Source organism: Oncorhynchus tshawytscha, linkage group LG16 (genome assembly GCF_018296145.1).
Source record: "Oncorhynchus tshawytscha isolate Ot180627B linkage group LG16, Otsh_v2.0, whole genome shotgun sequence".
NCBI lineage: Eukaryota > Metazoa > Chordata > Actinopteri > Salmoniformes > Salmonidae > Oncorhynchus > Oncorhynchus tshawytscha.
In genome coordinates this window covers 28,431,287-28,544,697 of record NC_056444.1, presented here as the reverse complement: position 1 = coordinate 28,544,697, position 113,411 = coordinate 28,431,287, and the positions used below count along the sequence as shown (strand labels likewise).

General features: G+C 43.8%; 5 protein-coding genes and 1 pseudogene across 5 annotated transcripts; 2 read left to right on the top strand and 4 right to left on the bottom strand.

Moving 5' to 3' along the window:
- The first annotated feature begins 24,014 nt into the window (after window positions 1-24,014).
- Window positions 24,015-41,328, top strand: LOC112247186 (cysteine-rich protein 2). Its single transcript, XM_024415906.2, has 7 exons — window positions 24,015-24,163; window positions 29,634-29,728; window positions 35,328-35,385; window positions 37,516-37,641; window positions 38,909-38,983; window positions 39,479-39,573; window positions 40,738-41,328. Exons 1-7 carry the CDS (start codon window positions 24,121-24,123, stop codon window positions 40,873-40,875), a joined length of 630 nt encoding a protein of 209 aa, XP_024271674.1. The 5' UTR covers window positions 24,015-24,120; the 3' UTR covers window positions 40,876-41,328.
- Window positions 41,329-42,497: 1,169 nt separating this feature from the next.
- LOC112253549 (solute carrier family 22 member 7-like) lies at window positions 42,498-48,686 on the bottom strand. The gene is made up of 9 exons (XM_042299057.1): window positions 48,388-48,686; window positions 47,395-47,549; window positions 47,073-47,241; window positions 46,851-46,974; window positions 46,426-46,535; window positions 45,992-46,206; window positions 44,453-44,561; window positions 43,953-44,165; window positions 42,498-43,199 (listed from the first exon to the last, which is right to left on the bottom strand). Exons 1-9 carry the CDS (start codon window positions 48,423-48,425, stop codon window positions 43,112-43,114), a joined length of 1,221 nt encoding a protein of 406 aa, XP_042154991.1. The 5' UTR covers window positions 48,426-48,686; the 3' UTR covers window positions 42,498-43,111.
- Window positions 48,687-50,265: 1,579 nt separating this feature from the next.
- LOC112253551 lies at window positions 50,266-74,340 on the bottom strand (annotated as a pseudogene).
- Window positions 74,341-75,065: 725 nt separating this feature from the next.
- Window positions 75,066-82,020, top strand: LOC112253177 (voltage-dependent anion-selective channel protein 2). Its single transcript, XM_024425171.2, has 9 exons — window positions 75,066-75,205; window positions 76,693-76,764; window positions 77,060-77,109; window positions 77,358-77,510; window positions 77,717-77,769; window positions 79,707-79,934; window positions 80,263-80,413; window positions 80,807-80,864; window positions 81,670-82,020. The coding sequence occupies exons 2-9, from the start codon at window positions 76,698-76,700 to the stop codon at window positions 81,759-81,761; spliced, it is 852 nt and encodes a 283-aa protein (XP_024280939.1). The 5' UTR covers window positions 75,066-75,205; window positions 76,693-76,697; the 3' UTR covers window positions 81,762-82,020.
- A 3,961-nt stretch (window positions 82,021-85,981) lies between these two features.
- Window positions 85,982-90,521, bottom strand: LOC112247194 (neurofilament medium polypeptide-like). The gene is made up of 3 exons (XM_042299899.1): window positions 89,736-90,521; window positions 89,349-89,473; window positions 85,982-88,865 (listed from the first exon to the last, which is right to left on the bottom strand). Exons 1-3 carry the CDS (start codon window positions 90,519-90,521, stop codon window positions 85,982-85,984), a joined length of 3,795 nt encoding a protein of 1,264 aa, XP_042155833.1.
- A 4,295-nt stretch (window positions 90,522-94,816) lies between these two features.
- Window positions 94,817-103,602, bottom strand: LOC112247183 (catechol O-methyltransferase domain-containing protein 1-like). The gene is made up of 7 exons (XM_024415898.2): window positions 103,482-103,602; window positions 101,177-101,298; window positions 99,319-99,424; window positions 99,037-99,155; window positions 98,474-98,528; window positions 98,254-98,387; window positions 94,817-95,573 (listed from the first exon to the last, which is right to left on the bottom strand). The coding sequence occupies exons 1-7, from the start codon at window positions 103,534-103,536 to the stop codon at window positions 95,421-95,423; spliced, it is 744 nt and encodes a 247-aa protein (XP_024271666.1). The 5' UTR covers window positions 103,537-103,602; the 3' UTR covers window positions 94,817-95,420.
- Between the last annotated feature and the right edge of the window lie 9,809 nt (window positions 103,603-113,411).

The following is a 113,411-nucleotide window of genomic DNA, read 5'->3' as shown; positions in this document are numbered from 1 at the left end:
TCGTGTCACTGGGCAGCTCTCGGCTGTGCTTTCCTTTGTAGTCTGTAATAGTTTGCAAGCGTGACACTTGGCATTCAGGACAAAGAGTTCAGTCTTGGTTTCATCAGTTCATGTGGATAGTTGAAATTTTCTTTACAGTTGAGTAGCCCTGGTCGTGTCAGTATACAGTAACCATAAAGAGCGACTGCCCCTAAAAAACAACTTCTCATTTAGGCTTTTTCTATGTGGCATCGATATGAGTCAGAAACATTTACTCTACTGTCAAAATTGACTACAAAGTGTAAATACGTTAATTTGATAATAAAGTCAATCTCGTCCAAAAACATAGTTTTTTTTTTTACTTTGAGACTGCATCACAATGTAAACAAATGTTGGGTTTTTTCAATCCTGCCCACATGTCCACAGCTGACAGCACACAAGTAATCATCAATTCGGAGTGCAGCTGCACGCGACCCGATAGTAATGCCTGTGGTAAATTTGGGTTGACTTTGGATATCCCTATGAGGCTAGTTAGGGACCACCGGTAAAATACACACTGTACATTGGACAAAATGTTCGAATTCCAATAGCTCCAAATTTCAATGACTTAAAAACCTCAAACCATCTATGACACAGAGACAGTAACAGAAGAGTAGGATATGATGGAGAGATACACCAGAAGAACAGAACAGGCCATAACAGAAGAGGATAGACAAAGGAGACATTAACAAACAAGAATCTGAGAAAGCAACAGACAAGACACAGAGAAAGTGACAGAAGAGGGCAGATGGAAAGAGAACAGAGAGGCAGCCACAGAAGAGGGCAGACCAGAGAGACAGCCACAGAAGAGGGCAGACCAGAGAGGCAGCCACAGAAGAGGGCAGACAAGAAAGACAGCAACAGAAGAGGGCAGAAAAGAGGGACAGCAACAGACAACACAGAGACAGTAGAAGCAGAAAAGGGGTGAGGACAAAGTAGGCTGTATCACTTAAAGCTGCTCTATTGATTCTAATTACTGCAGTGTGTGTGTGTGTGTGTGTGTGTGTGTGTGTGTGTGTGTGTGTGTGTGTGTGTGTGTGTGTGTGTGTGTGTGTGTGTGTGTGTGTGTGGGGAGAGGGGGGTTTGGGTACTGTGGGATTTAATCAGTTTTGGCTCATTGGACAGGTTTAGTGTGCGTGCGTGTAGTGAGTGAGAGAGAGGGGGTGTTTGGGTACTGTGGGATTTAATCAGTTTTGGCTCATTGGACAGGTTTAGTGTGCGTGCGTGTAGTGAGTGAGAGAGAGGGGGTGTTTGGGTACTGTGGGATTTAATCAGTTTTGGCTCATTGGACAGGTTTAGTGTGCGTGCGTGTAGTGAGTGAGAGAGAGGGGGTGTTTGGGTACTGTGGGATTTAATCAGTTTTGGCTCATTGGACAGGTTTAGTGTGCGTGCGTGTAGTGAGTGAGAGAGAGGGGGGTGTTTGGGTACTGTGGGATTTAATCAGTTTTGGCTCATTGGACAGGTTTAGTGTGCGTGCGTGTAGTGAGTGAGAGAGAGGGGGGTGTTTGGGTACTGTGGGATTCTTTAATGAATTTTGGCTCATTGGACAGGTCAGAGTCTATTTTTGAACTTGTTGAGTGGTTTTTGGCAATAGAATGTAGATGTACAGTACACTGAGTGCACAAAATATTAGGAACACCGTCTTGCAAAGTTCCAAGAATTTCACCTCTAGCGGCACAATACGAATGCCCCTGGCAGTCCATGATTTTGTCATAGCCCAGCTCGTGGGAAGTGACAAAGAGCTATTATAGGACCAGGGCACAAATAATAATAATAATAAATAAAAAATGTTGCTCCTTATTTAGCCATCTTACATATAAAACTTTATTTGTTCATCAAAAATTGTGAATAACTCACCACAGGTTAATGAGAAGGTTGTTGTCAAGGCTGTGGGTAACTGGTGAAAGGAGTCAGGCGCAGGAGAGCTGAGATGCGTGGATAAGGTATTTAATTCAAGAAAACACCAGTACAAACACAATACTATGGTGCTGGAAAAATACCGGTACCACGAAATAAACGGGAATAACAAGAAAACCCGGCAACAATAATACCAGCCGTCAGATACAGCCTAACAATAAAACAAACACACAAACATGGGGGAAACCAGAGGGTTAAATAATGATCATGTCAAATCAAATCAAATTTTATTTGTCACATACACATGGTTAGCAGATGTTATTAATGCGAGTGTAGCGAAATGCTTGTGCTTCTAGTTCCGACAATGCAGTAATAACCAACAAGTAATCTAGCTAACAATTCCAAAACTACTACCTTATAGACACAAGTGTAAGGGGATAAAGTATATGTACATAAAGATATATGAGTGAGTGATGGTACAGAGCGGCATAGGCAAGATACAGTGGATGGTATTGAGTGCAGTATATACATATAAGATGATTATGTAAACAAAGTGGCATAGTTAAAGTGGCTAGTGATGCATGTATTACATAAAGATGCAGTAGATGATATAGAGTACAGTATATACATATACATATGAGATGAATAATGTAGGGTATGTAAACATATTAGGTAGCATTGTTTAAAGTGGCTAGTGATATATTTTACATCATTTCCCATCAATTCCCATTATTAAAGTGGCTGGATTTGAGTCAGTGTGTTGGCAGCAGCCACTCAATGTTAGTGGTGGCTGTTTAACAGTCTGTTGGCCTTGAGATAGAAGCTGTTTTTCAGTCTCTCGGTCCCAGCTTTGATGCACCTGTACTGACCTCGCCTTCTGGATGATAGCGGGGTGAACAGGCAGTGGCTCGGGTGGTTGTTGTCCTTGATGATCTTTATGGCCTTCCTGTGACATCGGGTGGTGTAGGTGTCCTGGAGGGCAGGTAGTTTGCCCCCGGTGATGCGTTGTGCAGACCTCACTACCCTCTGGAGAGCCTTACGGTTGTGGGCGTAGCAGTTGCTGTACCAGGCGGTGATACAGCCTGACAGGATGCTCTCGATTGTGCATCTGTAGAAGTTTGTGAGTGCTTTTGGTGACAAGCCGAATTTCTTCAGCCTCCTGAGGTTGAAGAGGCGCTGCTGTGCCTTCTTCACGATGCTGTCTGTGTGGGTGGACCCATTCAGTTTGTCTGTGATGTGTACGCCGAGGAACTTAAAACTTACTACCCTCTCCACTACTGTTCCATCGATGTGGATAGGGGGGTGTTCCCTCTGCTGTTTCCTGAAGTCCACAATCATCTCCTTAGTTTTGTTGACATTGAGTGTGAGGTTATTTTCCTGACACCACACTCCGAGGGCCCTCACCTCCTCCCTGTAGGCCGTCTCGTCGTTGTTGGTAATTAAGCCTACCACTGTTGTGTTGTCCGCAAACTTGATGATTGAGTTGGAGGCGTGCGTGGCCACACAGTCGTGGGAGAACAGGGAGTACAGGAGAGGGCTCAGAACGCACCCTTGTGGGGCCCCAGTGTTGAGGATCAGCGGGGTGGAAATGTTGTTGCCTACCCTCACCACCTGGGGGCGGCCCGTCAGGAAGTCCAGTACCCAGTTGCACAGGGCGGGGTCGAGACCCGAGCATGATAACGAGCTTGGAGGGCACTATGGTGTTAAATGCCGAGCTGTAGTCGATGAACAGCATTCTCACATAGGTATTCCTCTTGTCCAGATGGGTTAGGGCAGTGTGCAGTGTGGTTGAGATTGCATCGTCTGTGGACCTATTTGGGCGGTAAGCAAATTGGAGTGGGTCTAGGGTGTCAGGTAGGGTGGAGGTGATATGGTCCTTGACTAGTCTCTCAAAGCACTTCATGATGACGGAAGTGAGTGCTACGGGGGGAATTGGGGGGAATTGAAACCAGGTGTGTAAAAAACAAAGACAAAACAAATGGAAAATGAAAAGTGGATCTGTGATGGCTAGAAGACCGGTGACGTCAACCGCCAAACGCCGTCCCGAACAAGGAGAGGGACGGACTTCGGTGGAAGTTGTGACAGTTGAGCTTGAAAGGATGCACATAACTCTGCAATGTTGGGTCGTATTGGAGAGAGTCTCAGTCTTAAATCATTTTCCACAGTCTGTGCCTGTATTTCGTTTTTATGCAAGTGAGGGCCGAGAATCCACTCTCACATAGGTACGTGGTTGCAAAGGGTATCAGTGTCTTAACAGCACGATTTTCCAAGGCAGGATACTCTGAGCGCAGTCCAATCCAGAAATCTAGCAGTGGCTTCTGATTAAATAACATTCTCACAGAACCGCCTGTTGCAATTTTGATGAGGCTCTCTTGTTCAGATATCGGTAAGTGGACTGGAGGCAGGGCATGAAAAGGATAAAAAATCCAGTTGTTTGTGTCATCTGTTTCTGGAAAGTACCTGCATAATTGCACAGACAATTTACTTTGGTGCTTCGCTATATATCACATTTGACATTGCCCGTAAGCTTGAGTTCAATTGCACACAAAAAAATCATACAACGATGGAAAAACCTGTGTGTTGTCCTTGTTAATGCAGACAGAGAAGAGCTCCAACTTCTTAATCATAGCCTCAATTTTGTCCCGTACATTGAATATAGTTGCAGGGAGTCCCTGTAATCCTAGATTCAGATCATTCAGGCGAGAAAAAACATCACCCAGATAGGATAGTCGTGTGAGAAACTCATCATCACGCAAGCGGTCAGACAAGTGAAAATAATGGTCAGTAAAGAAAACTTAAAAGCTCGTCTCTCAATTCAAAAGAATGTGTCAATACTTTGCCCCTTGATAACCAGCGCACTTCTGTATGTTGTAAACGCGTTATATGGTCGCTGCCCATATCATTGCATGGTGCAGAAAATACACGAGAGTTGAGGGGTCTTGCTTTAACTTCTCTAGGGTAGGGGGCACTATTTTCACATCCAGATGAAAAGCGTGCCCAAAGTAAACTGCCTGCTACTCAGGCGCAGAAGCTAGGATATGCATATAATTGGTAGATTTGGATAGGAGACACGCAAAAGTTTCCAAAACTGTTAAAATAATGTCTGTGAATATAACAGAACTGATTTGGCAGGTGAAAATCTGAGAAAAATCCATCCAGGATGTAGGATTTTTTTATTTGTGTAGTTTTCTATTCTGAGCTTTTCATGCGCAATCCCGAGAGCGTGCCTTTCTTGTTTACCTTTTATATTGACGACGTTACTGTCCGGTTGAAGTATTATTGATTATTTAGGCTAAAAACAACCTGAGGATTGAATATGAACATCGTTTGACATGTTTCTATGAACTTTACGGATACAATTTAGATTTTTTGTCTGCCTGTTGTGATTGCGTTTGAGCCTGTGGATTACTGAAGAAAACGAGGGATCAAAACTGAGGTTTTTGGATATAAAGTGAGACAAAACAAACATTTATTGAGTAAATTAATGTCTTCTGAGTGCAACCATATGAAGATCATCAAAGGTAAGTGATTCATTTTCTCTCTATTTCTGACTTGTGTAACTCTTCTACTTGGCTGGTTACTGTTTGTAATGATTTGTCTGCTGGGCGATGTTCTCAAATAATCGCATGTTATGCTTTCGCCATAAAGCCTTTTTGAAATCTGACACCATGGTTGGATTCACAAGAAGTTTATCTTTAAACCTATGTATAACACTTGTATGTTTTCTGAATGTTTATAATCAGTATTTCTGTTTTTTTTTTAATTTGTCGCTCTGAGATTTCACTGGATGTTGGTCAGGTGGAACGCTACCGTACCCTAGAGAGGTTAACAAAGTTAACCATTTTCCCTTTTGTGTCCAAAACGTCTTTCAAGCTGTCAGGCATTCCTTTGGCAGCAAAAGCCTCTAGGTGGATGCTGCGGTGTACCCAAGTGGCGTCAAGAGCAACAGCTTGCACGCGCGTTACCAGTCCACTATGTCTCCCTGTCATGGCTTTTGCGCCATCAGTACAGATACCAACACATCTTGACCACCAAGTCCACCAAGTCCATTTGATGTCACAAAGCTGTCCAGTACTTAAAGAATAACCTCTCCCGTTGTCCTGGTTTCCAGTGGTTTTCAGAAGAGGATGTCTTCCTTAATTGACCCCCCCAAACACATAACGGACATATACCAAGAGCTGTGCCAGGCCCGCCACGTCTGTTGACTCATCCAGCTGTAAAGCATAAAATTCACTGGCTTGTATGCAAAGCAGTAAATGTTTCAAAACATCTCCTGCCATGTCACTGATGTGTAGTGAAAGAGTGTTGTTTGATGGAGGATTGTCAGTATATTTTGGGGGGGACTCTTCCCCCAGCATTGTCCCAGCCATATCCATGGCAGCAGGAAGAATTAAGTCCTCCACAATAGTATGAGGCGTGCCTGTACTAGCCACTCGGTATCTCACCATATACAACGCTTCTAGCCCCTTCTTATTAATGGTATCTGTTTACATGTCTTACATACATGTCTTACTCGAAAGTCGTCTTAATACTCGCTCAAAACACTCCTGTGGCTTATTTTTCAAATTGGCATGTTTTACTGCTAAATGTCTGCGCAAGAGTGAAGGTTTCATTGAGTTGTGAGATAGTACTTTTGCACATACAGTTGAAGTCGGAAGTTTACATACACTTAGGTTGGAGTCATTAAAACTAGTTTTTCAACCACTCCACAAATTTCTTGTTAACAAACAATAGTTTTGGCAAGTCGGTTAGGACATCTACTTTGTGCATGACACAAGTCATTTTTCCAACAATTGTTTACAGACAGATTATTTCACTTCTAATTCACTGTATCACAATTCCAGTGGGTCAGAAGTTTACATACACTAAGTTGACTTGCCTTTAAACCGCTTGGAAAATTCCTGAAAATTATGTAATGGCTTTAGAAGTTTCCGATTGGCTAATTGACATCATTTGAGTCAATTTGAGGCATACCTGTGGATGTATTTCAAGGCCTACCTTCAAACTCAGTGCCTCTTTGCTTGAAATCATGGGAAAATCTAAAGAAATCAGCCAAGAACTCTGAAAAAGAAATCTAGACCTGATGAGCCTACTGTGCTGCGAAAAGTGCAAATCAATCCCAGAACGACAGCAAAGGACCTTGTGAAGATGCTGGAGGAATCTGTTGTAAAAGGATGCTGGTGTAAAAGTATCTATATCCACAGTAAAATAAGTCCTATATCGACATAACCTGAAAGGCCACTCAGAAAGGAAGAAGCCACTGCTCCAAATCCGCCATAAAAAAGTCAGACTACAGTCTGCAACTGCACATGGGGACAAAGATGGTAATTTTTGGAGAAATGTCCTCTGGTCTGAGCCAAAGAACACCATCCCAACTGTGAAGCACGGGTGTGGAAGCATCATGTTGTGGGGGTGCTTTGCTGCAGGAGGGACTGGTGCACTTCACAAAATAGATGGCGTCATGAGGGAGGAAATGTATGTGGATATATTAAAGCAACATCTCAAGAGATCAGTTAAGGCTTAGTTAAAGCTTGGTCGCAAATGGGTCTTCCAAATGGACAATGACCCCAAGCATACTTCCAAAGTTGTGGCAAAATGGCCTACAAACCTGACTCAGTTACACCAGCTCTGTCAGGAGGAATGGGACAAAATTCACCCAACTTATTTTGGGAAGCTTGTGGAAGGCTACCCAAAACATTTGACCCAAGTTGAACAATTTAAAGGCAATGCTACCAAATACTAATTGAGTGTATGTAAACCTCTGACCCACTGGGAATGTAATGAAATAAATAAAAGCTGAAATAAATCACTCTACTATTGTTCTGACATTTCACATTCTTAAAATAAAGTGGTGATCCTAACTAACCTAAGATAGGGAATTTTTATTAGGATTAAATGTCAGGAACTGTTTAAATGTAATTTGGTGTATGTAAACTTCCAACTTCAACTGTGTAACACACTGTGGCTGGGGAAAGGCACTACTCGCAATATAAGTGAACCCCAAATCAATGTAGTTCTCATCATATTTGCACCTCTTCGATGGTCCAACGTCCCTGTCTGTTGTTCAGTGCTTTCCCGGCTAAGGGGGCAGTAGCTCTTCGGCTACATCAGATTCACAACTGTCAGTGTCCATGCTAGCTGGGCAAACAACACATGTATAATTACTGATGGTAGCATTGGATGTGCTTGTGGAAGCAGAACAACTTGTGTCGTGAACAGGTGCAGGTGTAGTACTGCTGGTAGTTTTTATTTTATTTATTTATTTAACTTGGAAAGTCAGTTTTAAGAACAAATTCGTATTTACAGTGACGGCCTACCCCAGCCAAACCTGGACAACGCTGGGCCAATTGTGCGCCGCCCTATGGGACTCCCAATCACAGCCAGATGTGATGCTGCCTGGATTCGAACCAGGGACTGCATTTTTTTTTTAACCTTTATTTAACCATGTAGGCCAGTTGAGAACAAGTTCTCATTTACAACTGCGACCTGGCCAAGTTAAAGCAAAGCAGTGCGACAAAAACAACTACACAGAGTTACACATAAACAAACTTACAGTCAATAACACAAAATAAAAAATAAAAAAAATAGAAAAATCTATTGAGGAAATGAGGAAGAGTAGGGAGGTAGGCAATAAATAGGCCCTAGAGGTGAAAAAATAATTACAATTTAGCATTAATACTGGAGTGATAGATGTGCAGATGATTATGTGCAAGTAGAGATACTGGGGTGCAAAAGAGCAAGAGGGTAAGTAATAATATGGGGATGAGGTAGTTGGTGTGCTATTTACAGATTGGCTGTGTACAGGTACAGTGATCGGTAAGCTGCTCTGAGCGCTGATGCTCAATGGTAGAGAGGGAGATATAAGACTCCAGCTTCAGAGATTTGTGCAATTCGTTCCAGTCATTGGCAGCAGAGAACTGGAAGGAAAGGTGACCAAAGGAAGTGTTGGCTTTGGGGAAGACCAGTGCAATATACCTGCTGGAGCGCATGCTACGGGGTGGGTGTTGCTATGGTGACCAGTGAGCTGAGATAAGTCGAGGCTTTCCCTAGCAAATACTTATAGATGACCTGGAGCCAGTGGGTTTGGCGACAGATATGTAGTGAGGGCCTGCCAACGAGAGCATACAGGTCGCAGTGGTGGGTAGTATATGGGGCTTTGGTGATAAAATGGATGGCACTGTGATAGACTACATCCAGTTTGCTGAGTAGAGTGTTGGGGGCTATTTTGTAAATAACATCGCCGAAGTCAAGGATCGGTAGTATAGTCAGTTTTACGAGGGTATGTTTGGCGGCATGAGTGAAGGAGGCGTTGTTGCGAAATAGGAAGCCAATTGTAGATTTCATTTTGGATTGGAGATACTTAATGTGAGTCTGGAAGGAGAGTTTACAGTATTTAAAAATGTTTTTTTACCTTCATTTAACTAGGCAAGTCAGTTAAGAACAAATTCTTATTTTCAATGATGGCCTAGGAACAGTGGGTTAACTGCCTGTTCAGGGGCAGAACGACAGATTTGTACCTTGTCAGCTCGGGGGTTTGAACTTGCAACCTTCCGGTTACTAGTCCAACTCCCTAACCACTAAGCTACCCTGCCGCCCCAGTATAACGAGACATTTGTAGTTGTCCACATATTCTAGGTCAGAACCGTCCAGAGTAGTGATGCTAGTTGGGCAGGAGGGTGCGGGCAGCAATCGGTTGAAGAGCATGCACTTAGTTTTATTGATGCCTCTTGTACTGAGATGCAGTGTCTTAGACCACTGCGCCACTCGTAGAAGTACTACCAGTAGAGCTGGTACATGTCTCTATGGATGTTACTTACTTAAAAAAAAAAATCTGGAAAATGGTGGAATTAGTGGAATTCCCTTACGGATTCGGGTTCCCAGTTGGGAACCGACGTTAACTGGGACGTGGCGCATGGAACGCAAAAATATTCTTAGAAATATTTAACCTCCACACATTAACAAGTCCAATAGCTCAAATGAAAGATAAACACCTTGTTCATCTAGCCAGCAAGTCAGATTTCTAAAATGTTTTACGGCGAAAACATAGCACATATTTATGTCAAACCACCACCAAAGACACAGCTAATTTGAATTAGCCACGTTGAACAAAATATGCAATCAACAACCGCAGGATTAAAAGAAAAATAATTCACTAACCTTTTGAAAATCTTCATCAGATGACAGTAATAGGACATGTTACACAGTACATTTATGTTTTTTTCAATAATATGCAATTTATATCCATAAATCTCTGTTTACAATGACGCCATGTTCAAAAAATGCTACTCAAATGTCCGGAGAAATGATGATATCTGCCGGAGCTAACGTCAGATAACAAGCAATACACATCATAAACTTTGACTAAATATACATGTTCTACATCTACTTAGAAAGATACACTTCTTCTTAATGCAACCGCTTGTGTTACATTTATTTTTAACGTTACAGAATTCGTTCACTAGGCTATAATATGAGACGGCGCTCAGAAATTAGCATTATGTCTCCTCTATCTCGGAGTCCACAGAAACCCATAATTAACACATAAATATTCCCTTACCTTTGATGTTCTTTGATCAGAAGACGTGGAAGGAGTTATACTTACCAAAAACTGCGTTTGGTTTTCAAGTCTGTGTCTTTAGGTTATCAAACACGACAAATTCCGGTCGAAATGCAGGCAAAATTCTAGTGGATGCGCATCAAAACTTCAAAATTACATATTATATGTCGACTAAACTGGTCAAACTAAGTGCAGAATCGAGCTTTAGCATGTTTTAAACATAGAAAACAATCCTTAGCGTGAACAGACAAACCTACATCGTTTGGTGAATCTTGGAACAAAGAGAGCTCCGGACCGACGTGCGCATGAAAGTGCATGTATTTTCGCGTGACCCGGAGGTTTCAGCCCGCCAAAACTCGAGGGAGCACGCGATTCTCACAATGGCAGGCCCCACTGAAAGGGGACATCGCGCTGAAGAGATAGGAACTGTTCCCAGATCTGTAGCTGGTTGGGAAGGGTGGGGGCGATGACGTCAAAGTTGTCCCAACTTTTCTGTTGTCAAGAGAGAGTTTGGGAGAATGGCTGCCCTGAGAGTTCTGCTTTACATAGAGACATAATTTGAACGGTTTTAGAAGCTTTAGAGTGTTTTCTATTCAATAATAATTATTATATGCATATATTAGCAATTTTTGACAGATTTTTTTTCTGTTTACTATGGGCACGCAATTCCTCCAAAGGGGGCAGTAGTCAGCCCTATCCTTAACAGGTTTTAAGAGAGTACGGTAATGTGGACGGTTAATGTTAATGTGTTAATTATTTGACTAGGCTACTGGTATTTGACATTGTGTTGTTATTTCGCTGAACACTAGATAGTTTAATTTTATGGCAGTGAAATGAGGCTACTCGGGCGAGAAAAAAAACCTCACCCAAATGTATAGCCCTGTTGGAAAATATAAATGAACTGTTTGAAAATGTAAAGATTATTATATATTTTTTTACTTTAAAAAATATATATAAATATATATTTTTATGTGTATCACATTTTTATTTGGCGTACCCCCGACAGCATTGCATACCCCAGTTTGGGAATACCTGGTCTAGCCCATTCACCCTGTGAATGGCACACATACACAATCCATGTCTCAATTGTCTCAAAATCCTTCTTTAACCTGTTGCCTCCCCTTCTTCTACACTGACTGAAGTGAATTTAACAGGTGACATCAATAAGGGATCATAGCTTTCAACTGGATTCACCTGGTCACCTGTGCCTTATTGCTTAAATAAAGTAACCTTCTAATTGACCATTTTGATGCCAGAAGGCCTGGATATTGCTTTGGGGGCCTTTGTCTTCCCACCTGTAAAATCAAACTAGGAAACAACTGCTGCGGTCTGTGTGACTCACCTGCAGCAGTGGGGCGATGTGGAGGGTGGAGAGAGGGAGAAAGAGAGAGGCGGAGAGAGAAAAATAATGAAGAGGAGGTGTGACTCTCCTGTATCTCCTGCGGTGGGGGGGATGTGGATGGTGGAGAGCAGCAGCAGTAGGACAGTGTGGGTTTATGCAGTTGGGCAACAGCCAATGACAGGCCCAGATGGGCCAGGACCACGTCCACTCCTTTAATACGCAACGCAGGCTGTCATTTTGAACTGGTGGTTAGGGAAAAACAAAAAAAACATAAAAACTACAATATTTTGGTTCTAAATTGTCTGGGGGAGAAAAAAAAAATGGGGGGAAAAAATGTTCCACCTTAGTTGGTATTTTCCTTGTATATTATACCTTAGGAACAAAGAAACTGGCTAGTCTGGAGACCACAGCATTTCCCAACAGAGTCCACAGCAAAAACTTCCAAGCCCAGTGGCTCCAGAAACTCAACAAGTATGTGGGGTCCTGTCAAAGACAAATAATTTTACCATAGACAAATAATTTTACCATGAGCCCAGTCTGAAAACTTCATGTCACTTCACACACATATTAGAAAGCCTTTCTCCAGCTGGAACTGTCTCTCCAATCCTGGTTCATGTTCTTGGAAAAGAGAGCCTATTTCTCTCTCTCACAATGAGGCTGTACAGAGCAATCATTCTGTTTTTATTGCAAAGTTTTGCCAGGAGGTTTGAACAACTCTACTATGAACTATGAGAAGCTCTGTGGGGAAATATACATTGTTAAGGGGATAACACACTATAAAATCAGTCCATCTGATCCACTTTGCTTTCCATTAAGGCTTTTGCGTGAGAGCTCTGTGTTGAATCAAATCAAACTTTATTTGTTGTTTTTGGCCCATGTGACAGGTGTAGACTTTAACGTGAAATGCTTACTTACAAGCCCTTAACTCTTTCTTGAACTGCATTGTTGGTTAAGAGAATATTTACCAAATAAACTAAAGTAAAAATTAACACAATAAAATAACAATAACAAGGCTATATACAGGGAGTACCAGTACCAAGTCAATGTGTGGGGATACAGGTTAGTCAAGGTCATTTGTACATGTAGGTAGGGGTAAAGTGACTATGCATCAATAATCAACAGCGAGTAGCAGCATTGTAAAAACAAAGGGGGGGGGTCAATGCAAATTGTCTGGGTGGCCATTTGATCACAGTTCAGCTCCGGAATTGCTTGTTGTGCGGTAGCAGAGAACAGTCTATGACTTGGGTGGCTGGAGTCTTTGACAATTTTTTGGGCTTTCCTCTGACACCACCTAGTATATACAGTGAGCACCATAATTCGTTGGACAGTGATAATTGTTTTGTTATTTTGGTTCTGTACTTTAGCACTTTGAGTTTAAAAGGATACAATGACAATGAAGGTGAAGTGCAGACTGTCAGCTTTAATTTGAGGGTATTTTCATACATATCGGATGAACCATTTAGAAATTATAGAAGCTTTTGTATATAGTTCCCTTCCATTTTCGGGCATCAAAAGACATTGGACAGTTTAACATAATGTAGAATAAAGTAATCATTGTTAATATTTGGTTGCATATCCTTTGCATGCAATGACTGCTTGAAGTTTGCGATGGATCGACATCACCAGACGCTGGATTTCTTCCCTGGTGATGCTCTGCCAGGCCTGTACTGCAGCCATTTTCAGTTCCTGCTTGTTTTGGGGACTTATTGCCTTCAGTCTCCTCTTCAGCATGTAAAATGCATGTTCAATTGAATTCAGATCTGATGATTGACTCGGCCAGTCAAGGATTTTCCACTTTCTGGCCATCAAAAACCCCTTTGTGGCTCTAGTAGTATGTTTAGGGTCATTGTCTGGTTGCATGATGAAGTGCCATCCAATGAGTTTGGAGGCATTTGGTTTTATCTGAGCAGATAAAATATTTCTGTAGACTTCAGAATTCATTGTTCTACTTCTGTCTGCAGTCACATCATCGATGAAGACAAGTGAGCCTGTTCCACTGGCAGTCATACAGGCCCAAGCCATAACACCCCCTCCACCATGTTTCACGGATGAGGTGGTATGCTTTGGATCATGGGCATGTCTTTTTTTTCTCCACACTTTCCTCCTAACATCACTCTGGCACATTTTAATCTTTGTCTCATCAGTCCACAATACTTTTTTCCAGAACTCTTGGGGCTCTTTTAGGTGCTTTTTATCAAACTGTAATCTTGCCTTTATGTTCTTCAGGCTCATCAGTGGTTTGCATCTTGTAGTGTACCCTCTGTAGTCCTGCTGGTGTAGTCTTCTACGTATGGTAGACTTTAACACATCTACACCTGCATCCAGGAGAGTGTTTTTGGTCTGTTGGGCTGTTGTCAGGGGGGTTTTCTTCACCATAGAGAGTATTCTCCGGTCATCCACTACAGTGGTCTTCCTCAGTCTACCGGGTCTTTTGACATAATTGAGTTCACAGGTTATTTTTTTCTTTTTAATGATGAACCAAACTGTTGACTTGAACATGCCCAGGGTTTTTGCAATGTTCCTGATTGATTGATTTTAATTTCTGAGCCTTATGACGGCCAGCTTCATCTGCATCGACACTGCTGTCTTCCTCATGTTGTCACACCCCAACAACAACCTCCAAAGGCAATAGCAAAGTGTAGAATCAATACTATTCATCAACAGCTCTCCTGCATTCACTAACGACATAAATTAACACACCTGCCTAACGACACATCTGTGAAGCCAATTCAACAAATACTTGTAGTGTCTTAAAATGGGGGGACCATGTACAAAAGGTGCTGTCATTTCTAAACGGTTCATCCGATATGTATGAAAATACCCTTAAAGTAAAGCTGACAGTCTGCACTCCACTCTCATTGTCATTGTATCCTTTCAAACTCAAAGTGCTAGAGTGCAGAACCAAAATAACAAAAAAAATGGTCACTGTCCAACGAATTATGGTGCTTACTGTAGGTCCTGGATGGCAGGAAGCTTAGCCGCAGTGATGTACTGGGCCGTACGCACTACCCTCTGTAGCGCCTTATGGTAAGATTGTCACGCCCTGACCTGAGAGAGCCTTTTTATGTCTCTATTTTGGTTTGGTCAGGGTGTGATTTGGGTGGGCATTCTATGTTATATTTTCTATGTTTTTGTATTTCTTTGTTTTGGCCGGGTATGGTTCTCAATCAGGGACAGCTGTCTATCGTTGTCTCTGGTTGGGAATCATACTTAGGTAGCCTTTTTCCCTTTGTTATTTGTGGGAAGTTTACTTTTGTTATTGGCACTATAGCCCTGTAGGCTTCACAGTCATTTTGTATTGTTTATTGTTTTTGTTGGCGACATCCTAATAAAAAAGAAAATGTACGCTCACCACGCTGCACTTTAGTCCACTTATTCCTTCCAGGAAGACGGCCGTGACAGAACTTCCCACCACCAAAGGACCAAGCAGCGTGGCCAGGAGAGGCAGCCCCAAAAACATTTTTGGGGGTGGCACACGGGATGGTCGGCGGAGCCGAGGATGGAACCAGAGCCAGTCGGGGTGAAATTGGAGGGGAGCGTAGGGAGCGAAGCAGAGACAGAGAAGAAGTTGATGGGGAGATTGGAGGAGAGAGCTATGAGAGAGCTGCTGTGTTGGTGCATGAGGGACGACATTTGCCCTACAGAGCGTGTCCGGAGCATGTCGCCTGAGTCAGCTCTCCATACTCGTCCTGAGATGCGTGCTAGCCGTCTGGTGAAGACTGTGCCAGCCCCACGCACCAGGCCTCCTGTGCACCTTCCCAGCCCTGCACATCTTGTGCCAGCTTGGTGCTCCAGACCTCCAGCGCGCCTCCACAGCCCAGTGAGTCCTGCGCCGGCTCTACGCACGGTTTCCCCAGTTCGCCAGGAGAACCCAGTGCGGCCGGTTCCAGCTCCCCGCACGTGCCGGGCTAAAGTGGTCATGCAGCCAAGTGGAGCGGTGCAAGTGCTAAGCACCAAAGCTCCAGTGCTCCCCCACAGCCCGGTTCGACTTGTGCCTGCGCTCTGGAGGTGCCGGGCTGAAGTGAGCCTGGAAGAGTGGTGCTAAGGCTACGCACCAGATCTCCAGTGCTCCCCCACAGCCCGGTCTATCCTGTGCCTCCAGTAGGTCTCCCCAGCCTGGTTCATCCCGTGCCTCCTCCACGGGCCAGTCCGGGGCCTCCAGCAAGGGTGCCCAGTCCGGGGCCCGCAGCGAGGTTGCCCAGTCCGGGGCCCGCAGCAAGGGGGCCCAGTCCGGGGCCCGCAGCGAGGGTGTCCAGTCCGGGGCCCGCAGCGAGGGTGCCCAGTCCGGGGCCCCCAGCAAGGGTGCCCAGTCCGGGGCCAGCAATGAGGATCCCCAGTCCGGGGCCCGCAGAGAGGGTCCCCAGTCCGGGGTTGGCGGCGAGGGTCCCCACAACTTTTGTTAGTGGCACTATAGCCCTGTAAGCTTCACGGTCGTTTTGAATTGTTTATTGTTTTTGTTGGTGACATCCTAATAGAAAGGAACATTTACGCTAACCAAGTTGCACTTTGGTCCACTTAATCCTTCCAGGAAGACGGCCGTGACACAGATGTTGAGCAGTTGCCATACCAGGCGGTGATGCAACCAGTCAGGAGGGGATGCTCTCCATGGTGCTGCTGTAGAACTTTTTGCGGATCTGGGGACCCATGCCAAATCTTTTCAGTCTCCTGAGGGGGGAGAGGTGTTATTGTGCCCTCTTCACGACTGTCTTGGTGTGTTTGGACCATGATAGTTTGTTGGTGATGTGGACACCAAGGAACTTGAAATTCTCGACCCGCTCCAATACAGACCCGTCAATGTTAATGGGGGCCTGTTCGCCCCGCCTTTTCCTGTAGTCCACGATAATCTCCTTTGTCTTGCTCACGTTGAGGGAGAGGTTGTTGTCCTGGCACCACACTGCCAGGTCTCTGACCTCCTCCCCATAGGCTTTCTCATTGTTGTCGGTTACCAGACCTAACACTGTTGTGTCGTCAGCAAACTTAATGATGGTGTTGGAGTTGTGCTTGGCCACGCAGTTGTGGGTGAACAGGGAGTACAGTAGGGGACTAAGCACGCACCCATGAGGGGCCTCCGTGTTGAGGGTCAAGCCTTTGGCTTTTCTACTTCCGCTCGGGCTACAGCTGCAATGACTGAATAGCCAAGTATCGATAGCCCTGCGTTTGATTTTTATTAGCAGCTCGTCGTGTCGATTTTAATATTAAGGAATATTTAACTTTCTCTGGTCATAGGAACAACATGAATTTGTGCATGAGGCAGATGCGGTGCGACTCGAGTTTCGCCATCAGGTGGAAGACGGTGTCCCCCCTCTCTGGTCAGTCTCACTGGAGGAAAGGAAGGAAAGAGCAGGGACTGTGAGAGGCGGTTGGCAAAAATCATTTTGAACGGTCATCCAACTCGGAATTCCTAGTCGGAAACTCGGGCATCTTTCTAGAGCTCTGAATTTTCGACCTGAAGATCACTGACGTGGTGATTTGACCTCGTTGACCATCAGATGCAGGTACCATTAGTCCAGTAACATAAAAAAGCTATTTTTTCAATTCATGCTCCACAGTGCCTTACAAGTGCTAAACCAACTGATCTATTTTGTTATCAAACCTAGAGTTTTTAAATTGAATATGGTCTGATTAACAATATTGGCAAGCCAATCATATAGCCATTATGCTGTGATAATGTATTAGGCCTACTGCCCAAACCTCCTTCCTACAAAACTGTTCGTGTGAGGTTAATGTAAAAAAGAATCTGAGCTGTAGATCTCAACTTGCTTTTTGACTGGGAAAGTGATCTTGACCCAGAAAAGGTTGGTGACCACTGGTCTAGGGTATCAGGCATGATCATGCTGTTGATGTGAGCCATGACCAGCCTTTCGAAGCATTTCATTGCTACCAAACGTGAGTGCTACGGGGAGGTAATAATTTACGCAGGTACCTTCGCTTCCTTAGACACAGGGTCTATGGTGATCTGCTTGAAACATGTAGGTATTACAGACTCGGTCAGGGTGTAATCATTGTGATGACAACACACCAGTGTCTCCCCTACCATTGTACATTATACATAGGAAGGGAGGAGTGGGCCCCCACCAACTCCTTCCCCTGCCTAAAATAATTAGGCTTAAATGGGTTTCAATTGACAATTTTGGTCAAAGAGGCGCAGGATGTGGATTTGGGGCCTTTGTGCCCCACCTGGAGAACAACCTAATAATGAGAAACACTGCAACACACAGGGAATCCCTGGCCATAGCCCAATACTAACATTCGTTGCCTCCTCCTCTGCCCCTTCGCTTCCCTGCTCTGCAATGCAGCATCAGCTTGTTTAGCATTCTTACCTCTATCTCTCTCTTTTCCACTCTATCGTTCCATGGGGCGAATTGCCTTGTCACCTAAACAAAAGGCATTGCTTCCTGCATAGAAATGCAACACAGTGAGATGGGCCTGCATCTCTCCCCGGCCCTGCCCATGTAACCCCTTGAATACCAATATTGTCGGCCTAGTTTAGAATGTAGATATTTCGATCAAAATGGATACAATGAATTATTTTCACCCATCGTATTCTGTTCTTCTTTTTGCCTGGGCATTGTGGTATTGTGGATTCGTTACGATATATTTAGTTTTGAGTCCTATTGTTTAAATTGAAACATAACAGAGAGGGACAGTTGGGTGTAGTTGTAGCCCTATGGTATATACCAATCCCAACCGTTCAGATCTCAGATGGAGTCAACGGTAACAACAGTTATTAGTGATTTGTAATCATCCCCAGCTCACTTTTCTGCAAGGTGCATGAACCACAGTGTCACAGCCCCACTTAGTGGCTAAACAACACAGAGGCACAGCCCCACTTAGTGGCTAAACAACACAGAGCCACAGCCCCACTTAGTGGCTAAACAACACAGAGCCACAGCCACCCTTAGTGGCTAAACAACACAGAGCCACAGCCCCACTTTTTGGCTAAACAACACAGAGCCACAGCCCCACTTTTTGGCTAAACAACACAGAGCCACAGCCCCACTTTTTGGCTAAACAACACAGAGCCACAGCCCCACTTTTTGGCTAAACAACACAGAGCCACAGCCCCACTTTTTGGCTAAACAACACAGAGCCACAGCCCCACTTTTGGCTAAACAACACAAGCCACAGAGCCACAGCCCCACTTTTTGGCTAAACAACACAGAGCCACAGCCCCACTTTTGGCTAAACAACACAGAGCCACAGCCCCACTTAGTGGCTAAACAACACAGAGCCACAGCCCCACAGTTTTTGGCTAAACAACACAGAGCCACAGCCCCACTTAGTGGGTAAACAACACAGAGCCACAGCCCCCTTAGTGGCTAAACAACACAGTACCACAGCCCCACATTTTTGGCTAAACAACACAGAGCCACAGCCCCACTATTTTGGCTAAACAACACAGAGCCACAGCCCCACTTAGTGGCTAAACAACACAGAGCCACAGCCCCACTTAGTGGCTAAACAACACAGAGCCACAGCCCCACTTTTGGCTAAACAACACAGAGCCACAGCCCCACTTTTTGGCTAAACAACACAGAGCCACAGCCCCACTTAGTGGGTAAACAACACAGAGCCACAGCCCCACTTTTTGGCTAAACAACACAGTGCCACAGCCCCACTTTTTGGCTAAACAACACAGAGCCACAGCCCCACTTAGTGGCTAAACAACACAGAGCCACAGCCCCACTTAGGGGCAAAACTTCACATCACAGCTGAGGCCTCCACTTAGTAATACAGGGCTACAAAGTCTGGTAAGTCAGGTAGGTATCTTGCATACAGCAGACTTTGCAAATTAGTGTGAAAATGTTTTTACAATGACTCAACTGATAGTCTCTTTGGTAAAAAAAAGTCTGTCTTAAGACAGGTCGGTCAATGTACTATTAGAGAATATGTGCAGTTGATAGAAGGAGTAGATGTGAGAGCCAAGAGAGAGATCCCAGTATGCACAGATCTCAGCAACACAGCAAAGGTTGAGCTCTGTTTGGCCATCAGTACCAAGACTGGAGCGACCCTGGTGAAGAGTGAGAGACATTAGATGTTTCAGCCATATTATAGGCCCACACATCTGTTCCTCACAAACTACAAATAGAGGACCATTCTGATTCCATGAGAGCAACATTACATTCCCTACTTTTCTCTCCAACATGTTTTGAAGTTACAGGATACGGGTAGCCTATTTCTTAAATTAAGTTGATGCATCATTTTTTACAGTCTCCTATGAGAACAACAACATAAACAATAGTGTAGACTATTTATATGACCTGGTTATAAGGTTATGGCTATTTAAGTAATTTGTATGTATGTCAGTTGTATTTAGGTTTTGTCATATTTTTCAGGTGGTAGGCCTATATACAGTTGAAGTTGAAAATTTACATACACTTAGGTTGGAGTCATTAAAACTAGTTTTTCAACCACTCCACAAATTTCTTGTTCACGAACTATAGTTTTGGCAAGTTGGTTAGGACATCTACTTTGTGCATGACACAAGTCATTTTTACAACAATTGTTTACAGACAGATTATTTCACTTCAAATTCACTGTATCACAATTCCAGTGGGTCAGAGGTTTACATACACTAAGTTGACTGTGCCTTTAAACAGCTTGGAAAATTCCAGAAAATGGTGTCATGGCTTTAGAAGTGTCTGATAGGCAAATTTACATAGTTTTAGTCAATTGGAGGTGTACCTGTGGATGTGTTTCAAGGCCTACCTTCAAACTCAGTGCCTCTATGCTTGACATAATGGGAAAATCAAAAGAAATCAGCCAAGACCTCAGAAAATAATTGTAGACCTCCACAAGCCTGGTTCAAGTCTGTGAGCAATTTCCAAATGCCTGAAGGTACCACGTTCATCTATAGAAACAATAGTACGCAGGTATAAACACCATGGGACCACGCAGCCGTCATGCCGCTCAGGAAGGAGAAGCGTTCTGTCTCCATGAGATGAACGTACTTTGGTGCGAAAAGTGCAAATCAATCCCAGAACAACAGCAAAGGACCTTGTGAAGATGCTGGAGGAAACAGGTACAAAAGTATCTATATCCACAGTAAAACGAGTCCTAAATCGACATAACCTGAATGGCCGCTCAGCAAGGAAGAAGCCACTGCTCCAAAACCGCCATAAAAAAAGCCAGACTACGGTTTGCAACTGCACATGGGGTCAAAGATCGTACTTTTTGGAGAAATGTCCTCTGGTCTGATGAAATCAATCGGTGAGGTCACTCACTCAGACCTGAAGTAGTTGTTCCCCTTGCTCTGCAAGGGCCGTGGCTTTTGTGGAGAGATGGGTAAGGATGCTTCATGGGTGTCAGTTGTCTGTGTGTGCAGAGGAGCCCGGGTCGGGGCGAGGGGATGGACTAAAGTTAAACTGTTGCACTTGCAAGCCAAAGAACACCATCCCAACCGTGAAGCACGGGGGTGGCAGCATCATGTTGTGGGTTGTTTTGCTGCAGGAGGGACTGGTGCACTTCACTAAATAGATGGATTCACGAGAGAGGAAAATTGTGGATATATTGAAGCAACATCTCAAGACATCAGTCAGGAAGTTAAAGCTTGGTTGCAAATGGGTCTTCCAAATGGACAATAACCCCAAGCATACTTCCAAAGTTGTGGCAAAATGGCTTAAGGAAAACATAGTCAAGGCATTGGAGTGGCCATCACAAAGCCCTGACCTCAATCCTATAGAACATTTGTAGGCAGAACTGAAAAGCGTGTGCGAGCAAGGAGGCCTACAAACCTGACTCAGTTACACTAGCTCTGTCAGGAGGATTGGGACTAAATTTACCCAACTTATTGTGGGAAGCTTGTGGAAGGCTACTCAAAACATTTGACCCAAGTTAAACAATTTAAAGGCAATGCTACCAAATACCAATTGAGCGTATGTAAACTTCTGACCCACTGGGAATGTGATGCAAGAAATAAAAGCTGAAATAAATCATTATCTCTACTATTATTCTGACATTTCACATTCTTAAAATAAAGTGGTGATCCTAACTGACCTAAGACAGGGAATTTTTACTGAGATTAAATGTCAGGAGCTGTGAAAAACTGAGTTTAAATGTATTTGGCTAAAGTGTATGTTAACTTACAACTTCAACAGTATATTTCATGAATTACTTGAAATTAGTAGACATCTAACAGACTGTGCCTTTAAATAGTCTAGTGAAACATCCAACTAATTTTGTGCCAGAGGTGGGATGGGGAATAGTGAGTGAGGACCACATTTGGAGGAAACAGACTACATATGGTGGCAAAGCCTAGACCCCGCTAGTGACTGATCGTATTTCAGACATTTGGAATAAGATGCGAAAAAGAGCTCTGAAGAAGGCCTTGAGGCAGACGCATAAAGCGTATTAAAGAGTAGTGATAGTAGCAAGAGCAGTGTGCGGGTTTCTTATTTTTTTCTCATCTTGTTCAACTGTTGCCATGCACCTACAAAAAGGGATGGCTCAGATGTGCGAGTGCCCTATGATTTTTGAGAAACAGGGAATAAAAAGATCATATCAATGTGTTCGCGTGTGCAGTGCATGAAGTTGTATTCGAAATGAACCGATTTCAGAAGTTTAGCCTACTCGTTTGACACTGTTTATACTGTATCAATGCCTCTATGTGCGAGTCCGATGAAGGCACGAATAGTCCTACAGCTGGTTACTGAGGCCTATTGGTTAAAACAGAGAAACACAACCGTGCTACTCACATGCATTATACAACAAACAAATACGTTGGGCTACATCTTCTGCCTTGTCTGTACAGCGAACACCGCTACCACAGATAGATGTTCCGCTTCCTTGGGAAATGGTCGGACCTCTCAGGATTCAGGAAATCTCTGCCCACACGTTCCTTGGCGCTTATTCCCAAAACCTTTGATTGGCTTTGTTGTAGACTTGGACTTGGAGACAGTGATATTGTTTTATTACAATGACCTGCATGAATGAATTCTGTGTCTAAAAAAATGCAGACCCTTTGATATTGTAGCGTCCCGCACAAACAGCTGTGTGTTATGTGTTAGGCTAGTAGGTGGTTGTGTTGTACTTACCAGTACCCAGTGTTCGCTGGGTCCGACATGCCAATCAACCTGCTATCTGCCAATCACGGGAATGCCTGGAATGTTCTGATTCCGGGCATCGTGGCGGTTGGCCGAGTGGCGTGGAGGGGGGTTGGGCAGGGGGTTGGAGCATTGGAAGTTAAGACCAGGTTTAGCCTTTGTTCTCTCTCTTACATCTGGGCTTCACAAGAGAAGGTCACGATTGGCTTGTGGGTTATCTTTCATTTATTTGGCGTGGGCTACGGCCAAACAGTATCCTGTGTAAAGTTGGTTTAATAAACCGTCAATTCGTAAACTCAATCCTCTGTCTGGACAATTGTTCCTTTATGATCTAGTCAGGTCATTACAATATAATTTTTATATTTTTTATATCAATATGCCTAGATATTTGTTAATGAGAGGATAACGTAAAACCACAGTCTGTAAGATTAATAGTAATTTCAACAAATAAATTATATACCCCATGAAATTCCATAGGCTTATTATTCTATACCAACGTTAAGCTACCCTTATACATACGATTTGATGCTCCTATAACTAATTTACGAAGTCTATGATCGTATCAATCCCACACAGCCTGTGTGGTGTGGGGATAGCTTTGTCCACTGAGTGGGGACAGAGAGCCACATACACAGTTCGGACTGTAGGCTACTTGGAGGAAGATTGGCATGACAGTAGTATCATCTTGATTTGAGTTCGTTTGCGAGAGCTGTTGATGAGGGTAGGGCCTCTTTACACTGGGAAAAGTGGACACAGTAAAATGTTTTTGTTTCACCGATACATGTAGCTTATTCTGGGTTTCTGATTGTTGATGTTAGGGTATGCCTTTACATTTTCCCTGGTGGAAACATGTTTCTCATGTAGGCCTCCAAAATACATGGACACAACAGCTCTGGTGTGTGCTGCCGCGGGCCCAGGTTCATGTCAGGGCACCACAGGTTTCCTATGTCCTGTTCTTAATAGAGTGGGTGTGTTCATTCAATAGGATGGTACGGTAGGCTACACCTCCCATTGCTCTGGGGTGACATTTCCCCTATGAAGGCCTACAGATCTTGGATCAGCTTCCTTCCCGGAATCCTAACATCAACAATCAATGGGGAAAATGCAAAACTGGCTCAAGATCAGCCTCTAGGGTCAACTTCACCCTACTCCACACCTCCCATTCGGAGGCGGAGCCCCAAAGTCTCTTTACTTGAAATTGAACACAGTTGAAGGTACTGCATCATTCTGCCAGCCTCACAGATAGAATTTTAAGGTCTTTCAAGTGGGAGTAGATCGTCAGCTGGACAAAGCTTTTTTGAAGAATGACGTCGAGGTGCCCCAGATGCACAAAAGATGTGTTTTTTGGTAAGGAATAGTTTTTGTAAATTTATAGCCCGCGCCAATGAAAAATTATCTGAATATTGAAGATGATCAGAGAATTTGGATTGCATATATTTAAGAGTGATGGTAATGATTTACGATAATTAAATGAGAATTTACTGAAAGAAAATATTCAAATGGTTATTGTAGGGATAATTTGTGCAGATACAAACATTATAGAATATAACTGAATCCAAACCCTGTATGTCTTGCAAATGCCTTTGTGAAGAGGAGAAAAAATACATGTTATGTGAACTGTTTGGCATTGAGGCGACCCGGAGGGGCTGCCGAGGCATGAATGCCAAGTTGTCCCGGCTGATGACTTTGGGATGCAGAACTGTCAGAATAGGCTAAAAGTGTAGACTTTGTTATCATAAGATAATGTATTATCAAAAGACAATAGAAAAATATAATTAAAGTTACCTTTTCAAAACCAGGCTAAGGGAATGCATGTATACATTCTTAACCAGATGTCTCTGAAATGTTGACTGATTATTCCAAGACATTCAACGAGGATGAGTTAATACTTGACATGTTTATTTATGTATAGGCAAGGTTACACGGGTTATATAAGTTAAACCACTGGCAGGAGGCTACAGGCTGCAGCTCTTGGTTGTTCCCACTCTTGTCTCTGAGCTGAAATACACTTTTGTCTATTGATTTATTGTCTGCAAGTTGAAAGCTTATTTATGCTGAAGTGTGGTAACCCGTTATAGGCAGAGGGAGAGGGGTCAAAATGTCCAATAACATTTCAGGGAGAGGGTAGAGTACAAAGTCTGTGTTGGTTATAGCCTACCCTGTGAAACAACATAAAGGAAACCCTATGTATAATGTACCAAATAGAGATATACACTACCATGTCAAACGTTTTAGAACACCAACTCATTCAAGGGTTTTTCTTTATTTGTACTATTTTCTACATTGTAGAATAATAGTGAAGACATAAAAACTATGAAATAACACATATGGAATCATGTAGTAACCAAAAAAGTGTTATATTGGAGATTCTTCAAATAGCCACCCTTTGTCTTGATGACAGCTTTGCACACTCCTGGCATTCTCTCAACCAGCTTCATGAGATGAAAAAATGAAAAAATAGTAAAAATAAAGAGTAACCCTGAGTAGGTTACTGAATAAGTAGGTGTTCGAAAACTTTTGACCGGTAGATGCTACCATCGGAATAAATAAACAAATTAATGAATTAATAAATAAATGGATGAATGAATGGAGGGGTTTGTATTTCATAGTATTTTTGTGTAATTATAGGGGATTAGTACAAGACGGTTGGCTGCTAGGTAAAGGCCTTAACAAAGCCTTCCAAACTGGCAGCGACTACAGGGCAAAACAGACCTAATGGACATGGCAAAATGTTCAACCATTGAAGGTTTAAAGGTGCTACACATAATATTTATTAAAAATCTTTGCATTGTAATTTCTGAACATTTTCATAATATACACTACCGTTCAAAAGTTTGGGGTCACTTAGAAATGTCCTTGTTTTTGAAAGAAAAACTATTTTTTTGTCCATTAACATAACATTGATCTGAAATGCAATGTAGACATTGTTAATGTTGTAAATGACTATTGTAGCTGGAAACGGCAGATTTTTTTATGTAATATCTACATAGCCGTACAGAGGCCCATTATCAGCAACCATCACTCCTGTGTTCCAATGGCACGTTGTGTTAGCTAATCCAAGTCTATCATTTTAAAAGGCTAATTGATCATTAGAATACCCTTTTGCAATTATGCTAGCACAGCTGAAAACTGTTGTGTTGATTAAAGAAACAATAAAACTGGTCTTCTTTAGACTAGTTGAGTATCTGGTGCATCAGCGTTTGTGGGTTCGATTATAGGCTCAAAATGGCCAGAAACAAAGAACTTTCTTCTGAAATTCATCAGTATATTCTTATTCTGAGAAATGAAGTCTATTCCATGCGAGAAATTGCCAAGAAACTGAAGATCTCGTACAATGCTGTGTACTGCTACCTTCACAGAACAGAGCAAACTGTCTCGAACCAGAATAGAAAGAGGAGTGGGAGGCCCCGGTGCACAACTGAGCAAGAGGACGGGGTACATTAGAGTGTCTAGTTTGAGAAATAGACGCCTCATAAGTCCTCAACTGGCAGCTTAAATAAATAGTACCCGCATAACACCAGTCTCAACGTCAACAGTGAAGAGGCGACTCCGGGATGCTGGACTTCTAGGCAGAGTTGCAAAGAAAAAGCCATATCTCAGACTGGTCAATAAAAATAAAAGATTAAGATGGGCAAAAGAACACTGGACAGTGGAAGATTGGACAAAAATGTTGTGGACAGACGAATCTAAGTTTGAGGTGTTCGGATCACAAAGAACATTTGTCAGACGCAGAACAAATGAAAAGATGGTTGATGCCATCTGTCAAGCATGGTGGAGGCAATGTGGTGGTCTGGGGGTGCTTTGGTGGTAGTCAAGTGGGAGATTTGTACAGGTTAAAGGGATCTTGAAGAAGGAAGGCTATCACTATATTTTGCAATGCCATGCCCTGTGGACAGCTCTTAATTGGAGCCAATTTCCTCCTACAACAGTACAATGGTCCAAAGCACAGCTCCAAACTATGCAATAACTATTTAGGGAAGAAGCAGTCAGCTGGTATTCTGTCTATAATGGAGTGGTCAGCACAGTCACTGGATCTCATCCCTATTGAGCCGTTGTGGGAGCAGCTTGACCATATGGTACGTAAGTGTCACGAGCATGTGTCCTTGGTGCGCAGGGTACTTGGGTGACTGTTGGAGCATGACCTGTACGTCAAGGCTGAGAAATGCCTGCTCTTCCAGCGGGCCGTCTCCTTCCTAGGGTATCGCATTTCCACATTAGGGGTGGAGATGGAAAGTGACCGCATTTCAGCTGTGCGTAGTTGGCTGACTCCCACCACGGTAAAGGAAGTGCAGCGGTTTCTAGGGTTTGCCAACTACTACCAGAGGTTTATCCGGGGCTTTGATCAGGTAGAGGCTCCTATTACCTCACTGGTGAAGGGGGACTGGTGCGTTTGCAGTGATTGGCTGAGGCGGACAGGTCTTTTGGTCACCTGAGGGCTCTGTTTACCTCAGCTCCCGTGCTGGCGCATCCGGATCCCTCTATGGCTTTCATAGTGGAGGTGGACACGTCCGAGGCTGGGATAGGAGCCGTGCTCTCTCAGCGCTCAGGTACGCCACCAAAGCTCCGCCCCTGTGCCTTCTTTTCGAAGAAAGCTCAGCCCAGCGGAAAGAAACTCTGATGTGGGGGACAGAGAGTTGTTGGCTGTCGTCAATGCGTTGAAGGCGTGGAGACATTGGCTTGAGGTGGATAAACACGCTTTTCTCATCTGGACTGACCAACGCAATCTGGAGTACATCCGGGCGGCGAGGAGACTGAACCCTCGTCAAGCAAGGTGGGCCATGTTCTTTAGCCGTTTTGTCTTCACCCTGTCCTACAGACCAGGTTCCCAGAATGCTAAGGCAGGCGCTCTGTCCCAGATCTATGACACAGAGCGGTCCATGGATCACACTCCCATACTCCCGGCCTCTTGCCTGGTGGCACCGGTAATGTGGGAGCTGGACACGGACATCAAGCAGGCAATACGTGCAGAGCCCACTCCCCTCCAGTGTCCAGCTGGAAGTCTGTACGTTCCGTCTGCTGTCCACAACCGTTTGATCTATTGGGCCCACACGTCACCCTCCTCTGGTCATCCGGGCATCGGTCGGACAGTGTGCTGTCTTAGTGGGATGTACTGGTGGCCCACCTTGGCTGGTGGCCCACCTTTATGTTTCCTCCTGCTCGGTGTGCGCTCAGTGCAAGGCCCCTAGGCACCGGCCCAGAGGGACGTTACAACCCTTACTCGTTCCACAACGGCTTTGGTCGCACCTGTCAGTGGACTTCCTGGCGGATCTTCCTCCCTCACAGGGTAACATCACGATCCTGGTCGTTGTGGATCGGTTTTCTAAGTCCTGCCGTCTCCTCCCTTTGCCCGGTCTCCCTACGGCCCTACATACTGCGGAGGCTCTGTTCACACGCGTCTTCTGGCACTACGGGGTGCCTGAGGACATAGTATCTGATTGAGGTCCCCAGTTCACGTCAAGGATCTGGAGGGCATTCATGAAACGTCTGGGGGTTCTCGATAAGCCTTACCTCAGGTTTTCACCCCAAGAGTAACGGGCAGGTGGAGAGTGAACCAGGATGTGGATAGGTTTCTGCGGTCCTATTGTCAGGACCGGCTGGGCGAGTGGGCGGCGTTCATACCCTGGTCAGAGATGGCCCAAAACTCGCTCCGCCACTCCTCCACTAACCTCTCTCCCTTCTAGTGCGTACTGGGGTACCAGCCGGTACTGTTCCTCTCCTTGTTCGGGCTCTCCTTGTTCGCCGGTCTACTAGCCATCGCCGATCCACTTTTCATTTTCCATTTGTTTTGTCTTTGTTTATACACACCTGTTTTTCATTCCCCTAATTATTGTTCATGTATTTAACCCTCTGTTTCCCCCATGGTGTTGTGCGGGATTGTTTAATGTCATGTTCTGTAATGTTGGTGACTGGTTATTTCGACGGGTGCTGTTTCTTGCCCGTGAGTAAAAGTTGATGTTCGTGTATTTGTGTTTGGGCAAGTGTATTGTTTTACCTTGCACCATTCATTATTCTGAGTAAAGTTACGTTGCTCCCAATTCTCTGCTCTCCTGCTCCTGACTGCATACACCAGCTACACCCACCATTCAGACTGTAAGAAGTGCCCATCAAGCCAATCCAACTTGTGGGAGGTTTTTCAGGAAGCATGGGGTGAAATCTCTTCAGATTAGCTCAACAAATTGACAACTAGAATGCCAAAGGTCTGCAAGGCTGCAAGACTGTAATTTATGTAATTGATTCTCCTGCCGGAGCAGCATCTGTTGTAAAATGGGAAAGGTGTTTTTGACTTTGTAGCTGTGTTATCTAGTGGACATTGGGTCAAATGGCCATTGTAGAAATTGCTCTGTCATTTCTTGGTTTCAAAAATTCTACACCATTTGCTCAATTTCAGCTTGTGTGAGAATACAAGCATGTAGTAGTGTAGGGAATCATTGTACCATCTAAATTGCTGTGAAAGGCTCAAGCTCGAGTCAATCACGGGTCTCCGCCATGTTACAGGGAAATGAGATCTGGGGTAGAGGGAGATTGATTTTGAATACAGCTTAGTGCGGTTGCAATTCACCTTACATCCACATAGAGGAAATTCCAGGCGTAGCACCTTTACGACTTGCTGCCACTCCAATCTATCCTCTATACATTTTCAATTGATGGGGCACTATAATCACATCAGAGTAATATTGGTACAGCATTCTCACTCACGAATGCAACAAATATAGCATATTACAAGGTATGCCTCAAAATATGTTAATTACTGGAAACAACAAGGCCTACTCCATTGTTTTTACTGTGTTGTAATTTTCTCTCTCTTTCTGTCCTGCAGCTGAGAAAGTGAGCTCGCTGGGGAAGAACTGGCACCGGTTCTGCCTGAAATGCAAACGCTGTAACAAAACCCTGTCGGCTGGCAACCACGCTGAGGTAAAGGGAAGCCCTGTGACCGTAATCAAATCAAATATCCTATCTACAGAGAGGGAGATTTTATTTATTTATACTTTATTTAACCAGACAAGTCAGTTAAGAGCAAATTCTTATTTACAATGATGGCCTACCCCGGCCAAACCCTCCCCTAACTCGGACGATACTTGGCCAATTGTGCACCGCCCTATGGGACTCCCGATCACGGCCGGTTGTGATACAGCCTTAGACCACTGCGCCACTCGGGACGAGAGAGTGAGAGAGAGAGACAGAGAGAGAGAAAGAGAGGGGTGTGCTATCTTACCCAAGAATAAAGGGAGTGAGGGAGGTAGGGGGCGAGACAAAGAGAGATACAGCGAAGGGATGTGCTATCCTACTCAAGAGAATGGGAGAGAAGGAAGGGGTTGCATGGGGACGGAGGGCAGGCCACTAACCCCCATACAGTTTATGCTCAAATAGCTTTACATTGTATCACAACTAAGGGGTGTTGTCAGTTAAGTGAGTTGCTTTTAGACCCATATATAAACTCAAATGAAAAGTTGCTGTGGCGCATCTACATTAGAAGTCAGATAACAGTGGCTGTGAAATTCAGTGGCCTAGAAATTCCAATCATCTCAAGAATGAAACTGTTGAGCGGCTATGTTTTTGTGGGTCCCTTTGATTGTAGCTGGTCTGTGAACCAAAGCGTGGGTTTAGAATAATCTGACACTCATCCTTTGTCCACTCCGATCCCTCACCAGGCATCGTGACCCAGATCCTTTCTACTGTGTCTGTGTCGCAAATGGTACCCTATTCCCTACACTGACCAAAAAAATCCTGTTGTTTTTACAATAACTTAGTGTATATAGGGCACTACATAGGGAATATGGTGCCATTTAGAACACAGGTAGTGTCCTGCCACCTTTCATTGTCCCGCTCAAAAGATTTTCTAGCTCACTGAGCTGAATCGTTCAAGTTCAGAATCTAGGGCTTGTATATCTGACTGCACCCCCATCTCACAGACATGGGACACACACACACACACACACACACACACACACACACACACACACACACACTGTGTCCTCCCCTGAGCATGGCAGTTAGCCAGCCTAGTAGTGGAATGGAATGTTAGCTCAGGGGACGTCTCTAATTCGAGTGAATGTTTAATGGAACTCTGTCAAGAGGACTTGTCTCTCGTTTCACCAGGGTGCTTCTTCCTCAAGACAAATATGACACTGAGGATGATGGATGGAAATAAGGAAGGGTTGGGGAATGCAAGTATTAAGACTTTAGTAAGAGTCAGGGCCAGTATTCATAAAGCGTCTTAGAGTAGGAGTGCTGATCTGGGATCAGGATCCCACTGTCCATGTAATCTTCATTAATTAAGATCTAAAATCAAAACCGAGGCTACATCAGCACTCCTAATCTGAGAATCTTTGTGAATATGATCCCAGATATTTGAAACAAAGTAATTCCATTAGTATCTAGAAAGTGTAGGGTTATGTTATTGCTAGTGTAGTATTAACAGTGTAATCCTCTTGTATGATCTCTCAGTACCCCACATTTCTGCCTAGTCATGCACAGTATATCCTGTTAAATGTAAGAAAGGAGCTTTACTGTACAGTCATAGTAACAGCAACTATTCAAGGATGACTCATCCCCACAGTCAGAAAAATAATAAGCAAATCCCAGAAATATACATATCAAAAGAAGGATAACAGAGATTGAAAAGAAGCTCAAAATGAAGGCCGCACAGGTGGGCCTGGACAATGAAGACTCAGCTTGGTGCAAGGATCCCCAGTGAGGGTTTATTGTACTAAAAATAGTCAAAGACAATAAATAAAACAATCAATAAACAATGGATAAAAACTATGCAGTGTCGAGCCAGTGGGGGACCACATATGCCCCCTGGCAGGGGGGGTTTGAGTCCCGACTAGGCCTCTATCGGTGGCTGTCAAAAATTACAGAAGGGGATCAGAATTATTCTAGCCAGTGTCTGGAAAGGCTATATAACGCATTCATCTAAATGTGCACTCTAAATTATATTTTTCACTTATCACAGACTCCAAGTAACTGAATTATAGTTAGAGGCCCAATATTCTGGTCAGGTATGGTTGGTCTCCTGACTAGTGTTCTCCAAGTCTCACAGAGTAGGATAAATGTCAAAGGGCTATAGTTGTTTTGGAAGCCTGTTTGATACCCTAACCCAGGGGTAAGTCATCGTCCTGGCCCAAACAAGTATTTGAGTTGATTGATACTAGGGCTACTGAGGCCACATGTGGCTGGAGGCTCCTTATTTGGGGAGGACAGGCTCATAGTAATGGCTGGAATGGAATGGTATCGAACACATCAAACATATGGCTTTCATGTGTTTGATACCATTCAATTCACTCCATTATTATGAGCCATCCTCCCCTCAGCAGCCTCCTGTGACTGAGGCTACTCATTCAGGTCATTTCAGACCAGTAAGTGACAAAGTCAAGCCTTGATTCAGTGTTTCAGTGTACATTCGTTTGGAGACTATGGGGTAGTTGGTTCAGTGGGCCCGGGAACATACAGTTGGTTCAGTTTACCAGGGAACAGACAATTGGTTCAGTGGGCCAGGGAACAGACAGTTGGTTCAGTGGGCCAGGGAACAGACAGTTGGTTCAGTGGGCCAGGGAACAGGCAGTTGGTTCAGTGGGCCAGGGAACAGGCAGTTGGTTCAGTGGGCCAGGGAACAGGCAGTTGGTTCAGTGGGCCAGGGAACAGGCAGTTGGTTCAGTGGGTCAGGGAACAATTAATTATTTATTTTTATGTTCTGATGGTTGCAATTGCAATATGTAACCTTTTGGGCGACCTGACCAAACTCACATAGAAATATGAGTTATGGATCTGTCATAATCTGTTCTATGTGCGCTATTTCTATACTTCCTCTTCTTAAGATTCATTTTTGTGTCTTTTACTTTCGGTTTTCTACACGAGCTTCAAACAGCCAAAAATACAATATTTCTAGTTATGAAAAAAAAATCACAGCGGTTTAGATGGTACAATGATTATCTACACGATACTTGCTTGTTTTGTCACATAAACTAACATTTGATTTCTGCATAGTGCACCTTTAAGGGTTACTTGTGGATGGAAGGGTTCACATGCTTGACTTTTGAGAGGCAATTCTTCTTACACAGGTCCTTCTGGACAGTACATGGAATAATGTACAAGCACTGCTAGTTCACTGTCACCAGCCCATATACTGTCTACTTCAGGGGTGTCGGTCTGCCAAAAGGTCCTCACCGTCAACTTTTTCTATGCTCCCTTACTGTCCAGCTTTCATTGTTTTGTGATTACTAGCGTGCTGGACACGGTCAAGAAACTGTATGAATGTAGGTCCATTGTCATTTATACACAGTTTTCCATTTGATTTTAGTCATTTTAAAGTATAACAAATTCTCCCCTTCTCTCTCAGGGGTCAAATAAATGTTTTCATCAGGGAGGGACAGAGAGGGGACAGTGGCATTTGCATTCCTGAAAGGGTTTCTCATTCGGGGGAATTCTCAATACTTCTGGCTGTTGGGATCATTGAAAATACAGACATGCCAAAAGACATGGGTACCTGATGTTGGCATCTTTAAAGTTAAGTAGATGTTAAAAGACTAAGTATACATTTATAATGACCTTGTCAGAGAGGCTGTAGCCAACAATGCTAACACATTCATCACATTGAAAAATGCCTGCTCCATGACATAACGCCCTCAGTGAAAGTGTGACAATGAACAGGCCAAAGTGTGACATCACAACAGACTGTCAGGTCTTTAACGGATACTTGTAGTATCAGAGGTTGAATCCCATTTGGGACGCAGGTTCACTCTCCAGAAAAAAACATGATTTCAAATGATCAGACATGGGACAACCTGTTCTAGACACCATGTTCCAGACCTCAGTGTCCGTATATAGAGAGCCTGAAATAGCTATGCAGGAAGTGATGATTTAACTTTGAAGTTATCAGTGAGTATATGTGACACATTCAGTGATTCACTATGAAAATCATGTGCGTATTTAGGAATAATACGCTTTTTTTTTGCTTCCTAAATTTCACGCTACGGTTAGTTTGTTGTATTAATGGTGCAAGCAGGATGCTAATCTACCCTCGGAAAACAATGGTATAGCAAGGCCTTATCATTACAACAATTATTATGAGAAAATACATGTACAAATATATATATATATTTTTTGTCACACAGCAAAATATTTTGTTGCATATGCGACCAAATAGATCACAGTTTAAAGCCCTGTATCCACATCAATGCAATTGAACCTCAAACAATTGCACACTAAATGCCATTTCTTAATATGTACCTACACAGTGTTACCATTGTTTCTGACAATGTAATAACCTTATGTCATACTGGGATGATCTGAAGCTATTTATGCAGCAAAAGGGTATTTCATTAGAGACTTCAGTGTTTTTGGAGAATCTTCTTTGGAGTTTTGGTTTGTCTTACTTTGTTGTTCTTGTGGCGTAAGGGAGTTTGTCAAGTAATGAAATATTATTCTGCTTGAGGAAACACATATATCTCACACACACACATATCTCGCACATACGCACACAAACACACACACAGATCATTCCTGTGTGTTCAGAGTGAGCTGTGTCCAACAGTGTGTGTGTATTCATTCATATAGGTACTGTTTGAGCTGTGTCACACACAATAACCCAGTGTTGGTCCGAAAAGAGGTGTGTCACATTCATTGCGTGTTTTTAAGGTTGAGTCATAAAAGGCACCCTATTCACTAAATAGTGCACTAGTTTTGACCCCATGGGCCCTGGTCAAAAGTAATGCAATCGGGTGCCTTTTGGGACTTACTCTCTATGGTTGGTTTCATATGCAGCCATTTAGATTGAAGAGCTTGAAGAGCCTGGTGAGGTCACAGCATCCTAAATCTCTGATATCCTCTTCTCAGAAGGGTGTTAGTTGTCTAAATATTGCTTCATTCCCAGTTCATGCCCCGAAATGTGAGGGAGCTAGCTAGAGCATATGGAAGCAGTTTGTTCAAATTAAAGTCTGAATTGGGGAGGTGTTTGACAGGAATTTGAGTTGGAAGGATCTCTCTCTGCTCTGCTCGGCCCAGTCCATTTTAGGACTGACAGAGAGAGTTCCTCCATAATTAACTTGAAGGGGTCAGGAGGAGAAGGCATTTGTATATATTTGAAAGACAATTGCTGCCAATGGGCCCATGTCAAATGCAGTGCACAATAAACAGAATAGGATGCGATTTGTGACAATTCCAGTGACCGGTCAGCGGTCACATTCCTGAAATATAACCTCTGTCTGATTGGTTTAAACCCAATGCTTTACAATGACGCTGACTGGCTGTAAAGTTCAGTTTCAGTGAATTGTGAACCGTTTCAGTAGTTTCAACTTCAGTAAACAGTTTATTTCTGAAATAAGTAGAACTGTTTCAGTAAATAGTAATAGCTTCAGTAAAGAGTTTATTTATGTAATAAGTAGAACTGTTTCAGTAAATAGTTACAGCTGAAGTTGAACTTAAATTGTATATTTGTTTTGATTAATTAACCATATTCAGCTATTTCTTATGATTTTAGATTATTTGGTAATATTAGACATTCTCTGTCTTTCAGCATGATGGACTGCCCTACTGTCACAAACCATGCTACGGAACTCTCTTTGGACCCAAAGGTAAGAGATTACTGTTAAAAAGCCTCATCACAAATATATGATGAGGAAGAATGGCTAATAGCATACATATAGGATAATCTTTGTTGTCTCTGAGGGGGAAATTGTCTTAGATACACAGTGCTGTTGAATTAAAAAAAAAAACTATACCCGTTACACACACACTGTCACGCCCTGACCTGAGATATCTCTGTTTTCTTTCTATTTTGGTTAGGTCAGGGTGTGACTAGGGTCGGTACGCTAGTTTTTGTATTGTCTAGGGTTTTTGTATTGTCTAGGGTTTTTGTAGGTCTAGGTGATTTGTATGTTTATGGTGGCCTGATATGGTTCCCAATCAGAGGCAGATGTTTATCATTGTCTCTGATTGGGGATCATATTTAGGTAGCCATTTCCCTTTGGTGTTTGTGGGATCCTGTCTATGTGTAGTTGCCTGTCAGCACTCGTTTGTATAGCGTCACGTTTCATTTTGTTATTTTGTTCAGTGTCATTCTTTAAATAAAAATGTTCGCATACCACGCTGCGCCTTGGTCCGATCCTTATAACGAACGTGACACACACACTTAAACACCACCACACTTCATACAGTATCACAAATGCACTCCTTTCCCCACTCACACAAACAGCCATAAAAGTAGTTGAATGATTAAGAAAAGTGTTTAAAACATTAGACCATTTTATCACACAGATACTATATGGTTTTTCAAGGCATTTCCAATGCATCAAAGTGCATGACCTCTTCAGTGTGCTGTGTGGAGCCCAGACAGATATATCTATAATGACCTCCTGCCCTGGTGTAATGCAGCCTGACCAGAGCCTATTCAATTATTACTCCTAACCAGGTGGGCCTCATTTCTTAAAGTTTCTTCAATTTCAATTTGCTTAAACCTTTGACAAAAATTTGAACCACACCAAAATCCTAGGATTTGTATGTGCCATTAAAAAAGTTGATTCATAATTATGGTGTACACATCACACCACACCACATTACATCATGTAGTTCTACGCAATACATACAACTTTGGGTTTATGAAGGTGTGAATGAACTCTGATGTAATCTGAGGTACTTCGCTTTTTTTTAAAGTCAAAAGAACCACAAAAGGAGATTTTTATAAGCTCATAACATTTTTGTCTGACTACAGCTGTGGTGTACTCAGAAATATAGGTATTATTCTGGGTAAATATGAGATCCCAATTGGCACCCTATTCCCTATATAGTGCACTACTTTTGCCCAAAGCCCTATGGGCCCTGGTTAAAGGTGGTGCACTATAAATGGAATAGGGTGCCATTTGGACAGAACACAGACATGATTTCACAACTAAAATTTTAATTGGATTATTCCCCAATGTGATGCATTAATCGTGTAGTAGTGTATGAACACAAGGGCTTATTGAAGAACTGAAAGAAATATACATATCTACACACTGTTGAAAGCTACCACAGTTTATTGAGTGCAATGTTTCTATTGAAAACCGACTAGAGGCAACCAGCAACCTAATATGACCATGCCTGCATATTACATGATTGTTGTTGTAGGGGTGCCATAACACCTGGAAGAGAAAGTGTAATCTAATTTCCTAGATGGGACCTGGGTTCCAGCAGTTAGGGGCCAATAGGGGAGGTTCATTAGACTGGGGAAGTTAAATGTAAAGAGGGTTACACATCTGACAAACTTGCGCTCATATCAAATAAAATTATTTTGAGTAGCTTCATAGATTATCCATAAAGAATGAGATCATCCTACATTACAGTTGAGTTGACCCCAGTCCATACATACATACAGAAACAAGGAATTTGTCTGGAATGTGTGTGTCTCTGGTGGTTTGGGTTGGATGGGGGCGGGGTTTGGTTCTGGATGTTTGGATAAAGGAACCTCAAACCCAACTGAAAAACAACAGGCATTTCCCCTTGGCCTCTTCCTCCTCTGTTTTCAGTCTATCATCCAAGATGGGAGTTATGCAGTAGGACCTCTAGTGGGGCTTAAAACATTTCCTTTTTAAAATAAATCACACTGACAACCAAATTCCTCTCCTCTCCTCCTCTCCTCTCCTCTCCTCTCCTCTCCTCTCCTCTCCTCTCCTCTCCTCTCCTCTCCTCTCCTCTCCTCTCCTCTCCTCTCCTCTCCTCTCCTCCAGGTGTGAACATCGGAGGGGCAGGCTCCTACATCTACGAGACTCCTCAACCCACCTTCGACTGCCCCTCCGAGGGATCCCCCACCACACCATGGACCACCATGCAGGTCACCTGGAACCAACCCAAAGGCAAGGGACAGTAGATCCCAGATCTATTTGTCATGCTAAACAATGTTCACAGGAGCTGAGCAAGACAGCACAAACCGATTTGGGACCAGGCTAAAGCGAGGGGAGTAGTAGTATTATTAATTAAGGGAGCTTAGAGTAGCATATTGTCTTGATGAAAAACAAATAACCTCCTTAGCTCTCGCAACCTCGCGCACACACACACTGTTGGTTAAGGGCTTGTAAGTAAGCATTTCACGGTAAGGTTACATGTTGTATTCGGCTCATGTAACAAATAAAGTTTGATTTGATTTGAACCCGTCCTTTTTAGTCAGGGCTGCTCAAATAAACTGGCCTTGCCAAGTGCTCCAAGTATGACCGTTAAGGGTTAAATATAGCAACATAAAGGGAATAGAGAGAGGGTTACTCACCACCAAATGGTTGTAACGACTGTCTTGTTTCACACACAAACATACACGCACTTGTAATGACCCTCTGTTTGTCACTGGGGAGGAATGAGCAATTTTCATTGGCCAGCTTTGATTGGCTCACTTCCTGAAATATTTTGCCTTAATGAGGCTTTTCCTACAGACGAGCCAATTGTGTTAGTAACACTTCACATGTGACAAGGGACGTAATGTTCCAAGTAAAATTGACACGTTACTTTGAGTTATATAAAAGGATGGCTTGTATCTAAGATACATTTCTAAGATATAAACCCTCTAAATCAGGACCAATGGTTTTGAAGTGATTTGCAGCACAAGAGATGTCTATCTCTGACTATGTCTTCAAAGAACCATCTCTGATTACAAGATTCAAGATTGACCAACAGATCTTTTTAAAAGATCTTCTACACAATTTGTGCTTAGCATTTCCTTTGAAGATTAAAATGATTTTGACGGAAGGGGTGGGAGAGTTGCTGATTGCTCGTTATTACGATTATAATGATTTATAATCTGTTGAAGCTTTGCCTTTTGATAAAAAAATTTTTTTGCTACAGTATGTATCACAATGCGTTACTATTCAATCTGCAAACTGCGTGGTTAACTTAGAATAGATAAGTTGTGTATATTGAATAATTCTGTAAAGTAGGAGATTACATTTATTTTACAGTAGCAGCTGGACTTGGTCACTGGTATGCTGAGTTTGTGTCCTTATATTTGCTGTCTGGTTGGAGGAATACAATCTGCATGTTTCTGTGGGGTTCATTTCTGAGTTTAAGTGAGGTTAATTTATTAATTTATGTGGGGTGAACTTATGAATAACCTCCAGTCACTGTTGTTTTTCCCAGTTCTTCCCCCTCCAACCAGGACATTTGCTGGAGAGACCTCACTCTGTCCTGGCTGTGAGAAAGTGGTCTATTTTGGTATGTTTTGGTCAGACTGTTATTTTCAACATTTGCTTTCTTATGTTTATTTTCTATGTTAGTTTAGCAGATGTTTATATTTTCAAAGCAACATACAGTACAGTGAGTGCATATATTTTTGGTGGGAATTGAACCCACGACCTTGTGTAACCGTTATTTAACTCGGCAAGTCAGTTAAGAACAAATTCTTATTTACAATGACAGCCTACACTGGCCAAACCCGGATGACGCTGGGCCAATTTTGCACCGCCCTATGGGACTCCCAATGATGGTCGGTTGTGATACAGCCTGGATTTGAACCAGGGTGTCTGTAGTGACGCCTAAAGCACTGAGATGCAGAGCCTTCGACCGCTGCACCACTCGGGAGACCTTAGCATTGCAATCACCACATTTTTACCAACTGAGCCACACAGAACCATGTGCACTGTTTATTAATGATCCTGACATGCCAGCTGAATGAGGTGGTAGTAGTGACGTGTTTGTCTGTGTGTGCAGCAGAGAAGGTGATGTCCCTGGGTAGGAACTGGCACAGACCGTGCCTGCGCTGTGAGAGGTGTAAGAAGACACTGACCTCTGGTGGACATGCTGAGGTATTATATCCACATTATTACTGTAGTGGTTCCCAAACGGTGGGGTTCACCTGAGGGGCAAGCAAAATGTGTACAATTGCAAGAAATTAGCTTTAAAAAGGTAGGTTGACGTTTATTGTCATGAATCTTGCCCTGGTGGCAGAACTGACTGGTGCAAAGTCAAAATTGGCTTTATCCAAAAAATTTCTGAAAACAAAAACTTTCTTTTTGGTCTTAATTTAAGGTTGGGGTTAGGCATTAGGGTTAGCAGTGTGGTTAAGTTTAGGAATACTAGATTAAAGGAATACTAGATTTTGGCAAGGAGACCCTTTATCTACTTCCCCAGAGTCAGGGGAACTTGTGGATACCATTTTAATGTCTCTATGTCCAGTATGAAGGAAGTAAGAGGTCATTTTGTGTGCCAATGCTAACTAGCATTAGCGCAATGACTGGAAGTCTATGGGTATCTACTAGCATGCTAGCCTGGAAATGACTGGAAGTCTATGGGTATCTACTAGTATGTTAGCAGATACCCATAGACTTCCAGTCATTGCGCTAATGCTAGTTAGCAATTGCCCTAGCTCTAGTTAGCAACTTCCTTTAAATTGCACGCTGAGACATAAAAATGATATTCACAAGTTCATCTGACTCCCGGAAGGTATATAAAGGGCCTCCATGCCAAAATCCCGTAGTATCCCTTTAAGGTAAGGATTAGGATTAAAATCAGATTTTGTGACTGTCCCAGCTAGTGATCACTGCAGAGCTGTGAGAAGGGGGGCTTAGTGTAAAGGTTTGGAAACCACTGCTGTAGATGACAGAAGCCAGGTGTGCTTTTAAGACTTGCATCAGTATTTTTGTAATGAAATGTGCAAGTTAGGTGATTTTATTAATTTTATTATTAAAGTCTCTTGCATCTTCAGGATGCAAACATGGATTTATAACACAATCTGAAGAGGCATTGATGTTGGTAAATTAAATCAGACTGATTCAAACCAATAGAAGTGTATTCATCCCCTCAGGGAGGGGCAATTAAGAAGAGCTAAATGCCCCTTCATGTATGTCTTATTCTGTCATCTGTAGTCTAGGGTCATGAGACAGGCTCATGATAAAGAATGGATGTTGAATAATAATATCTATCAGATTCAAAACTATAATATGACATTGCTGATGTTTCCCTTGCTGCAGCATGAAGGGATACCTTACTGCCACGTCCCTTGCTACGGCATCCTGTATGGACCAAAAGGAGTGAACATCGGAAACGTGGGCTGTTACATCTACGAGAAAGAAGGCATGGCGCAAACTGAAATACCCAGCCAGTCCTAGCGACACACTGAAAGTGAGATGAATGTAAATAGCCAATAGAAAACTCTGGTTAAATGTCCTCGGTTTGGGGTTTCAGTTTGATTTGGGTCATTTCAGTGACTGAATTGATTGAAATTACTGAATTGAGTGACTGAAGTTGTTGTGATGGAACCGACCACGCGATCACAGGTCAACATGAGGTCATGTTTCTTTATTTGTTTTCATGATCACAGAAATGATATCACATTTGAAGGGACATTTACAAAAAACGTTCTGCATTTTATTCTAATGTATTAACGTAATAATGTTTAGGAATATTTAAATCACGTTTGCAACCTAAAGTTATAAAGCATTATACCGGCACACTAAGTGTTTTTACATATATACATATATATATTTAATATATGCATATACAGTATCAGAAGTTTGGATACACCTACTCATTCAACATTTTTAACATTTAACATCTTCATTTTTTACATTTTCTACATTGTAGAATAATAGTGAAGACATCAAAACGATGAAATGACACATATGGAATCATGTAGTAACCAAAAAAAGTGTTAAACAAATCAAAATAGATTTTAGATTTTAGATTCTTCAAAGTAGCCACCCTTTGCCTTGATGACAGCTTTTCACACTCTTGGCATTCTCTCAACCAGCTTCACCTGGAATGCTTTTCCAACAGTCTTGAAAGAGTTCCCACATATGCTGAGCACTTGTTGGCTGCTTTTCCTTCACTTTGCGGTCCAACTCATCCCAAACCATCTCAATTGGGTTGAGCTTGGGTGATTGTGGAGGCCTGGTTACCTGATGCAGCATCTGATTTGGGCTCATCAAACCAAAGGACAGATTTGCACCGGTGTAATGTCCATTGCTCGTGTTTCTTGGCCCAAGCAAGTCTCTTCTTATAATTGGTGTCCTTTAGTAGTGGTTTCTTTGCAGCAATATTACCATGAAGGCCTGATTCACGCAGTCTGTTGAGATGTGTCTGTTACTTGAACTTTGTGAAAAATGTATTTGGGCTGAAATTTCTGAGGCTGTTAACTCTAATGAACTTATTCTCTGCAGCAGAGGTAACTCTGGGTCTTCCTTTCCTGTGAGAGCCAGTTTCATCATAGCGCTTGATGTTTTTTGTGACTGCACTTGAAAAAACTCAAGTTCTTGAAATGTTCCGTATTAACTGACCTTCATGTCTTAAAGTAATGATGGACTGTTGTTTCTCTTTGCTTATTTGAGCTGTTCTTGCCATAATATTTGTATTTATTTTACTAGTCAAGTCAGTTAAGAACAAATTCTTATTTTCAATGACGGCCTAGGAACAGGAATTGCCTGTTCAGGGGCAGAACAACAGATTTGTACCTTGTCAGCTCGGGGATTTGAACTTGCAACCTTTTGGTTACTAGTCCAACGCTCTAAACCACTAGGCTACCCTGCCGCCACCAATAATAAGAAAAGAAATTCCTCAATTAACTTTTAACAAGGCACACCTGTTAATTGAAATGCATTCCAGGTGACTACCTCATGAAGCTGGTTGAGAGAATGCCGAGTGTGCAAAGCTGTAATCAAGGCAAAGGGTGGCTACTTTGAAGAATCTCAAGTATAAAATATATACACACTTTTGTAGTTAATACATGATTCCATATGCATTATTTAATAGTTGTGATGTCTTAACTACTACTCTACAATGTAGAAAATAGTATAAATAAAGAAAAACCGTTGAATGAGTAGGTGTGTCCAAACTTTTGACTGATACTGTATAAAATGTGTATACAACAATAGGCTCATATTCAATATTAAAGATTGATTGCATGCATTTGCCAATGGTTATGGTGAAGAATAATGCACAAAGAGTTATGATACATTATCAAAGATAATCTTGTTCCTCATTGATATGAAACAGAAAATTAGTATTTTCTAAATAAGATAATGTAATATTGGAATTAAGTGTAAATTATAATTTGTATGTGACGAATAACACTTGAATTATGCTTCACACTTCAGGCTCTTTCTCTTTTGTTCTCTTGCATTTCATTTATCTTTTTTTATAAGATCAGTGAGAGGTTTGAAGGTTGTTTTTGATGTGTAACAAACACACTGAGTGTACAAAACATTAAAGAACACCTTCCTAATATTGAGTTACACCCATTTTGCCCTCAGAACAGCCTGAATTCGTCGGGCATAGACTCTACAAGTTGTCAAAAGCATTCCACAGGGTGCACATTTGGGCATATCAAAAATATATACAGGAAGAATCTTAGTATCCATTTTCCACCTCATCATTGTCCTTTGATTTGAGAGGGATATCTGTTGTTTCCACAACTTGGGATCCAGCCAAACCTTTCCTAGAATGGTACATTAAAGAAATAGATATACAAATCATTGATAAAACATTTACTATGACATTCATAATTATCAATAATCATGTTTAGAAAGAAATTAATTCATCATTTTGACTGAAATCTATACTAAGCAACTTTATCGTTATCCTGAAATGATATGGAGATCAAGTCCCTTGTTCTCGGCCTAAGGCTGGGATTCAATCCAAGGTAGGCTATAACGCAACGCATAACAGACTTAAAGGTAATTTACGCTTGAGCCGACATGCGAAGGGTTTCCCATTAATGTGATCTCCCCAAACGTTGGGGAAAATGCCTTTAAAGGCGCAATACACTGTGTGCAACCCAGCCAAATTCACTTAAAAATGTATGTTAAAAACCGGTCATTCTCATTGAAAGCAAGTTTGATAAGTGGTAGATCCATTCTATGTGCCCAATTGTTTAGGCTTCCTTTCCTTAGTTTAGTTTTTGCGTCCTTTTACTTTAGATTTTGTACACCAGCTTTAAAAAGTAGAAAATATTATATTTTGGGTTAATACAGTATATTTCACAGTGGTTTAGATGGTACAATGAATCTCTACAATGCTTGTTATGTCACAAACTGAAATTATAGGACAGTATTTTAGAATTTTAGCAACCACGCAATGGTGGAACAATTTCTGCATATTGGGCACATTGTCAGCGGTCAAGTGCGCCGCTCTATAATGTGCTCTATTGCATCCAACCTTAAGTGTCTGTATCACAGAGGCTATATCGTACCCTGTCTGCCCGTCCTCAACGTCCTGGATGGTCTCTGGTAGACAGCGGCCCCGTGTCTCCGGCAGCATCCTGGCCACCAGGCTAGCCAGCAGGGCTATGGAGCAGAGGAGGACCTGTGGAAGGTCCCTCCACACCTCGTCCAGCAGCAGGATCAGAGGGGCCAGAGACACTCCCAGACGACCCATGGATGAGTTGTAGCCCATGCCGTTCTGCCTGAGAGACAGAGAGAAAGACACAGAACACATGTTTTGACATGTCTTTAGTTACACTTTAAATCAGAATCCCAATCTCCTGATGTTGATCTCTTTCTGTATTTTTTCCATTCTTAATGACATTTCCACAGGAAAGTTGAAAGTAAAGGGAAATAGATAGGAAAGTGACCAAGGTGGGAACCCCCATCGCCAGGGGCATGTGGTTTTGAGTCCGCAGTGCAACCACTACACTAAATCCCCATCAAATATTCCTTTGTTAAAGAGAGAGTAGAGAGGAGAATCATTTACCTGACCACAGTAGGGAACAGCTCAGAGCTGTACAACACAACGGTTGTGAAGGATGTTGCCGAGCAACCCTTCCCCAGCACCGCCACCACCGTCCTTAAAACAGACATGTCTGAAAGAGAGGATGGGAACAACATGACCTTTAACTCAAAGTTACACACCTCATTTAAATCTTGAGGATGAGTCCATGAATAACTGAAACAGACTGGAACAGATCCCAGCAGTACTAGATACTTTGTACTACTCAGTACTTTGTGGGCTATACTCAGCCTCGTCTCAGGATGGTAAGTTGGTGGTTGAAGATATCCCTCTAGTGGTGTGGGGGCTGTGCTTTGGCAAAGTGGGTGGGGTTATATCCTTCATGTTTGGCCCTGTCCTCGGATGGGACCACAGTGTCTCCTGACCCCTCCTGTCTCAGCCTCCAGTATTTATGCTGCAGTAGTTTGTGTCGGGGGGCTAGGGTCAGTTTGTTATATCTGGAGTACTTCTCCTGTCCTATTCGGTGTCCCGTGTGAATTCAAGTGTTTTCTCTCTAATTCTCTCTTTCTCTCTTTCTTTCTCTTTCTGAGGACCTGAGCCCTAGGACCATGCCTCAGGACTACCTGACATGATGACTCCTTGCTGTCCCCAGTCCACCTGGGCGTGCTGCTGCTCCAGTTTCAACTGTTCTGCCTTATTATTATTGGACCATGCTGGTCATTTATGAACATTGGAACATCTTGGCCATGTTCTGTTATAATCTCCACCCAGCACAGCCAGAAGAGGACTGGCCACCCCACATAGCCTGGTTCCTCTAGGTTTCTTCCTAGGTTTTGGCCTTTCTAGGGAGTTTTTCCTAGCCACCATGCTTCTACACCTGCATTGCTTGCTGTTTGGGGTTTTAGGCTGAGTTTCTGTACAGAACTTTGAGATATCAGCTGATGTACGAAAATAAGCTGATCAGCTGATCTACATAAATAAATTTGATATGATTACTAGATGCGCTAACTCCTGTAGAGTCGCGATAACTCCTGTAGAGTCGTAATCTAGTAAGTGCCAGGGTATGTTCCACCCCAGCTACACACCTGATTCAACTTAGCATGGTCTTCAATTGAGCTATTAGTTGAATCAGGTAGTATGTTAGTATGTTAGTGCTGCACTGAAACAAAAGCCTGCACACACTGCAGCCCCTGCTGAAAACCCCAGTTTTTTATATGATAACTCCTATATTTAAACAATAAGGCCCGAGGGGGTGGGGTATATGGCCAACATACCACGGCTAAGGTCTGTTCTGAAGCACGATGCAACGCGGAGATCCTGGATACAACCCTATTGTCCATATACCACAAACACTGAGGTGCTTTATTGCTATTATAAACTGGTTACCAACATAATTAGAGCAGTAAAAAATAAATGGTTGTCATATCCACGGTATACAGTCTGATATACCACGGCTATCAGCCAATCAGCATTCAGAGCTCAAACCACCCAGTTTATAAAAGATAATACTGCCTTCTGGACCGGAGTTGCTCACCTTTCTAATCAACAAAAAAAAGCACTCACCTCGGGGTATGAAGATGTTGATAGCGAGACAGATTCCAGCTCCTAGTAAAGATCCCACTTCTGTGTTTCTCCTGCCCACCTTATCCAGAAGGTAGTACGCTGATAGTTTGGCTGGCAGCTCTATGGCACCGTACACAAACTGGGTCAGATAGATATTGAGTCCAAATCCAGTGATGTTGAAGCTAATGCCATAAAATGTTGATGCCACACCATACCTTCGGTAGGAGAAATCAGGTTGGCATTGTTAGTGTTTTTAAATTGTGTAGACTGATGTCATGTGTCGTGACAGTTTGAGTTGAGTTAAAAGTTGACATTTCATGATATTTTCTTGAATTCATCAATAAATTCTTACATTGTTATGTATAACCAGACTTGATGAACATGCATCTACTAAAGCGACTTGTAACAGACATCATGAGAGAGGGGATACTCACCACACTATGCCTGTTAGTAGAGCCAGCCTCCTCATCTTTGGTGTCCTGACCAAGTCCAGGTAGGAGTGACTTCTGTCTTTTCTCTCTGTCACAATGATACTGGACAGAGTCTGTTGGGAAGAAAAATAGAGGCGGATCAGTTGCTGAATCCCAAATCAACCCCTAATCCTTAGACTCAACCACCTAGAAACTTGTGTACATCTGAACCTATAGGATAAGTATAAGCAATATGGCAAAAATCACACCCAGCCTTTCAGAGGGAAAGTAACCTGGTCCCAGATCGGTTTGTGCTGTCTTGCCAACTCTGACCATAGGAGTTAGCAAGACAGCACAAACAGATATGGGACTAGGCTAGAAGGAAAGGTGAAGGAATTACGATATTGCTTAAACTTCCTGATCCTGATCCGATCCTGATATTCGCTTACCTCTGGTGTAATTTTGGATCCAAACTCCTCCTTCTGGTTCATCTGGGCACATTGTTGCAAATAAAAGTTAGCTTTCTCAAACTTCCCATTGGCTATGAGCCACCTGGCTGACTCAGGAATCCATCTATTGGAGGAGGTAAAGATGTCATTCACAATTACATAGCAACGGTTAACTGTCCATTCCTTTTTTTGTCAGTCCATCAGTCAGACCCTCCCTCTAACCTCCAGGTGAGTATGGCTAGAGCAAGAGGTGAGGTGACCGCTATGGTCAGCTGTCTCCAGTCGGTCACACAGTAGGCTATGGCTGGAATCATGCAGTTACCAAACGTCCAGGACAGGCTGTCAATCACTCCCACCAGCTTTCTGTGCTGAATGTCCACCCACTCCACACCTGAAGAGATGGGACAACACCACAACACAACCCCAGATGAGGAGAGGGTAGTGTCTGGGGTGCAACGTGGGTTATCTGTATTTGTCTAGTGGGTGGGCTTCATATTTGAGTGTGGGTGTGTGTGTGTGAGCCTGTGTGCATGTGTATAATCACTGAGTACTGATGAGACGATAACGATGCCGGTGATACCGAACCCAGTGAAGAACCTGAGCACAGCGAACATGATGAAAGAAGTGGAGAAAGCACTGGCAAAACCAAACAACATGCCAGAGATATAGGACACCAGGAGCATGGGCTTCCTACCAAACCTAGAGAAAAAAAGACATGTAAAGAGAAGGTGCAATGCAGGAAATGTAAAACGTGTAGTATATTTGAGGTATAAAAAGGCTTCTGATATTTGTAATTTCCACTTTGACTTGATTTTCCCTTACAAAAAAAGGATCAACCCCTACAAAAATGTCCATTAATTCTAATCCACATACTAATTCACATTTCCTGTTGCTGCAGGATTATTTTCTATAGCAAACTGGCTCAAATTAAGATCCTACATCTGTACATTAAATCAAAATCAAATCAAATATATTTATATAGCCCTTCGTACATCAGCTGATATCTCAAAGTGCCGTACAGAAACCCAGCCTAAAACCCCAAACAGCAAGCAATGCAGGTGTAGAAGCATCATTAATTAGCCTTATCCAAGCCAGAACGGCCCATAGGAGATAGGCTCCTGCCCTGTTTCTGTAGCGTGAGGCAGTTCCCCTTTTCCAATTAGAAAGATAATCTTGTCTTATTATGTAGAGAGAATACAAAAACAAAATTCCTCTGAATTGGATTTATTTAAAAATATTAAAGTCCAAATGCAGCAGTTTTTATATGAATATCAAACCATTATTGGGTAACAATTAAGTACCTCAATGCAACAATATTCGATTCAAATGGTCAAAAAGAAACAAGGCTATGGGCCAAAACATACTAACACCTGCAAAATCGCGATTTGTCCAAATGATCAATGACAATCATAGCATCCCATAGTCTGTTGACAGACACTACCATAGCAGTTCTGATACATGCATCTATACATAAGAGATTAGGTTAAAGGTGACTCTAAAATCTACTGTCTGAATGAATAAATGACTGTTAACTTACCTGTCACTCAGGCTTCCAAAGGTCATAGCTCCGAACATCACTCCTATGAAGAAGATGGTTGTTGTCGCCTTATTTTGCCCTTTCTGGTCACACACCAAGTCCCACTGATGAGAGAGGTGGAATTAAGAATAAACTCCTTCAATGTATAAATGAGAATGGCCTCTCTACTTTACTTTTGTGAAAGACTTTCATTGAGTAGCTAGCAATGCAACAATATTCAAATATGCTTTGAAAGTACGAACAACACTTAAATTATATGCAACATCTGTAGTGGTCAAATAATGACATTCAATGACTACAACATGACCTTTCGACTTCTATAGTCTTGTGACAAAGAGACAGTAAGACTTACCTCTGTAGCCAGAGTGGATTTGAAGGTGCTGTTGTCATATGCCCATCCATTCTGACAGGGGACTGTAACTAGGTCACGGTCATTGGAGTTGGAAAGGAGCCGGAACTGGGGCTCTGGGAACATCTTACAGGAGCTTGGAGTCCCATCTTCCTGTACTGGAACGCTGACAGTCAGTCTCTGCTCGTGGGTCAGATTCTCAAAGAGGCTGCCATCATCCAGAGCGCTGAGGTCACAGTGGTGAGAGGGCACGGCTGCTATGAAGTTGTTCAGCAGGAAGTGACACGGCAGGGTGAATCGACCAATAAAGCTGATGATAATGATCATAATCTGGAACCGTCCAAATCCATTGACAACCGAGAGTAGGTGTTCGAACTTCATCTTCCACTTGGTCCACACAGACTTCTGGTCCACACAGACTTCTTGTCCACAGACTTCTTGTCCACAGACTCGTAATATCAACAGCAATCCCTCTCTCATTCACCAACGTTGAATCCAAAAAAATATGTCCTAATCTTTTACCAAGTCTAAAGGTTGTCTGTTGGTCCCATATTCTCATTGTTAGGTAAACCATGTGAAATTGATCAATCTTTGACAGTGCAAAACCACTTAAACCTCTTTTGTTTGTGGAAGAATGCCTTCATCTACATTAATTGGTGACATATTGACAGAAAGGAGTTGCTTGAGCAACTGAAGAAAATTTCACAATTTCAAACTTTCTAGAAGTTCAAAATGAGAATAGGACGTGATGTTTGTGCTCTTGCCAACTCCATCACTCATTGTCAAGCCAAACATACATTGTACCATGACAATGGGTGGGTGACAAGGACTTGATAGCATGATGGTAACAACAGGCTGGCACTCAGGCTAGTTCCCACACAAGTTTGTAGAAAAAAAGCAAAAATAGAAGAAGGCTAGATATACTGAAACGAGACGAAGGCTAGATATACTGAAACGAGACGAAGGCTAGATATACTGAAACGAGACGAAGGCTAGATATACTGAAACGAGACGAAGGCTAAACGAGACGAAGGCTAGATATACTGAAACGAGACGAAGGCTAGATATACTGAAACGAGACGAAGGCTAAACGAGACGAAGGCTAAACGAGATGAAGGCTAAACGAGACGAAGGCTAGATATACTGAAACGAGACGAAGGCTAAACGAGACGAAGGCTAGATATACTGAAACGAGACGAAGGCTAGATATACTGAAACGAGACGAAGGCTAAACGAGACGAAGGCTAGATATACTGAAACGAGACGAAGGCTAGATATACTGAAACGAGACGAAGGCTAAACGAGATGAAGGCTAAACGAGACGAAGGCTAAACGAGACGAAGGCTAGATATACTGAAACGAGACGAAGGCTAGATATACTGAAACGAGACGAAGGCTAAACGAGACGAAGGCTAGATATGCTGAAACGAGACGAAGGCTAAACGAGACGAAGGCTAGATATACTGAAACGAGATGAAGGCTAGATATACTGAAACGAGACGAAGGCTAAACGAGACGAAGGCAAAACCAGACGAAGGCTAAACGAGACGAAGGCTAGATATACTGAAACGAGACGAAGGCTAGATATACTGAAACGAGACGAAGGCTAAACGAGACGAAGGCTAGATATACTGAAACGAGACGAAGGCTAGATATACTGAAACGAGACGAAGGCTAAACGAGACAAAGGCTAAACGAGACGAAGGCTAAATGAGACGAAGGCTAGATATACTGAAACGAGACGAAGGCTAGATATACTGAAACGAGACGAAGGCTAAACGAGACAAAGGCTAAACGAGACGAAGGCTAAACGAGACGAAGGCTAGATATACTGAAACGAGACGAAGGCTAAACGAGACAAAGGCTAAACGAGACGAAGGCTAGATATACTGAAATGCTTCACAGTGTTTTACATAATATGTTCTATTGAACATGCCACCACAATAAAAGGTATTTATCTGATGGAAAACACAAGTTCCAACTCGTGACAGCGGTTTAAGAGGAAGGAACTAACCCTAACCCTTAGGGTAACTCAGTAGAGGAAACAGATCTATAGAACATGGGTTTATTGCCAAGCCCCACAGGAAGACATACCAACACCAGTATTTATGAAGAACAAAACAGGAGATGAATTGATGACCATGTGAGAAAAACAGACTACAATTAATTTCACAGTGCTCTTTCACTGTGTAATAACCAGATTAACAAGAACTTTTGTCAAGTGTGTTACTTAAATGATTATATTGTTGTTTTTTGGTTGTTTTGGTTATGTTAGTAGGGCCCTAGTGCATCTATGCTTTGGTCCATCCATTATCTTCTGGCTAGATATTCTGCTCTATGTTCATATTTCATGATCTTGCTTTAAAACTACTGTTTCTCTGAGTGACATGGATTCGCTCTGCAAATGAGAAAAGGTGCAATTAGATGTTAGATGGCCATTTGTCCAATTATGAATACTGATTTAATACCTTTATTTAAAGCATCTTGGTAAAAAAAAGTATATCTTGCTAGAAGCATGTATGAGCCTTTATAATGCCTTATAACCAGGCTCATGACAAGTATTACAATGCATCATATAACTGCATCATAAATGTACAATTTAGGTACTTGATGAATATTGTCCTATAAGCCATATGGGCTGTAAAATCATCAATCAATAAATCATAATAAAATCATCAATCAATAATATAGCTGGAGGCTTTAAATACAGTGTTAGCAAATACAATTCCTCCTCTACCTTGGTGACCTTATGTCCTCTATGAACTCTGGCAGGCAAACATTGAGTGTTTCTGGGAGGAGCAAAGCCACTAGTCTGGTACCAACAATCACCAAGCTATATATATTACAGCAGGAAGGACCTTCCAAATATCGTCTAATAGTGAGACGAGAGGGAGCGATGGACACGCCCAGTCGACCCACAAACGAGATGTAGTCAACGCCGCTCTGCATGAGGGACCAAACTAACAAGTTATTTAAGGTGCAAGAGGAGAGATCTGTGAGGGGGAAAAAAACACATTATGTAGCAGCATGACGTACTTTGAAACTTCTTGTCAACAATATGTGTTATAAAGAGGCCACTATAAAGAGCAACCCAATGAACAAGTCTCAATATTAGGTCTCTGTTTCTATGAACATCATAACCCAAAAGGGGTCCGTCTCAGGAGGGCAACAAACAACGTTACGAAACATTCAGATATAAATGTATTCTTTAGAAAAGAGTTGATTGTCTTGTTACATTTCTATTTTCAACATTGAGAATGACGTTTCACCTCACTGAATACACCGAAGGACTCATTACATTAAGTGAACAAATGTGATATAGTAGTTTATTGGTCACTCACTAAACTACTGTTGGGTAGAGCTCAGTGGTATAAAGGAACATTATTGTGAAGGACGCTTCTGTAATGAATACGATGGGAGACAGAGTTAGTTTTCAGCACAGTGTCACGCCCTGGTCTTAGTATTTTGTGTTTTTCTTATTTATTTGGTCAGGCCAGGGTGTGACATGGGTTTTTTTGTGTTGTGTTTATGTATTTGGGGTTTTAGTAGGTATTGGGATTGTGGCTGAGTAGGGGTGTCTAGCATAGTCTATGGCTGCCTGAGGCGGTTCTCAATCAGAGTCAGGTGATTCTCGTTGTCTCTGATTGGGAACCATATTTAGGTAGCCTGGGTTTCACTGTGTGTTTGTGGGTGATTGTTCCTGTCTCTGTGTTAGTTGTCACCAGACAGGCTCAGTCACTTTGGTTTTAATTTTTTCCTTGTTTTGGAAGAGAAGAGAACGAGCGTCATTCTCCTTGCGGAGATGGTGCAAAATACATCAACACGGTCGGTCCCTGGGATTGGGCTGGCCAACACGATTAGGTTTGCTTGGAAGGAAAAGGAGTTGGAGCCTTTAGGACGGGAAACTTTTGGAAGGATAATATTGATGGGGATTCTAAAGCTGACGGTGAAGGACGTGTTTTGTTTCCAAGGCAACTCGTTGGAGGGAGCATACGACGTGGCACTATATACAGAGGAGAAACACGATGATATCCTGAGAAGGGCAAGAGCAGTGGGAGGTGAGAGGCCGATGAGCCACTATGAAATAACAAGCCTGGCGAAGAACAACTTTAGGGTTGTAACTGTCAACATTTACAACCCATACGTTAAGGACGAAGAGGTGAGGGCCTTTCTGGGGAGATACATGGATAATGTCTCCTCAGCAAGGCACCTCAAAGACTCCCTTGGGTTTTGGAATGGGAGGAGAGGCTTCCAGTTCCTCCTCAGGGAGGACCCAAAGGGACATGGTGGCTACCTCCATCCTCCTGCTATGTTCTCCCTAGGGGCTGACAGGGGGACGTTGTCTTATGCACGTCAGCCCCCATTTTGCGCTGTATGGCCTATGGCCACATATTCGCTTCGTGCAGCACAAGAAAATGCAGATTTTGTGGATCTGAGGAACACGAGGCGAGGGATTGTGACAAGCCTAAGGCGTGCCACGGGTGTGGCTCATCAGCACACCTGTGGCGGGGGTGCCCGGCTCGTCAGAGGTCATATGCGTCTGCGGCTGGGGGGGGAGCAGGAGCGGGGGATGGGGGAAGAAGAGGGGAAGGAAGCACGCCTCATGACCAGAGTACAGGTCCAGAGGGGAAGGCCGCAAGGAAGGAGGAGGAGCAAGAAGCGGCGGATGGAAGAGAGAAGGAAACAGAAGGCACGGGAGTAGGAGAACCAGGAAAAGCGGCGGAAGAAGGCAACCGAGTGGAGGAGCATGAGAGAGAAGAAAGCGAGGGAGGAGTGTTGGAGAAGGAGACGGTGGAAGAGCAAGTGGACTGGGGGGAAAGTGCCCTGGTGGAAGAGATGTGGGGTATGGTGGAGGAGCTGGCGGGGGGAGAGGGTGGTATCTCTCCACGGCCGTCATCACCAAAGAAGAGAATGAAGAGGAGGGTGCGATTGGCCGACAGTGAGAGGGAGGGGATGGCCAAGAGAGTGATGGGGGTGGGAGAAACCTCTGGGTTGCTGCTGGTTTCCACAGGCCCTCAACTTCTGTTGGGTGGGGACACACCTAACAAGACTCAAGACTGGGTACAGGAGGAGGTGGGGAGTTTTTTGTTTGAGGACTCAGCCTCCCGGATTTTTTTTCCAAACCAGCTGCAGCACTGGGGAGGGGGAGGAGTGTGGGGGTAGACCCAGGGTGCAGGGCACCCCGGTGCCAAACACTATTCCTGCATCCTGGGTTGGTGAGATGGAGGAAGAGGGGGGAATGTCGGGAGTACGGATGGTGTTTTCACCGGTAGATATGGAGCAGGGGAGCATCGGGTGAGTCTCCTGTTTTTGTTTTTTTCAGTCTGGGTTTAGAATTTGAGTGTATTACATGTTTTTATTTTATTATTTCATGGGGTCTAATTTTACTTTTGTTAGTTTAAATGTAAGGGGTTTAAGGGATTTTGTTAAGAGGAGGGCGGTTTGGAGGGTGTGGGGTTTGATTTTTGTTTTTTACAGGAGGTTCACCTGAGGGATGGAGGGGATGTTAGTAGGTTTAAGAGGGAGTGGGACAAGGGGGAGTCGGTTTGGGGTATTGGGGGTGCATCCCTCTGGGGGTAGGGATTTTGTGTGGGCACAGGGAGGTAAAAGTGGAGGATTCTTTTGTGGTAATGCAGGGAGGGTTATAGGGGTGGATGTCACGATAAGGGATTGTAAATTTAGATTAGTGGTGGTGTATGGGCCACAGGTGGTGGCAGACAGGAGGGAGATGGTGGACTGTCTGACGCCCCTGTGTGTCACAAATAGGAAATTAGTGATAGGGGGATTTTAATACAGATTTAGGAATAGGGGGGATAGCAGTGCAGGCGCCATTACCGGGCTAATGGCTTGCCATGGTCTGGTTGATGGTGGTCTGCACACTACTCCGAAAATGGCCGGTCCTACATGGCGCAACTCCAGGGGGGTTGAGCGGAGGCTCGACTATATTTTTGTACCCAGGTCTTTGGGTAAGTTGTCTGGGCGGCTGTTGCCTGTTTTCTTTTCGGATCACGACGGGGTACTCCTGCAGGTGGGGTCACCAGTCTGCCTCTTTGGTAGGGGGTACTGGAAGTTAGATCGGGATGTGCTGGAGGAGCAGGCTTTTGTTGACGGGTTTTATGGTTTCTTTTGGAGGCTTGAAGGCCTCCGGTCCATGTGCGAGGGGGTGTTAGAGTGGTGGGAATTAGTTAAGGTGAGGATTAGGGCTTTTATAATAGGGTATTGCAAGAGGAAAAAAAGGGAGGAGAGGAGTGAGGTGGATCGTATCCAAAGGTTAATTGAACTCGAGTACGAGGCAGGCAACCTCGGCGGGTCGTTTGACTGGGAGAGATCCGCTACCCTAAAGGCGCAGCTCAGGGAGTTGCAGGAGCGGAAGGCTCGAGCTTTCCTGGAGCGTGCGCATAGTGGCTTTCTAGAACACTATGAGACTTGTTCTGCTATGTTCTTTAAGTCGGTTAGGGCCAGACAGAGTAGGAAGGTAATGCATGGCGTTAGGGAAGAAAATGGTAGTATAGTTAGAGAACCAGAGGTTATGGTCAGGGTGACAACTGATCATTTCCAATGTTTATTTAAGGAAAGGGAAATAGATGTAGAGCAGGGAAATGTGTTTTTAGAACACTTGTCCAGGCGGTTGCCGGAGGACATTAGAGAAGTGATGGAGGCCCAGATTTCACTAGAAGAGGTTGAGAGCGCTCTTAGGAGGATGGGCAAAGGGAAGGTGCCTGGGATGGATGGGCTGCCAGCTGAGTTTTATCTCAAGTTTTGGGGTATACTTGGACCAGTGGTCCTCGAAGTCTTGAAGGCCATCCTTGAGACGGATGGCTGTTGGTGTGCTGTCACTTTTATATAAGAAGGGGGAAGTAACAGACCTTGGCAACTGGCGGCCGTTGACCATGCTGTGTGTAGATTACAAGCTACTTGCAAAGGTTTTAGCAGACCGGTTGCGCACAGCCCTTCCCTACGTCGTCCATGAGGATCAGACGTGCGGGGTAGAGGGCCGCTCTATTAGATGGAACCTACAGTTAATCAGGGACTCCATCGCTTGGGTTGAAGATAGAGGACTGCCTTTAATGGTAGCAGTGCTAGATCAGGCGAAAGCCTTTGATCGCGTGAATAGATCATTTTTATTCAGAGTGTTAGGTCGATTAGGATTTGGGGAGAAGTTCATAGGATGGATTCGTACATTATATGTCGGAGCGGGGTGCCGAGTTAGTGTAAATAGTCACTTGGGTGACGTTTTTGACCTCTCGTCTGGGGTCAGGCAAGGGTGCCCACTCTCGGCTCTCCTCTTCGTTCTGTACATGGAGCCTCTGGGGGCTGCCATTAGGGCAGACACAGGGGTGGAAGGCTTGTTGATCCCTGGAAGTGGTGGGCTGCGTGTTAAGATGACGCAGTACGCCGACGACACTTCCATGCTGCTGTGCAAGGACTCGTGCCTGACAAGGTCCCTTGCCATCTTTGGGGATTTTACCCGAGCGTCGGGAGCGGTTCTGAACCATGCAAAGTTTTCCGTCAAGTTTTCCGGAAGATGGCGCGGTAGAACGGATGTGCCCAGGGGGTTATCTCTCTGTGAGGGGGCCCTGAGGATTCTCGGGGTCCATTTTGAGACCTCCGGCTCAGCGACGCTAAACTGGAACATGCGTATCGCAGTGGTACAGAGGAATCTAGCAATGTGGAAGGCTAGGTATTTGTCTTTTATGGGCAAAGTCCTGGTCCTAAAGGTGGATGTGTTGCCGTCTCTTTTGTATTTGGCGTACATCTACCCATTGCTGGCTTGTCTGAGGAGGCCTCTAGTGAGGCGTGTGTTTCAGTTCATGTGGAGTGGCAGGTGCGAGTGGGTCGCCAGGGCACGCATGCTCTGTCCCATCGGGGAGGGAGGTAGGGGGGTACCACATTTCCCCCTCAAGCTGGACGCAATTTTTGTTTCTTTCTTGTTAACGGAGCTTGCTCATCCAGTGATACACCCGTCCGGTTACCTCCTGCGGGTGTTCTTCTCGTATCAGGCGAGAAGCGTAATGGTGTGGTCTAACACGGGTCCTCGGGCGGAACAGCTGCCGTGGCACTTTGGTCATGCGGCCAAGTGGCTGCGTGCGCACCCTGAGGTTGAAGTTGCCCGAGTAGGTTTAGATCACAGGCACCTGTACGAGGAGGTCAGAAAGGCAGGGAGTCCGGCGCCTGTAGTGGGCATCTCGGAAGTGGTCTGGGAGGGAGTGCAGGCACGGGGTCTGGACAACAGGCTCAAAGACCTGAATTGGTTGAGCCTCCATAAGTGCTTGCCGGTACGTTCCATCATGTACCGGTATAGTTTGGTGCAATCCCCCACCTGTCCAAGATCCTCTTGTGGCAGGGAGGAGACTGTGCGCCATGTCTTTTGGGACTGTGCCTTTGCCGGAGTAGTTATGGGCTAGGGCACGGGTGTTGTTAGGTTTGGTAAGGGGGGATTTTGTATTGACGTGGGCCAGGTTAGAGAGAGGTGTAGGGAGAGCGAGAGGGACGGATAGGGACAGGTTTCTGCTCTGGCTTCTCATGAGTCTCTTTAAACGGGGGCTGTGGGAAACTAGGCAGAACATGGTGAAGACAGGGAGAGATTGGGGGGGTGGAAGGGATAGTGAGGAGGGTGGAAGAAGATTTGAGGGGGAGGATGAAGAGGGAGCAGAGGAAGTGGGGGCAGCATGCTGCTCGGGGCTAGGTGGAAGGGGGGTTTAGGGCTGGGTGTCATTTAGATTTGTAAGGGGATAGATTAGGGACGGGGAGATAGGGAAAGGTAGTTTGTAGGGTGACGGGGAGAGAAGATGCTCCCCTGAGGTTTTGTTTGGGGTTTTTGTTTAGTTAAATTAGTTAAATTTAAATACCATTATTTGAGTATGTATGAAAATTATGAGTTGTAAAGAATGAATGGTATTGAAGATAAATTATTTTTTATAAACATTTTTAAAAAAGACAGGCTGTATTAGGTTTTCACGTTCCGTTTCTTGTTTTTGTATTTGTCGTGTTTTTTTTCATTCATTAAAGATGTCTCGATTTAACCACGCTGCATTTTGGTCCGACTCTCCTTCGACGGAAGAAAGCCGTAACAGAATCACCCACCGCAACTGGACCAAGCAGCGTGGTGACAGGCAGCGACAGCAGAAGCAACAAAGAGAGGAATGGACATGGGAGGATGAATTGTTCGGAGAAGGACCCTGGGATCAGCCTGGAGAATATCGCCGCCCCAAAGAAAAACTGGAGGCGGCGAGAGCTGAGATGCGATGGTATGAGGAGAAGCAACAGCGGCAGCAGGAGCAACAATATCGGGACTACACTACTTGGGAGGAAATAGACAGGTGGGCTGTCGACCCAGAGAAAGTGCCGGAGCCCGCCTGGGATTCGCTGGAGCAGTGCAAAGCAGGTTATCGGAGAATGGAGTTGGCGAAGCAGGCATGGCGGCGTGGACGGGAGACAGAGAGTCAGCCCCAAAAATGTATTGGGGGGGGGGCTCAGGGAGAGAGTGGCAGAGTCAGGAGTCAGACCTGAGCCAACTCTCTCTGTTTATAGTGAGGAGCCAAGGAGGAGACCAGAACCAGAGCAGGTGTTAGAGGTGAGCGAAGCAGAGACTGTGAAGGAGTTAATGGGGAAATTGGAGGAGAGAGTAATGAGGGAGTTGCTAGTTTGGTGCTTTAGGTACGATATTCGTCCGACGGAGCGAGTCGGGGATTTGATGGCACCTGGGTCAGCGCTCCATACTCGTCTTGAGGTGCGTGTTAGTCGGCTGGTGAAGAGTGTGCCAGCCTCACGCACTAGGCCTCCTGTGTACCTACCTAGCCTTGCACGTCCTGTGCCAGTCCTGCTCTCAGGCTCTCCAGTACACCTTCACGGTCCGGTCCATCCTGTGCCACCTTCACACACCAGTTCTCCGGTGGCAGCTCCCCGCACCAGGCTTCCTGTGCGTGTCCTCGGTCCAGTACCACCAGTTCCAGCACCACGCACCAGGCCTTCAGTGCGCCTCGCCTGTTCAGCGCAGCCAGAGCCTTTCTCCTCTCCAGTGCTGTCGGAGTCTCCCACCTGTTTAGCGATGTCGGAGCCTCCCGCCTGTTCAGCGCAGCCAGAGCCTTCGTCCTCTCCTGCGCTGCCGGAGTCTCCCGCATGTTCAGCGCTGCCAGAGCCTTCCTCCTCTACAGCGCTGCTGGAGTCTCCTGCCTGCTGCCAGCCTGCATGGAGCAGCCAGCGCAGCCAGAGCTGCCAGCCTGCATGGAGCAGCCAGAGCTGCCAGCCTGCATGGAGCAGCCAGAGCTGCCAGTCTGCATGGAGCAGCCAGAGCTGCCAGTCTGCATGGAGCAGCCAGAGCTGCCAGTCTGCATGGAGCAGCCAGAGCTGCCAGTCTGCATGGAGCAGCCATAGCTGCTAGTCTGCATGGAGCAGCCAGAGCGTCCAGTCTGCATGGAGCAGCCAGATCCGCCAGTCAGCCAGGATCCACCAGTCAGCCAGGATCTTCCAGATCCGCCAATCAGCCAGGATCCGCCAGTCAGCCATGATCTTCCAGATCCGCCAGTCAGCCAGGATCCGCCAGTCAGCCATGATCTTCCAGATCCGCCAGTCAGCCAGGATCCGCCAGTCAGCCAGGATCTGCCAGAACCACCAGCTAGCCAGGATCTGCCAGAGCCTACTACCTGCCTGAGTTTCCTCTCAGTACTGGGCTTCCTCTCGGTTCTAGGCATCCTCTCAGTGCTGAGCTTCCCCTCAGTCCAGAGCTACCCCTCAGTCCCGAGCTTCCCCTCAGTCCCGAGCTTCCCCTCAGCTTCCCTCAGTCCCGAGCTTCCACCTCAGTCCCGAGCTGCCCCTCAGTCCAGTGGGGTCCTTGGTGAGGGTTATTAGGCCAAGGTCGGCGGCGAGGGTCGCCAATCAAAGGACGCGTTACAGGGGGACTAAGACTTGGTTGGAGTGGGGTCCACGTCCCGAGCCGGAGCCGCCACCGTGGACAGACGCCCACCCGGACCCTCCCCTAAGGGTTTTAGTGTGCGGCCGGGAGTCCGCACCTTGGGGGGGGGGGTTCTGTCACACCCTGGTCTTAGTATTTTGTGTTTTTCTTATTTATTTGGTCAGGCCAGGGTGTGACATGGGTTTTTTTGTGTTGTGTTTATGTATTTGGGGTTTTAGTAGGTATTGGGATTGTGGCTGAGTAGGGGTGTCTAGCATAGTCTATGGCTGCCTGAGGTGGTTCTCAATCAGAGTCAGGTGATTCTCATTGTCTCTGATTGGGAACCATATTTAGGTAGCCTGGGTTTCACTGTGTGTTTGTGGGTGATTGTTCCTGTCTCTGTGTTAGTTGTCACCAGACAGGCTGTATTAGGTTTTCACGTTCCGTTTCTTGTTTTTGTATTTGTCGTGTTTTTTTTTCATTCATTAAAGATGTCTCGATTTAACCACGCTGCATTTTGGTCCGACTCTCCTTCGACGGAAGAAAGCCGTAACACACAGGGTGCAGCAGATGTTTCTTTGTAAAGGACCACAGGAGGAGGCAGGTAGCTGGGTCCAGGGGCAGGCAGAATTACACGTTCAGGGGATCTACATGTTTGAGAGTGTGAGTTGGAAGCAGATGTTACACTTTGACAGGCTTTTCCCAAAAAGACCCATGATGGTACGAAACACCCACATACAGTGCATTCGGAAGTATTCAGACACCTTCACTTTTTTCACATTTTGTTACGTTACAACCTTATTCTAAAATGGAATAAATGTTTTTCCCCCCCTCATTAATCTACACACAATACCCCATAATGACAAAGCAAAAACAGTTTTTTTTAAATGGTTTGCAAATGTACTAAAAATGAAATATTCCATTTAAATAAGTATTCATACCCTTTACTCAGTACTTTGTTGAAGCACCTTTGCCAGTGATTACAGCCTCGAGTCTTCTTGGGTATGACGCTTCAAGCTTGGTACAACTGTATTTTGAGAGTTTCCCCCATTCTTCTCTGCAAATCCTCTCAAGCTCTGTCAGGTTGTTTGGGGAGCGTCAATGCACAGCTATTTTCAGGTCTCTTCAGAGATGTTATATTGAGTTTAAGCCCGGGCTCTGGCTGGGCCACCCAAGGACATACAGAGACTTGTCCCAAAGCCACTCCTGCGTTGTCTTGGCTGTGTGCTTAAAGTCGTTGTCCTATTGGAAGGTGAACCTTCGCCCCAGTCTGAGGTCCTGAGCGCTCTGGAACAGGTTTTCATCAAGGATCTCTGCACTTTTCTCCATTCATCTTTCTCTCGATCCTGACAAGTCTTCCAGTCGCTGCCGCTGAAAAACATCCCCACAGCACGATGTTGCCACCACCATGTTTCACCGTGTGGACGGTTTTGACCAAGTGATGAGTGATGCCCGGTTTTCTCCAGACGTGACGCTTGGCATTCAGGCCATAGAGTTCAATCTTGGTTTCATCAGACCAGATAATCTTGTTTCTCATGGTTTGAGAATCCTTTACGTGCCTTTTTCTCAAACTCCAAGAGGGCTGTCATGAGCCTTTTACTGAGGAGTGGCTTCCGTCTGGCCACTCTACCATAAAGGCCAGATTGGTGGAGTGCTGCTTGTCTTTCTGGAAGGTTCTCCCATCTCCACAGAGGAACTCTGGAGCTCTGTCAGAGTGACCATTGGGTTCATGGTCACCTCCCTGACCAAGGACATTCTCCCCCGATTGCTCAGTTTTGCCGGGCGGACGGCTCAAGGAAGAGTCTTAGTGGTTCCAAACTTCTTCCATTTAAGAATGATGGAGGCCACTGTGTTCTTGGTGTCCTTCAACGCTGCAGAAATGTTTTGGTACCCTTCCCCAGAGCTATGCCTCAACACAATCCTGTCTCAGAGCTCCACGGAAAATTCCTTTGACCTCATGGCTTGGTTTTATATAAGGTGTGACCTTACATAGACAGGTGTGTGCCTTTCCAAATCATATCCAATCAATTTAAGGTGGACTCTAATCAAGTTGTAGAAACATCTCAAGGATGATCAATGGAAACAGGATGCACCTGAGCTCAATTTCGATTCTCATAGCAAAGGGTCTGAATACTTATGTAAATAAGGTATTTCTGTTTTTTTATACATTTGTCATTATGAGGTATTGTGTAGATTGATGTGGAAAAACAATTATTTAATCCACTTTAGAATAAGGTTGTAAGGTAACAAAATGTGGAAAAAGTGAAGGGGTCTGAACACTTTCCAAATGCACGGTACCTGAGTGAAGATATGAAAGCCTTAGAATCAGTCATTCATGTTAACTGACAAGTAACACACAGGGCTCAAAATGCAAGTGCAGAAAGAGAAAACAAACTGTGTCGATGGCCTAAGTTCCACAAGGAACAAAGGTATGTAAGTAAGTAGAAACGTAAAGTGAAGTAAAATCTTAACACGTGTAGCGTATTGTTGCAAAGTCGAATACTACATTATTTGAAAACAATATATTTTAGGAACCAACAAATACCTTGAGGAGCAAATATGTTGAAGACACAGGCTCCAGTCAAAAGCAGTGTCCTAACCTTTCCAGGTTTTCGGCCAATCTTGTTCAAGAAGTGATTGACTGCAATCTTTCCAGGCATCTCCATGGCAACATATATGAACTGTGTGAAGTAGATGTTCATGCCAAACCCAGTGTTGTTCAGGCTGAGTCAGTAATATGTGAACACAACTCCATACCTACAGGTCACATAAAATAAGGAACTTAAGAAAAAAATATGCAACAGGTTATACATATACACACTAGCAACTAGTGTCAAATGACAATGGATGTCCCAATGGATGGCCCAATGGAATATGATCAAGTAAGAAGCAGTACTAAGACATTTTAAGAGTTTAAGCATGCTGCTCCTTTAAATATAGAACAAAAGAACCAAGCTGAATAGAACAAAAGAACCAAGCTGAATAGAACAAAAGAACCAAGCTGAATAGAACAAAAGAACCAAGCTGAATAGAACAAAAGAACCAAGCTGAATAGAACAAAAGAACCAAGCTGAATAGAACAAAAGAACCAAGCTGAATAGAACAAAAGAAACAAGCTGAATAGAACAAAGAACAAGATGAATATTCAAAGAAACTTCAGCATTAATTAACATAACAGATCCCTGAGTCATGCAATATATCATTAAATCAGTCAACCTTTTCATATGAATAATGTATGAAATCCCAGTGTATTGGAACTGACTTTAAAAACAAAATATTTCCTGTATATAGTAAGCTTACTTACTTTATTGTATTATTTCTTGTGTGTTTTTTCTAGTAATACATTGTTACTGATTATTGCATTGTTGGGTTTTGAGTTAGCAAGAAAGGCATTTCACTGTACTTGTGCATGTGACATTAAAACTTATAACTATTTCATTTAACCCCTAATTTAACCAAGATCAATTCCCTTGCGGTTTAATGCCCGTTTTTCGAGGGATACTATAATACATATTAAAGTATTATACGATATATAACACTATAGAAAACAAAGTACAATCAGTCACTAACTCAGTGACTACAATAGAGATTATGCTTATTCCAGAGAATGTCCCTCCAGTGAAGAATCTCATGATACAAAAGATGATATAGGAGGTAGAGAAGGCATTGTTTAAGGCAATCACCATATTTGACAGGTACGCTTGCCACCATCAGTGTTTCCCACTGGCCAAATCGGATTAGAGAACAATAAGGCATTTTAAAGGCTCATACTGTAATGATGTTCGTCTGAGGAAGAAGTAGACCAAAGCACAGCGTGGTACGTGTTCATATTTGCTTTAATTAACTGAACACTAAATACAAAAGAACAAGCGAATAAATTAAACCCGAAACAGTCCCGTATTGTGCAAACACTGAAACGGAAAACTAGAGGCTCCCTAAGTATGGTTCTCAATCAGAGACAACAATTGACAGCTGCCTCTGATTGGGAACCATACCAGGCCAAACACCTAGAAATATAACACAGAACCAAAACATAGAATGCCCACCCCAACTCACGCACTGACTAAACTAAAATAGAGACATAAAAAAGGAACTAAGGTCAGGACGTGAGAGTACCCCCCCTCCCCCAAAGGTGCGGACTCCTAAACCCATAGGGGAGGGTCTGGGTGGGCATCTGTCCGCTGTGGCGGATCTGGCGCGGGACGTGGACCCCACTCAACCTTAGTCTTGGCCCACTTAGGTGGCGCCTTTGGAGCGGCGACCCACACCGCCGACCCTGGACTGGGGACCCTGGCAGCTCCGGAGAGGCCGGAGACCCTGGCACTGCCAGAGGCCCTGGCAGCGCCGGACAGACGGGCGGCCCTGGCAGCTCCGGACAGACGGGCGGCCCTGGCAGCTCCGGACAGACGGGCGGCTCTGGCAGCTCCAGAGGCTACGCAGGATACCCTGGGCCGAAACGGCATACCGGAGACCAAACACACTGAGCTGGTACAACACGCCCTGGCTGGATTCCCACTTTCACATGGCACTTGCGGGAGGGTGGCCTATAGCGCTCCAGGCTATGAGCGCGCACTGGCGACACCGTGCGCTTCTCCGCATAACAGGGTGCCTGACCAGTACTACGCTTCTTCCGGTAAGCACGGGGAGTTGGCTCAGGTCTATCGTCTGACTCCGCCAATCTCCCTGTGTTCCCCCCAAAAAACGTTTTTGGGGCTGCCTCTCGTGCCTGTTGCGCTGCCTTACCTCATATCGCCACCGCTCAGCTTTAGCTGCCTCCAGTTCTTCTTTGGGGCGGCGATATTCCCCAGCCTGTGCCCAGGGTCCCTTGCCGTCCAATATCTCCTCCCATGTCCATTTCTCCAGATACCGCTGCCTCTCGTTACCATGCTGCTTGGTCCGTTCTTGGTGGGTAGTTCTGTAACGATGTTCGTCTGAGGAAGAAGGAGTAGACCAAAGCACAGCGTGGTACGTGTTCATATTTCCTTTAATTAACTGAACACTAAATACAAAAGAATGAGAATAAATTAAAACCGAAACAGTCCCCGTATGGTACAAACACTGAAACGGAAAACTACCCATAACCCATAGTGGGAAAACAGGCTGCCTAAGTATGGTTCTCAATCAGAGACAACGATTGACAGCTGCCTCTGATTGGGAACCATACCAGGCCAAACACCTAGAAATATAACACACAGAACCAAAACATAGAATTCCCACCCCAACTCACTGGAGACCAGGGGCGCTGAGCCGGCACCATCCTTCCTGGCTGGATGCCCATTCTAGCCCGGCCAATGCGAGGAGCTGGAATAGAGCACACCGGGCTATAATAGCGCACTGGAGACACCGTGTGTGCCACCGCATAACACGGTGCCTGACCAGTAACCCGCTCCCCACGGTAAGTACAAGGAGTTGGCTCCGGTCTCCAACCTGACTCAGCAAATCTCCTCGTGTGCCCCCCAATTTTTTTTCTTGGGGCTGCCTCTCGGGCTTCCGTGCTAGCCGTGTCCCGGCTAGACTTCTTTTATTAAAGAAAGAACACTGAACAAAATAACAACACGACCGTGACGCTATGTTAAACAAGTGCTGACAGGCAACTACACATAGGCAAGAACCCACAAATACCCTAGACAAAATGGATACCTAAATATGGTCCCCAATCAGAGACAACGATAAACAGCTGCCTCTGATTGGGAACCAATTCAGGCCACCATAGACATACAAATACCTAGACTTACAAAAAACCCTAGATATACAAAAAACCTAGACAATACAAAAACTAACATACCCACCCTAGTCACACCCTGACCTAACCAAAATAAACAAAACCAAAATAACTAAGGTCAGGGCGTGACAGTCTTATTTATTTGGGCTGCAATCTGAGGTGCAGTTAAGTCTAATGAACTCTGGGTCTTCCTTTCCTGTGGCAGTCCTCACGAGAGCCAGTTTCATCATAGCGCTTGATGGTGTGACTGCAATTGAAGAAACTTTCAAAGTTCATGAAATTTTCCAGATCGACTGATCTTCATGTCTTACACGGACTGTCGTTTCTCTTATTTGAGCTGTTCTTGCCATAATATGGACTTGGTCTTTGACCAAATAGGGCTATCTTCTGTATACCACACTTACCTTGTCACAACACAACTTATTGGCTCAAATGCAGTAAGAAGGAAATAAATTCCACAAATTAACTTTTAACAAGGCATACCTGTTAATTAAAATGCATTCCAGGTGACTACCTCATGAAGCTGGTTGAGAGAATGCCAAGATTGTGCAAAGCTGTCTTCAAGGCAAAGGGTGGCTACATGTAACACCTTTTTGTTTTGGTTACTATATGATTCCATATGTGTTATTTCATAGTTTTGATGTCTTCACTATTATTCTACAATGTAGAAAATAGTAAAAATAAAGAAAAACCCTGGAATGAGTAGTTGTCCAAACTTTTGACTGGTACAGTATATATAATATATATAAACAAATTATTTAACTAACCATTGTAAACCACTAATAAACCACGGAATCACAATCATCAGTATACCATAACGTAAAGTTGCAATATTTCTATACACAATGCAGCTAAGTGAAAGACAACATTCTATTAAACATACTTTTAGAAATGATCAGAGTATTTAATTTCTGCATGAAAATTAAAATGTGTACATTTAACAGATACTCTTATCCAGAGCGGCTTACAGTAGAAAGTATACATTTTCATACTGGTCCCTCGTGAGAATCGTACCCAGAACCCTGGCATTAAAAGCACCATGCTCTATCAACTGAGCCACACAGGACCTGAACACCAATGGTTTAAAGCTTGCAGGTATTTTCCACAGGAAACTTGTGTTGTATCAGTAGTGTTAGTATATGTGAGTTTGTGTGAAGTAGTAAGGGTTCTGTATAGTGCATACCGGTCACTGAAGAAACCAAATAAAGGAGCCCTACACATTACTCCAATGAAGAAACTGGTGGCAGTCGCTTTGTTCATCTCTTTTCTATCGCAAACAAGGTCCCACTTTAAAGAGATCATAACAATAACACTGGCGTCACTGGTCTCTTGGGAACAGAACAGCTACAACGTGATCAAAATGTTCCATCTTTAAAGCAAAAGAGCCGTAAGTGAGCCTTATCTCTGTAGCCAGAGTGGACATGAAGGTAAGGTTGTCATATGCCCATCCATTCTGACAGGGGACTGTACTGTAGCTAGGTCACTGTCATTGGAGTTGGACAGGTGGTGGAATAGTGCCTCTGGGAACTTTTTACAGGATCTTGGAGTCCCATCTTCCTGTACTGGAACACTGACAGTCAGTCTCTGCTCCTGAGTCAGATTCCCAACTACACTGCTAGCATGGTGTGGCAGGGTAGCCTAGTGGTTAGAGCGTTGGACTAGTGTCACGAACCGACTCAAAGCCCGTAACAAAAGGGAGACAACGTGGAGATAAGGAGTAACAAAATATATATTTATTTAAATAAAGTATCTAAGCATAATATACAATGGTGTGTGTGTGTAATCAGTAGTGTAAGTGAGTGTTTTGCATGCATGAATGTGTTGAAAGATGCCAAAGCAAACAATCAAAAAACCACCAAGAAACACACCAAAATCTATAAAGGTGTCTGCATGGAGAGTCTCCTCCATGAATGGGGAAGTGGTGTATTTATCCTGGGACACACCGGGCCCAGGTGTTTCCCATGTAGCTGACGACCCTCCCAACTCCGCCCACCGGCATCCTAATAAGGAAACAAGAACAAAGAGAGAATACGGCAGACAGAGTGGGAGGGTCTTCACACTAGTAACCGGAAGGTTGCAAGTTCAAACCCCAAAGCAGACAAGGTACAAATCTGTCGTTCTGCCCCTGAACAGGCAGTTAACCCACTGTTCCTAGGACGTCATTGAAAATAAGAATTAGTTCTTAACTGACTTGCCTAGTTAAATAAAGGTTAAAAAAAATACATTAAAAAAATTTAAAAATCCAGAGCGCTGAGGACAAAGTGGTGAGAGGGCAGTTGTTCAGTAAGAAGTGACATGGCAGGTTCAAAACACTCTAAATAAGGTAACAACAACCACCGCTAATGCTGTCTGCAGAGACAATCCTCTAGCCCTCTGCCCTTCTTACAGTTAATCATTCGTTATGTGTGTTGTACAAAAGTTGGAGAGTCAGATAGGACACATGCACCAGCATCGTGTTAACCATTATTCATTGATCATACGCAGAGATACAGTACAAACTGATAAAGCAAAAGCTTGGTCCCAGTAAATGGGATGCTATATTAAATGTGATGTTATTCATATGTTAATTTTATTGTAGTTCGGGCAAGTGTCACAGGTGTGACAAATGCCTTTAATTACTCTGCATGCTTTTGCCCTAATTGAGTGTTCCTAATTGATTGATTCATGGACCAATGTGATTGGCTCTGTTTATAACCCTTGTTACCGTTATTTGTTGTGTGGCTGCTCACAGGAACTTAATGCAGTCTGGAGGCATGGTAAATGTCCAGGTTTTGCTAGTGCATGTAGGGTGTCGTTTGTTGAGCGCATGAATAATGGAGGTTGTTTAAGATGAAATTGAAGTCTTTAGAAGATGGACGCCTCTCTCCTGTGGTCTAAACCGAGGTGTAGTAGGATCTATGCTACTGAACTGTCTAGTCACAGCCCCTTCAAGGTGTGACATTTTGGTGTTGTCGGCAGGATTTGGGCAGTGAGTGGATAACACGGAATGGCTTCAAGGCTTCCTTTGCATTCTGTTGTGAGTTGACATATTCCTCCAGGTTTCTGATGTGGTTGCAGGTCTGGAGAACTGGCTGCTCCCTCCCCCCTTGTGCATACTTCCTGAGGTGGACTCTTAAAATACTCAGGTGCTATATGGGTGGATGCTGTGCTGGTGTGTGCAAACCATGCTATTTAGTAGCTGGAGATGGTGGCACCAGAGGAGACTGCCCGGTTGAAAGCCTCCTCGTATCTGGCGGGACAACTGACGAGGTGTCCCACTCCCAGTGAGCGGTTGGGATTCAGGAAGCATGGCCAAGATAGGACACCTTGCAGCTAAACGGACCTGCTGGTGCCAGTCAAGCCTGGTTTGGAGAGGAGCCTATGGGTGGGGTCTACAGATGTGGGCGAGCAACACAGTATGGAGGCCTCCATGGGCCCTAACCTTGAGGAGTAGCTTCAGTACACAGGTGAGGGAGTGAAGCACAACCGGTCAAACTATTGAGCATTCATTTCATGTTCTTCCACTCAACCACAAACTGAAAGAACCTGCAGCCAATAGTGTTATTCAGTGCTCCCTATGCTCTTGGTGTAAACCTAGGGTGGTGTAGTTGGATCGATGGTACTGAACTGTCTAGTCACAGCCGCTCTCGGTCGGGGTGTGAGGCAGGAACTATGGAATTAGGGGTGCTGAACTAAAATTGGTAACCCTTAATTTCGATACTCCCAAATAAGTTTGTAGATGCTCAGATCAATTAACTCAACATTTATACGATCCACTAACCCTAAACTTAACCCTCTGCCATATAGGCCTACTCGGATGTGTTTATGGGCCTGTTTGAGGTGTTTTGCTTTAGTCCTCAAGTCATGGTTATATATTGCGATTGGGCTAGTAAGTTTATTTTGCAAGTTTGTTCTATTCCCAACTATTTTCTGTCAACTGTAAATGCAACTTCTGGATCTTGTCTTTATCACCTGCCCTGTAAAATAAATCTCACCTGTTTTAGCACCTTAACCTCCGACTCCATCTCAACTGTTTCTGCCCCACACCAACTAAATAGGCTGCTGAATTCCTATTTCATTAGATTTTATTTGCAACATACAAATTAACTAATGTATTGTAGTGCCTGTTACTAGTCAATAGAATGTAATGGCTGTTTCTGCTAGTGAGAGGTAGTCAGGCTAATACCAAACTCTTCAGTCTTCCTGATGTCAGTCTTGGCTCCTTGATGTAGGCATATGGCGATAATGATGGGGGGGGGGCTGTGCTTTTTTTACTGATTGGTTCTGATCCAGGAAACAAACATTTGAGAACCAATCCAAGCTCAGCCCATTTATGTAAGACTACTGCATTTACAACAGGCACCTGTCCAGACCAGTGTCACAGCTCTCTCTCTCGCTGTGTACCATGTGAGTCGTGTCAGCCAGGCTAACTGAGGGACATAATACACTCATATGGAAGCAGGAATAGAGTTAGACTTATGTCTAAGTAGATAATAGGAAGTAGTCAAATTCTCTTTCGTGCTTTGGTCCTTGACACACATTGTGCATAGGTAAGACATCTAACGGCATCAGTCGCTTAACACTGAGTTATTTCTAATGCATGCCCATGGGGAACAACCACGTTTGTAGGCCTAAGCACTAATAGATATTTAAACACATGCCTCTTCAATTATATGAAGATCTAGTCAGAGGATAATCATGTATACTTTTAAGATGCAATCAGTGGCCTGTTTTAGCTAACCACCTCGTTAACAAATGGATCGCTCCTAGACAATGTCTTGCTATATAAAGCAGGCATTGAGGCATTCAATTACTGTTCGATTGAACGGTAGAATGGCCAAAACGACTGACCTAAGAGACTTTGAGCGTGTTATGATTGTTGGTTCCAGGTGTGCCGGATCCAGTATCTCAAACAGCTGTCCTCCTGGGCTTTTCACACGACTGTCTAAGGTTTATCGCAAATGGAGCGACAAACAAAAAATCATCCAGTCAGCGGCAGTCCTATAGGCAAAAACAGCTTGTTGATGAGCGGTCGAAGGAGAATAGCAAGAATCGTGCAAGCGAACAGGCGGGTCGCAGACAAATAACCGCGCGGAACGGCACTTCGGGACGCACACCTCGTCGATCCTTGTCATGGATGGGCTACGGCAGCAGACGACCACACTGGATTCCACTCCTATCAGCTAAAAACAAGCTAATTTCCAATAAATATCGAGGGTCTCATTCTGGTGACATGATGCTTGGCTGCCGTTTGACAAGTTAAAATAATTATGCTCTTTTGTCCATAATCTCATGTAGGCCAGTGGTTAAATTTTTGGGGGGGTTGCTGTGCCACCAAGTACATTTGGTTTTACCCAAAGTAGGCCTATGCTTGAAGTGGATTTTACCAGTAAACCTATTGTCTCATGGGTCCTAGCCTTGGTTGGGAAACACTGCAGGTAGTGATGGGTCGTTTGCGAAGAGCCGGCTCTTGTAGGTGAACGGGAGAAGGCTCGCATATCAGAGGAGCCAAATCTATTTATTTAAAAAATTAAGATATGAATAATCAAAAGATTTAAATTAATAGAATTAACTAATTCAAAGAACAAAAAAATCAAATGTAGGCCTAAATGCTCAAGCACACATTCGTTCTGCCTGTCTGCTCAGACTGAAAATAGCTGGAAAATTAGTCGGAGGCACAGTAGCATTTGGATGCATTTTAATAATGTAGACAATGTTAGGGCACAGTGTAGAATTTGCCAAAACAAAACCTCATATAAAGCCGGTTCTACGCACACCGTACACCGGCATATGCGAACTGTGCACACAACTGTGAAGCTAGCTACAGCGGAGCTTAGAGAAACTAGCGGGCCTGCTAGTGATAGTGGTGGAGCCAGTACCTCCACACATGGAGATGTATCCATTCAGTCAAGTAGGCCTACTCCGCGCCCTTGCTGTCTCTGCCTGGCCGGTTCCCCTCTCTCCACTGGGATTCTCTGCCTCTATCCCTATTACAGGGGCTGAGTCGCTGGCTTACTGGTGCTCTTCCATGCCGTCCCTAGGAGGGGTGCGTCACTTAAGTGGGTTGAGTCACTGACGTGGTCTTCCTGTCTGGGTTGGCGCCTCCCCCCTTGAGTTGTGTCGCGGCAGAGATCTTTGTGGGCTATACTCGGCCTTGTCTCAGGATGGTAAGTTGGTGGTTGAAGATATCCCTCTAGTGGTGTGGGGGCTGTGCTTTGGCAAAGTGGGTGGGGTTATATCCGGCCATGTCCGGGGGTATCTTCGGATGGGGCCACAGTGTCTCCTGACCCGTCCTGTCTCAGCCTCCAGTATTTCTGCTGCAGTAGTTTGTGTCGGGGGGTTAGGGTCAGTCTGTTATATCTGGGGTATTTCTCCTGTCTTTTCCGGTGTCCTGTGTGAATGTAAGTATGCTCTCTCTAATTCTCTTCTTTCTTTCTTTCTCTCTCTCGGGGGACCTGAGCCCTAAGACCATGCCTCAGGACTACCTGGCATGATGACTCCTTGCTGTCCCCAGTCCACCTGGCTGTGCTGCTGCTCCAGCCTGCGGCTATGTAACCCTGACCTGTTCCCCCGGACGTGCTACCTGTCCCAGACCTGCTGTTTTCAACTCTCTTAGAGCCAGCAGGAGCGGTAGAAATACTCTCAATGATCAGCTATGAAAAGCCAACTGACATTTACTCCTGAGGTGCTGACCTGTTGCACCCTCGACAACTACTGTGATTATTATTATTATTTGACCATGCTGGTCATTTATGAACATTTGAACATCTTGGCCATGTTCCGTTATAATCTCCACCCAGCACAGCCAGAAGAGGACTGACCACCCCTCATAGCCTGGTTCCTCTCTAGGTTTCTTCCTAGGTTTTGGGCATTCTAGGGAGTTTTTCCTAGCCACCGTGCTTCTACCCCTACATTGCTTGCTATTTGGGGTTTTAGTCTGGGTTTCTGTACAGCACTTTGAGATTTCAGCTGATCTAAGAAGGGCTATATAAATTGATTTGATGTGGTTCTCCGCGACCCACAGCAACACAGTCTTCTATGGACCAATTTATGCCAAAGTCTGTCTGTCTAGAAAAACAAGGTCAAATTGATATTGCATTGGCTAAAATGATTGCCACCGATTTCCAGCCGTTTTTGATTGTGGAGGACAGAGGTTTTAGAAATTATAGCAACAGTGTAAATCCAATGTACACATTTCCAAGCAGGAAAACCCTTTTAAAATAACTTATTCCACGACTGTACGAGAGCATATAGGCTTCAGCGCGGGAAAGAGTCCAAAAAGCTACTGCAGTTTGCCTTACCGCTGACTGCTGGACATCAAGGGTAACCACTTCTTACATGTCGGTTACATGTCACTTCATTGAAGATATTTCGATGTCTAGCTGTCTTCTGGACTACTTTGAGTTCAGCGAGAGACACACCTCAGAGAACTTGGCAGAGGAACTGTTGAGAGTGGCCAGAGAATGGCAAGTAGATGGAAAAGTGGTCTGTTGTGTTAGCGACAATGCAGCAAACATAATCAAAGCCATGAAAATTTTAAAATGGACCCATCATCCATGTCTTCCCCACACAATCAACCTGATTGTAAGAGATGCTCTGAAGGTGATTAAGTCCACTGTGGACAAAGTGAAAGCAGCTGTGGAAAACTTCCACAGGAGCACAGTAGGTGCTGAAAAATGAAAATGTACACAATGCCAGATGGAGATGCCTGAGTTGAGGCCTAAACAAGACTGCACTACAAGGTGGAATTCAACATTTTATATGTTGAAGCGGTTTCTTGAGTCAAATGATGCCATAATCTCTACCCTGGCCATTGTCAATGCACCTGTTGATACTCTGACCCAAGAGGAATGGGAGGTGGTGGAGGAGGTGTACAGAGTCCTGGAACCCTTTGAGCAGGTCACTGTGGAGATCATTGGAGAGAGGTACAGTAAGCAGTTATTACTACATTATTTAATCCAGTATTGTATATGAGCAGTAGATGAGAATGTAGTATCAGTAGAAAAGAACATTAACCTGAACTAATAAGTTACTGTTCTCTCTCTTCAGCTATGTGACAGCCTCAAATGATACTCTGTGTAAGGGTCTGCAGTGAATCACAGCCAGCCACCAGAGAGAAGCAAATGTAACCACAGGACATGTGACAGAGTTGATGGACACCCTATGTTCATCAATGGAATATAATCCTGTGATATCAGAAACCGCTGCACTTGACCCCAGATTTAAGAAGTTAGCCTTTAGTGATGCCAGAGCGATTGAGGCTCTTCAAAGAATAACCTCAGCTGCAGGGAGGGACAGCCCCAGCAGTCAGCTGGCTCAGGCACCAGGGCAACAGGAAGAAGAGGGATCAGAGGGAGGAACAGCCCCAGCAGTCAGCTGGCTCAGGCACCAAGGCAACAGGAAGAAGAGGGATCAGATGGAGCAGAAGCACCAGCAGTTGTGCCACAAACGTCTGCTGTTTGGATGCTGAACAAATATGAAAACGGAACAAATAATTACAGAGAGAAGAAACCGCATCAGTGAGGCAGCTTGCATTTCTAAATGCAAATCTCTCATAAAAGCAAAATATGGTCAGTTTTGCTGTGTGCTGCTGGTTATAACATGGCGATAAACTGGTTCCACTTTTCTCTCTCTCTTTAAATGGGATGCTGCAGTTTTGTACATTGTTATTTATTTTTCTTTGATATGGTGCAATATTCTATTATGATGTTCAGATTGTATTCGTTTTGAATGGTTAGATTTATATGCACTTTGTTTATATACATTAAAGTTATACTTTAAATGCGAACATTAAATAGCATTATTTTTCATAACAAACCAATGCATTTATAAATACATTGTGGTTAAGGTAGAGTATGATTTAATTTAATTAGAATAGTTTTTTCACTAATCAGTCAAACTATCGCAAACAGTTTGACTTGAACAAGAACCGTTTGGGAGCTAAACGAACCGGCTCTTTTTGGTGAGCTGAGCCGAACGAGCCGCCTCACTGAAAAGAGCCGGAATACCCATCACGAACTGTAGGTTATAACCTCACTGTATCAGCTAGCTATTTGCAAGAGCGCACGTGCCAATACCACAGTGGGTACATTCGCTACATAACACTTTTTTTGTGACAAAACCATCAGAGTTGAAAATGCAATGGAACACATTTAACTTGTATTTTTTTAATTCAGTACATAGGAATTTAACCCCAAGTTATTTGCACTGTCATCAAGCACATACTTTTATCGGCAATAAGTACACTTGATGAAAACACATCTCTGGTGAGAAAATGCGCATATTTTACTTATGTGGATTTGAGAATATTCGCATGAAACTCCGTCACAAATTGGATGGAAACTCAGTTCTTCTGATATATTCACTATACTTTTGCCATTTTCCTTTATCAATCTCAATGTGAACGTGTTTAATGTGAATCTCAGTAATAAATTGATCTGTCAATTAGATCATTCATTAAATGTCTTACCAATGTTGGTGTGATAGGATAACAGGTCTGATCCTTTCAGCAGTTAGGAACTACTTCTATTCTTCAAATTTGAGTCGTATTCCACGGGATCAAACATAGTTGTCCATGAGAAGTTACACACGGAAATGGGTGAATCTATGATGAATACATATTTCTATGCATAAGGGAAAAAAGGTGCGTAAGAATGTTTTCTGTATTGTCAAAAAAAAATCTAGTCACAGCCAAAAGCCTTTTAAACTTTTGATTTTGTAATTATTTTGTAATGAATCTGCAAGTATTTTTTTAGACAGGCAAACATGTGACAGGTAGAGGGGTCTTTCGGTTGATAGGCTGGATTTCATTACATTGCAGTCTCCTTCAAATCGCCCTCCAACCGGTGAAGTTTACTGCTAGGCTCATCTTTTACTGGTAAGTAAGCAACTAAACTGGATTTTATTTTAAAGGAACTAAACGACATTTGCCGCAGTTTATGACCACGCTTGCCCGAGGACTGACTGACTGACACACTATCGCTAAATGTGCCTAGCATTAGCTATCTAACTAATGAGCTTTGCTGCTGGACCTGTATGTAACCTTATACGAGAAAGGACAACTCATGTCCGCTGCACATGTGTGTTAAATGGCGTTCACCGGATTACTTTGAGCTGCTCTAGGATAATGACCTAGCTAGTAACATTAATGTAGTCTCTGAATTGCACAATACCCAGTAGTTGATTTAATGGGACGGACAGGGTAGGAGCCAGTAATTGGCTGGAGAGTGGACATATCAAAACGTATCAAAAGGGTAGGAGCCAGTAATTGGCTGGAGAGTGGACATATCAAAACGTATCAAAACGTCATGCCAATAAAGCGAATTGGAATTAAACTGAGCGAAGCGCTTCCCAGACCTAGCCCTACATTCCTCTGCCTGGCTTTAACTGAGTGAGTCACTGAGGTGTGGCCCAGCGTCAGTTCAGATAAATTAGCTATCCAGAACCAGACAGGCCACTTATCATACCCACTCAGATTATCAACGTCTGCAATGGAATCCTTGCTCCTGGCTGATAGAGCTGGCTGTTATAGACAGGCAACCACACTCTTTATTGTATATTGCAGGGCTATCCAACCCTGTTCCTGGAGAGCTACCATTCAGTAGGTTTTCGTTCCAACCATAATCTAGAGCACCTAACTATAGTAATTAGCTGGTTGATAAACTGCATCACGTTAGTTACAACTGGGGTTGGAGAGCCCTGGTAAAGTAGTTGGAAAACAGTTTTTTGTTGTTGTTGCCTAGTGGATGATTAGCTGTGTTGGATGAGTACTTATGTTCATAGACAGGGACTACTAGCCTTTTGGGGCCTCTAAGCGGGCAAAACATTTTAGTGACTCTTGACAGTGGAGAGAAATGTAAAAAATAAATAAAAGTGAGTTTCCAGCAATACACATTTTGCCTTGACTTATGCCATTTTAATGATGTCAGAGTGAGCATGACTAACAAATCAATGGTGGTCCGTCCCCTGGGCGCCTTCCCTGCTTTGGGTAACTGGTCAGTATTAGGCCATGATAGCTGGCTAGACTAATTTACCAATCTAAAAATGATGACATGGCTAGTTGAGTGACTGACATGACGAGAAATTGCTGATGCACAAGCAAATGTTGAACTTTAACCCATGTGTATTTTACTATTCAAGCTTTAAACAGTAAGTTGAGACCCTGACAGAGTACCTAAAATACAAATGAAATGGGTTTTTTTTTGTCGTTGGGGACCTGCTAGCGGCCTGGGACCCTTATGTCGCTTATTATTCCTAACCCTGTTCATAGATTCAAAAGAAATTGGTTTCCAAAGCAGGCAATTTGTAAATCAAAATGAACTCTGACTGTTGTGTAATGTATACATTATTTTATCCCTGCTACAGGTGTAATGGCTGTGCCTCCATCATATGGTGACCTCGGCAAGTCCGCCAAGGACATCTTCAGCAAAGGCTATGGTACTGTACATTTCACTCAAACAAATATACTGTAGTGGTCATTGTGTTTGTAATGAAACACATTTGTTTCAGAACAGGAAGAACCAATAGGGTGAGTTTATTTGAGGGATTCTAAACCAATAGGCAGGATGGTGTTCTATCTATAGATAAAATATATCTCTCGGCTCTGCATGTCATCCTGTAAGATGTTAGTGTATGAAGTATTACATTGTGCTAACACTGATTTTATTTAATGACTATTTCCCATTTGTGAAATATGCATCAGTGGTTGACTGACTTTGCTTTCTCCCTGAAGGGTTCGGCCTGGTGAAGCTTGATGTGAAGACCAAGTCCGGCAGCGGAGTGGTAAGTTGACTTATTTTCTTTCTAATTATGTGTACTTTCAAAATGAATGTAGAACTATCTCTATTCTACTACTGTGTATGTGGTCTTTATGATCGCAGTAATTGTGTAGTACTTTGAATTTACAACCCTGAGAGCAGTATAGTTCAATACTCTCCTTCACAATAAATACCCAAGTGAATTAAGATATTTTTACAACATTTGTATTTATTCATATCCTGATGTGAACCTTTTTTACAAATGTTCTGCAGGAGTTCAAAACAGTTGGCTCTACCAACACAGACACCAGCAAGGTGGCGGGCAGCCTGGAAACCAAATACAAGAGGTCAGAGTACGGCCTGACCTTCACAGAGAAGTGGAACACTGACAACACCCTAGGAACAGAGATCACCGTCGAAGACCAGGTTCGGATTCAACAAAGCTTTATTGAAAATGCTTTTTGTAACACAATCGTTGTTGTGTTTGGAGTTTCTCACAATAGCCTTGACACATAATTGAAAAGAAAGCGGATTCAAACAAGTAATGAATGTTCAATATGTAGTGATCACATGAAATGCCGGAAGATCAAACTTGTGTTACCAGTCTGGTTCTCTGTTCTTGTTTTCTTTAGATTGTCAAGGGTCTGAAGCTGACATTTGATACAACCTTCTCACCAAACACTGGGTAAGATTACAAATGTACAATTTCAATGCAGAGGACCAGTTCTAAAAATGTATGCATTCACTACTGTAAGTCGCTCTGGATAAAAGCATCTACTAAACGACTAAAATGTGGTTCTAGTACTTAAAATGGTGTTTCATGTGTTTGGACATATGGGTACTGATGGTATTAACATATAGCTAGCCAAGAAGAGTCAGTCCAGCACATAGTGTCCTTACATGAAGGTAACATGATCTGGGGTGTGCAGTCCTCACAGGCTTGTGGGTACATCTGAGGTGACGGGGTCAGTCAAATTATCTTCAGCCTGAAATGGCACTCATCTGTGTAGAATTTATTATCACATCCATGGCATGTTTTCTTGCTTGTATATTTGAATGGAGATGTTTATTCTCCTAGTTGGGCTCCAGATTTTGACAATTTAATCAAACTATTTTTGGGGTGGCTAAAACCATGATTCGGTCAAGCAGTAGCCTAAAGTGCATTACTAGATTTTAATGTTTTATATAAATTGTAAAGTCTTGTCTTTTTCGTCAGTAGGACGAGCTGTCGCTAATGGGGATCCTAATAAAATCCAAATATCCGGATTCCTCCATGAAAGTCTGTGCCCAGCCCCTGTGGCTGTTTCACTCGGCATGCTCACTCGGCATGAGTAGGTTAGAGGGAGGGGAAAAATAGCAACTGCTGTGACTGTTGGAGAGAAGGGCCTCCGCTTTCTATAGGTATTACATTGTATATCTCAACTCTCAATACTGATTGTTTAAGCATAGTTTTCAACCAAAATAACTGGTGTATTGCTGCTGTATACAGAGCACTGGTAGTGCACATTGGCCATTTGTGGTCATTGCATAAGGCCTATATAGATGTCATTGGGTAGTATGCAACAGTTTTTTTATTACATTTAATTTACTGTTCGATTAATTAATTACAAGGCTAACTAGCAGCCTATTATATTAAGCGATCTAGCTAATGAGTTTTGAGTTTCCACTTCCCAAATGAGCCAGCCTATGAGCTATTTGTACATAAAAAGATACTACAAAATGTAATGTCTATTGAATTAGATAAATCTGCAATTCTGGGCCCTAATTTTGCGAGTAACGTTATAGCAATAATGACCCATTTGTCAACCCATAATGCACATAAAAATATATTGATTGTGTGTTCCTGCTTGGACAATTATACTATCTCAATAGCACTGTGAAATACTTTATAAGATAGCTTTGTGTGTGACCAAAACCTATGCAGTAGTTCCTCCCCAGCCAGTCCACATAGTATCGGCTTTCCTGGAAGTGTAAATCCCGTGGCGACACATGGTGGGCCACATGTTGGGGTTGTGGGGAGGAGGGGGGTGTTGCTGCATATCCACTGAGCTCTGGGGGAGGTGTTTCCGCTAGGTACAGATATAGGATTTGGGAGGGGAAACTGATCCTAACTTTAACCATTAATGGGGGGGTGCAAAACTGACCCACGGTCAGCATCTAAGGGCAACTTCACTCTGCTGAATTGTACAGCTTGTCACACTGCCTAGGCTATCAGTTTAGAACTGGCCTTAGTGTCATTTAGCACGAGCATTTTATGGGGCTCATAATAAAGTGTTATTGTAATCTCTAGTTGCTAATGCTGTGTGTGAATGGAGGCTGTGTGTTTGTGCACTTACTGTAAACCTCGTTGGCTAGTGTGTAATGACGATCCAGAGAGACATTGCTCAGGATTTTTATTGCTTGTGGACTATTTGATTAGGAACATAAGACTGTGTATGGGTGAATTACTACTGGAGTGAGAGGTTTTCAAGCTCTTGGTTTCTCCCAATTGCCTTCATATTCTGTTACTGTTGCTACATTTCCATTAGACTGGTTATTGTATGCCTGAGCTGTTTGGCTGTTCGATAAAAATATTTAACTTCAGAATGTAGGCTAACAAAATGTTTTTTGCTACAACGACAGCAAGAAGAGCGGCAAAGTCAAGACCGCCTACAAGCGCGAGTTTGTCAACCTGGGCTGTGACGTTGACTTTGACTTCGCTGGCCCCGCTATCCATGGAGCGGCCGTCGTTGGTTACGAGGGCTGGCTCGCCGGCTACCAGATGACTTTTGACACGGCCAAGTCTAAGATGACCCAGAACAACTTCGCTGTGGGATACAAGACCGGAGACTTCCAGCTACACACCAACGTGTAAGTGAGAGCATACAATGTATACAAGTGTATGAATTTCCTGTCCTCTGCTATGTGCATACAATACCAATTACCTTCAAGGGCAAACATTGTCTATTCAATTGTGTGTATTAAAAAAAAAAAGCGCACACAAAAACAATGAACATAGATGACTGGACAGCTGTAGTCAACCTGGAAATTATAGTAATCATTGAATATCTGATTAATAATGATTTAACCAGGGATCAAAACGTCAGGCCCTACAAACTGCATAGCATATTAAAGGCTAGGACTTGACAAATATTATCACTCCTTCTCTCCCTAATCTTGTCCCTGGTGGTTGTTACAGTAATGACGGTGTACAGTTTGGTGGCTCAATCTACCAGAAAGTGAGTCCAGCGCTGGAGACAGCGGTCAACCTTGCCTGGACTGCCGGCAGCAACAGCACAAGCTTCGGCATCGCAGCCAAATACCAGCTGGACAAGAGTGCCTCCATCAGTGTAAGTACTGTGCAGGAGTGACTCTCTTTGGGCCAGTTTTCCCAGACAGAGCTTTAGTCTTGTCCAGGACTAAAAAGCTATGTCAATTGAGATTTTCCATTGAATTCACATTTTAATTTTGTCCAGGACTTGGCTTAATCTGTGTCCAGGAAACCATCCCTTTGTCTTACTGTATCCTAAGAACACATGCAAGAAACGCTCAAGTACTTACTAGTGCTGTTTTTTACACTCACTACATACTTACTAGTGCTGTCTACTACTGCTACAGCACTCGCCACATTGTCTGGCTCTCCAGGATCAGAGTTGCCCACTCTAGTTTAGAAGGCTGCCGTCGTTAGGAACCTTCCTCTGCCTTTTGGCTTGTAAGTTAAACAATTGATTCTGTCTTTTCAGGCTAAAGTGAACAACATCAGCCTGGTCGGTCTTGGATACACCCAGACGCTGAGACCAGGTAAGACTTCGTTTTACAGGAGATTTAATGATTCTCTTACTGCTGATACTACAGGTTCTTTAAGTTCCCTCAAGTTGAAATGTTAGATTACCACTCTTGTCTGTAGCCCACTACTTCTCTATGAGCAACCCACACTGTAATGCAACATCCTCTTCCTGAACCAAAGTGCTCAACGTGACCTGCATACAGTACTGCATCTGTAAAAGAAACACATTGGACAGTACAGTAAATGGGGTGGGGGGCGTAGGACTCTTTCAGTTAAAGTGCACATATACACTCGGCACAAGTTGATTTTAAGATGACGCTTTACTGGAGACTCAAAGCAACGGTCGGCCAATAGAGAGATTCTATGTAAATGTCAGCAACTGCCATCATGCATGCTGTTTTGAAAGGGCGATCTCGACTTGATCGCTAATCATCTCGGCAAGTGAGTCCCCAGTAAGGCAACGTCCTATTCACATTGCTGTCAATGTGTCTCGTGTACTGTTATTGTTATAGGTGCACTCCTGCAGTGTTTCAGAAGGCTCAGGTAGAATGATGTAGGACAGACTAGTTTCGCTTTCATTTGAAAAAGGAAATCATTGAGCTCTATAAGAGATTTCTATCCTCAATGATGAGAATGTTGACACCAGGGATGGAACGTAAGGAATTTCACTGCTTTGATAGTAGGCTAGTATGGCACATGTCTCAACAGTACTATCGTCCGGCCAGCGGGCTTGCTTAATTTCCATCTCTGGTTGACACCTATTTTATTTATTTTACCCTCATCCTGAATGCGAGCCTTGTGTTGTCTCCTCTGTTGCAGGTGTGAAACTCACGCTCTCTGCCCTGGTGGACGGCAAGAGCATCAACACTGGAGGCCACAAGCTGGGCCTGGGGTTGGAACTGGAGGCCTAAACTATCCTCACGGCAAAGGGGATAAGGGAATATCAGCAGAATCTGGCCTTATAATGTATTTCCAACTCAAACCAGCAAGAGGATGTACCATGGAAAGGGGCGTGTTCAGAGACTACAACAACAAGAGAAAGAAACACTACGGTCTTTTACTTTTATTTTTTACTGTTTTATGACGGTAGCTATTTCCGTCATTCTTTGGTGTACATGTTTGCTTTGTAGTTTCCATTAAAAGACACTTGCAGTGGGTCAGTAATTTATACACCTTCTCATTGTATCTATCTAACACTGCCATGACAATGAAATGCGCCACACCATTCTCATCCCAATGTGACCAGAAACTTCACTTACAGTGCATTCGGAAAGTATTCATACCCCTTGACTTTTTCCACATTTTGTTACTTTATTACCTTACCTTATTCTAAAACATATTATTTTTTAAATATATAAAATCCCCCCTCATCAATCTACAAACAATACCCCATAATGGCAAAGCAAAAATTGAAATATCACAGTGACAAGTATTCAAGTATTCAGACCCTTCAAGTATTCAGTATAAGTATTCAGACCCTTTACTCATTAGTTGGTCACCTGTAGCTCCTATATTTATCCCTTAAGTATTGTTCTTTATCTGGTGAGACGTCAATTGATTGGTTAAATGCGGTGGGTGCTTTTGGTCATGCCTTACTGATTTGACCACTTCTAACCAATCATTTGGTATTCTGTCTGAAGACATTTCTCATTTGCAACCACGTTCTTCAGCACGCTATTTCTCTCCCATTTATTTAATTACTGTCATATGACATCTCAAACCCTGATGGGTATATCAAAGCTGTACATGAAGAACTCGCTTAATCGGAACAGTTTTTGGGTGGCTTGAAAAAGTAAGAATCTAAGTTCGGGGAAAACCTGTAATTCTTGGCCGACCTGGCAGGCTTGCTTTTGTTTTCTGCATTGCTACAGATGACTACAGGAGTGGTTTAGTGTTCATAGTAATGCCAAACTGCCTGGATATGGTCCGGCTGTGTGTAGGCTCTCCCAGGGGCTTCATCTGGGCTGGCTGAGACAGCGATCATGGGAAACTTGGGAGATCCCTTTTGTATGTTTTAACTTTTCAATCAAGTGTTTGAGCTCTACAAACCAACTCCTGATTTTTTTTTTTTTTTTTTTTTTTGTGAGTTATGATCAACTGTGACCTTGGGAGGTCTTGATTATCAGGGTTTCTTTAAAGATGGGACAATCCCAACCTTTCCTTAACATTTTAAAATATGTTTATTGACAATCTCACCATGTAAAGGAACAACTTAATTTAAACCATTTATGAAATGTACCTAACTGGATTTGTCAATTCCATCAGACCCCATAAAAGGCATTTAATTTGTTGTCCCAAGTGTTTAAAGGCCTTGCTTGTTTCATTCTAACATTTAGAGTATTTAAGTACTTAATACAAATCTATACTTTTTCTACCATTGTATAATGCTTCAGGGATAATTTCATTGGTATGTTTTTTTAGATTCAGAACATAAAACAAAACAAGATTCATATACTTAAAAAACAATGTTACACAACATGCAACAATTTCAAAGACTTTACTGAGTTACAATTCATATAAGGAAATAAGTCAATTGATATTAGGCCCTAATCTATGGATTTCACATGAGTGTGAATGAAGATATGCATTTGATAGTTACAGATACTGTACCTTAAAAAAAAAATGGGGCTCAGGATCTCATGGTATTTTTGTGCATTCAAATTGCCAATCGATAAAATGCAATTAGTTGTGTTGTCCATAGCTTATGCCTGCCCATACCATAAGCCCACCACCGCAACCATGGACCACTCTGTTCACAATGTTGACATCAGCAAACTGCTCGCCCACACAACACCAACACGTGGGCTGGCATGGTTACACATGGTCTGCAGTTGTGAGGCCGGTTGGACGTACTGCCAAGTTCTCTAAAACGACTTCTGGCAACAGCTCTGGTGGTCATTCCTGTAGTCAGCATGCCAATTGCAAGCTCCCTCAAAACTTGAGTCATCTGTGGTATTGTGTTGTCTGACAAAACTACAAAACTATAAATGCAACATGTAAAATGTTGGTCTCACGTTTAATGGGCTAAAGTAAAAGATCCCAGAAATATTCCAGAGGCACAAGAAGCTTATTTCTCTCAAATTTTGTGCACACATTTGTTTACATCCCTGTTAGTGAGCATTTATCCTCTGCCAAGATAATGCAGTTGTGGCATCTCAAGAAGCTGATTAAACAGCATGATCATTACACAGGTGCACCTTGTGCTGGGGGCACTAAAAGGCTAAATGTGCAGTTTTGTCAAACAACACAATGTAATAGATGTCTCAAGTTTTGAGGGAGAGTGGAATTGGCATGCTGACTGCAGGAATGTCCACCAGGGCTGTTGCCAGAGAATTTAGCATTCATTTCTCTACCATAAGCCGAAACCTACAGAGTTTTAGAGAATTTGGCAGTACATCCAACTGGCCTCACAACCACAGACCAAGTGTATTGCGTCCTGTGGGCGAGCAGTTTGCTGACTTCAACGTTGTAAACAGTGCCCCATGGTGGCATGGGGTTATGGTATGGGCAGGCAAAAGCTACAGACAATGAACGCAAATGCATTTTATCGATGGCAATTTGAATGTACATAGATGACGTGACGAGATCCTGAGGCCCATTGTCATGCCATTCATCTGTTCATCAGTCATACGCCGCCATCACCTCATGTTTCAGCATGATAATGCACTGCCCAATGTCGCAAGGATCTGTACACAATTCCTGGAAGCTGAAAATGTCCCAGTTCTTCCATGGCCTGCATTGTCCCCAGGCATGTCACCCATTGAGCATGTTTGGGATGCTCTGGATTGACGTGTACGGCAGCGTGTTCAGAGTGGGACAACATTCCACAGGCCATAATCAACAGCCGGATCAACTCTATGCAAAGGAGATGTGTCACACTGCATGAGGCAAATGGTGGTGATACCAGATACTGACTGGTTTTCTGATCCACGCCCGTAACTTTTTTGTTAAGGTATCTGGGACCAACAGATGCATATTTTTATTCCCAGTCATGTAAAATCCATAGCTTAAGACTTAATACATGTATTTAAATTGATTTTCTTATATGAACTGTAACTCAGTATGTTACGTTTATATTCTTGTTAATTATAAAAGGCTCAACCGCAGGTCTCTGCCATGTTATGGGGAAATAGGATGCAGGTGAAGGGTAGATTTATTTTGAATTCAGGATAGTGCTGTTGGAATTCCCCTGCTTCTACATAGGGGAGAAATTCTATATGTGATGCCATCTTATCAGGTGAAATACAGCACAGTATGTAAGAATAGCTGGAAACAGAAGTGCTCTTCAAATAGCATTTATTGCTCAGCACATTCAGGCATGATCATATCACATTATCAACCATTCTCATTATCATCCCTATGCACATTATCATCCATTGGTCAGAAGTAAATAGATACAGCAAAATACAGCTTTTGATTTGTTACATTCAATATTACAGTACATCTCTCTTGTAGGAGTTCATTAACTGTGCCTCATAATCAGGGGTGCAACTTTGATTTTAGAGCATTATTATTATTGTAAAAAATATATATAAAGTTGGATAAACACTCCAAACAGCCTACCCAACCACTCGGAGGCATCCGCATGGTCCTATAGCACATCGTTGCCTGTTTTGTAACATATTCCAATGATGAAACTGGGGGGGACAAAATAGAATTTCAGAATGTGGGAGGGGGACATATCCCCCCGTCTCCAGTGAAAGTTGTGGCCCTGGTCATAATTGACAGTCACGAATCATGATACTTTACATATTAAGCATCAGTTCATATTTTAAGGCGGATCAGTTCTCATGTTGCTTTAAAGGCTTGCACTAACCATGCAGTTTTAAAGAAAACCTCTACTGACCTCTAAATCTAGTCATTCGAAAAAGAGGTTTAGTCACAAGTTTTAGGTTTAGCTTGCTTCTCTGCAATTGGCTCAGCAGCTTGTCCTGTTGATGTCTTCTTTGCAGTTTTGTCATCTTTGCTCTCTCCATCACCTCCTGTAAAGCCGTTCTCGTCTATTTTAAATTGCGCCTGTCCTTTTATCTTCTCATCATCTGTCTGATCTTTCAAACCCACGGCTGATACATCCTGTTCTTTCACTGGTGATGTCTTTGTAATAGATATCTCAACATGTTCAGGTTTTAACTCAGAAGCCTTGGTATTCACGCTCTCTGTCTTTGGGATCTGTAACCTTCTCAGGCTCTTTATCCATACTTTCCTCTGGTTTCTCCTGAGTTGTGTTGCTTTCTGGCACCCCCCTGTGTGAGTCCTTGCTCTCTGCAACTGCAGGCATCTGTTCCTCTGGTGGTGTGATTGTCTTAGCTTTGTCACCACTGCCTATCATTTCACTCTCTTCTGTAGGGGTGGTCGTTGTTTCTGGGGTGAGGGTTGAGTCTGGTTTAGGGGTGGTTGTTGATTCTGGGGTGAGGGTTGAGTCTGGTTTAGGGGTGGTTGTTGATTCTGGGGTGAGGGTTGAGTCTGATTTAGGGGATATTTCCTGTTTGGGGGTGATGGTTGGGTCTGGTTTAGGGGTGGTTGTTGATTCTGGGGTGAGGGTTGAGTATGGTTTAGGGGTGGTCGTTGTTTCTGGGGTGAGGGTTGAGTCTGGTTTAGGGGTGGTTGTTGATTCTGGGGTGAGGGTTGAGTCTGGTTTAGGGGTGGTTGTTGATTCTGGGGTGAGGGTTGAGTCTGATTTAGGGGATATTTCCTGTTTGGGGGTGACTGCTGGATCTGGTTTTGGGGAAGTTTCTTCTTTAGGGGTGACTGCTGGTTCTGGTTTTGGGGAAGTTTCTTCTTTAACGGTGACAGCTGGTTCTGGTTTTGGGGAAGTTTCTACTTTAGGGGTGACTGCTAGTTCTGGTGGTGGGGAAGTTTCTAATTTAAGGGTGAATGCTGGTTCTGGTTTTGGGGAAGTTTCCTCTTTAGTGGTGACTGCTGGTTCTGGGGAAGATTCTTCTTTGGTGGTGACTGCTGGTTCTGGTTTCGGGGACGTTTCTTCTTTAGGGGTGACTGATGGTTCTGGTTCTGGTTTTGGAGAAGTTTCTACTTTGGGGGTGACTGCTAGTTCTGGTTTTTGGGAATTTTCTACTTTAGGGGTGACTGCTGGTTCTGGTTTTGGGGAAATGTCTTCTTTAGGGGTGACTGCTAGTTCTGGTTTTGGGGAAGTTTCTTCAATAGTGGTGACTGCTGGTTCTGGTTTTGGGGAATTTTCTACTTTAGGTGTGACAACTGGCTCCTGTTGTGGGGATGTCTCCTCTTTAGGGGTGACAGTGGGGTACGGTTTAGGGGATATCTCCTCTTTAAGGGTGACAGTTGGCTCTGGTTGCGGGGCTGTTTCTTCTTTAGGGGCGACAGTGGCGTCCGGTTTAGGGGATGTTTCTTCTTTAGGGGTGACAGTGGGGTCCGATTTAGGGGATGTCTCCTCTTTAGGGGTTACGGTTGGCTCCTGTTGTGGGGATGACTCCTCTTTAGGGATGACAGTTTGATCCGGTTTTAGGGATGTTTCGTCTTTAGGGGTGACAGTGGGTTCCGGTTTAGGGGATGTCTCCTCTTTAGGGGTGACAGTTGGCTCTGGTTGCAGGGTTGTTTCTTCTTTAGGAGTGACAGTGGCGTCGGGTTTAGGGGATGTCTCAGATTCTTTCCCCTTTTCCTCACCCATTGAGACATCTTTTGTGACCTTTTCACTGCCATTATGTTCATTCTGCACAATACTTTTTACACTATCATCCTTGCTGCTCACTTTTTGCTCTGTCGGACCCACCTCCTGTTTAGGAGTCTTTTGCACAGGCTCTTCCTTACACTCACTTGTTGTGCTGAGAATTCTGTCTGGCATTTTACCTCCTACTGTTCTCTCATCTTGCGTCATTTTTACACCAGAATCATCAGGTGACTTCACCTGCTTCACTGTCTCCTTGGTTGAACTGCTGTTGAGCTCTGCAGTGTTATCAGGGGATTCCATGTTCTTCTCTGTGGGCTCAGGGAGATCCTCTTCTTGTGTTGTCAGAGCACTCTCTGCCTCTTGAGGTTGGTCTGACTCACTGTGCTCCTTCTGATCAGGTTTCTGCTCCAGTGTTGGGGCACTCTGCTCTGTCAGATCTACCTTTTTTCCCTCTTTGATGGGACTTTCTTTTGGGCTGTCTTGTTGTTGCTCTGTTGGGGCACTCTCCTCTTTCAGATCTACCTCTTTTTTCTCTTTTAAAGGGCTTTCTTTTTTTCTCTCCCCTGACACCTTTTTGGGTTCTTTGGAGATGTCCTCTGTGGAGCCCTGTGGTTCACCCTTTATTGAACTTCCTGTTTTGCTATCCTCTGACTCTGACGTTTTGGGTTCTGTTGAGATGTCACCATTCGTGGGAATCTCTGGTTGGGATTCACCATGCTTTGGGATGTCACCTTTTTCTAATGTCTCATTTATCTCGCTGTCTAGCTTCTCCGTTGTGTCCAGTTTTTCCTTCTCGCCCTCACTGGTGGCCTCAGCTGATTTGACTTCACTTTGTATATTTTCACCTCTGTCAATGTCCTCTGTCTTTTTGATTGCATCTGGCTCACCCCCCTTTTCCTCCTCTCTTTCATCATCTCCCTCCTCTCCATTTTCTCCATTTACCTCGACCTCTGCTGATGTTACCATCTGCTGTCTCTTAGACTCTTCCTCCTGTTCACCCTCTTCCTCCGGGGCATCCACTTCAACATCCACTTTACCTCTAGCTTTCTCTTTGTCCTCATCCTCCTCTTCCCCACTCCTCCTCTCAGCTTTGTCACTCTCTTCTCCCTGCTTCTGTCTCAACTCGTCTCCCTCTCCCCCGACCGTCTCCTCGGAGCCTGTCTCCTCGATCTCGGACATCTCCATGTCTCTAGTGGTCTCAGAGATGATCTCCTCAACAAACTTGTACTGGGGCTCAGGCCTGCGTGTGGGCCCTCCCTGCCGGGCCAGGCAAGGCAGGGTGTAGATGGGGGACTGGCGGTAGATGCAGGGCATGGAGATGTGGGTGTCAGAGATGGTGTACAGATGGGACTCCTCACCCTCCAGGAGTTTCCTATAGGGAGGCAGAGAGATGTGTTATTACAGCCATGACTATAATACGGATATGTCCCGATGTTTTAGCCTCGAAAATGCCTGACTGATGAATTCTGCACACATCCATGTCAGCTCGTGAAAACAGTGTGTGCGGATATGTCTGAATATCCATATCATGATTAAAGTGTCATTCTGTGTTGTGAAATGGTCTATGTTTATTTGATGTTAAATATGAAATAAAACTATTTCAATAAAATGTCTACTGTTTCATTTGTTTACTATTGCCTGTGTTTTGTAGTAATCTCTCACCGCTATGACACTTTTGCACAGTTTTGCTCTAACACAGCACTAAGTTGAATCACATGTGTTAGCGCTGGGCTAGAATAAAATGTCCACACCCCGGTTATATTCAGAAAAAGATCCAGGAACAGACTAAAAATATACGGTATTTTCCTCAGTCAATGATTTTATATATGGGAGAGACAGAGTTGATGTCTCTTACCTGTAAGAGAGAATATCCACATCCAAAGCCATTTTGACATTCAGCAGGTCCTGGTTCTCTCTCAGGTAGCCAGACATGTCTAGTTTAGCATTGGTCAGCTCATTCTCCAGCTGCCTGATAGTGTCCTGGACAGAAAAGCACACACGAAGAGTCAATAATAGGGTGAACCAGCCACTTTGTCTGGTATGACAACAAGGAGAAATTTAAGGGGGGAAATAGTGTTCTACCCTTATAGGCCTATATGAGGAAATTATATTCCAATAATGATACAGTCCACATGGGGCCTATATTTGTGGCCTACACTTACAACATAGCCCTGAATACAAATATGAGTCATAAACATGTGGATGTTTACTTACAATTGTTAGAGGTACAAAATCAGTCTACCTGGTAATGAATCATTTCCGCATAGTGACGCTTCTCCAGCTCGTGTAGTTGTTTTTCCAGGGCCTCTCTCATTCCTTTCCCACAGTCCAGTTCAATTGTTTTCCCCTGCAGGTGCCTTCTATTCTCCTGGATCTCCTGTTGGGTTGCCTTCAACGCCTCTCTGTTGCTTTCTGCCGCTTTGGTTAACTTTGTGAACTGGATACGGAAGCCCTCCTCGGCCTGCTGAAAGTCGGAGGTGGCGTGACCTTCTAAATGCACACGGATGTCCCGGAGAGCCTCTGTGATGTCAGGTTTGCCAAAGTCGTGCGCCTTGACCGTTACTTGAGCCTCTTGGATCTGGGCCACCATTTCTGATATCTCGTCCTCATGGTTGTTCTTCAGGAAGTGGATCTCGTCCACCAAAGACTGCGCTTTCTTGTCCAACTGAAGTTTGGCGAGGTATGCATCGTTGGCGTCCTTTTTCAGCACAAGGATGCCGTTCTCTGCGTTCGAGCGGTCACGTGCCTCCTGCTCATACTTGTCTCTCAAGGTGAGGAAATCTTCCTCCAGGTTCTGATGCTCTATCTCGATCTGACGCTTCTGAAGGGTGATGTCATGAACTAGGTTCCTCAGGTCCATAAGCTCCGGCTCGTGCTCCTGAGCCAGAGACGCAGGGGACTGTGCTTTTAGTTTGATTTCCTCGATTTCCCTCTCAAACAATTCATTTTGATGCTCCAAATGACGCACCTTCTCTATGAATCCGGCGAAACGGTCGTTCAGCCCATGGAGCAGTTCTTTCTCATTCATTTTTGTCAAAACCTCAGTAAATGGGTTTGATAAATCGAAAAGGCTCTCCGATGATCTCGGAACGGATCCGAATTCGCTCTTCAGCGTCATTGCATATCCTCTGTTCGTGTATGCGGTAGTCGACTCAAAGCCAACGGTCCTGGATGCAGAGGGGGATCCGGTCAGTTTGGGTTGATAGCAGCAATACTCAGCTTGAGCTCCCCTTTGCGGAGAACCCAAATGATAGTCCATTCTGTGGCTCATATTGCCTCGGTAAACTAAGCAGTGTTGGTGTGCAGGCTAAGCAGCGCCGCTCCTACCTTTTTATACCCCCTCTGTCTGCTCGCGCTGCAGAATGGAACTGTCTATAGTGCTGAAAATGTATAGCATCAGCTGTAGGCTTGACTGTCTGCCAACGCTTGCGTCCTCACCTGTGTTCTCTCTCCGTTTCTCTTTCTCCCTCATCGTTTTGTCTCAGACAGCATTGACACATAGGAGTTTCACTTTGAAACGTCGGCAGTCTACAATGACACCTCAAAATGAAAAGTCATATGTCTTCAATACATTGTCAGGTGTTCAGACTATTGTTTTATCCAAGGGGCTAAAATTATAGAAAGGGGTTGCAGAATCTGGTTTGGCTCAATGTGTTTGCCTTGTAATATAACTGTATATTACTGTATATAAGAGACAGTAATGCAAGTGTAAAATAGTCATGTAAGAATGACCCTAAGCCGAGACATAACTGCTCCCATTTCTCAGTCAAGCAGCACTTTTAAAGGGCATTTCAAACACGTTTCAACTTCATATTCATCATCTCCAGCACCAAACCAGTGAAAATTAGGTTGAAAATGGGTGGAGTTGCCCTTTAATCTTGCACCTTTTTACAAATGTCTACATGAGGAAAATGCATGTGTCTGCTTGTCATGGTGGAGACAGACTGGCTGAAAGGGGTTGGCCTGGATGTGTTCCAGTGATACAGCTTTCATTTACACCTCACAGTATACGGTAGGTTGCTCATAGAAATCAATGATGGATTTCAGTCAATAATGTGAATATGATATCAGAATATGATATTTACTCTCTTGATCAGACATGAAAATCGCTATAGAGAGAGATTAGTAAATAGAAAATGTGACTAAACAATGTCTCAGAAAATAGTGTATCATCACTAAAATAAGCACTACATTAACTCATGTCACTTGATAGATGTATGTTAGAAAAGGATACACAGTGATTCACGTATTTTAACACATTTCATAGGCAACATTTTTATAATTTCGAGGTATTGTAATATGTAACCCCTAACTGTCCTCACCCCACCCCCTATACAAACAAAAGTGTTGAGAAAGTGCTTTTAGATCAGGTGAAAGTCACTCAGTAGATACACTGACTGTACAAAACATTAGGAACACCTTCCTAATATTGTGTTGCACTCAATTCATCAGGGCATGGACTCTACAAGGTATTAAAAGCATTCCACAGGGATGCTGGCCCATGTTGATTCCAATGCTTCCCACAGTTGTGTCACTGTCAACTTGTCTGAATCTCCTTTGGGTGGTGGACCATTCTTGATACGTCCGGGAACTGTTGAGCGTGAAAAACCCAACAGCGTTGCAGTTCTTGATACACACAGGAAACTGTTGAGCGTGAAAAACCCAACAGCGTTGCAGTTCTTGATACACACAGGAAACTGTTGAGCGTGAAAAACCCAACAGCGTTGCAGTTCTTGATACACACAGGAAACTGTTGAGTGTGAAAAACCCAACAGCGTTGCAGTTCTTGACAAACTTAAACCGGTGCTCCTGGTACCTACTACCATACCCCGTTGAAAGGCACTTAAATATTAAGTTGTGCCCATTCACCCTCTGAATGGCACACACACAATCCATGTCTCATTTGTCTCAAGGCTTAAAAATCCTTCTTTAACCTGTCTGCTCCTCTTCATCTACACTGTTTGAAGTGAACTTAACAAGTGACATCAATAAGGGACCATAGCTTTCACCTGGATTCACCTGGTCAATCTATGTCATGGAAAGAAGAGATGTTCCTAATGTTTTGTAAACTCAGTGTATATAGACTGAATGAAAATATAAAATCAACATGCAACAATTTCAAACATGTTACTGAGTTACAGTTCATAGAAGGAAATCAGTAAATTTAAATAAATCACTTAGGTCCTCATCTATGGATTTCATATGACTGGGAATGCAGATATGCATCTGTTTGTCACAGACACCTTCAAAGAAAAGCAGGGCTGTGGATCAGAAAACCAGTGTCTGGTATAACCACCATTTGCCTCATTCATCATGACACATCTCCTTCGCATAGAGTTGATCAGGCTGTTGATTGTGGCCTGTGGAATGTTGTCTCACTCCTTTTCAATGGCTTTGCGGAGTTGCTGGATATTGGTGCAAACTGGAACACGCTGTCGTACAAGTCGATCCAGAGCATCCCAAACATGCTCAATGGTTGGCATGTCTGGTGGGTATGCAGGCCATAGAAGAACTGGGACATTTTTAGCTTCCAGAAATTGTGTACAGAGCCTTGCGACATGGGGCCGTGCATTATCATGCTGAAACATGAGGTGATGAATGGCACAATAATGGGCCTCAGGATGTGGTCAATATATCTCATTCAAATTTCCGTAAATAAAATGCAATTGTGTTTGTTGTCGTCCGTAGCTTATGCCTGCCCATACCATAACCACACCACCACCATGGGGCTCTCTGTTCACACCGTTGACATGAGCAAACCACATGCCCTCACGACACCATACACGCTGTTTGCCATCTGCCTGGTACGATTGTAACCTGGATTTATCCGTGAAGAGCACACTTCTCCAGCGTGCCAGCGGCCTTCTAAGGTGAGCGTTTAACCACTGAATTTGATTACGACTCCAAACTGCAGTCAGGTCAAGACCCTGGTGAGGACGACGAGCATGCAGATGAGTTTCCCTGAGACTGTTTCTGACAGTTTGTGCAGAAAGTCTTCGGTTGTGCAAACTCATAGTTTCATCAGCTGTCCGGATGGCTGGTCTCAGACGATCCCGCAGGTGAAAAAAACGGATGTGGAGGTCCTGGGCTGACGTGGTTACACGTGGTCTGCGGTTGTTAGGCCTGTTGGAGGTACTGCCAAATTCTCTAAAACAATGTTGGAGGCGGCTTATGGTAAATAAATTAACATTCAATTATCTGGCAACAGCTCTGGTGGACATTCCTATAGTCTGCATGCCAATTGCACGCTCCCAAAAAACTTGAGACATCTGTGGCATTGTGGTGTGTGAACTCAACTGTGAATGGTCCTGGCGTACCAAGAAAAAGTGTCAAGGGAAGCCAGTTTGGATTTGGCTTCCCTCCTATCACATCACATCGAGAGCAAAACATCATTGACAAAACAACTTGTGTCTAGCTAGCTAAAATGGACCCTTTCCTAAATTAGCCATGGATGGAGATAGGGGTTTGGACTTGTGTTTTTACCTAATTCTAATACTGGTCAATAATTATAACGGTGATTCTGATCTACCCATAAATTCATACATTGTTGTGCTATGCTGTAGCTAGATTTTTAGGCAGGTAGCCTAGGACTACAGAAAATACAAGTGTATACTGTATGACAGAGTCACAGACCGTTTTGTCAACATGAATGAGAGAATGTCATTGACGTTTCTCTAGAAGTAGATTGAGTCAACATGTTTTTTGCACAAATGTTTCTGGCACAAACGCATGTACACACACACACACACACACACACACACACGCTCTCTCAATTGAAATGTAGTTAGAAAAGTTCAGTCAGTAAGGCTGGTCTGAATGGATCGTCATTTCATTCACCTTGTAAACTATAACTCACATTGCTTACTTCCTATCTCACTAGTCAGCATAGCAGGTATTTTTGTATGTTAGTGTTTTTACTGAGACCTCATCAGGATAGCTGTAACGGCTCTCGTCGGTGGAAGGAAGAGTGGACCAAAGTGCAGTGTGGAAAGTGTTCATGGTATTTATTTTCAAGAAACACTCAAACAAAAATAACAAATCCCCAGAAACCGAAAGCGAACAGTTCTGTCAGGCATAGACATTAAACAGAAAATAACACCCCACAAAACCCAAATGGAAAATCACAACTTATATGTGATCCCCAATCAGAGACAACGATAGACAGCTGCCTTTGATTGGGACCCACACTCTGCAAAACAACAAAGAAATAGAAAACATACATTTTCCCACCCGAGTCACCCTGACCTAACCAAACATAGAGAATAAATAAGGATCTCTAAGGTCAGGGTGTGACAATAGCCTCACGTCTCTCTTCTTCTTTACCATTAGCAAGCGGGTGGAATGTCCTTCACCTATTAACTTCTGCCAATGAGCATGGCACACTAATGCATTTCCACCATGCCTGCTGATTAACCTATGTGCTCACTCGTGCAATAATCACTTCCCTTTCTGTCAACCAATGGGCATAAATCCAGGGGAGTATGTCAACTCACCCCTTGTGTCTCACTTGATATTTTGGAGCAAAAGTCTTCCAAAGACCTCCCACCTCTCCACCAGCATGTAACCTGGAGACCCGTCATCAGATCCCTCTTCTCCCAGCTGGAGGGTTTTGATGCCAGCTGTCCAGCATAGGGCAATCTGTTATCAGCATCTGGTTCTGGGGAGCATTCCTCTGAGACGAGGCCTACCCCAAAACTACCATATGGTATTCTGTTGTCATTCAGTTAAGCCTGTACTCAATTTAAATCTAATAAAAAATTATTTTAGTCACACCCTGAAAAAAAAAATCTCTGTGAGTAAAAGGTAGTTATTTAGCTCTTACTGAGACAGAGGTTGATATGCTTTTGAATTTCAAGTAAAAAGTGAATCTCACTTTTTTTTTGACAATTTGTCATCACGGGTTAGTATGAGTTAGCATGGGTTATCGTTAGCGTTTGATAGCCAGGGTGAGTCCGTCACCCACAGTGAGCATGCTCAGATCGATCCTCTGGTCTGTGTGTAGTTTCTTGTTGAGCTTGTCCAGAGCCTGGGAGGTCAGGTCATCAGGAGCAGGGTCCACCACTTTACCACTCCAGAGTACCTGGGGGGAGAAGGTGGGGGGATCAGAGACACAGGTGAGGTGTCCTGTGGTCAGAAGGTCAGAAAGACAGGTCAAGGAAGTGTAATTAGATAGACAGGTGATAGAAAGGTCAAGGAAGTGTAATTAGATAGACAGGTGATAGAAAGGTCAAGGAAGTGTAATTAGATAGACAGGTGATAGAAAGGTCAAGGAAGTGTAATTAGATAGACAGGTGATAGAAAGGTCAAGGAAGTGTAATTAGATAGACAGGTGATAGAAAGGTCAAGGAAGTGTAATTAGATAGACAGGTGATAGACAGGTCAAGGAAAGGTAAAGGAAGATAGACAGGTCAAGGAAGGGTAATTAGATAGACAGGTGATAGACAGGTAAAGGAAAGGTAATTAGATAGACAGGTGATAAACATGTCAAGGAAAGGTAATTAGATAGACAGGTGATAAACATGTCAAGGAAAGGTAATTAGATAGACAGGTGATAGACAGGTCAAGGAAGGTAATTAGATAGACAGGTGATAGACAGGTCAAGGAAGGCTAATTAGATAGACAGGTGATAGACAGGTAAAGGAAAGGTAATTAGATAGACAGGTGATAGACAGGTAAAGGAAAGGTAATTAGATAGACAGGTGATAAACATGTCACAGGTCAAGGAAGGGTAATTAGATAGACAGGTGATAAACATGTCAAGGAAAGGTAATTAGATAGACAGGTGATAAACATGTCAAGGAAAGGTAATTAGATAGACAGGTGATAAACATGTCAAGGAAGGGTAATTAGATAGACAGGTGATAAACATGTCACAGGAAAGGAAAGGTAATTAGATAGACAGGTGATAAACATGTCAAGGAAGGGTAATTAGATAGACAGGTGATAAACATGTCAAGGAAAGGTAATTAGATAGACAGGTGATAAACATGTCAAGGAAGGGTAATTAGATAGACAGGTGATAGACAGGTCAAGGAAAGGTAATTAGATAGACAGGTGATAAACATGTCAAGGAAAGGTAATTAGATAGACAGGTGATAGAAAGGTCAAGGAAGGGTAATTAGATAGACAGGTGATAGACAGGTCAAGGAAGGGTAATTAGATAGACAGGTGATAGACAGGTCAAGGAAAGGTAATTAGATAGACAGGTGATAGACAGGTCAAGGAAAGGTAATTAGATAGACAGGTGATAAACATGTCAAGGAAAGGTAATTAGATAGACAGGTGATAAACATGTCAAGGAAAGGTAATTAGATAGACAGGTGATAGAAAGGTCAAGGAAGGGTAATTAGATAGACAGGTGATAGACAGGTGATAGACAGGTGATAGACAGGTGATAGAAAGGTCAAGGAAGGGTAATTAGATAGACAGGTGATAGACAGATCAAGGAAAGGTAATTAGATAGACAGGTGATAAACATGTCAAGGAAAGGTAATTAGATAGACAGGTGATAGACAGGTGAAGGAAGAGGATTTCAGATAGACAGATTAGATTCTCAGGCCGACTCTCTTCTCTGTATACATCAATGATGTCGCTCTCACTGCTGGTGATTCTCTGATCCATCTCTACGCAGACGACATCATTCTATATACTTCTGGCCCTTCTTTGGACACTGTGTTAACTAACCTCCAGACAAGCTTCAATGCCATACAACACTTCTTCTGTTGGCCTCCAACTGCTCTTAAATGCAAGTAAAACTAAGTGCATGCTCTTCAACCGATCACTGCCTGCACCTGCCCGCCCGTCCAGCATCACTACTCTGGACAGTTCTGACTTAGAATATGTGGACAACTACAAATACCTAGGTGTCTGGCTAGACAGTAATCTCTCCTTCCAGACTCACATTAAGCATCTCCAATACAAACTTAAATCTAGAATTTACTTCCTATTTCACAACAAAGCATCTTTCACTCATGCAGCCAAACATACCCTCGTAAAACTGACCATCCTACCGATCCTCGACTTCGGCGATGTCATCTATAAAATAGTCTCCAACACTCTACTCAACAAATTGGATGCAGTTTATCACAGTGCCATCAGTTTTGTCACCAAAGCCCCATATATTACCCACCACTGCGACCTGTATGTTCTCGTTGGCTGGCCATCGCTTCATACTCGTCGCCAAACCCACTGGCTCCAGGTCATCTACAAGTCTCTGCTAGGTAAAGCCCCACCTTATCTCAGCTCACTGGTCACCATAGCAGCACCCACCCGTAGCACGCGCTCCAGCAGGTCACCTCCAAAGCCAATTCCTCCTTTGGCCGCCTCTCCTTCCAGTTCTCTACTGCCAATGACTGGAACGAACTGCAAAAATCTCTGAAGCTGGAGACTCTTACCTCCCTCACTAGCTTTAAACACCAGCTGTCAGAGCAGCTCACAGATCACTGCACCTGTACATAGCTCACCTGTAATTAGCCCATCCAATCTACCTCATCCACATACTGTATTTATTTATTTATCTTGCTCCTTTGCACCCCAGTATCTCTACTTGCACATTAATCTTCTGTACATCCTACCATTCCAGTGTTTAATTGCTATATTGTAATTACTTCGCCACCATGTTCTATGTAGGCCTATCTTTTCATGCATCTTTACCTTAGTTAGCTTGTTAGATCAAATCGATTGCATGCTGGCATTATTCAAATCATATTCAAAATCACGACTCGCTTGTAGAAATAAACGTTTGGGCATAGGCTACTCACATTATCGATGGCAATGATGCCCCCTTGTCTCACAAGCTCAAGAGACTTCTCGTAATATCTGTCATAGTTCCTTTTATCTGCATCGATGAACACAAAGTCATAGGTGCCAGCTTCCCCAGCAGCTATCAACTCATCTAGGACAAACAAAAGATCACGTTGAAAAGGATTGAACCGTTTCACAACGGAATCGTGTTTGGGTCCTTTAAAGTCAGTCCCCTACCCAGTGTTTTTATACACATTTGAAGATGGACAGTAATTTTATCCTCGACTCCGGCCTAGAAAAGAAAAAGGTAGTTAGTTACATGTCTTTCATTGTCAAGGCATCTTTACTGTAAAGTCCATTTAGATGTTTCAATGTGCTTAAAATTACATTTTGACTTGATTTCGAGTTTAGATTGTTTGAAGCAGACAATACCAACCATTTTCTGTCACAATGGTTGACCTGTGTTGTGGACATTAGTATTTCTACTGTTGGGGTTTGGAGGGGGGCATTAAGTTCATTATAGTGCTAGGCTTTGCACCTTTCGTTGACACATTCTTCTGAGCAGATGACCTCACTACTCCACCTACAGCACTTTGTGAAGTCTGACTGACAGATGTTAGATACTGAATATGCTGTATTGAAGCTTTTGGGGAGACAATCAATGTTTCTGAATTCCAACAGGTTGAATGGGTTTAGATGTTGCATTGGGGTTGAATACTGGACAAACAGATCTAATTCCTGTCTAGAGGAATATTGGAGCGAGTAAACTAGCTGAATAACTAGTGGAATGTTGATCTGACCTCTTTAAAGAAAGGTTTAGCAATGTTCACGTATTCGTCGTCTATTTCACATGCTACCACTTGACCACTCTCTGGTACAACCAACGCCATGTTCAGGGTGTTGTACCCTGTGTACATCCCTGGAGAGAGGAAAATATTAATATTAGTCTCTTCTGATATTAGAATGAGGGCAGTTCATTCAGAATTAGTGAATGTTGAAAAGATTGGCACAATTAAATATGTTACAAATAATATAGTAACATTAAATGTTTTCAGGATTAAGCTTGTTTTATCATTACATACCAATTTCAATGGTTTTGCTGGCATTGATCAGTTTGGCCAGATTTGCCATCAGTTGTGCTTGTTCACTAGCAACCAGCATGATGCTCCATGGGTCCTCAAGGGTTTTCTGCAACATGAAGGAAGGAGGATTTAATTGTATTTATTTTATTGAACCTTTATTTAACTAGGTAAATCAGTTAAGAACAAATTCAATGATGGCCTATCAAAAGGCAAAAGGCCTCCTGCAGGGACGGGAGCTGGGATTAATGTTTTATTTTGTTTAATTCTTTTAAATATAGGACAAAACACACATCACGACAAGAGAGACAACACAACACTGCATAAAGAGAGAGCTAAGACAACAACATAGGAAGGCAGCAACACATGACAACACAGCATAGTAGCAAAACAACATGACAACAACATAGTAGCAACACACAACATGGTACAAACATTATTTGGCACAGACAACAGCACAAAGGGCAAGAAGGTAAAGACAACAATACATCACACAAAGCAGCCACAACTGTCAGTAAGAGTGTCCATGATTGAGTCTTTGAATGAAGAGATTGAAAACTGTCTAGTTGAGTGTTTGTTGCAGCTCGTTCCAGTCGCTAGCTGCAGCGAACTGAAAGATGAGTGACCCAGGCATTGTGTGCTTTGGGGACATTTAACGGAATGTGACTGGCAGAATGGGTGTTGTATGTGGTGGATGAGGGCTGCAGTAGATATCTCAGATAGGGGGGAGTGAGGCCTAAGAAGGTTTTATAAATAAGTATCAACCAGTGGGACTTGCGACGGGTATACAGAGATGACCAGTTTACAGAGGAGTATAGAGTGCAGTGATGTGTCCTATAAGGAGCATTGGTGGCACATCTGATGGCCGAATGGTGAAGAACATCTAGCGAGAGCACCCTTACCTGCCGATCTATAAATTACGTCTCCATAATCTAGCCTGGGTAGGATGGTCATCTGAATCAGGGTTAGTTTGGCAGCTTGGGTGAAAGAGGAGCGATCACGATAGTGGAAACAAAGTCTAGATTTAACTTTAGCCTGCAGCTTTGATTTGTGCTGAGAGAAGGACAGTGTACAGTCTTGCCAAACATGAACTTTGTTTTGGAGGTGTTCAGAACAAGGTTAAGGGTTGAGAAAGCTTGTTGGACACTAAGAAAGCTTTGTTAAAGAGCGTTTAAAACAAAATTGGATTTCAAACATGTACAAAAAAAGACTTTTTTATGACATAATCTAATCAAACAATGTAATTATCTAATCAAACAATGTAATTACGCTGTATTGCCGCTGCTCAGCACAGTGTTTGTATAGTACTGTGCTGACCTCTAGTGGTTATAGTAGCCTATTTAACTGTCATGATACTGTAGAAAACTAGAATCTCTCTGTATCTATCTGGTTTGTATGTACAGTACATTCCTGCTTTTCATCTCATTAACACCCTGGTTCTCCCCAGTCTTACCATTCCAACCCTAACCCTAGTTTCATGTCCTCATCCCGGTTCAACACTAGTCTCAACCTCAACCCTAACCCTGGCTCTAACCCAGTCCAGTCCTACCAGTCCAACCCTAGCCCTAGATTCATGTCCTCATCCCGGTTCAACCCTAACCCTGGCTCTAACCCAGTCCAGTCCTACCAGTCCAACCCTAGCCCTAGTTTCATGCCCTCATCCCAGTTCAACCCTAACCCTGGCTCTAACCCAGTCCAGTCCTACCAGTCCAACCCTAGCCCTAGTTTCATGCCCTCATCCCAGTTCAACCCTAACACTAGCCTCAACCTCAACCCTAGACCTAGTTTCATGTCCTCATCCCGGTTCAACACTAGCCTCAACCTCAACCCTAACCCTGGCTCTAACCCAGCCCAGTCTTACCAGTCTGAGTTTGGTCATGACAGGATGTTCTCTCAGTGAGTTGTTCACGACATACTGCAGCACTGGGTTGTTCTTCCCTCCACTGTGGCTCTTACCTGGCAGGGCAGATCCTATTCCTGTGCCTGACCAAAAAAACATCAGTTACAAATTTAGTTTGGCATGATAACCCATCTAAACATCATTTTGATTGTCAGCCCCAAAGCCATGTTCGCAACCATGGCAAATATTGATTACAGCGGGTTCAGGATTTAGCAAGTTAACCTTGGTAAAGAATTCTTTACTGTCAACATCAGGAAAAGAAATTGAAGTGTTTAAAGATGTTAAAAAGATGGATATTCTCTGAGTCTGTGCCCTTGTTTGGCATGTAAGGAAAAAACAGAATGGTGTGGGCTTACTGGTTAAAAACAGCTGAATTTGCCAGCTCAGCCAATGAGATGTTCATGAACTTGGATATTCAAATGATCTACCAACTCAGAGTTCCATGTGGGGACAAGCTGCTCTGGCTGCACCTGATGTCCAGCATGCAGACTTGCCTTTGCAGCTTGTAAACCACGTTGTGTGGAGGCTCTGTTTTGCCACTCTTTCTTGTTGGCTAGCCATCTATCTACGTTTGCAGCGATTACTAGCTAAGTGTTTCTTAACAGCCAACTCTTATTAAACACATCATTTGAAAAAGTGACTGGCGAGATAGTTGTTGCAATCCTGTGGCCTCATTTATAGCCATTGTGTAAATTGCACACTAAACTTGGTGCATGGAATATGCACGTTGTATGTATGTTTATGTGTTTTTCCCGTCTACTAATCAGACCCGTCCTGGAACTGTGTACGTATCAATTAAACCCCCGTCTGAAAATGCCCATTGTTCACCTTCTATTGTGACAATAACGCCCTTATTTCCTGCATACTTTGGAGCTAGGCCAAAGCAGAATGTTAAACCTTTGCAGTGACATTTGCTGTAGGCCGTAGCTATCTAACAGACAAAACGTTTAGGTAAGACAACAACAAAGATAAATAGCTGTGGACCTTTAAACAGACCGTTTGAATTCAATAGGACTTCATGTTTTGCATTTACTTTTTCTCCAACCTACGCTGCTGCACTGCGCGAATTCTAGAACATTGTCTACTCACAGAGATGGCCATAACTTACACACTTCAATGCAAAATGTCATATGTCTGTTCACCTGTTAAATACATTCTACTGTATGTTATAAACCAGCTTCCTTTCTGTGCATAGAGCAAAATACTTGAATTAATAGCGTATCTAATTGGCCCAGTTAAACGAGAGATGCGCATGGTAATTGTTTGTAGTCTGTGGCTACTTCGGGAATATGAACCCATCATGGCCAAAAAGGTTTAAGAATTTATTCTGCAATGGCTCTGAAAATATGTATTATGTGTATAAACGCAATATTGTCTACTAGAGAAATGTGAAATTACAGTAGTCAGATGAAAACTACAGAAGTAACCTACAACCATCTGTGCCACCGTTAATAAACTGTGCTCTGGACCTGAGCTCTGGATCGGATGATTTAGAGTAAAATAGCTTGTCTATTTACTACTATGAAGTGGGTGCAATTAAACGAGATATGGGACAAATAGTATACAGTACTTGTTCTAGGTCCATGTGCTAGCAACCTGGTGAGTATGAAACTATCACAGAAAAGGTCAGGAATTTATTATGCAATGATCATGGAAATGAAATAAATAATAGCCTTGGAAATAGATGCCTATTTCTAATTATTTTAAAATGCCAAGATAAATTAAATAGATTTTCTCTCTACTCACTAACAGCAAATTATTAACCTGTTTATTGTTATGAACAAGCATGTCCAGTATATTTCCCACATGCACAACAGACTAATCAACTTGCCTGCTTGCAATGCAAAACTTCAACCACTAGAAAGTGCATACACAGTCTAAAGTTTGCTGGAAGGTGAGCACATTTTCAAGTCAAGTTCAGTTTTGATCAATTCTAACTTTTGTGTGAAAACTGGTACATGCACATTTTGGGGTATATTTTGTATGTAAATGTTTATAAATGAGGCCCCTGAGCCTAAGTCTCCCCCTAGTTAGCAGGTACTGTAGCCTAGTAGTTAGAGCCGAAAGGTTGCTGGATCGAATCCCCGAGCTGACAAAGTAAAAATCTGTCATTCTGCCCCTGAACAAGGCAGTTAACCCACTGTTCCCCGGTAGGCTGTCATTGTAAATAAGAATTTGTTCTTAACTGACTTGCCTAGTTAAATAAAGCTTAAATAAAAACATTTGTCTCCTCTCTAATGGAAAAATTGCACAGCGAGATATTTACCTGTTAGTGCAAGAACAAGCTGAATGCAGAAATACATCTTGATATCTGGAGCCATTTTGGAAGTGTGTCTATTCAGCTATATAGAGTGAACACCAAAGAGACTGTATTGAAGGAATGTGGGTCTACTATTTAACCAGAGTGGATGGGAAAGTCCACTGGCCTCCATGTGTGTTTGTTTTGAACTATCCTTTTAGGGTGAGGGACAAGATATCGACCACTCTGTATGTAGATGTTTCACAAGAACACTTTCCTCACAATGTGTTTTCCAAACACCACCCCATGATATAACAGTGGAGTTTCCAATGTGTCAGCCATAGGGAACCACTGTTTGAAACTCACTGTATGCAGTAAAGAGGGTCAAATAATACATACAAATACTAGATGTGTAACACAGACACTGGGAGTTAGGAAGCAAGTACAGGGGGTGAATTTAATAATAAATAGAACAATACAAAACAAGAGTTTAGCATCTGGACATGAGAAAGATAACTAATACTGCCTGGGGACACAACCAAAGGGAATGACAGATGAAGGGGAGGTAATCAGAAGTGATGGAGTCCAGGTGAGTTTCATGAGGCGCAGGTGTGCATAATGATGGTGGCAGGTGTGCGTAATAATAAGTAATGAGTGCCAGAGAGGGGGAGCAGGAGTAGACGTGACAAGATGTGACATGCATTGCCCCCCTGGTGGCATAACATTGGGGTTGAGTATGAGCAACACTGTTCAATCAAACTGGGCAGAAAGCCCAATTAAGAATCAGAATCCTTTTTTTCAATTTCCGGCTAAAATACCCAAATCTAACTGCCTGTAGCTCAGGACCTGAAGCAAGGATATGCATATTCTTGATACTTATTTTATTTTATTTTGTTTTTATTTCATTTTTATTTTATTTAAACAGGTAGGCAAGGTAGGCATTTACAACTGCGACCTGGCCAAGATAAAGCAAAGCAGTTCAACACATATAACAACACAGTGTTACACATGGAGTAAAACAAACATACAGTCAATAATACAGTAGAAAAATAAGTCTATATACAATATGAGCAAATGAGGTGAGATAAGGGAGGTAAAGAAAATAAATAGACCATGGTGGCGAAGTAAATATAATATAGCAATTAAAACACTGTAATGGTAGATTTCACAGTAGAGGAGTGTGCAAAGTAGAAATACTGGGGTGCAAAGGAGCAAAATAAAGAAATACAGTAGGGAAGAGGTAGTTGTTTGGGCAATTTATAGATGGGCTATGTACAGGTGCAGTGATATGTGAGCTGCTCTGACAGCTGGTGCTTAAAGCTAGTGAGGGAGATAAGTGTTTCCAGTTTCAGACATTTTCGTAGTTCGTTCCAGTCATTGGCAGCAGAGAACTGGAAGGAGAGGCGGCCAAAGGAGGAATTGGCTTTGAGGGTGACAAGTGACATATAGCTGCTGGAACGCGTGCTACGGGTAGGTGCAGCTATCGTGACCAGCGAGCAGAGCTAAGGCGGGACTTTACCTAGCAGGGTCTTATAGATGACCTGGAGCAAGTGGGTTTGGCGACGAGTATGAAGCGAGTGCCAGCCAACGAGAGCGTACAGGTCGCAGTGGTGGGTAGTATATGGGGCTTTGGTGACAAAACGGATGGCACTGTGATAGATTGCATCCAATTTGTTGAGTAGGGTGTTGGAGGCTATTTTGTAAATGACATCGGCAAAGTCAAGGATCGGTAAGATGGTCAGTTTTACGAGGGTATGTTTGGCAGCATGAGTGAAGGATGCTTTGTTGCGAAATAGGAAGCCAATTCTAGATTTAACTTTGGATTGGAGATGTTTTATGTGAGTCTGGAAGGAGAGTTTACAGTCTAACCAGACACCTAGGTAGTTGTAGTTGTCCACATATTCTAATTCAGAACCGTCCAGAGTAGTGATGCTGGACAGGCGGGCAGGTGCAGGCAGCGATCGGTTGAAGAGCATGCATTTAGTTTTACTTATATTTAAGTGCAGTTGGAGGCCACGGAAGGAGAGTTGTATGGCATTGAAACTCGTCTGGAGGGTTGTTAACACATTGTCAAAAGAAGGGCCAGAAGTATACAGAATGGTGTCATCTGCGTAGAGGTGGATCAGAGACTCACCAGCAGCAAGAGCGACATCATTGATATATACAGAGGAGAGAGTCGGCCCAAGAATTGAACCCTCTGGTACCCCCATAGAGACTGAAAGAGGCCCGGACAACAGGCCCTCAGATTTGACACACAGAACTCTGTCGGAGAAGTAGTTGGTGAACCAGGCGAGGCAATCATTTGAGAAACCCAGGCTGTTGAATCTGCCAATGAGGATGTGGTGATTGACAGAGTTGGAAGCCTTGGCCAGGTCAATGAATACTGCTGCACAGTATTGTTTCTTATTGAAAGATATTAAGATATTGTTTAGAACCTTGAGCTTGGCTGAGGTGCACCCATGACCAGCTCTGAAACCAGATTGCATAGCGGAGAAGGTTCGGTGAGAGTCGAAATGGTTGGTGATCTGTTTGTTAACTTGGCATTCGAAGACCTTAGAAAGGCAGGGTAGGATAGATCTAGGTCTGTAGCAGTTTGGGTCAAGAGTGTCCCACCCTTTCAAGAGGGGGCCAGACCCTGGTTTCTACACAAATCAAATCAAATGTATTTATATAGCCCTTCGTGCATCAGCTGATATCTCAAAGTGCTGTACAGAACCCCAGCCTAAAACCCCAAACAGCAAGCAATTCAGGTGTAAAAGCATGGTGGCTAGGAAAAACTCCCTAGAAAGGCCAAAACCTAGGAAGAAACCTAGAGAGGAACCAGGCTATGTGGGGTGGCCAGTCCTCTTCTGGCTGTGCTGGGTGGAGATTATAACAGAGCATGGCCAAGATGTTCAAATGTTCATAAATTACCAGCATGGTCAAATATTAATAATAACAGGCAGAACAGTTGAAACTGGAGCAGCAGCACGGCCAGGTGGACTGGGGACAGCAAAGAGTCATCATGCCCGGGAGTCTTGAGGCATGGTCCTAGGGCTCAGGTCCTCCGAGAGAGAGAAAGAAAGAGAGAAAGAGAGAATTAGAGAGAGCATACTTAAATTCACACAGGACCGTTTTTCAAATACACAATAAGAACAGTTTTTTTTACAGCAGATACTGTCTGCTATGAATTATTAGTATCTTTCTTACAAATGCTAACATTTTGACCCATTCCATACATCTGTTGTTTGTCATGAACAGTCAGGAGGATGTACTTTGCTATAAAATGCTGTTGCTCAAATCTGGTCGTTGGGCTATCAACAAATCACCTATGGGTGGGTCTTTGACAAGCTCCATTATGGCAGTAATTAAATAGTAAAGTTTGATTGCTTTGAAGAAATCTTAAAGTCTCTCCTTTTGATTATAAGAATTCTATGACACACTACTCAGCTCGTCTCAGTCCTTCCCAGTGATGCCTTGGAGTGAAGATGTAGCACTGCTCAGCTCGTCTCAGTCCTCCCCAGTGAAGCCTTGAAGTGAGCTTTCAGCACTGCTCAGCACAGCTCATCTCAGTCCTTCCCAGTGATGCCTTGGAGTGAGCGTGCAACACCGCTCAGCTCGTCTCAGTCCTTCCCAGTGATGCCTTGGAGTGAGCGTGCAACACTGCTCAGCTCAGCTCAGCTCAGCTCAGCTCGTCTCAGTCCTTCCCAGTGTGTATGGAACATTTCTGGGATCTTATCCAGATACTGTAGTCTATGAAAATACATGACGACCCTAAAGTACCCCAGTTTCATCATAGGGACAAAGTAATTTAAAGAAAAAGGACCTAATTTATGGATTTCACAGGACTGGGACGGGGCACAGCCATGGGTGGGCCTGGGAGGGTATAGGAACACCCGCTTGGAAGCCAGACCCAGTCAATCAGAATGAGTTTTTCCAAACAAAAGGGCTTTATTACAGAAATAAATACTCTTCAGTTTCCTCCACTGTCTAAAAGTCTCTCCTTTTGTGGCTGGTCTCAGACGATCCCGCAGGTGAAGAAGCTGGAGGTGGAAGTCCTGGGCTGGCGTGGTTACACTTGGTCTGCAGTTGTGAGGCTGGTTGGACGTACTGCCAAGTTCTCTAAAACGACTTCTGGCAACAGCTCTGGTGGTCATTCCTGTAGTCAGCATGCCAATTGCAAGCTCCCTCAATACTTGAGTCATCTGTGGTATTGTGTTGTCTGACAAAACTACAAAATATAAATGCAACATGTAAAGTGTTGGTCTCATGTTTCATCAGCTGAAATAAATGGTCCCAGAAATGTTCCATAGGCACAAAAAGCTTATTTCCCTCAAATGTTGTGCACAAATGTGTTTACATCCCTGTTAGTGAGCATTTCTCATTTGCCAAGATAATCCATCCACCTGAAAGGTGTGGCATATCATGAAGCTGATTAAACAGCATGATTATTACACAGGTGCACCTTGTGCTGGGGACAATTAAAGGGCATAAAATGTGCAGTATTGTGACACAACACAATGCCCCAGATGTCTAAAGTTTTGAAGGAGCATGCATTTGGCATGCTGACTGCAGGAGTGTCCACCAGAGTTGTTTCCAGAGAATTTAATATTAATTTCTCTACCAATAGCCACCTCCAACGTCATTGGAATTTGGCAGTACGTCCAACCGTCCTCACAACCGCAGACCACGTCTATGGCGTCCTGTGGACGAGCGGTTTGCTGATGTCAACATTGTAAACACAGTGCCCCATGGTGGCGGTGGGGTTATTGTATGGGCAGGCATAAGCTATGGAGAAGGAACACAAACGCATTTTATCAATGGCAATTTGAATGCACAGAGATATTGTTACGAGATCAAGGAGATGTGTCGCAATGCATGAGGCAAATAGTGGTCACACCAGATACTGACTGGTTTTCTGATCCACACCTGTAACCTTTTCGTGAAGGTATCAAATCAAATCACATTTAATTTGTCACATGCGCCGAATACAACAAGTGTAGACCTTACAGTGAAATACTTACTTACAAGCCCTTAGCCAACAATGGCGTTTTAAGAAAATACCTAAAAAAAAGTAAGAGATAAAAAATGTAAGAATAACAAATAATTAAAGAGCAGCAGTAAATAACAATAGCGGGGTTATATACAGGGGGTTCCGGTACAGAGTCAATGTACCGGTGTTGAGGTAATTGAGGTAATATGTACATGTAGGTAGAGTTATTAAAGTGGCTAAACATAGATAATAACCGAGAGTATCAGCAGCGTAGAAGGGGGGGGGGGGATCAATGCAAATAGTCTGCGTAGCCATTTGATTAGATGTTCAGGAGTCTTATGGCTTGGGGGTAGAAGCTGTTTGGGGGTAGAAGCTGTTTAGAAGCCTCTTGGACCTGGACTGGGTGCTCCGGTACCACTTGCCGTGCGGTAGCAGGGAGAACAGTCTGTGACTGTTCAGCTTATATATTGCACGACCTGGGCTGGCAAAACCCTGGATCATTTTTATTCTAACTTCCGCGACACATATAAGATTCTTCCCCGCCCTCCTTTCGGAAAAGCTGACCACAACTCCATTTTGTTGCTCCTAGCCTATTGTAAGGGTTTTCCTCCTCCTCTTCTGAGGAGGAGGAGAAGCGAGGATCGGACCAAGATGCGGCGTGCTAAGTGTCCATGGTTTTTAATATGAGAAACTCCTTGCCCTGGCAGCTCCTTGCAAACTGGCGGCTCTGGCAGCTCATGACAGACGGGAGACTCTAGCAGCTCTGGACAGACGGGAGACTCTAGCAGCTCTGTACAGACGGGAGACTCTAGCAGCTCTGTACAGATGGGAGACTCTAGCAGCTCTGTACAGACGGGAGACTCTAGCAGCTCTGTACAGACGGGAGACTCTAGCAGCTCTGTACAGACGGGAGCACCTGTAGGGCTGAGACAGAGAGACAGCCTGGTGCGGGGGGCTGCCACCGGAGGGCTGGTGCCTGGAGGTGGCACTGGATAGACCGGACCGTGCAGGCGCACTGGAGCTCTTGAGCACCGAGCCTGCCCAACCTTACCTGGTTGAATGCTCCCGGTCCCCCTGCCAGTGCGGCGAGGTGGAATAGCCCGCACTGGGCTGTGCAGGCGAACCGGGGACACCATGCATAAGGCTGGTGCCATGTACGCTGGCCCAAGGAGACGCACTGGAGACCAGATGCGTAGAGCCGGCTTCATGGCACCTGACTCGATGCCCACTCTAGCCCGGCCGATATGAGGAGCTGGTATGTACCGCACCGGGCTATGCACCCGCACTGGGGACACCGTGAGCTCCACAGCATAACACGGTGCCTGCCCGGTCTCTCTCGCCCTCCGGTAAGCACAGGAAGTTGGCGCATGTCTCCTACCTGGCTTCGCCACACTCCCTGTGTGCCACCCCCCAAGAGATTTTTGGGGCTGACTCTCGGGCTTCCATCCGCGCTGCCGTGCTGCCTCCTCATACCAGCGCCTCTCTGCCTTCGCTGCCTCCAGCTCTTCTTTGGGGCGGCGATATTCTCCTGGCTGTGCCCAGGGTCCTTTTCCGTCCAACTTGTCCTCCCATGTCCATTCCTCCTTTCGCTTCTCCTGCTGCCGCTGCCTGTCACCACGCTGCTTGGTCCTGTTGTGGTGGGTGGTTCTGTAAGGGTTTTCCTCCTCCTCTTCTTCTGAGGAGGAGAAGCGAGGATCGGACCAAGATGCGGCGCGGTAAGTGTCCATGGTTTTTAATATGAGAAACTCAACATGAACACAATTACAAAACAATAAACGTGGCAAAACCCGAAACAGTCCTATCTGGTGCAGAGAACACAAAGACAGGAAACTACCACCCACAAAACCCAACACAAAACAGGCTACCTAAATATGGTTCCCAATCAGAGACAATGACAAACACCTGCCTCTGATTGAGAACCATATCAGGCCAAACAACAAACCCAACATAGAAACACAAAACATAGAATGCCCACTCAGTTCACGTCCTGACCAGCACTGAAACAAAGAAAACACAAAATAACTATGGTCAGAACGTGACACCTATAGACAGAAACTAAAACAGGAAGCACCCGTGCTCAGGTCTTTTTCAACGCTGGTCCGATCAATCGGATTCCACGCCTCAAGATTGCTTCGATCACGTGGACTGGGATATATTCTGCATAGCGTCGAACAACAACATTGATGAATACGCTGATTCGGTGAGCGAGTTTATTAGCAAGTGCATTGGTGATGTTGTACCCACAGCATCTATTAAAACATTCCTCAACCAGAAACCGTGGATTGATGGCAGCATTCGCTCAAAACTGAAAGCGCGAACCACTGCTTTTAATCAGGGCAAGGTGACCGGAAACATGACTGAATACAAACAGTGTAGCTATTGCCTCCGCAAGGCAATCAAACAAGCTAAGTGTCAGTTTAGAGACAAAGTAGAGTCACTATTCAATGGCTCAGACACGAGAGGTATGTGGCAGAGTCTACAGTCAATCACGGACTACAAAAGAAAAAACAGCCCTGTCGCGGACCACGATGTCTTGCTCCCAGACAGACTAAACAACTTCTTTGCTCATTTTGAGTAAAATACAGTGCCACTGACACAGCCAGCTACAAAAACCTGTGGGCTCTCCTTCACTGCAGCCAACGTGAGTAAAACATTTCAACGTGTTAACCCTCGCAAGGCTGCAGGTCCAGACGGCATCCCCAGCCACGTCCTCAAGACATTGCGCGGACCAGCTGGCTGGTGTGTTTACGGACATATTCAATCAATCCTTATCCCAGTCTGCTGTTCCCACATGCTTCAAGAGGGCCACCATTGTTCCTGTTCCCAAGAAAGCTAAGGTAGCTGAGCTAAATGACTACCGCCCGTAGTACTCACTTCCGTTGTCATGAAGTGCTTTGAGAGACTAGTCAAGGACCATATCACCTCCAACCTACCTGACACCCTATACCCACTCCAATTTGCTTACCGCCCCAATAGGTCCACAGACGACGCAACCACACTGCACACTGCACTAACCCATCTGGACAAGATGAATAGCTATGGAAGAATGCTGTTCATCGACTACAGCTCAGCATTTAACACCATAGGACCCTCCAATCATCAAGTTTGCAGACGACACTTCAGTGGTAGGCTTGATTACCAACAACGATGAGACGGCCTACAGAGAGGAGGTAAGGGCCCTCGGAGTGTGGTGTCAGAAAAATAACCCCACACTCAATGTCAACAAAACAAAGGAGATGATCGTGGACTTCAGGAAACAGCAGAGGGAGCAGCCCCCTATCCATATCGACGGGACAGTAGTGGAGAGGGTGGAAAGTTTTAAGTTCCTCGGCGTACACATCACAGACAAACTGAAATGGTCCACCCACACAGACAGCGTGGTGAAGAAGGCGCAGCAGCGCCTCTTCAACCTCAGGAGGCTGAAGAAATTCAGCTTGTCACCAAAAACACTCACAAACTTTTACAGATGCACAATCGAGAGCATCCTGTCGGGCTGCATCACCCCCTGTTATGGCAAATGCTCCGCCCACAACCATAAGGCTCTCCAGAGGGTAGTGAGGTCTGCACAACACATCACCGGGGGCAAACTACCTGCCCTCCAGGACACCTACACCACCCTGTAGTATCTGGGATCTACATCTGTTTATATTAGTTACTGTGCTGTTACTTAGCAGTAATGTATTACGGCAGTGTTACGTTACTACACCTAATAGGAAATGCACATGCGCACTGGGGTGCTGGGAACTGTAGAGCACGGAGGGTTTTGACTAAAGGAAAACTAACTGTACTCCCGTCTCCTGCCTGGTCATTTCTCCACAACACAAATATTACACACCCTACGTCACAGGAAGGCCATAAAGATCATCAAGGACAACAACCACCCGAGCCACTGCCTGTTCACCCTGCTATCATCCAGAAGGCGAGGTCAGTACAGTTGCATCAAAGCGGGGACCGAGAGACTGAAAAACAGCTTCTATCTAAAGGCCATCAGACTGTTAAACAGCCATCACTAACATTGAGTGGCTGCTGCAACATACTAACTCAACTCTAGCCACATTAATAATGGACAAATTGATGTAATAAATGTATCACTAGCCACTTTAAACAATGCCACTTTATATAATGTTTACATACCCTACATTACTCATCTCATATGTATATACTGTACTCTACATCTTTCTACTGCATCTTGCCAATGCTGTTCAGGCCATCCCTAATTCATATATTTTTTGTACATATTCTTATTCCTTATTCCTTCACACTTGTGTGTATAAGGTAGTTGTTGTGAAATTGTTAGGCTGGATTACTTGTTAGATATTACTGCATGGTCGGAACTAGAAGAACAAGCATTTCGCTACACTCGCATTAACATCTGCTAACCATGTGTACGTGACAAACAAAATTTGATTTGACTAGGGTGGCTGGAGTCTTTGACAATTTTTCGGGCCTTCCTCTGACACCGCCTGGTATAGAGGTCCTGGTTGGCAGGAAGCTTGGCCCCAGTCATGTATTGGGCCATATGCACTACCCTCTGTAGTGCGTTGCGTTCGGAGGCCGAGCAGTTGCCATACCAGGCAGTGATGCAACACGTCAGGATGGTCTCGATGGTGCAGCTGTAAAACCTTTAGAGGATCTGAGGACCCACGCCAAATCTTTTCAGTCTCCTGAGGGGGAATAGGTTTTGTCGTGCCCTCTTCACGACTTTCTTGGTGTGCTTGGACCATGTTAGTTTGTTAGTGATGTGGACGCCAAGGAACTTGAAGTTACCCTTACCCTTCAGGAAGTCCAGGATACAGTTGAGGAGGGAGGTGATCAGTCACAGGGTCCTTAGCTTAGTGATCAGCTTTGAGGGCACTATGGTATTGAATGCTGAGCTGTAGTCAATGAATAGCGTTCTCACTGTAGGTGTTCCTTTTGTCCAGGTGTGAAAGGGCAGTGTGGAGTGCAATAGAGATTGCATCATCTGTGGATCTGTTGGTGTGGTA

What these genes read in the sequence shown, in the direction of transcription:
- LOC112247186 (XM_024415906.2), top strand. Translation starts at nt 24,121, where the DNA reads ATGACGTCGAGGTGCCCCAGATGCACAAAAGATGTGTTTTTTG. An exon ending in CGGCTGGCAACCACGCTGAG is followed by an intron (nt 29,729 to 35,327) that starts GTAAAGGGAAGC and finishes TCTGTCTTTCAG; the next exon opens with CATGATGGACTGCCCTACTG. An exon ending in TGAGAAAGTGGTCTATTTTG is followed by an intron (nt 38,984 to 39,478) that starts GTATGTTTTGGT and finishes CTGTGTGTGCAG; the next exon opens with CAGAGAAGGTGATGTCCCTG.
- LOC112247183 (XM_024415898.2), bottom strand. Translation starts at nt 103,536, where the DNA reads ATGGCTCCAGATATCAAGATGTATTTCTGCATTCAGCTTGTTCTTGCA. An exon ending in CTAAACCTTTCTTTAAAGAG is followed by an intron (nt 98,529 to 99,036) that starts GTCAGATCAACA and finishes TTTCTTTTCTAG; the next exon opens with GCCGGAGTCGAGGATAAAAT. An exon ending in AATGTGTATAAAAACACTGG is followed by an intron (nt 98,388 to 98,473) that starts GTAGGGGACTGA and finishes TGTTTGTCCTAG; the next exon opens with ATGAGTTGATAGCTGCTGGG.
- LOC112253177 (XM_024425171.2), top strand. Translation starts at nt 76,698, where the DNA reads ATGGCTGTGCCTCCATCATATGGTGACCTCGGCAAGTCCGCCAAGGAC. An exon ending in AGATCACCGTCGAAGACCAG is followed by an intron (nt 77,511 to 77,716) that starts GTTCGGATTCAA and finishes TGTTTTCTTTAG; the next exon opens with ATTGTCAAGGGTCTGAAGCT. An exon ending in TTCCAGCTACACACCAACGT is followed by an intron (nt 79,935 to 80,262) that starts GTAAGTGAGAGC and finishes TGGTTGTTACAG; the next exon opens with TAATGACGGTGTACAGTTTG.
- LOC112253549 (XM_042299057.1), bottom strand. Translation starts at nt 48,425, where the DNA reads ATGTTCGGAGCTATGACCTTTGGAAGCCTGAGTGACAG. An exon ending in CTAGCCATACTCACCTGGAG is followed by an intron (nt 46,975 to 47,072) that starts GTTAGAGGGAGG and finishes CTCCTCCAATAG; the next exon opens with ATGGATTCCTGAGTCAGCCA. An exon ending in CAACATCTTCATACCCCGAG is followed by an intron (nt 44,562 to 45,991) that starts GTGAGTGCTTTT and finishes CCTCTCTTTCAG; the next exon opens with ACATGTCTGTTTTAAGGACG.
- LOC112247194 (XM_042299899.1), bottom strand. Translation starts at nt 90,521, where the DNA reads ATGAATGAGAAAGAACTGCTCCATGGGCTGAACGACCGTTTCGCCGGA. An exon ending in CGGAAATGATTCATTACCAG is followed by an intron (nt 89,474 to 89,735) that starts GTAGACTGATTT and finishes TTTTCTGTCCAG; the next exon opens with GACACTATCAGGCAGCTGGA. An exon ending in GTGGATATTCTCTCTTACAG is followed by an intron (nt 88,866 to 89,348) that starts GTAAGAGACATC and finishes GCCTCCCTATAG; the next exon opens with GAAACTCCTGGAGGGTGAGG.